Source organism: Chiloscyllium plagiosum, unplaced genomic scaffold, assembly GCF_037043375.1.
Source record: "Chiloscyllium plagiosum isolate Xiang-an unplaced genomic scaffold, Cpla_swu_hap1 HiC_scaffold_12, whole genome shotgun sequence".
Classification (NCBI taxonomy): domain Eukaryota; kingdom Metazoa; phylum Chordata; class Chondrichthyes; order Orectolobiformes; family Hemiscylliidae; genus Chiloscyllium; species Chiloscyllium plagiosum.
In genome coordinates this window covers 37,937,176-38,046,955 of record NW_028270150.1, presented here as the reverse complement: position 1 = coordinate 38,046,955, position 109,780 = coordinate 37,937,176, and the positions used below count along the sequence as shown (strand labels likewise).

Here is a 109,780-nt window from a genome sequence, read left to right as displayed (position 1 = left end):
AATTTGATTCACTTCAGTTCCACTCAGTTCAGTTCAGTTCAATCCCATTCAATTCTGTTAACTCCGCTTCAGCTTTTTGGACATGCCCACATCCTCCGCTGTACCCCAGGCAAGGGGTTCTTCGGCAGGACTGGGATCCTCTCAAGGGTGGACAGCAGCGACCCTGGGGTTCCTCCGGTCGCCCCCCACCATTTCTCAAACAAACTGCCACGTCATGCCACGGTCCATGCCATCCCGGGACGGTCGGGACCTCCACAGTTTGTTCTTCTGGTTTCTTAGTCTTTTTCCAAAACATTGTTCTGTATCAAAATCTCTCCTCAATTGCGATTGACCCTGCTCGCAGCGCCAAAATGTTTTAAAAAATTCTCAAGGTCAGGTTCGTAGGAGAGTAGTCTGACACAGAACAAACGACCAAGAGGCGAGTCTGCTAGAATATGAGCATTTTATTCCCCGCAGCGTCGCCACAACCAGGTCTCATACTTACAACGGGTCTGGCTTATACTCACTCTACATGTTACCGGAACTGGGAGCCGTCAGTTCTCGTAGAGCGGTTGCCAACAACCCACGCTCGGCGGTTAAACGTAACCCCGGAGCAGACTCCCGGGTCTGGCTTATACTCACTCTACATGTTACCGGAACTGGGAGCCGTCAGTTCTCGTAGAGCGGTTGCCAACAACCCACGCTCGGCGGTTAAACGTAACCCCGGAGCAGACTCACCGAACTGGAGACTTTTCCAGCTGATATACTCTTTTCCAGATATAAACATTCATGTGAACAGCAGAGCAAGGCTAAAAAACACATTCCATTCTGGTTACATACAGATAAGAAGATTCACACGGGGAGGTGTGTAATAAGATTCACACGGGACTAAGCAACACCTCCATTCCGGTTAGATTCACACATGTATTGGGACATAATTTTTAACCGTTTCACCACACCTTGAGAAGGTGGTAGTGAGCTGTCTTCTTGAACTACTGTAGTCCATGTACTGGAAATAGACTCACAATGATGTTAGGGAGCAATTCCCAGGATTTTGACAAAACAACACTGAAAGAACAGCAATATATTTCCATGTCAGTGGTTTAGAGAGGAACTTGCAGGTACTGGAGTTGCCATGAACTTTCTGCCCATGTCCTTCTAAATGGTTGTGGGTTTGGAAGATACTGTCTAAAGATCTTCAGATGACTTTTATTTCTCATTGAAGTTCCATAGTGCATCTTGTAGACAGTACACACTGCTGTTATTCAGTGTTGGTGGTGGTGGGATGAATATTTTTGGATGTTGTGCCAAGTAAATGAGTTACTTTGACCTGAATGGTGTTGGTTCTTGAGTGTTTAAGTGCTATGCCTGCCACTGCTGGAGGTATGTGGAGACAGGGAGAGGCAGGTGTGAAGCTAGGGTCTCTGGAAGGTATCTGAGGATGTGTTGAAATGTGGAAATATTCTTTGTGAGTCCAAGGTGCTCGCAAATGCCTTGGATGAGTGATGATATTGTCGGTACGTTGTTCAGTATGAGGAGTAAGTTGTTTATTCAGGCAAAGATGGGCACACAGAGACCACACTGGTATTCAGCAGCATCCTCCTTATGTAATTCCAGCTTCTTTTGAGAGAGAGGGATTGCCTTTCAGAGCTGGTGGTAACTGTAACATTTGCTGGTCTTACTTGCTGTGAAGCTCCATGTTGTGTGTGTAGCCAGCCAGATGCTGGGCTGTGTCCACAAATCAATCGAATGTGGATGCAGCTCTTTGCCTACCCTACACTAGAAAAACACACTCCTATAAACCTTTACCGAATTGACTTTTATAACTATCTAAAATAAATATGAATTTAAATGCAAGGTACTGATTGTCTTTTTAATATCTGCACTGTTCAATTCAGGGATTTTAATACAGGTAGTTCTCAGAGAATGTGTGATTTACTTATAGCATCGCTGAGGAATTATGGAATGGGAGTTTTGAGAACGAGTATCATTCCAGTGGTGATCATTTCGTGCGTTCCGTTCTGCACACGCACTGGGGTCAGCACCGATCTTCACGTTTTGCGAATGCACTGATGTCAGCTGCTACAGAGCAGCTTTCTGTGAGAGATACATTGAGCAGCTTCCTGTGAAAGGTACACTACTCCTAGATTATCCCTTTTATTTTGCAAAATGGAGGGGCAGAGTGACAAGGATGTTTGCAAGAAGTGTCCTGGTGGTAAAATTGCCGGTGGTAAACACAAAGTCCGTAACACTGGAAGAGAAGCTAAATATTATGAAGAGTTTTAAACATAAGGAGAGAATGTGATCCAGCTCGCTTAACGAGGGAGTCTTCCTTACGTCCCATGATGACCTTCTTTCCCTGCATTAACAATATTTTTTTCAAAGTACTGTGTTCTGTTTACTTCTGTTTCGACAACTTTTCAGGCTGTGCTATACATCGTGTTAAACTTCTGGGTGATTTTTGAGCAATTGTGAGTGTTTGTTTTTTTCTGGTCTACCCCTAATCCCACTTTGAGTCGGCCCACTACTTTTATTAAGTGAGATTTTGGTGGAACGCAACTACGGCGTTATAGGAGAACAACCTGAGGTATATTGATTTGACTGGTCGAATACATGGCAGAAGGGCACTCTCTCATTCAGTAATTTCAGCACTTTCCAAGGGACAGTTCCCCAACCTTGAGGAGTCCACAGACTGTTCGTTTTGGGTTTGTGAGGCTGCAGCTCCTCATTCAGGGTCACAGGCAGTTTCTCCTCAAATTGAACCTGCACTTCAGCCCCATGCTCCAGTTCTGTGGTCACCTGACATGGAGAGGGAAGAGAAACTTGGAGAACCTCCTGGTGAGGCTGTTGTCAGCTCTACCAAAGGTAGTCATTAACAGATTCAGGTAGCAGGCCATGGTGAAGGGCATTCCATGTGACCTGAGTCCATGGTTATGTCCATGTCCAGCTGGTTTTGAGGATGGAGCACACAATGCCCACTGTTACATTTGCGGCCTTCTAGAACTGCTGAGTATCAAAGGGGCTGGCGTGGAGAATCAGTCCGCAAGACCAAACTTACATTTAAATTAGTAAGTTCTCTTGGAGGGTTAAGTTTTCCATTAGAGACCTCCTTTAACAACTGTCCATTCATGCCCCACACCTCAGGAAGGATATACTGGCACTGAACAAATGTCCAGTGGAGATTCACACGGATGATCCCTGGAATGGTAGGCCGAACATACGATGAATGGCTGAGGATCCTGGCATTGTATTCATTAGAGTTTATAAGATTATGGTGAGATCTAACATGGCTTAGAAAGGATGGATGCTGGTACTTTGCTTCCGCCAGGCAGGGATACCAGGACCCATGGGCACAACCTGAGAATTAGAGGGGATCAATTTAAAATGGAAAGAGGAGACATTTCTTCTGTCAGAGAGTGGTGAGCCTGTGGAATTCATTGCCACAGAGCGCAGTTGAGGCTGGGACATTAAATGTCTTGAAGGCAGAGATTGATAAATTCTTAACCTCGCAAGGAACTAATGGATACGGGGAGAGTGAGGTAAGTGGCTTTGAAATGCCCATCAGCCATGATTGAATGATGGAGTGGACTCGATGGACTTACTTCCACTCCTCTGTCTTATGGTCTTGTGGTCATTCCCTATATGATCTAATCTGCTTTAATTTAGCTGAATTTGTTACATGGATTTTCCATAATATTATGAAGAGATTCTGCTGTAACACCACTCGGTTACATGTGATGCTGCAATCTGAAAATAATTGATTATCAAGAAAATAATTCCCATCTCCTTTTTATAATTCACTATTGGGCATATGGTGCATTTATTAAGAGAGTATTGCTTGCATTAAGTGTATTTCCATTTGTACAAAAGATCCATTATTTATCACATTATACTGTTGCTGTTAGTTGGAATAAAATTACTGTTTTGTTCAATGTTAGCTTTAATAAACTATATTTTTATACAGGAGTTTAGCATTTGAACTTGCCTATGTATAGTAGTTAAAGTTCAACTTGTATGCCTGGAAGATGGCTCAATCCCAAAAAAGAAACTGTCAAATTCATTAGGACTGATGGGCAGCCTTTTGCTTCCCCTGCATCAAAAAAAACACTGCGACAAATGTTTACCAGATTAACATAGGAACTGTCTAACAGTGTTCCGAAGAGACATACCAGATTTGAAACATTAACTCTGTTTCTGTCTCAATAATGTAGCCTGAACCTGCTGAGATTCTCCAGCATTCTCTGTTCTGCTTCTTCCTTTGACTCCTTAAAAACAAAAGAGTCCACATTTACACATTTTTCGTTGTGTTTTTTTTTTGACTATTAGCCTTACTGATTCAAGTTCCATTTGCTTTATTGCATAATTCTAGCTACCTCAACCCAAGTGCTGGTTGGATTTCATATTTCTTCCTCAAGTTCTGATCCAATACTTCAACAATTTATATATTTTTAAGTCCATTTTCTTATTCCTCTCCATGATCTTCAAATTGATGTTTGTTAACTGTGAAGTGGCTCACACAAAGCTTGTCTTTTTCGAACATTGTTACAGCAATCACATAACTGTGTTAATATTTTAACGAATGCAAAGACAAGTATGAAATGAGTACAGAGCAGTAGATGTGATCTATATGGACTTCAGTAAGGCATTCAACAAGGTTCCCCATGGGAGACTGGTGAGCAAGGTTAGATCTCATGGAATACAGGGAGAACTAGCCATTTGGATACAGAACTGGGTCAAAGGTAGAAGATAGAGGGTGGTGGTGTGGAGGGTTGTTTTTCAGACTGGAAGCCTGTGTCCAGTGGAGTGTCACAAGGATTGATGCTGGGTCCTCTACTTTTTATCATTTATATAAATGATTTTGATGTGAGCATACGAGGTATAGTTAGTAAGTTTGCTGATGGCACCAAAATTAGAGGTGGAGTGGACAGCGAAGAAGGTTACCTCAGATTACAATGGGATCTTGACCAGATTGGCCAATGGGCTGAGAAGTGGCAGATGGAGTTTAATTTAGGTAAATGTGAGGTGCTGCATTTTGGGAAAGCAAATCTTAGCAGGACTTATATACTTAATGGTAAGGTCCTAGCGAGTGTTGCTGAACAAAGAGATCTTGGAGTGCAGGTTCATAGCTCCTTAAAAGTGGAGTTGCAAGCAAATAGGATAGTGAAGAAGGCATTTAGTATGCTTTCCTTTATTGGTCAGAGTATTGAGTACAGGAGTTGGGCAGTCATGTTGCGGCTGTACAGGACATTGGTTAGGTCACTGTTGGAATATTGCATACAATTCTGGTCTCCTTCCTATCGGAAAGATGTTGTGAAACTTGAAAGGGTTCAGAAAAGATTTACAAGAATGTTGCCAAGGTTGGAGGATTTGAGCTATTGGGAGAGGTTGAATAGGCTTGTGCTGTTTTCCCTGAACTGTTGGAGGCTAAGGAGTGATCTTATAGAGGTTTTTAAAATCATGAGGGGCATGGATAGGATAAATGGACCAAAGTCTTTTTCCCTAGCGTGGGGAAGTCCAGAACTAGAGGGCATAGGTTTAGGGTGAGAGGGGCAAGATATAAAAGAGACCTAAGGGGCAACTTTTTCAATCAGAGGGTGCTACATATATGGAATGAGCTGCCAGAAGAAGTGGTGGAGGCTCGTACAATTGCAACATTTAAAAGGCATCTGGATGGGTATATGAATAGGAAGGGTTTTGGAGGGATATGGGGCATGTGCTTGCAGGTGGGATTAGATCAGGTTGGGTATCTGGTCAGCATGGACAAGTTGAACCAAAGGATCTGTTTCCATGCTGTACATCTCTATGTCTCTAAATTCTAGTGTACTCATCTCAGGCTACGTTCCCTCTGAAGTCTATGAACAGAAGTCAATTCCAGAACGAGAAGTCAATGGTCAGTGGACGACTATTTTTTTTAACACATCTAATCAGAAATTGAGTGTGCACTACCCAGCCATTCATGACTGACTACAATTTCATATACAGTAGCCACATAAAGATTTGATCATGCCATTCCTGGAGAACTCAGAGTTCAGAGGCATCTCTGTTCACACTGTGCTATGGCTTGGAAAGGATTAAGAATTTCTTTTCAAGTGTTGAGTGCACAGGAAGATGGATGAAGAAGAGACAGCAATCCACCAACTGAGGATCAGTATTTCAGTATGGATGCAGCTGAGTCCACTGCTTGGGTCATTGTCATTTGTTACAATTCATTTGATAAATTAATAAATTAGTTAATTTAGTCTAAATGTACTTATACCTGGAATGTTCACACACTTAGTCAGATCCTGAGTGTTATGTTTAAAGTTAAAGTGGGTTTTAAAATCCAGCACTTCATTTTTCAAGAAGTCCCAAACCGAATGCAAGCTGTAAGACCAACTCCAAACATTCTTCTACCAACTGGCCATCCAGGATGAATCAACTGGATTTATCAGAATGCTTCAACATGGCAATCTTCCCACATTGCTGCTTGGTAGCTCACAGGATGGCTGTACTCTGTTTCTGCAAACTGCACTCTTTGTCTGTCTCAGTGACATGACATTTTTTGCCCAATATCTCAGAAACAAAAAGTCCATCCACACTCTGCATGTGAGAGTATTTTATACTTTACTGTGATGAACTCTTAACTCTCACCATGATAACCAAGCCACCTGACCTGTTGTTAATAAATGGCACTTATTACTTGCATTACACGAATGTCAGGCAATGGTCATTTCCAATAAGAGAAAATATAACCATCTCTCTTTGTCATTCAATGGCATCACCATCATTGATTCTGCCAATGTCAACATTCTGAAAATTACCAATGATGTGAAACTGAATTGGATCCATCATCTCAATACTGTGTTTACAAGAACAAATCGTGGAGTGGGGATGGCCAATGGGATCGGGGCTCGAGCGGAGCAGAGTCGGCCAATGGGATCGGGGCTTGAGCAGAGCGGGGCTCGAGCGGAGCGGGGACAGCCAATGGGATCGGGGCTCGAGCGGAGCGGGGACGGCCAATGGGATCGGGGCTCGAGCGGAGCGGGGACGGCCAATGTGGTCGGGGCTCGAGCGGAGCGGGGACGGCCAATGGGATCGGGGCTCGAGCGGAGCGGACACGGCCAATGGGGTCGGGGCTCGAGCGGAGCGGGGACGGCCAATGGGATCGGGGCTCGAGCGGAGCGGGGACGACCAATGGGATCGGGGCTCGAGCAGAGCGGGGACGTCCAATGGGATCGGGGCTCGAGCGGAGCGGGGACGGCCAATGGGATCAGGGCTCGAGCGGAGCGGGGACGGCCAATGGGATCGGGGCTCGAGCGGAGCGGAGACGGCCAATGGGATCGGGGCTCGAGCGGAGCGGGGACGGCCAATGGGATCGGGGCTCGAGCAGAGCGGGACTGGCCAATGGGATCGGGGCTCGAGCGGAGCGGGGACGGCCAATGGGATCGGGGCTCGAGCGGAGCGGGGTCGACCAATGGGATCGGGGCTCGAGCGGAGCGGGGACGGCCAATGGGATCGGGGCTCGAGCGGAGCGGGGACGGCCAATGGGATCGGGGCTCGAGCGGAGCGGGGACGGCCAATGGGATCGGGGCTCGAGCGGAGCTGGACCGGCCAATGGGATCAGTGCTCGAGCGGAGCGGGGACGGCCAATGGGATCGGGGCTCGAGCAGAGCTGGACCGGCCAATGGGATCGGGGCTCGAGCGGAGCGGGACCGGCCAATGGGATCGGGGCTCAAGCGGAGCGGGGACGGCCAGAGTTGGTCTCACTTTATGAGTTTTCAAATACCCTGTTAACGTATATTTGATTTCAGGGCTTTCTGTTTTTCGAATGACAGGTTAACTGGATTATCATTTCTTGTTGGGTCACTGCATCAACTCTCGAAAATCAGGATACTTTGGCTTCATTCAAATCCCTGGAAACCTTCATAAAATCTGAAAAATCAAAACCAGGGCATCCACTCGTTATGCAGCTATTTCCTCTGAAATTCTCAGGTATAGTCCCATCAGTCTTAAGGAATTTGTCAGCTTTATATCTGTTTGATTTGTCTCCAGTGCTTCATTTTTACTCGAATTAACCTTTCGTGTTTCGCAGATGTATTAAACTCTGATTATTCATAATTCCAATCAATTCTTTGTGTTATCTATTGTGACGGAAAATATAAAATACGTATTTAATATCCCTACTATAAGGTTACTAGTAAACTACTTCTTGCTGCAAAATAATCTTTTCTCTATTTGGCTGCTCAAAGTGTTGCTCAGAAAATTGTCTTGAATACCTTCTGATATGGTATAATCCAAGTGCAGAATACCCTGTCTGTCCATACTGGCATTGCACAGGACGTTAAGCCACTTTCTGTGTATACAGGTTGAACTGTAATTACCATTACAAAGGTAGGTTCCAAATGGTAATCTTCCGTGGAAGTTGTTTTCTTGATAATTAATTATTTTCATATTGCAGCATCACATACAACCTCTTCATAATTTTTTTTTTAAGATTACTTACAAGATCGGCCCAACAAGTCCATCCGCAACCCACCCATTTCCCCTATATTTACCCCTTTACCTAACACTACAAGCAATTTAGCATGGCCAATTCACCTAACCTGCACATTTTTGGACTGTGGGAGGAAACCGGAGCACCCGGAGGAAACCCACGCAGACACGGGGAGAATGTGCAAACTCCACACAGTCAGTCGCCTGAGTCAGGAATTGAACCCAGGTCTCTGGCATTGTGAGGCAGCAGTGCTAACCACTGTGCCACTGTGCCACTCTAATATAATAGGCCATCAATGAAATAAATTAAGCCAAATTAAAATAGATTAAATCATTTGGACAATAGACAGTCCTTAAAGGAGCACAATAATGAAAGACTTAAACTCCCAATGGAAGTTACTAATTTAAACTAAATTTTGACCTTGTTGTGAGGGAGGGAATGGGGACATAAATTACACACTCCAGTGCATGTGGCTGTGACACTTTACATAGAAACCAATTGAAACATTGTAACAACAAAGGATCTAAATCAACTAGAGTCATAGAGATATACAGCATGGAAACAGACCCTTCAGTCAAACCCTTCCAGATATCCCAACTCAATCTAGTCCCACCTGCCAGCACCCGGCCCATATCCCTCCAAACCCTTCCTATTCATATACCCATCCAAATGCCTCTTAAATGTTGCAATTGTACCAGCCTCCACCACATCCTCTGGCAGCTCATTCCATACACGTACCACCCTCTGCGTGAAAAAGTTGCCCCTTAGGTCTCTTTTATATCTTTCCCTTCTCACCCTAAACCTATGCCCTCTAGTTCTGGACTCCCTGACCCCGGGGAAAAGACTTTGTCTATTTATCCTATCCATGCCCCTCATAATTTTGTAAACATCTATAAGGTCACCCCTCAGCCTCCAACGCTCCAGGGAAAACAGCCCCAGCCTGTTCAGCCGCTCCTATTGATCAGATCCTCCAACCCTGGCAACAGCCTTGTAAATCTTTTCTGAACCCTTTCAAGTTTCACAACATCTTTCCGATAGGAAGGAGACCAGAATTGCACACAATATTCCAACAGTGACCTAACCAATGTCCTGTACAGCCGCAACATGACCTCTCAACACCTGTACTCAATATATTAAATCAATTTAACAGGGGCTTTCTCTTAAAGGTAAACATGTAATGAAGGTCAAATTGCAAATCAAATTTGCAAACTTTAAACTAAAATCAATTAATTAAATTAAACCAGAAGTCACACGCTACCAGGTTATAGTCCAACAGGTTTCTTTGAAGTCAGAAGCTTTCGGAGGTGCTGCTGCTTCATCAGGTAACCTGGTATCATGTGACTTCTGACTTTGTCTACCCCAGTCCAACATTAGCATCCACAGATTATAAATTAAATCTAATGGACCAATTTAATCCAAATTACAATCCCATTGAACTCCATTCAACAAAATCTGAAACTTACTAATTTAAATGAAAGTTTGGTTTTGCAGACTAATTCTTCACTCCAGCCCATGTGATACTCAGCAATTATGGAAGGCCTCAAATGGGACATTGGGCATTGTGTGCTCTACCTTCAAAACCAGCTGGACATGGACATAGCCATGGAATAGAGGTTGGCAGCCTCATGGAAAAGCTCTGCACCATGGCCTGCTGCCTGAATCTGTTAATGACTACCTTGGGCAGAGCTGGGAGCAACCCACCAGGAAGTTCTGCAAATTGCTCTTCCCTCTCCATATCAGGTGATCACACAACCAGACCATGGGCTGAAGTACAGGTTAAATTTGAGAAGAAAATTCTTACAATCCTGAACGAGGAGCTGCAGCCTCATACACCCAAAATGAAGAGTTTGTAGACAACAGTGTGCAAAAATGCCCAAGTGTGTCCTTTGCACAAAAACATGGACAAATCAGTCTATCCACAATCATCTATAAAATGATAAAAGGTATCACCACCAGCAATGTTATCAAGCAGCACTTCACTCAGCAAGAACCTGTTCACTGAAACCTGGTCTAGGTTTCACCATGACCATTCAGCTCCTAACTTCATTACAGCCTTGATTCGAGCATGGATAAAAGAGCTGAATTCGGGAGGTGAGGTGGGAGTGGCAGCCCTTAACATGAAGGCTATATTCGACAAAGCGAGGCATCAAGGAGCCCTAGCAAAACTGGAAGCAAACAGTATCGAGGGCAAACTCTCATGATTGAAGTCATACCTGGCATACAGAAAGATGGTCATGGTTGTTGGAGGTCAGTCATCTCAGCTTCAGGACAGTTCTTCAGGGTAGTGTCCTAGGCCCAAAAATCTTCAGCTGCTTCATTCACTGATGATTGCACAATGCTCAGCACCTTTCTCATCCTTGTGAGAATATGGGTCTCTGGGAGGTAGGACAAAATGGATAAAGGAGCTGCTCAAAATGGCTTCTGCAAAGTGCACAAAAGAGCTTCTTCATTACTAAGTTAGATTGCTCTGAACCAGACAAAAACAAGAAACCGCTAACTGATGTAATTCCAATTAAAACAGAAATAAAGTTAATTCTAAATTGCAGTTAGATACAAGATGGTTCCCAGGTCCTACAGGACAACTTGGTTCCCTGTGCTACATGACCATCTACAACTAGTCTCTAAAGCTATATAAATAACTAACCTCACTTTGCAAGCTGCGAGTCTATGTAGAGGAAACACTAAACCACATCTTCAAGCTGTGAAAAGGTGACATAAGCCATTACACCTTAATCAATATCATTGGTTCAAGCTACTACCCCTGAAGTAATTATAATTATCAATTGGTTCTAATTAGGTGATCATACTCCATGTCTGATGATGAATAATGTATATAAACCTCATGCAAACTCTGTAAGGTTGTTGGATTCTTTTGATTGCCAAGAAGTTTTCATACTTCTGGGTGAATCAGAGTCTGCCAACCCAGCACTGTCACATACAATAAATGATTTTTGGATGTTGGACAAAGAGTTGTTTACAGTTGTGTTAATTGACCAACCATGGAACCGAGTGACTTATAGATCATCACTTGGATACTGAAACAGTCCATGTTCAAGTGCAACACGAGCTGGTCAATATCTAGGCTTGGGCTGACAAGTGGAAAATAACAAGCACAAACAAAAGATGCTGGAAAAGCTCAGTACATCTGACAGCATCTGTGAAGAGAAATCAGAGTTAATGTTTTGGGTCCAGTGACCTTTCCTCAGTTCTGCAGTTTTTTTTTCAGTTTTCTTAAGTGGCAAATAACATTTGTAACATACAAATGCAAGGTAACTCTAAGAAGTGACAATCTAACCATGCCTTGACATTCAGATAGCAGTACCATTAGAATCCCCCAATATCGACATCTAACCCTGAGCAGGTCAAACTCCTGCAGCAAGTAACTTGCCTCCTGAATCCCCAAAGCCTTTTCACCCATCTACAAGGTACAAGTCAGGCATGTGATGGAATACTTCCCATCTGCCTAGATACGTGTAGCTCCAACAACACTCAAGAAGCAGCACCATTCAAGACATAGCAGCCCACTTGCTTGGCACCACATCCAAAAATTTTCATTCCCTCCACCAGAGATGCTCAGTAGTACCAGTGTGCACTGTCTATAATGTGGAAATTCACTGAAAGATAAAATTCATTTAAAAATCTTTAGACAGCACTTTCCAAATCCATAGCCACAATCATTTAGAAGGACAAGGGCAGCAGATACATGGCAACACGACACATGACAATACCCCCTCCAAAACACTCACCTTCCTGATTTGAAAATATATTGCTGTTCCTTCAGAGTTGTTTTGTCAAAGTCCTGGAAATCACTCCCTAGCATCATTGTGGGTCTACTTACATTACATGGATTGTAGCAGTTCAAGAAGGCAGTTCACCACCACCATCTCAAAAGCAACTCGAGATGACAATAAATGTTGGGCTTCACAGTGTCACCCATGTCCCATAGGTAAATAAAAAGAGAGAAACAATAAACCACACGAGGGATGTGGAGGCACCATCATTTGATCTGAACATCAAAGCCACCAGCTCAGAAACTAGGACTTACCACAACTGAGAAGTTCAATAGATCTGGAATTTGTACATGGTGAGGTGCTGGACCGGAGTGGGCTCCAGCCAGATCAAGCAGTAGGGGATCGTGACCCCATGAAAAGGCTGTATGGTCGACAAGTAACCAAATCCGGTTTACTCGGCCATTCCCACAAATGTGGGGGAGCTGCTGGTGGTAATTTTTGTTCTTGTTGGTAGTCTGGGCACTGCCCCGGCAACATGGCTATGTCTTCATCCAGTCATGGCCACCAGGCATAGCTTCACACCAATATCTTCATTATGGACACACCCAAATGATTCTAGTGCAGTTCAGCCAGTATCTGGAGGTGACCCTTGCTCAGAATAATAACTGTTGCCCCCCCATAATAAAATGCCATCGTCTGTGGTGATCTGCTCTCGCCGAGTCCAGAAAGGTTTCAATTCTGGTTGTAATGGCCTTTTGTTTCCTCCATCACTACCAACTGTTTTAGTTTTGTAAGGACCGAATCTTATTCTGCCCACATTCTGATATTGTTAATGGTGATTTGAAGGGTGTCTAGGAAGTTTAAAACCACAATGGACACTTCCAATGGTGGCACCATCAGTGGTGTACCTGCCAGCAGGAGGCAGCTCAAGGCATTTACTACTTGGTTTCCCAGATGGTGTTCTAACTGGGAATTATACGCACTTACAATGAGAACCCACTGCTGAATTTGAACTGAAGCAATTGGCTGCACAGCCTTGTCCCATTTGAGTAGCCCTAGCAGAGGTTTGTGGTCTGTTAAAATTACAAATTTATATCCATAAAGGCATCAGTAGAACTTTCTCACTACTAAGATAACTGTGAAACCTTCCTTCTCTAACTATGTGTATTTACCTTCTGCATCAGTCAAAGTCTGGGAAGCACATGCAATTGAGCATGCATCTGCATTGGGTCATCAATGAGCGAAAATTACCCAGATACCATACAAGGAGGCATCGCATGTCAACACCAGATTGTGCTTTGGATCACAATGCACTTAACTTATGGTAGCTGCTTCTTCACTTCTCTGAAGGCTATGTCTTGGTTACAACACCATTTCCAAGTCTGACTCTTTTTCAGTAGCTGATGTAAGTGTACCAAGATGGAGGCCAGGTTACGTACGAACTTTCCATCAAAATTCACCAGTTCAAGGAAAGGCCTAGGTTCCAGTACAGATGTGGGAGCTGGGGAACCTTTGATCGCTCTCACTTTATCTTACACAAGTCTTGTTGACTCTGTAGCCCAAGTAGGTCACTTGGGGTCCCAGGGAAACACATTTTTCCCTTCTAAGGTGTACACTGTCTCTGAGAAATATTTAAGCACTATGTCCAAGTTCTCTAAGTGCTCTTCATTGGTCATTCCTGTTATTACCACATTATTCAGATAAACGGCAACCATGGGTAGACCTTGTAAAATGTTCTCAATCGTCTGCTGAAAAATAGCATCGACTGATGATACCCCAAATGGCAGTCTCATATATTGGTACAAACCTTTCTGGGTATTAATTAGTGCATACTTCTGGGATTCCTCATCTAACCGCGATAGCAAGTACACATGGCTCATGTCCAGCTTCGTCCCCCCCATCAGCTTTGTGTATAAGTCCTCTATACAAGGGATTGGGTATTTATCAAGCTGCAAAAAGCAGTTGACCATTTGTTTAAAATCCCACAAAGACGAACCAACCCATCAGGCCTCACAATCGGTATGATTGTGCTGCCCATTTGCAAACCGGACTGGTTTGATCACTCTTTCACTTTCCAGCCTCCTGATTTCTGCTGCTACTTTAGCATTTACCATAAATGGCATTGGGTGGGCCTTACAGAATTGGGAATTGCTCCCTGGTCAACATGCAAGGTGACCTTGTCTCCTTTGATAGTTCCTCGACCTTCCTGAAAAATTTCTGGGTATTTAAGTAGGACTTCTTTCAGGCAGCCATTTTCTAATGGAAAAATGTTGAGCCAATCAAAGAGAATGTTTGTCAACCAATTTCACCCCATCAGGCTTGAGCCTGAGCCTTTTACTACAATCAGTGGTAACTGAACCAGCTGCTTCTCATAGGCAGACCAGACCCTAAGCTGTACCCTTAATGTGTAAAAGTTCCCTGGTATAGGGTCTCAGTCTAGCCAACGTCTTATGTAAACTTCAGAGTTGGAGTCTACAGCGCATTTTGTTAAAGACTGGTTCAGCAATCATTATATAGTCATGGTGGTATCAACTTCCATTAGAACCGGGTCACCGTTTAACCATTTATCTTGATTGGTTATGATTTGGATTATGCGAAGCAATTTAGCTGTTCAAGCTAGATGTGGGTGGATTTCCACGGTGTGCATTCTCCTGGATACTGGCCCATGAGTAATCTGACTCCATTTAGGACTAGTGAGACTCTTTAGCTGTCTAAAATGGCTTGCCATCCCAGATCTTGAAGAAAATATTGACCATTCGGCTGAGGCTTGGCCTTGTTTTGGAGTTTTACTTTGAGCTAACCTAGAATACTTCTGTTCAGAACATGGTCTGACTGAGGCGATGCAATTGCCTTCACACAAGTGGTGTCCCCAAAGCTCAGTCAGCCTGATGAGGGTGTCCACTTCTATTGGCTTATCCTGAAACTCTTCTGCTCCATTTGCCACATTTTCCAATGATAAAGCCAGTTGTAGTGCCTGTTTGAAGTCCAGTTGGGCTTCAGCTGTAGGCACTTTTGCAGGGTTACATCATTAATCCCACGTACCAAATGGTCTCTCAGCATCTCATTAAGAATTAAACTAAAATCTCATGCCTCTGCCATGCATCTTAACCTTATCAAAAATCCCAATAGATTCCTCTGATTATAAAATTACTGAATAAAACTGACAGCCCCATTTGTCACCGGGCGGTGGAGATCCCCAAAGAAGTGCTCTCTACACAGGGGTTCTCCCCCTTTCTCTCAGGGATCTGGGGTGGAGGGTGCAGCATGCAACAGTCCCCTGCAACCGCAGATTGCGGTGGTTCATGGACTCCCAGCCCAACTGCTTGTTCTGTGGCGCTGTGGAGTCCGTGGACCATGTGTATATTGGGTGTGGGCGTTTGCACTCCCTTGGTTTTCTTAAAAACCTCCTCCTCTGCTTTTGGTTGCACTTCAGTCCCACGCTCCTGATCTTCGGGCACCTGGTATGGAGGAGGGAGGGCAGGTCTGAAGACCTCCTCGTGGGTCTGCTCCTGGGCCTGGTCAAACTGGCCATAAACAAGTCCAGGCAGTGGGCCGTAGAGGGGGTCATTAGGGCCGAATGCCTGCCCCTCTTCTGCGGTTACGTTAGAGCCTGGGTGTCCTTGGAGAAGGAGCACACGGTCTCCAACAACACCCTGAGTTGTTCAGGGAGAGGTGGGCGCTGCAGGGAGTGGAGTGCATTATTTCCCCCTCCAACTCTATTTTGATTTAATCCCTGCCCTCCCTTTCACTGTTTGATCACACAGCATTGCCTTTTGTGAAGGGCACTGCTTGTCACTGGTCACTCGAGTGTTTCCTTTCTTCCTGGTGGTGGAAATTGAATAAAGATTTGTATACCTTGTGTCTCTCTCTGTGTCTCACACCTGCACACACACAACATGGGTGCTGGGGAAAAAATAAGCACTACCGCAGTTAGGCAGTAGTGTGGGGGTTAATTAAAAAAAAATAAAACTGACAGCCCCATTTGTCACCGAGCAGTGGAGATCCCCAATGGAGTGCTCTCTACACAGGGGTCCTCCCCCTTTCTCTCAGGGATCTGGGGTGGAGGGCGGTGCATGCAGCAGTCCCGGCAACCGCAGATTGCGGTGATTCACAGACTCCCAACCCGACTACTTGTTCTATGGTGCTGTGGAGTCCGTGGACCATGTATATATGGGTGTGGGCGCCTTGCACTCCCTTTTTGATTTCCTCAAAAACCTCCTCCTCTATTTTTGGTTGCACTTCAGTCCCACGCTCCTGAACTTTGGGTACCTGGTGCGGGTGGGTGGTCAGAGGACCTCCTCGTGGGGCTGCTCCTGGGCCTGGCCAAACTGACCATAAACAGGTCCAGGCAGCAGGCTATGGAGGGGGTCGTTATGGCCAACTGCCTGCCCCTCTTCTGTGATTATGTCAGAGCCCGGGTGTCCCTGGAGAAGGAGCACGTGGTGTCCACCAACACCCTTGAGATTTTCAGGGAAAGGTGGGCACCACAGAGAGGGAAGTGCATTATTTCCCCCTCCAACTCTATTTTGATTTAATCCCTGCCCTCCCCTTCACTGTTTGATCATGCAACGTTGCTCTTTGAGAAGGACACTGCTTTGTCACTGGTCACTTGGGTATTTTCTTTCTTCCTGGTGGTGGAAATTGAATCAAGATTTGTACACCTGTTGTCGTGCACTGTGTCTCACACCTGCACACACACGCAACATGGGTGCTAGGGAAAATATCAGCACTCCTGTAGTTAGACGGTAGTGTGTGGGTAAAGGGGAAAATAAAAGAAAAATAAAGAAAAAGTATAACCAGAAGATTTAGAGTCTCCTCAGTTTAGGCCACTGACTCTGGAAAAATAAACAGGAGATTAAGAGACCCCTCCTCAGTTTAGGGGAGTGACTCTTTAAAAAAAAGAAAAAAAATTAAAACTGATAGCATCTCAGAATTACAGGAGTCTTGGGGTCGTAATATGCCTTAGCTAAATCCATCAACTCTTGAAAGGTTTTAATATCTAGTGCCTCAAGGAAAGTCAGGTTCCTAATAATTGAAAAAGCTGCAGGTTCACAAGCTGTCAGGAGAATTAGTCATTTCTTTTCATCTGCCCCAATGTCATTTGTCTGAAAAAAATGACACATTCTTTTCACATTCCAGTCCCAGTTTTTGATGGCAGAATGAAATGAATCCAGCTTCCCAAATAGCAGCATGATGCCAGAAACGCTTATTTTGACTCAAAGGTGACTGTCGCGAGCGAATTTCTTCAAGACTGCATTTTTCTCTCTCATCATCACTGAAAGAACTCCACAGAGGACAGTATCCTGTCACCAAGTTGCACTTTATTTATACGTGGAGAGTCCTTGACACTGATCCAGCTCTCTCCTATCCACCTGAACTCATTCAAATCACTTTAGTGTGTATGTGAGAGAATGCACATGTGCATTTGCTGGGGTTTGCAAGAGGATGTGTGTGTGAGAAGGTCTGTGTGAGAGAGTGTGTGTGTTTGCGTGATATTTGTGTGTATGTGAGAGACCATGTGTGAGTGTATGAGAGGGCATGTATGTGAGAGAGAGTATGTGTGTGTTTTGTTTGAGTTTGTTCGCGAGGATGCATGTTTGAGAGAGTTTTTGTGTGTGAGAGTGTGTGTGTGAGAAACAATGCAAGCGTGTGTGCCTATTTATGTGTTTGAGAGAATGTTTTGTGTATGTGTGAGAGTGTGACAGAGTGTGTGTGTGAGAAAGGGTTTGTGTGCGCGTGCAAGATGTGTGTGTGCAACAGGATGTGTATGTGTGGATGTGAGGGATGTGTATATGTGTATGTGAGATAATATGTTTATGCGTGTGTGAGAGAGAGAGACAGACAGTGTGTGTGCATCCTAGGAGGTGTGTGTGGATGCAAAAATGTGCATGAGAGAATGTGTGTAAGTGTCTGTGTATGTGTGAGAGGATGTGTGTACATGGGAGAGGATGGGTGTCTTTATGTGTACAAAAGAGAGTCTGTGTCTGAGAGAGAGCACGCATGAGTTTTTGTGTATGTGTGAGAATATGTGGTTATGTGAGAGAGGGCATATAAGAGTGTTTGCGTGAGACAGGATGTATATGTGTGTGAGTGTGGGTGAAAGAGATAGTATGTCTGTGTGAGAGAGAGCATGTGTAAATGTGTAGCTGTGTTTATGTGTGTGTATATGAGAGGGTATGTCTGTGTGCAAGAGGATAATGTGTGTGACAGTTGTGTGTGTGCGTATGTGAGAGGGTATGTGTGAGTAAGAAGGTATGTGTGTTTGTTTGATCAGTTTGAGTGAAGTGCACAGGTATTCATTTCAGGCCAGATTTGTTAGACAAGTGTCAGATAGTGATATCCAGTAGCAGTGGCAATACAGAGCCCAAAGGTAATGAAAGTGTTATTTAAACTTTGAATCATATGATTATAAAAAAAAAACCCTGTTTAGAACTGATTTCATCGAAATTTCATCATTTTACAGAAGGGCACACATATGAAAGAAACATGTCTATTTCATTCTTTATAATAATTCTGCTGGGATGTATATTGTGAGGAAGGTAATGTGCTATGGTCATCTCCCAGGCATCAACAAATACCACGTTGATGCCTGTGAACATCTTCCTCATCACTAAATCAATCTGATAAGCATACCAGTCACTGTAATAGGTAACGAGCTGTGGAGGGTTTTCCCGGACATTGGCCGTCTTTACTACAACCAGTGTATCCGGACTCCTGTCGAGTAACTGGAGACTTGACCGCCTGACATTCTGTATTCTTTGAATATAGACTTCAACAGGAAAAGGAGTGAAATGGGCCACTAAGGTAATGGCTATAACTGTGTTTTCTCCTCCTCTAATTTCATCCAGTACATTTGAAACATAACGCAGGTGTCTTGGAAAGGTGGGGAATTGGATGGGAAGACCATGAGGGAGAAATTCTACCACAATGTTGTTCTCCACATTCACTGCAAGATGAGGACCAATCTTGATAGGATTACCAAGATCCAATATTTTGAGACCTAAAACACAGAAAGTAGAATTGCATTACATTCTAACCCACAACATTGCCCCCTACTGATTTCAGCTATTGTATGACAATTTACATTTGCTCCCCTTAAACTCATGTGCCATTCTGCATTGAAGAGACAGCCAGACTGCTGACCTGTTTCAGTGTTCTGACAACTTCATAGTAACAAGTTAACAGTGTCAGATTTTTTCATCTTCCTGGTAAAGAAATAGTTCTTTATTCTCTCTTTGAGCTGAATTTCGGTGCAGAGGTACCACCTATTCCAACTAATCCTGGCGAGCCTATCCCAACAGTCACTGCACCAGAGGTCAGATCAATTTTCCTTCATGTGAATCCAAGGAAAGCGATGGGACCAGACAGAGTACCAGGCCGTGCACTCAGTGCATGCGCAGATCAACTGGCAGAGGTCTTCCTGGACATCTGCAACCTCTCCCTGCAGCAGGCCACTGCCCCTGCCTGTTCCAAGAGGGCCAATATCATCCCTGTGCCTAACAAGGCTCATGCAGCATGTCTCAATGACTACTGCCCAGTGGATCTAACTTTGGTGGTTATGAAGTGTTTGAAAGGTTGGTCATGACATTAATCAACTCCAGCCTCACCACTACTCTTGACCCACTCCAATTTGCCTATTGGACCAACAGATCCACGTCAGATGTCATATCATTTGTCCTTCACTCCTCCACCGAACATCTTGACACCAAGAACAGCTACGTAAGAATCCTGCTCATTGACTGTAGTTCAGCCTTTAACACTATTATCCCCTCAAGACCTATTGCTAAACTTTCTGATCTCGGACTAAGCCCCACTCTCTGCAACTGGATCCTCGGTTTCCTGACCCCCAGGCCACAATCAGTGAAGACTGAGGACAATATTTCATCGTCCCTAACACTCAACACTGGAACCCCCCATGGGTGCATACTCAGCCCCCTACTGTGCTCACTGTATACTCATGACTGCGTCGCCAAATGATGTGACTAATTCCATTTACAAGTTCGCTGTTGGCACCACCAAAGGCGGTCAAATCTCAGATGGTGATGAAACAGACTACAGATGGGAGGTGGAAGACCTGGAAAAATGATGCACTGAGAACAACCTAGCTCTCAATGCCATCAAAACCAAGAGACTCATTATTGACTTTCGGCAGGATGTTACTCATACCCTACTACAGCACAGAGGTGGAATGAGTGGAGAGTGTCAAGCTCCTGGGAGTGGTCATCCACAACAAGATTTCTTGGACTCTTCATGTGGACGTACTGGTTACAAAGTCCCAACAACGTCTCTTCTTCCTCAGGCAGCTGAGGAAATTTGGCATGGCAGCGAACACCCTTACTAATTTTTATAAGTGCATCATCAAGAGCATTCTGTCTGAATGTATCACTACCTGGTATGGCAACTGTACCATTCAAGATCGGAGATGGTTACAGAGAGTGGTGAACTCAGCCCGGACAATAACAAAGGCCAACCTCCCATCTATAGAATCCATCTACCAGGCCCACTGTCAAGGAAGGCCGCCAACATTCTTAAAGATCCATCCCATCCTGGCAATGTTTTTCTGCAACCTTTACCATCGGGGAAAACATACACACTAGCCGATTTCGTAACAGTTTCTACCCTGTTGTTGTTAGAATACTGAATGGACTCACAAACTCTTAACATCCACCTGTACCTGTGTTTTTGTTTTTGCTGCTGTTTACCTATTATTTACTATCTATGTTACGTAACTCTGTGATCTGCCTGTATTGCTGGCAAGGCAAAGTTTTTCACTGGGCCTCGGTACACGTAACAATAAATTCAATTCGATTCAGATTCAATTCAATTCAATTCTGAGGGATTGAATAGAAATTACAAACTAACTACAGATTCACAGAGGTTAGAGCATCTGGGAGACCTTCATTGTTAATTTGGGGACATTAAATCAGAACTTATTCAGAGTCAACTAAGTTAATCAGTTACTAATCGCACAGAGGAAATTTCTACCTACACTGGGAGATCATATTGAACAAAAAAATCTATATTTCTGCAAGTATCACACTGCAGTTCCAAAACAACATAATTTCTTTCTTCAGAAGTAGAGTCATCCCAGACTCAAAATGTTAACTGTGTTTCTTTACACAGATGCTGCTGTTCCTTGGCTTTCTTCAGCGCTCTCTGTGTTTGTAGTGTGATGGACTAGGCCAGACCACTCAAAACATTCTTAAGTAGGCAGCCAGACCATAACTTCGCAATTTGTTTCGGCAAGTGTACAATGAAAATTACCTGGAGTAAGATAGGTAAGTTGACTACTAGATTTTAAAACAGACAACAATTTGTTCACAAAATTACACAATGAAACACAAAGAACAGAATAAAGAACCCCTACAGAACTCAGTCTATCCAAACGAGACTTAATTATGCTGTTCCGAATATACACAACAGTCCCAATAACCAAACTCCCTTTAAAAACCAGTATACATGGAACACATGCTTAAAGGTTGAAGTTGAAGGTCAGAAAGAGAGAGAGAAAGTTTCCACACAGCTCACAGTTGAACTCCCAACCACTTCAGGACTGAACTAAAGGACTCCTCCATCGCCAGACCATGGCAACACGACGGTTGGAGGAAGAGCGCCTCATCTTCTGCCTGGGAACCCTCCAACCACAAGGGATGAACTCAGATTTCTCCAGTTTCCTCACTTCCCCTCCCCCCACCTTGTCTCAGTCAAATCCCTAGAACTCAGCACTGCCTTCCTAATCTGCAATCATCTTCCTGACCTCTCCGCCCCCACCCCACTCCGGCCTATCACCCTCACCTTGACCTCCCTCCATCTATCGCATTTCCAAAACCCTTCCCCCAAGTCCCTCCTCCCTACCTTTTATCTTAGCCTGCTGGACACACTTTCCTCATTCCTGAAGAAGGGCTTATGCCCGAAACGTCGATTCTCCTGTTCCTTGAATGCTGCATGACCTGCTGCGCTTTTCCAGCAACACATTTTCAGCTCTGATCTCCAGCATCTGCAGCCCTCACTTTCTCTGCTCAGATAGAGAGCTGACCACTCCCCTATACAGGTCACTTTTAAAACATGACCACTTTGGCCTGAAGTCTCAGCTGTTTACATGTAAACAAAAGGCCTCTCAAAATCCTTTTCATCTTTGTGCCAAACCAGACTGATCAGAGACTGGCCTGGTTTATTACCCTTCTAAGAAATATCAAGGACGGAGTATCCTTGAGCCTAGCAATAGCTTTTAGGAAAAAAGGGACTAGCTTTATGACACCTCCCCTCTTGACCAAAAATGAATGATCAATACCAAAAGATGGCTTCATTTTTAATTCTTCAAACCCTGGTTAGTTGTCTAAACATACATATACACTATACTAACGAGAAATATGGAAACATGTACAACAGCATGCAAATTCAGGCCGTGGTACACCCACCACCAAAGGCAAATCTCATTCGAGTCTCGATAATGTATCGATAATCACGTTTTCATGACCTGCCACATGCACAATTGTCAAATTAAATGGCTGCAACAACAAGCTCCATCTATACAGTCTGGCATTTTTGTACTTAAATTTTTCCACCAATGTCAATGGGTTGTGATCAGTCCATACAATTGTCTCAGATGCATTGCTGGTAATATAAACACTGAAATGCTGTAATGCCAACACCAAGCTTAAAGTCTGTTTCTCCAACGTTGAATATTTCTGTTGATGAATGTTCAACTTCCTAGAAAAATACCCAATGGGTCTTTCTATCCCTTCATCATCTTCTTGCAGGAGCACCGCACCGACACCCACAACCACCTTGAAAAGGCTTGTGTAATCCGGTGTGGCTAATACTGGGACAGTGGTTAACACAGTGTTTAGACTGTCAAATGCCTTTTGACAGATTGTTGTCCACTGAAACTCCTTGCTCTTTTATAACAATTTGGTGAGTGGAGCAGCCACACTGCTATAGTTTGGCACAAACCTTCGGTAAAATACATTCAATCCTAAGAACTGTAGTTCTGCATCTTTTATCGATGGTGTGGGAAATTCCCCAATTACTTTCATTTTCACATCCCATGGGGCCATTTGTCCATGTCCAATAACATGGCCCAGGAAGGTGACTTGGGCTTTGGCAAATTCACTTTTAGTTAGGCTTACCACCAAGCCTGTCTTCCAAAGTCGATTGAGCAAGTCTGATAAATGATGTAAATATTCCTTCCATGAGTGCCTAAAAGTCACCAGGTCATCAATATACACTACACAATTGGGTAATCCAGCAATGACGTAATTAGTCAGTCTCTGAAATGTGGCTGGAGCATTTTTCCCAATTCCTTCGTCTCCGCCGCATCTGCTCCCAGGAGGACCAGTTCAAAATACGTACAACACAGATGGCCTCCTTCTTCAAGGACCGCAATTTCCCCCCCGACGTGGTCGACGGTGCCCTCCACCGCATCTCCTCCACTTCCCGCTCCTCCGCCCTTGAGCCCCGCCCCTCCAACCGCCACCAGGACAGAACCCCACTGGTCCTCACCTACCACCCCACCAATCTCCATGTACAGCGCATCATCCGCCGTCACTTCCGCCACCTCCAAACAGACCCCAGCACCAAGGATATATTTCCCTCCCCTCCCCTATCAGCTTTCCGTAGAGACCACTCCCTCCGCGACTCCCTTGTCAGATCCACACCCCCCACCGACCCAACCACCACTCCCGGCACCTTCCCTTGCAACCGCAGGAGGTGCAACACGTGCGCCCACACCTCCCCCCTCACTTCTCTCCAAGGCCCCAAGGGAAACTTCCATATCCGCCACAGATTCACCTGCACCTCCACCCACATCATCTACTGCATCCGCTGCAGCCGGTGTGGCCTCCTCTATATTGGGGAGACAGGCCGCCTACTTGCGGAGCGATTCAGAGAGCACCTCTGGGCCACCCGGACGAACCAACCCAACCAACCTGTGGCACAGCATTTCAACTCCCCCTCCCACTCCACCGAGGATATGCAGGTCATTGGACTCATCCACCGCCAAACCACAACAACCCGACGGTCGGAGGAGGAGCGTCTTATCTTCCGACTGGGAACCCTCCAACCGCAGGGGATGAACTTGGACTTCACCAGTTTCTTCATCCCCCCTCCCCCCACCTTGTCTCAGCCGGATCCTTCCAGCCCGGCACCGCCTTCCTGACCTGCAGTCTTCTTCTTGACCTCTCCGCCTCCATCCTACTCCGACCTATCACCCTCACCTTGACCTCTTTCCACCTATCACATTTCCAACTCCCCTCCTCCAAGTCCCTCCTCCCTACCTTTTATCTTCTCCTGCTGAACACTCTCTGCTCATTCCTGAAGAAGGGCCTGTGCCCGAAACGTCGAATCTCCTGTTCCCTGGATGCTGCCTGACCTGCTGTGCTGTTCCAGCAATAAAGTTTCAAAATATATTACAAGGAACAAAGAAATGGCAGAAGAGTAGAATTGGTACTTCAGATCTGTGTTCACTGGGGAAGACACAAGCAATCTCCCAGAGGTAACAGTGGCTGAAGGACCTGAACTGTAGGGAATTTATATTTGCCAGGAATTGGTGTTGGAGAGACTGTTAGGTCTGAAGGCTGATAAGTCCCCGGGGCCTGATGGTCTATATCGCAGGGTACTGAAGGAGGTGGCTCGAGAAATCGTGGATGCGTTGGTGATTATTTTCCAGAGTTCGATTGATTCGGGATCAGTTCCTGCGGATTGGAGAGTGGCTAATGTTATACCACTTTTGAAGAAAGGTAAGAGAGAGAAAGCAGGAAATTATAGACCAGTTAGTCTGACCTCAGTGGTGGGAAAGATGCTGGAGTCTATTATAAAGGATGAAATTACGACACATCTGGATAGTAGTAACAGGATAGGTCAGAGTCAGCATGGATTTATGAAGGGGAAATCATGCTTGACTAATCTTCTAGAATTTTTTTGAGAATGTAACTCTGAAGATGAATAAGGGAGATCGAGTGGATGTAGTGTACCTGGACTTTCAGAAAGCCTTTGATAAAGTCCCACATAGGAGGTTAGTGAGCAAACTTAGGGCGCATGGTATTGGGAGCAAAGTACTGACTTGAATTGTAAATTGGTTGGCTGACAGGAAACAAAGAGTAGTGATAAACGACTCCCTTTCGGAATGGCAGGCGGTGACCAGTGGGGTACCGCAGGGATCAGTGCTGGGACTGCAGCTTTTTACAATATATAGTAATGATATAAAAGATGGTATTAATAGTAACATTAGCAAATTTGCTGATGATACAAAGCTGGGTGGCAGGGTGAAATGTGAGGAGGATGTTAGGAGATTACAGGGTGATCTGGACAGGTTAGGTGAGTGGACAGATGCATGGCAGATGCAGTTTAATGTGGATTAATATATGGTTATCCACTTTGGTGGCAAGAACAGGAAGGCAGATTACTATCTAAATGGAGTCAAGTTAGGTAAAGGGGCAGTACAAAGAGATCTGGGTGTTCTTGTACACCAGTCAATGAAGGCAAGCATGCAGGTACAGCAGGTAGTGAAGAAAACTAATAGCATGCTGGCCTTCATAACAAGAGGGATTGAGTATAGAAGCAAAGATGTTCTTCTGCAACTGTACAGGGTCCTGGTGAGACCACACCTGGAATATTGTGTGCAGTTCTGGTCTCCAAATTTGAGGAAAGACATTCTGGCTATTGAGGGAGTGCAGTGTAGGTTCACGAGGTCAATTCCTGGAATGGCGGGACCATCTTATGTTGAAAGATTGGAGAGACTGGGTTTGCATACCCTTGAGTTTAGAAGACTGAGAGGGGATCTGATTGAGACGTATAAGATTATTAAAGGATTGGACACTGTGGAGGCAGGAAACATGTTTCCACTGATGGGTGAGTCTCGAACCAGAGGACACAGCTTATATATAAAGGGTAGGCCATTTAGGACAGAGATGAGGAGAAACTTCTTCACCCAGAGAGTGGTGTGTGTGTGGAATGCTCTGCCCCGGAAGGCAGTGGAGGCCCAGTCCATGGATTCATTTAAGAAAGAGTTGAATAGAGCTCTCAAGGATAGTGGAATCAAGGGTTATGGAGATAAGGCAGGAACAGGATACTGATTGAGGATGATCAGCCATGATCATAATGAATGGTGGTGCAGGTTTGAAGGGCAGAATGGCCTACTCCTGCACCCATTGTCTATTGTTTGATCCTTGATCTGACTGGATCTCTACTGGTTCTCCGTATCGAGTAAAAAATGGTAGTTCTTCTACAACCCTTTTAGCTGTGATGTTGCGTAATGGGATTGCCTCTAGAAATCTAGTCAACATGTCCATTATAGTTAATAAATACTTATTCCCACGTTTTGTTTGAGATAGGGGATCTACACAATAAATCAATACTCTTGTGAAAGGTACCTCAAATTCTGGAATAGGTATTAAAGGTGCAGGTTTTATTACTGCTTGTGGTTTTCCAATTCGCTGACATGTACAAAATGTCTGGCAAAATTCAACAACATCTTTGTGTAGACCAGACCAGTGAAACGTTTTTTGCATTTTAGCCTGTGTTTTCCTCATCACAAAATGACCTTCAAGTGGTAGCTTATGTGCCACTCGTAGCACCTCCTTTCTAAACCCTACTGGGGAAACAATTTGATGAATCTCTGCCCATTTCTCATCTGCTTGAATATGTGAGGGTCTCCATTTCCTCATTAAGACATCAGTTGTTATGTAATAACATACAGGAATGCATTCACTTTCCTTCTCTGTAAATGCCTTTTGATATAACTGGTTTAACTCTTTATCTTTCTGCTGTAATTCAATCAGCTTAGCAGAGCTAAAGATACTGACATGCTTATCTATTTGCTCCTTCTCTGTTCCATTTATCTGATCAAAAAAAATTCTGATAAAACTATGTAAGCTTCCTTATCTGTGCCTTCTGATCTCTCCTGCTTCAGCTTGTGCCTCTGTGATCTTGGGATCACATAATTGGCTTTTCAACTAGAGTAGGCAAAATGCCTACTGGTGAATCAGCTATATCATTTGCAAGGGCAAACTGTATTCCTGGAGCTGAGAGTTTATCCAGTACTCCTACCACAGATTCTCCACTCTTCTCTGGATTCTCTAACCCACTTTACATATCTGAGCACTTTTTGTCTCACCATGAATTCTTGTCAGCAGTCCATTTTCTGGCAATAGTCCTTCAGGAGTACATATCTCCTCATTTTTCAGCATTACAGACTGAGAGGATCCTGTGTCCCTTAATATTGTAACCTCCTTACTACTACTCCTGGCCCATGTGAATAAACTTTACCCTTGCGTGTATATTTTTAAGCTGATCTGGCACTTGCTACTTAATCAACTTCTGATCATCTTGTGCACTCTGAGGCAATTGTCTCACTTCCCTTGTGCTTTTTGTTACTAGTCTAACAAAACTTCCAGGCTTGTCCGGTTTTCCTGTTTCTGGCTTTCTCCTAGCCCACCAACACTTTGATTTTGTGTGGCCCACTTTATTACAATGAAATCACCGGAGCCTTTTGACTTCTTTGTCCCCCTCAAGGGTTTCTTTTTTACCCTATGGTAAGTCATCTGTATATCTTCACTGAGATCGACTTTTCCATTTCTACATGAGGATTTCTCATTGCCCCAATTTCTATACCACGTGGTCAAATTGATTATGGAAGCCAAAACGAGTTTTATGGCCCAGCCACTTCAGCTGCTAACCTTGCTGTTTTATTCTCTACTATTCCACGAGTTCGCACTACTTCAGGCAGTGAATCTTTGAATTCCTCTAAAATAATTACCTCCCTAAGGGCATCTTCGGTTTCCTCAATTTTAAAGCTCTTATCCATCTCTCGAAATTACTCTGTTTGATCCTTTCAAACTCAGCTTAGGTTTAACCAGGGTCTCTCCTTAGATTCCTGAAACGTTGTATGTAGGCTTCTGGTACAAGCTCATATGCACTTAAAATGGCTTTTTTCACCTCCTCATATACCCAAGATACCTCCTCTGATAGGGATGTGATTACCTCACCAGCCCTACCTACAAGATTCATTTGAATCAACAAAACCCATATTGCTTCTGGGCCACTGCAGTTGTTTAGCCACCTTTTCTTCTACATCCTTCTTACCAAATTGAGGCAATGCTTGAACATACTTAAACAGTTTCTCACTGGGCTTCTGATGACTAGGGGCTTGGTCATCCTCACTCTCTTCCTCACTAAGCCTATCCTCAGCTTTTGTCTTCAGCCTTTTAAGCTGACTTTCCTTTTTAAGTGTCAGTTTTCTCTTCTGCTTTTAATCGTAACTGAAACTATTTCATTTCTGTACTGTTTAAGAAGGGTGGTAAGGACAAGCCAGGGAACTATAGACCAGTGAGCCTGATGGCAATGGTGGGCAAGCTGTTGGAGAGAATCCTGAGGGACAGGATGTACATGTATTTGGAAAGGCAAGAACTGATTAGGGACAGTCAATATGGCTTTGTGCATGAAAAATCATGTCTCACAAACTTGATTGAATTTTTTGGAAAAGTAACAAAGCGGTTTGATGAGGGCAGAGCAGTATATGTGATCTATATGGACTTCAGTGAGGCGTTTGACAAGGTTCCCCTTGGGAGACTGGTTAGCAAGGTTAGATCTCATGCAATACAGGGAGAAGTAGCCATTTGGATACAGAACTGGCTCAAAGATAGAAGACAGAGGGTGGCGGTGGAGGGTTGTTTTTCAGACTGGAGGCCTGTGACCAGTGGAGTGCCACAAGGATCGGTGCTGGGTCCTCTACTTTTTGTCATTTACATAAATGATTTGGATGCAAGCATAAGAGATACAGTTAATAAGTTTGCAGATTACACCAAAATTGGAGGTGTAGTAGACAGTGAAGAAGGTTACCTCAGATTACAATAGGATCTTGATCAGATGGGCCAATGGGCTGAGAAGTGACAGATGGAATTTAATTCAGATAAATGCGAGATGCTGCATTTTGGGAAAGCAAATCTTAGCAGGACTTATTGACTTAATGGAAAGATCCCAGGGAGTGCTGCTGAAAAAAGAGACCTTGGAGTTGTAAACATATGACTTACTTATAAATATATGGCCTGGCTGCGAGTGTAAATATGCTCGGCATTCGGAAGCCTTTGGGGCTGCTCCATTATGCGCGCGCGCAGAACAAGGTCACGTGGTGCTCCGCTCTGTTGCAAAACAGGGTCACGTGATGCTCTGTTTCACATGCCGGAGGCGTGCGGGGGTCACGTGGTTCTCCGTTTCGCGGGCAAAACAGGGTCACCTGGGGTCGGACATCCGGGAACGTAAGGAGGCGGAGAATGGAGTCAGATCAACAGCCAATCAGAAGATAATCCCACATCAGTGATTGCATGACGTTTTTTATAGTATAAAGGACTAGCTCAGGGACAGGAATAGGTCTTACTTTTTGAACTGACACACTTTGTAGTTTGTCAGGGACAAAAAGGTTTAGACCCAGAGCTCTGAATGCTTTATCCACTTACTGTTTAAAATAAATTAAGAGTGTGAGACCGAATATCTTCTCCTATTGCTTCATTTAAAGAACATGCAGGACTGGGCTCACACATAGAAGAAAGTAAGTTGGTAGATTGAGCCAAAGTCCGACAAATTAGTGACCCCAACGTGATGAAGACGGAGAAGTGACGGAAAAGAGAGAAAAATAGAAACAATGGACAACTGACGTCTGATGACAATAACAAGCGGCGCCGCATAAAAAAAAAAGGTGAGCAGACGCCTGTTTATATCGAAGTTCTGCAATTGGAAATACTAAATTGATTGTTGTCATTATACTGAAAGTGTCCTAGTAATAGTAAGTGGATAAAGTATTGATATAGTACGTACAGGTTTAAAGTCCCTTGGGGTTAGAGTTCCCATAAAAGCAACAAAGTTTAGTACGTACAGGTTTAAAGTCCCTTGGGGTTAGAGTTCCCATAAAAGCAACAAAGTTTAGTACGTACGGGTTTAAAGTCCCGTGGGGTTAGAGTCCCCCTAAAAGCAACAAAGTAGGTAAATGTGAGAAGGTTTAAAGTCCATTGAACAGGATCTAATAAAAGCAACGCTCACAAATTGTGGTGTATGATTGTGTTGTATGTTTTAAAATTATATTGGGGAATGTGCGGAGGGTGGCAGAAAAGCCAGTAGTGTCTTGAAGACAGGGACGGTGGTGTCTCAGCGAGAGAGAGTTGGCAGTGGAAACCTAACGGTGATAACAATGACACTGCTGATAAGTCTCGCTGAAAGGGTCAGTTGTTCGGGTGTACTCCATACAAACTGACTGGCCACCGGATTTGTCTCTGATTGGGTTAGTTGCTCGGCTATATTATATCCAAACCAATTGACTACTAAACGGGAGGATTAAAACAAAGATACGTAAAATGGAAGGGGAATTTGATAAAGAGTGTGAGGAATACGGAGGATGTTCTTTTGACTTAATGTTGCCCGTAAAACAGCAGTGGGGTAAAGCTAGAAGTCAGTTAGTTAGTGGACTTGCAAAGGACAAACAAAAAACAATGATGGAGAAATATGATAAGATTTGGGATGAATTACAACAACAGGGCAAAGTCCCTAAAGATGAGGAGAGGGAGAAATTGTCACTGTTTTTAGGAAAAGCAGAAGAGCAAGCTAAATTAGAAGTTGAAGAGCACATGAAGGGAAAGAAAGGGTCAATATTAGTTAGAAGAAAGTGGACAAAAGAAGGCGAGGAGAAAGAGGAGAGGAGGATTTATCTGCACAACATGCCGTTAGCCTGTATGGCAGTAGAAACATTACAAAAGAGAGTAGGTGGTACCTCTAAAACAGAACTTGCAAAGGAGACAGAAAAGGCAGGACCAACCGCGCCATTATATCCTAAATTGCCTGGGGCACAATCACTGCCCCCATATCCTGTAACACAAATGCCACTTATGTATGTTCAAGAAGGGGTGTTAGATGTGCAAGAAGTAGGAACGAGAGAGTATGAAGCAGTAAAAGAGAGACTGGCGGAAGCAGTAGAAGAAAGCATCAGAAAGGTAGAAAAACTAACACTAGAAGCTGACAGAGAGTTAAAGAAGCGGAGGAGGCAAGCAGGGTGATAATGACACACAGCAGAAACAAAGAACAGCCGAAATAGGGAGACATTCATTATTGGAAGAGCCAGATGCTCACTCGACACCATATAGTGTTGAGGGCGAAAGGAGGGGAAGATTACGTAGTTCAGGTCATTTACTAGATGATGGATTCTCAGACAGAAGGAGAGATTTGAGGGAAGAATGAGATAGAGACAAATTGGATGGGGGGGGGGGGGGGGTGGAGTCTGAAAATAGTACAGATATTGAGGACGAAGAATCCCTGACCGACGATGACCCACACACCTACCCCGTCACTTTGAAAGGCTCACTCACAATGCATACTGAACATGGCCCTCCAATGAAGCCCCTACCTGAACCAAGTTACAACCTGCATCACAGAGACAAATTACGACAACCCATATAGTATCAGCACCACCAAATGCCATTAATTTACAGAGGCTCTTATTTGGGGGATGTTTACCAGTCCTTCACATTTACTGACATGAACTGCATCCTGGATAAAATGCCCCCATCCATGGAGGGAGGTGGGCCTTGGATGACTAAAGTTTGCCAATATACACTAGGGCTCAAGTTAGCTATGGGTGATTGGAGAGCATTGTTGGGCAAGCAATTGAATATGTGGGAAATACAGCAGATTGAAGCGTCTGCGGGGACCACCTTACTACCTAATTCAGACCCGTTTGTGCAGCATGCCACCTGTGTGGGAAGGGCAATGAGGGATAGATTTCCGATTCCACCGGGAGCGATGCACTCACTCACCTTCACAATGAAGGAGGGTGAGGATATGCCTGCCTTTTTGGCTATGTGTAAGGGCACGTGGACAGATACTGCAGGGAGCTATCCAGGGTCGGGTCAGCTACAGACCACGTTATTTAGGAATGCTGTTATGGCAGGGGTGCCTAAGGAGGTAAAAGAGGCAATGGAGAGTAATCCTGATATCCCAGGTTGTTCTTACAGAACAGTGGGAGAAACACTTGATGCACCACATGAAGCGTTACAGGACGAAACAGGATGAAGATAAACAGAGCAACGAGTCAGCTCAAGTCAGTTGCTGAAGTTACAGCTCGATGAGGCTAGAAGGGAGGCCAAGGATTGATCCGAGGACAGTATGTCCGCTCAAGTCAGCCTCCTTTTCAATAGGTTCCTCAACTTTACCAAGCCCCAAATGTAGCTGCAGCCCCGGTGCAAGGACAGTACCCCCAGACTATCCCGGAAGGGCAGGGGTACGAATATTGACGGGGCCCGAGAATCCAGGGGCATGTGGGGTTGGCAGATCCCTATATGCAAATGAGGGTAATGGACAAGAATCTGTCTTTTTTGGTTGACACGGGTGCAAGATTTTCTACCATCACTTGTGATATACCTCGGTCAAATATATCATCCTCCAGCGTCCAGTTAGTAGGGTTCTCGGGTAAACCAGAAAATCTGCCTTTGACATCGCCACAGATCACATCAGTGGCTGGACAGACCTTTCGTCACCGGTATATTTCATCACCTGCATGACCTATGAATCTGATGGGTCGTGACTTGCTGGTGAGATGTGGGGTCTCGGTTCTTTGCGGACTAGACGGGCTGGTAGTGACCTTTCCAAATGGCTATTCTGTCAACTGTTCTATGACAATGATTCACTCTGGATCCCAAATGATGCTATCACCGGACACATCACCAATGGCAGAAGGGCAGTGGGCAGATATATACTGGGGACTACTCGAACCTGAGAGCAGGCAGAACAACAGTATAGAGTCTTTATACAACCAATGGCGTCTCTGGATTCAGATGCTGCATCCCTATGCTCCTCCTGCAGATCCCCTTCATGTTACTCTGTATTATGATAGAGATGATAATGACATCTATCAGCATGCATTCTATCTGCACTTAGAAGGGACTCAATGGGATATTTCCTCTAGTTGTATTCTGATAGGGAAAGAAGGTGTGGCGGGTGTTGTTGAACTGACTGCAGAACAGTTGGAATGGTATGAGATGTCTGAAGGGCTATACCTCATCTCACATTGGCCGTGCATGCTAAATATCAGGCCAAGGATCTGGGACCTATGTCCAAACTTTTGATGGCGCTAACTGATTGGGTTTGGACTCAGCTACCCGGTTTACAATATTCACCATCAGAGGAAGCCTATAGAATTATGTACAGGACAACTGACAAGGTACTGCTGGAACATAGGCAGATTGAAAGGTTTCATGGCAGAGAGAAAACAGACCATCCACAGGCTGCAGCGATGCTTGACGCTCTACCAGATACCTTGTGGTCAGCAGGTTCAACGGACGTTGGTCACTGCAAACATGTCACACCAATCACATTCGATTTAATGGACCACACTCTGATTTGGCAGAGACAATACTCACATAAACCAGAGGCTGAAGCCGGCATTGCCAACACAATTGAAGGATTGTTAGCAGCAGGGGTGCTAGAACCCTCCCAGTCAGCCTGGAACACCCCTATCTTACCTGTAGAGAAGCAGAATACAGGTAAATATAGGATGGCGCATGATCTTAGACGGATCAATAGTGTCGTTTCTACTCCAACAGTTCCAGTTCCAAACCCTGACACTGCGATGTCTGTGCTGACCCCTGACCATAAGTTGCTCTCGTGCATTGATCTGGCCAACGCGTTCTTCTGTTTGCCCCTAGCTGATCATCTGAGGGACATTTTTTCATTCACCTACAAAGGCCAACAACTACGATATATAAGGGTCCCTCAAGGGTTTATTTTGTCACCTGAGGTGTTTAATCAGGTACTGAAACAGCAGCTGAAGGATCTGACGCCCTCAAAGGGGGTGGTATTGATCCAGTATGTGGATGACATTCTTTTGGCAGCACCCGACCATGTTTCTTGTTTGGAAGCCACAAAGTCGTTGCTGTTTCACCTGTATAGTGTCGGTTTTAAAGTTTCATGGGCTAAATTGCAATGCTGCAGACAAACGGTGCCTTTTCTGGGTAGAGTTATTTCTGCTAAGGGAACAGGTGTGTCTCCGTCTCATAGATCCTCCATCCTGCATCATACCAAACCAGTCACTGTAAAAGACATGCTCTCATTTCTTGGGTTGGCAGGGTACAGTCGACAATTCGTTGCATCATATGGGGAGCTCACTTTCCCTCTCAGGGCCATGGTAAACGAGCAAGGCATGAGAAATTTGTTGGCCCATTTGCAGTGGATCACGGAGGCAGACGAAAGTTTCATCTCTCTTAAACAGGCCCTATCGCGAGCTGCTGATTTAGGGGTCCCTGATTACAAAGAGCCATTTTTCCTCGATATTTCTGAAAAATTACACACAGTAAATGGTGTTCTTTTTCAGAAAAAAGGGGGAGGCAGGCAGGAGCTGATGTATGTAAGTGTTACCCTTGACCCAGTAGAGGACAGACACCCGCCATGTACAAGACATGCAGCAGGGGTAGCAAAATTTCTCCACAAGGTAGCACATATAGTCATGGGCCATTCATGAATAGTACTGACGACACATGGTATAGTGGCCTATGTGAACTCAACAGCCTTTACAATGACGTCACTGCGACAAACCAGGTTAGATAAAATCTTGAATGCACCACATATAATTTTTACACATGAAGGAATTAACATGGCTGATAACATGGGAGAAGGAGAGCCACACATGTGTGAGGAAAGGGTACAGAGAGACGGCAAAGTTAGGGCAGATTTACAGGCAATTCCATTAGTAGACCCAGAAGAAGTGCTGTTCACAGATGGTTGTTGTTACAGACATCCAACTGAAGGACTTAAAGCAGCCTATGCAGTGGTGCGACAGACAAGTGAGGGATTTAAGGAAGTATTCACAGGAAAAGTGACAGGCAAAGAATCAGCCCAGTTGGCTGAACTACAGGCAATGATAGCTGTATTAGAATGGTCAGAGGGAAAAAGAGTAAATATCTACACCGACTCTGCATATGTGGCAGGGGCTATACAGGTAGAACTTAGTCAATGGATCAGGGCAGGATTCTTAACAGTAGCAAAAACCCCAATTAAACATGAAAAAGATATGAAAAGATTAGCGGAGGCCCTAATGAAACCTGTAGAAGTGGCGGTGGTCAAGTGTAGAGGACATGATAAAGCAGACACAGTAGTAGCGAAGGGCAATCAGGAAGCAGACTCAGCAGCAAAGAAAGCAGCAGGGTATACAGCACAGTATATAATGATGCAAACAGAGAGAACAGTGTATGACCTGCTGCCTGCCTGCGATGCAAATGTCTTTGAGGAGAAAGTGAGGTCTGCAGATGCTGGAGATCAGAGCTGGAAATGTGTTGCTGGAAAAGCGCAGCAGGTCAGGCAGCATCCAGGGAACAGGAGAATCGACGTTTCGGGCATAAGCCCTTCTTCAGGGCTTATGCCCGTCGATTCTCCTGTCATTCCTGAAGAAGGGCTTATGCCCGAAACGTCGATTCTCCTGTTCCCTGGATGCTGCCTGACCTGCTGCGCTTTTCCAGCAACACATTTCCAGCTGCGATGCAAATGTTTTAATCAAAGAGCAGTAGAAAGCCTCTCCTCATGAACTGACAGTTTGGAGAGAGTGAGAGGCCACAGAGTCAGAAGGGATTGGGAGGTCACCGGACAGTAGACCAATCCTACCCCCAGGTTTGATAGCTTCCATGCTCCAGGAAGCTCATGGGTTGACACATTGTGGAAAAACACAGATGCAGAGGTATCTGATACATTGGTGGCATCCGTTCTTGCCAGCAATGATTGAAAATTATATCAGGGAATGTAAAACGTGTACAGAATACAATATGAGACCAACAGTGAAACCACATGAGGGAAAATTCCCTTTTCCAAGAATGCCAGGTCAGGAAATAGTGATCGACTACACTGACATGATAGAGAGAGTAAACGGATACCGGTACCTATTGGTAGCAGTGGATGCATACACTGGTTGGCCAGAGGCGATACCGGCAAAAATGGAAGACGCAAAAACAGTGATCAAATTTTTGATAAACCAATACATTCCAATGCATGGGTTTCCAAAGAGAGTCAGGTCAGATAATGGCACACATTTCAAGAACAAAGACCTGCAAGACATTGAAGCAGCTTGAGGACTGAAACATGCATTTGGAACAGTGTACCATCCTCAGTCATAGAGAAAAGTGGAAAGAATGAATCAGTCCATAAAAGGAAAAATAGGAAAAGTGTGTGCACAAACAAAGTTAAGCTGGGTGGATGCCCTACCCTTAGCTTTACTGTCCATTAGAAGTTCAGTAAACTCCATCATAGGGTTTGCCCCGTACGAGCTAACAACAGGGCAGCAGTTCCTGGGACCAGGAGCTGGAATACAGATGTTAGAGGAAGAAGGAGCCTCTATAAGGTACAAACCTTATTATGATCAACTAACAGCTTTGGTGTCAGCTTTCTCCAAACAGGTTGGATTGGAAAAGGGGGACCGACAGAGCCAGGTGACACCAACCACGGACTGGGTCCTGCTGAAGGTGATCATACGGAAGTGGTCGGACCCAAGGTGGACAGGACCTAACAGGGTGGTGGAGGGGAGATCCCATGCGGTCAGACTGCAGGGGGTAATCATCACACAATTGAAGGGAAGGTCCCCCGCCCTACCAGTTGGAGACGGAAACCATGGCTCTGGCAAGAAGGGAAAACTATGTATCGGAGAGCGAATATGATGTATATAACTGGTTTGTTGGTCTCATTTTCATGAGACCAAAAGGGGGAGTTGTAAATATATGACTTACTTATAAATATATGGCTGGCTGCGAGTGTAAATATACTCGGCATTCGGAAGCCTTTGGGGATGCTCCGTTTTGCGCGCGTGCACAACAAGGTCACGTGGTGCTCCGCTCCGTTGCAAAACAGGGTCACGTGATGCTCTGTTTCACGCGCCGGAGGCGTGCGGGGGTCACGTGATGCTCTCGTTTCACGCGCCGGAGGCGTGCAGGGGTCACGTGATGCTCTGTTTCACGCGCCGGAGGCGTGCGGGGGTCATGTGATGCTCTCGTTTCACGCGCCGGAGGCGTGCAGGGGGTCACGTGGTTCTCCGTTTTGCGGGCAAAACAAGGTCACGTGGGGTCGGACATCCGGGAACGTAAGGAGGCGGAGAATGGAGTCAGATCAACAGCCAATCAAAAGATAATCCCACATCAGTGATTGCATGACGTTTTTTATAGTATAAAAGACTGGCTCAGGGACAGGAATAGGTCTTACTTTTTGAACTGGCACACTTTAGTTTGTCAGGGACAAAAAGGTTTAGACCCAGAGCTCTGAATGCTTTATCCACTTACTGTTTAAAATAAATTAAGAGTGTGAGACCGAATATCTTCTCCTATTGCTTCATTTAAAGAACATGCAGGACTGGGCTCACACATAGAAGAAAGTAAGTTGGTAGATTGAGCCAAAGTCCGACAGAGTACAGGTTCATAGCTCCTTGAAAATGGAGTTGCAGGTAGATAGGAGAGTGAAGAAGGCGTTTGGTATGCTTTCCTTTATTGCAAAGAGCTATTACTATCCCAAGCTTTGTCTACCCAAGAAAACCAACACATAAAATAAAGATACTAGCACCTATCACTCGCTGTTTAAAATCCCGCAAAGATCCCCCAATTTGTTATGGACTAGGCCAGACCACTCAAAACATTCTTAAGCAGGCAGCCCAGACCATAACTTTGCAATTAGTTTCAGTAAGTGTACAGTGACCATTACCCGGAGTAAGTTAGCTAGGTTGCCAACTAGATTTTAAAACAGACAGAAATTTATTTACAAGATTACACTTTTTCCTGTCCGGGAGCAGCGGGAGAAAGAGCACTGGTGACGTTGGGACCAGGAGGTTTCTGGGAAGGTAAGGACTTAGTATTTATTTGAGCAGCAGCTCAACCAAGATACTATGCGTGTAGTATCTCCCTCCCCCCCATCCTCCTCTAATCTGAAGAAAAGGACTCTGTAAAGTAAGGTTTCTTTCTTTGCTTTTATATATTTAAGTGCATTGTTTGGTATTAGTTAGTTGAGTTAAAGCTTAGGCTGACAATGGCAGGGGATCTCAGACCCGTGGCATGTGCCTCTTGCTTGATGTGGGAGCTCAGGGACGTGGCTGAAGTCCCTGACTCATACACTTGCAAGAAGTGTGTACAGCTGCAGCTCTTGTTTGACCACATGATGGGTCTAGAGCTGCAGAGTATCTGTGATACTGAGGAGGTCATGGATAGCACGGTTAGTGAATTGGTCACACGACAGGTTAGAATTGCTGAGGGAGACAGTGAATGGGTGACCAAAAGGCAGAGATAGAGTCAGAAGGCAGTGCAGGTGTCCCCTGCAGACATCTCCCTCCAAAGCAGGTATACCATTTTGGATACTGCTGGGGGAGATGGCTCACCAGGGGAGGACAGCAGTTGCCAGGATCATGGCACTGTAGTGGGCACTGCTATTCAAAAGGCTGGGAAAAAGACTCGTAGGGCTGTAGTCATCGGGGATTCTAGTGTAAGGGAAGTAGATAGGCGGTTCGGTGGCCAAAAATGAGACTCCCGGATGGTATGTTGCCTCCCAGGTGCTCGGGTCAGGGATGTCACCGATCGGCTGCAGAGCATTCTGAAAGGGGAGGGTGAACAGTCAGTTGTCAGGGTGCATCTAGGCACCAATGATGTAAGTGAAAAAAAAGATGAGGTCCTGAAAGAAGAATTCAAAGAACTAGGAGAGAAGTTAAAGATGAGGACCTCAAAAGTAAGACCCGAGCTCTTACTACTTTTTAGCAAACAGTGTCATTGTGAGTTTGACTGTGGCTCAGTACTTCAGGGCAGTATGGTGGCTCAGTGGTTCGCACTGCTGCCTTACATCGCCAGGGACCCGGGTTTGATTCCCACCTCGGGTGACTGTCTGTGTGGAGTTTGCACATTCTCCCCATGATTGCATGGGTTGCCTCTGGGTGCTCCACTTTCTTCCTACAATCCAAAGATGTGCAGGTCAGGTGAATTGATCACATTAAATTGCCTGTAGTGTTCGCTGCATTAGTCAGGGGTAAACATAGGGTAGGGGAATAGGTCTGGGTGGATTACTCTTCAGAGGGTCAGTGTGGACTTAGAGTCATAGAGTCATAGAGATGTACAGCATGGAAACAGACCCTTCGGTCCAACCAGTCCATACTGACCAGATATCCCAACCCAATCTAGTCCCACCTGCCAGCACCCGGCCCATATCCCTCCAAACCCTTCCTATTCATATACCATCCAAATGCCACTTAAATGTTGCAATTGTACCAGCCTCCACCACATCCTCTGGCAGCTCATTCCATACACGTACCACCCTCTGCATGAAAACGTTGCCCCTTAGGTCTCTTTTATATCTTTCCCCTCTCACCCTAAACCTATGCCCTCTAGTTCTGGACTCCCCCACTCCAGGGAACTGACTTTGTCTATTTATCCTATCCATGCCCCTCATAATTTTGTAAACCTCTATAAGGTCAACCTTCAGCCTCCGATGCTCCAGGGAAAATAGCCCCAGCCTGTTCAGCCTCTCCCTGTAGCTCAGATTCTCCAACCCTGGCAACATCCTTGTAAATCTTTTCTGAACCCTTTCAAGTTTCACAACATCTTTCCAATAGGAAGGAGACCAGAATTGCACGCAATATTCCAACAGTGGCCTAACCAATGTCCTGTACAGCCGCAACATGACCTCCCAACTCCTGTACTCAATACTCTGAGCAATAAAGGCCAAATGGACTGTTTCCATACTGTAGGGAATCTAATCTAGTAAAGGGGTATTACATTTTGTCGATCATTATTCACGTTGCTGTGAACTATTGGCATTTGCAGTAAAAGCCTGAACCTGTGGAAATGGGGTTCTTACAAAAGGTAATTGATGAAGCAACTGAAGGTATAGGGGATGCCAGGGCATTGTGCTGGGAAGTGATATCCTGGGGCCGAGATGGTTACCAAAATCCCCAATGATCTTCTGTTGTAGTAGGTTTAATATCAATTCTTTTAGGATCTATTGGTGTTATACTAAGTCAAGTGCTACTTTGGTGTCAAAGGCAATGATGACACCTCACCTTGGAATTCAGCACTCTTATCCACATTTGACCCAATGTTGTGATGTTCCAGTGTTCCAGGCAGTATCTAAACTAAGTGTCAGTAAATAAGTCATTGTTTACTAAGTGCTACTTGATACTACTGTTGATAATATGGGACAATAATTGGCTGGATCAGATTTGTTCTGCTTTTTGTGGACTGGACATTCATAGTCATACTTCCACATTATCGGAAACATGCCAGAATTGTAGCTGTACTGGAATAGTTTAGCTAGAGATGCAGCTATTTCTATAAACCAAACGTTTAGTTTTACTAGAAGTGCAATTGTTTCTGGAGGGGTTGTAAAGACAGTTATTGGAGTGACGTGCTTCTCCTGTTAGATGTGGGAGATCAGGGAAAAGTCAAATATTCCTGACAATGATGTCTGCAGGAAGTGTGTCCATATGCAGCTCCTTTCAGACTGCATGAATTGGGGTGGCAATTGGACTCACTGCGGAGCCTACAGGAGGCAATAAGTTGGGTAGGTAGGAGTTTCAGGGATGTGGTTACACCAAACGTTCAGCTGGATAGATGGGTGACCACCAGGAAGGACAGGCAGGCAGTGCATGAGTCTCCTGTGGCTACTACTCTCTCATACATGTAAAACTGTTTTGGATACTGCTGAGGGGTTGGATAGCCTGGCAGGAGAAAGGAACAGTAGCAGCGAGATCAATGGCATCTCGACCAGCTCTGTTGTACCGCAGGGTGGGTCTAGTAAAGGCAAATGTTAGTAATGGGGACTCTACAGTCAGGAGCACAGATAGGTGTTTCTGTGGCCATGAACAAGACTCGAGGATGGTAGGAGTGGCTGAGCAGGCACAAAGCATTCTGAAAGGGGAGGGTGAGCAGCCAGAGAACATGATCCATTTTGGGATTAATGACACAAACAGGAAGAATGATGAAGACTTGTAAAGGGAATTTGAGAGATAGGCAGGAAGTTGAAAAGCAGGACCTCAGGGGTGTAATCTCAGGATTATTTCCTGTGCCATGTGCTAGTGAAGCCAGAAATATGAAGATAATATAGCTGTGGCTACAGAGCTGGTGTAGGAAGACGACAGATATTTGGATCAATGGGATCTCTTCCAGAGAGGATGGACCTGTACAAGAAGGATGGCTGCACCTAAATTGGAGGGTCACCAATGTCCTTGTGGGGAGGTTTGGGAGTGCCGCTTGGGACGGTTTATCCACATGTGGCAGGGGCAGAATGGTAGGTCAGCATGTGGAGTGACTGGGGAGAAGGTAGAGCTTGAGTCAGGTACGTCCAATAAGAAGAACAGGCAGGGCAGCTAAATGAACACAAACAGACTGGCAGTCTGAAGTGTATCTATTATAATACTGTACAAGGAGGAAAAGGTAAGGGAGGTGTGCTTACAGCCTGGTTTAGAACACAGAACAGTGACATTGTAGCCATTACAGAAACTTGATTGGAAGAAGGGCAGTGTAGGCAGCTCAATATTCGAGATCTTAGATGTTTCAAGAGTGATACAGAGGGATGTAAAAGAGGTAGAGGAGTTGAATTACTGATTAAGGAGAATGTCACAGGCGACACTGACAGGACATCTTGGAGGGCTCATCTAGTGAGGCAACATGGGTATAATTCAGCAATAAGAATGATGCAATCGCTATGATGGGGTTATAATATAGGCCTCCCAATAGCCAGTAGGAGATAGAAAAACAGATATATATATGCAGATCATGGAAGGATGTAAAAACAACGGAGTTATTGCAGTGGGTAGATTCAACTTCCCCAGTAGTGACTGGGTCTCCCATAGTGCCAGGCGCTTAGATGGGGCAGAATTAGTTAGCTGCATCCAGCAGGGTTTATTGAAACAATATATAGACAGTGCAACTAGGGAAGGGCCTGTAGGAGACCTTGACTTGGGGTAACAGCCTGACCAGGTGATCAAAGTTTCAATGGGAGAGCTTTAGCAGTGATCATATTTCTGTAACTGTTCAGATGGTTATGGATCAGGATAAAACTTGGCTTCAAGTGGAGGTGCTAAACTGGGGGAAGGGTAATTACAACAGGATTACAGGAAGCAAAGAAATTAGATTGTGGGTGGCGGTTTGAGGATATGACCACACCTGACAGGCAGGAGTCCGATAAAGATCAGTTGATTAGGACCAGTATGTTCCGATGAGGATGAACGATAAGGATGGCAATATTCAGGAACCCTGGATGACAAGAGATATTGCAAATTTAGTGAAAAAGAAAAAAAAGATGCTTCTATAAGGATGAAGAAACTGAAATCAGACAAGGCCATTGATGAATATAAAGGAAGCAGGGAAGAGCTTAAACAAGGAATTGGGAGGTTGCTGAAAGAGACCAGGAAATATTCTTGGAAGGTAGCATGAAGCAGAATCCCAAACCATTATATAAGGACAAGTGTGGGCCAAGCACAGACTCATGGCGATGGTGTCAGAGGTGAGTTTAGGTTGGCAGCAGCTTCTGCATTCAGCGCAGACTCATACAGGCTGAGGTAGAGGGAGTTTGGGCCCAGTACAAAACCCTGTAGAATTGGCTGCAGCTGCATTGGCAAGGTATGCCCAAAGCAGACTCATGGCACCAACAGCAGAGTCGGGTTTGGGTCAGTGCGGTACCCAGCGGCATTGGTAGCATCTGCATTGTCAAGGCCCAGTGAGGATTCATTGGACAATGACATCAGTGGAGGAGAGATGGCACCCAAGAGTGGCAACTTCCATTTCAACAGCAGCATGGTAAAGAGGACTTGTGCCTGACCACTAGGCCCATGGAGAAAGTGAGGACTGCAGATGCTGTAGACCAGAGTTGAGAGTGTGGTGCTGGAAAGGTACAGCAAGTCAGGCAGAATCAACATTTCCAGTATAAGCCATTCATCAAGAATGAGGCTTGTGGGCTGGGGAGCTAAAAGATAAATGGGAGGGGGGTGGGATTGAGGATACAGTAGCTAAGAATGCAATAGATTGATGAAAGTGAGGGAAAAGGTGATAGGTTGTAGAGAAGGATAGAGCAGATAGATAGGACAGGTGATGGACAGGTCAGGAGGGCGGTGCTGAGTTGGAGGCTTGGGGCTGGAATAATGTGGGGGGAGGGAAAATGAGGAAACAGGTGAAATCCATATTGATCCAGCGTGGTTGCAGGGTCCCAAGGCGTTCTTCCTCCAGGTGTCTGGCGATGGGTCAATGTGGATCAACACAATGTGGATTTCACTAGTTTCCTCATTCCACCACCTTCCCCCCCCCCCCACACACACACACATTATCCACAGAACGCAGGCTGTTGGGAAGGTTAGTGAATGCTATTTAAATACTTACCTCAAAGCCAGTGATCATTTTTTGCAGCAGAGAGTGGCGGGAGCTGGGCAGAAGTGAGGTCGGAGCACAGAGGCTGATGGGAAGACTAGCGAGTGCTATTTAAGTAGGTGTGTTCTAGGTCCCAGGTCCTGCATAGTAGGACCTGCCCCCATCCCCCTCCTCTAACCTAATTAAGAGTCAATAGACTCACCGACAAAAAAAAGGGGCTCGAGGGAAGTGTCTGGTGAGAAAAGTGAGTCTATGGCGCAGGAGTCTTTGGCAAAGAGGCTGAGTGAGGAGATTACACCACAGTTGAAGAGGGTGTAGACATGTCTACATGATTCAGTGTGCAGCGTGTATGATGTGGGAGGTCAGGAACACTGATGGTGTCTCTGGCTCCTATAGCTGTGGAAAGGGTGTACATATTCAACTTCTGAAGGAGCATTTTGCAGCACTGAAGAAAGAACTAGATGACCTCAAGCTCATCCGAGAGAATGAGAATTTTCTGGACCTTCAGCGAGGTCATTATACTGAGCATACCAGAAGAGAGAAGGGAAATGACAATGAGCAAGGAAGAGATGATTGTAGTATAAGAGACCCCGGGGGAAGTACCTCTCGTGAACAGGTTGACTCTCTTGGAAACTGTCGAGACAGACAACACTGCCAGTCTGGAGACGGACAGGTCTGCCAATCGAATGTTGGCGTGGAGGCAAGGCTGAGGAGTCAGGCATCCTGCAGAGCCGTGGTAATAGGGAATTCCACAGTGAGAGGGACAGAAAGGGGTTTCTGCGGCAACAGCCGGGATTTGAGGATGGTGTGTTGCCTTCCTGATGCCAGGATCCAGGATATCACAGACGCAGTGCAGGGAATCCTCAAGGGTGAAGGTGAAGAGCCAGAGGTGGCGCATGTCGGCACAAATGACGTCGGGAAGAAGAAGAGGACTTCAGAGAATTCAGAAGAAGGCTGAAAAGCAGGACTTCAAGGGTGGTTATCTCCGGTTTGCTTCCAGTTCCTCGGGCTGGAGAGGGCGGGAACAGGGAGATAATGGACTTGAATGTGTGGCTGAGGAACTGGTGGAGGAAGCAAGGATTTAAATTCTTGGATCACTGGGGTATATTTTGCAGTAAAGATAAATTATACAAGAGGGACAGGTTGCACCTTAATAGGTGGGGGACCGGCATTCTGACAGGCAGGTTTGCCACTGCAACACAGGTATGTTTAAACTAAGTAGTAGGGGGGGGGGGGAGGGGAAAAACTGGAAATTTAAGAAGCAAGTTAAAGGGAAAGTGAGAATAAGAGAAGTTCAGAAAGACAACAGAATCAACGGCGCAGAAAACTCAAGAATGGATCATACAGTATGGTCAAGTGAAATAGGGATTGATAGGAAGGGTGAGGGGAGTAACAAATTAAAAATATTATAAATGAATGCACAAAACATAAGAGATAAGGTGGATGGGTTTGAGGCTCAGTTGGAAATTGGCAGGTACGATGTTGTGGGGATAACTGAGACGTGGCTTCAAGTGGACAGGGCCTGGGAAAAGAATATTCAAGGCTGTACGTACTATCGAAAGACTGATGGGCAGAGGGGGTGGAGTGGCCCTATTGGTGAGGAGGGGGGGGCGGGGGGGGACATAGAATCAGGAGATGCAGAATCAGTATGAATAGAGCTGAGAAATTCTAGGGGGTAGAAAAACCCTAATGGGAGTTATCTACAGGCCCCCAAACAGTAGTCCAGATGTAGGGTGTAAGCTGAATAAGGAGTTGAAATTGGCCTGTTGCAAAGGTATTACTACAATTGTTATGGGGATTTCAACATGCAGGTAGACTGGGAGAGTCAGGGTGGTACTGGACCCTAAGAAAGGGAGTTTGTGGAGTGCCTCTGAGATGGATTCTCAGACCAGCTTGTACTGGAGCCTACCAGGGAGAAGGTAATTCTGGATCTGGTGTTGTGCAACGAACCGGATTTGATCAGACACCTCGAAGTAAAGGTGCCATTAGAAGTTAATGACCATATTATGATAAATTTTAATCTGTAATTTGAGAGGGAGAAGGGAGAATCGGAAGTGTCAGTATTGTAGTTGAACAAAGGGAACTATGGAGCTATGACAGCAAAGCTGGCCAATGTCCAATAGTCCAATACCCTAGCAGGGTTGACAGTGAAACAACAAAGGCAGGTATTTCTGGATATAATGCAGAAGTTGCAGGATCATTTCATTCCAAAGAGGAAGAAAGATCCAAAGGGGAGGCAGGGGTGGCCGTGGCTGATGAGGGAAGCTAAGGATTGTATAAGGATAAAAGAGAAGAAGTATAACATAGCAAAGATGAGCGGGAAGCTGGAGGACTGGGAAACATTTAAAGAGCAACAGAGGAGAACTAAAAAGGCAATACGCGGAGAAGAAATGAGGTACGAAAGTAAACTGGCCAAAAATATAAAGGAGGATAGTAAAAGCTTCTTTAGGTATCAGAAATGGATGAATTTATTATGGGAACAAGGAAATAGCAGAAGAGTTGAACAGGTACTTCGGATCTGTCTTCACTGGGGAAGATACAAGCAATCTCTCAGATGTAATAGAGGCTGAAGGACCCAGGGTAATGGATGAACTGAAGGGAATTTATATTAGGCAGGAATTGGTGTTGGATAGACTGTTAGGTCTGAAGGCTGATAAGTCCCCGGGACCTGATGGTCTACATCCCAGGGCACTTAGGGAGGTAGCTTTAGAAATCGTGGACGCATTGGTAATCATTTTCCAATGTTCTATAGATTCAGGATCAGTTCCTGTGAATTGAAGGGTGGCTAATGTTGTCCCACTTTTCAAGAAAGGAGGGAGAGAGAAAACAGGGAATTAAAGGCTGGTCAGCCTGACGTCAGTGGTGGGAAAGATGCTGGAGTCAATTATAAAAGATGAAATTACGACTCATTTGGATAACAGTAACAGGATAGGTCAGAGTCAGCATGAATTTATGAAGGGGAAATCATGCTTGACTAATCTTCTGGAATATTTTAAGGATGTAACTATGAAGATGGACAAGAGAGAGCCAGTGGAAGTAGTGTACCTGAACTTTCAGAAAGCCTTTGATAAAGTCCCACATAGGAGATTAGGAAATTAGGGCACATTGTATTTGGGGCAAAATGCTGACTTGGATCGAAAATTGGCTGGCTGACAGTAATGAGTAATGGGCAAAGAGTAATGATAAATGGATCCCTTTCGGAATGGCAGGGAGTGACCAGTGGGGTACAACAAGATTCGATGCTGGGACCACAGCTGTTTACAATACACATTAATGACATAGATGAAGGCATTAAAAGTAATATTAGCAAATTTGCTGATGACACAAAGCTGGGTGGCAGGGTGAAATGTGAGGAGGGTGTTATGAAAATATAGGATGACTTGGACAGGCTAGATGAGTGGATGGAAGCCTGGCAGATGTAGTTTAATGTGAATAAATGTATGGTTATCCACTTTGGTGGCAAGAACAGGAAGGCAGATTACTATCTAAATGGAGTCAAGTTAGGTAAAGGGGAAGTACAACAAGATCTAGGTGATCTTGTACATCTGTCAATGAAAGCAAGCATGCAGGTACAGCAGGCAGTGAACAAAGCTAATGGCATAACAAGAGAAATTGAGTAGAGGAGCAAAGAGGTCCTTCTGCAGCTGTACACGGCCCTGGTGAGACTGCACCTGCAATATTGTATGCAGTTTTGGTCTCCACATTTGAGGAAGGACATTCTGGCTATTGAGGGAGTGCAGCGTAGGTTCACGAGGTCAATTCCCAGAATGGCGGGACTATCATATGTTGAAAGATTGGAGCGACTGGGCGTGGATGAGAGGAGATCTGATTAAGACGTATAAGATTATTAAAGGATTAGACACTCTGGAGGCAGGAAGCCCATTTCCGTTGCTGGGTGAGTCCAGAACTAGAGAACACAGTTTAAAAATAAGGAGTAGGCCATTTAGAACAGAGTTGAGGAGAAACTTCTTCACCCAGGGAGTGGTGGATATATGGAATGATCTGCCCCAGAAGGCAATGGAGGCCAAGTCTCTGGATACTTTCAAGAAAGAGATGGATAGAGCTCTTAAAGATAGTGAAATCAAGGGTTATGGGGATAAGGCAGGAACAGGATACTGATTGTGGATGATCAGCCATGATCATAATGAATGGTGGTGCTGGCTCGAAGGGCCCTATGGCCTACACCTGCACCTATTGTTTGCTGTCTATTGTCAATTATCCTAGTCCCAAGTATACAACTCGGCACCACCCTCCTGACCTGTCCATCACCTCTCCTATCTATCTGCTTCATCCTCCTCTCCAACCTATCACCTTTCCCTCACCTTCATCTACCGATTGCATTCTTAGCTACCTTCCTCCTCACCCCACCTCCCTCCTAATTATCTCTAACTCCCCGAGGAGAAAGTGAGGTCTGCAGATGCTGGAGATCAAAGTTGAAACTTTATTGCTGGAACAGCACAGCAGGTCAGGCAGCATCCAGGGAACAGGAGATTCGACGTAAGAAGGGCCTGTGCCCGAAACGTCGAATCTCCTGTTCCCTGGATGCTGCCTGACCTGCTGTGCTGTTCCAGCAATAAAGTTTCAACTCTCTAACTCCCCGGCCCACAAACCTCATTCTTGATGAAGGGCTTATGCCAGAAATGTCGATTCTCCTGCTCCTCAGATGCAGCCTGACCTGCTGTGCCTTTCCAGCACCTCACTCTCAACACTAGGTCCATGGCCCATGGTGGAGAATTCAACAAGAAGGGCTCTAAAGGTGAATACTTCTTAAAATTCTTTATTTTTCTGCATTTATATTCAATGTTTTAATTTATTTAACATGGCACCAGAGAGTAGTGACCCTGTACAACACTTTTCATGACATTTTATAACAAAATAATTACTCAAATCAAATCAAGAGGGTAACCAGGGAAAGGGTAGGTCCAGTCAAGGACAAAGGAGGAAAATTATGTTTGGATCCAGTGGCAGTGGGGGTGGTCCTTGATATGTGTTTCACATCAGTATTCACCAAGCAGAAAGACATGAATGATGGTAAGATTAGGGAGGGGTATGTTAATATTCCAGGGCATGTTGATGTTAAGAAGGAGTAGATGTTGTGTGTCCTGAAAAAACATTCAAGTAATATGTCCCCGGGTCAGATAGGATCTATCTCAGGATACTGAGGGAGATAAGGGCGACGATTGCTGGGGCCTGACAGAGATGCTTGTATACTCCTTAGACACAGGTGATGTCCCAGGGGCTGGAGAATCGCCAATGTCATTTAAGAAGGACAATAGGGATAATCCAGGAATTTATAGGCTGGTGAGCCCGACAATGCTTGGACAGTATTCTGAGGGACACAATTTATTTGCATTTGGAAGACAATTGACTTATTAGGAATAGTCAGCATGGCTCTGTGTGGGGAAATTCTCATCCCGCAAATTTCATTGAGGTTTTTGAGGAAGTGAGAAAGACGATTGACAAGGGTAGTCGATGTTGTCTACATGGACTTTACGAAAGCATTTGACAAGGTCCGTCATTATAGGCTTGTCCAGAAGATTAGGTCACGTGAGATCTACTGTGAGTCAATAAGTTGGTTACAAATTGACTTGGTCATAGAAGACAGTGAATACTTTTTACAAATTAACAAGTGCAATTGACAAATTTCAGATGTCATATATGTATTTCATATATAATCTATGCTGCAGACACGATAATAAAGAAAGATAGACAAATCAACGGACAGAGATAGGCTAACAGATGGACAGGCGGATGGATGCACACAAGGTCATACAGACAGATTTTCAAATTATTACAAAACGATAGAAACTAACAGATAGACACAATAATCACCTGACCTGGAACTGTTTGTATCAAGTATTCAAACCAGTGACGCATAGTGGAATCTCCAAACAGATAAACTCTTTTTTGACGAAGACAGTCTGTCATTTTTGCAGGAGTGTCAAAGTGGTAAATATCGCAAATCGTTGACATCCATCAGTCCTTATAATAAAAACCAGATGGTGACACAATGGGCTGTCCCTGGACACATTCTCCAAGACCCAGAGCTGAAAATAAAGTGAAAAAGACAGAAAAATTACAATGCACTACACCTTCAATTATCAATATATTTTCATTCAGTTAATCACAGATTCCATGGTAGTGGCAATCCCAGGAGGACCATTAGCTGGTGCTACAGGAAGTACACATGCACAGTGAGAAAACGAATCTGAGTAATATTCTGAACAAGGCTGTCAGTGGATAACTACACCACTTGTTGTCACTGAGCTGTCATGAGAAGGAAGTCCCACTGTTAATGCTTGGTCTGCACTGGGAGAGCTCAGCTCATCTGGGTAATGGTGGGGCCACTAAATAGAATAAATTTGGAAAATGTGATCATGCTCCATTAAATATAGTGTGTTGTGTATGTGGCTGTCTATTAGAATATTTAACTTTCTCCATTAAAGAAAACAGTAAATAAAATATAAAAGTAACACCTCATTCCCACATCCTAACCATTGGCTTCTTTGAATTAATCCCCAGTCCAAGTTCTTTTCACTGGCAATTGCAAGTACACACTGTACATTGCCCCTTCCCCTATCTCATCCCAGATCCAATTTTCTAACTTGGCACATGTCCTACCTGTCCATCTTCATTCCCACCTTCCCACTTCACCGTTCCCCCGACCTATCATCATCACCCCCACCTCTATCTACCTATCATCTCTCCAGTTACCTTCCCCATAGCCCCACCCCACCCTCCTATTTATCTCTCAGGCCCAATTCCTGCCCCCAACCATCTTCCTGATGAAGGGCTTATGCCCGAAATGTTGATTCTCCTGCTCCTCGGATGCTCCCTGACTTGCTGTGATTTTCCAACGCAGCACTTTTCGACTGTCCCTGTTATCCTTGCTATAGAATGTAGAGAATATGAACACTTTCTGGCATATCTGTGTTGATTATGTATTCAGTCCATAATCCTGGGATGCACACATGTCTGTACCAATTTTGAGTAACTCAAGCATATTTTACAGCCAAAGCTGTGTTCTGTAATTCTTGATGTATAAAAGCACATTTGCACAGGAGAAAGCACCAATGGATTCCAAAGATTCAATGAAGTAATTCACTGAAATTTTTGTCGATATAATTTGCAATGTCAGTCTCTTATTTGGGTTCTATCTTTTAGCCCTCACATGACCCCATCTTCTACGTAAATACCAACCTTTACCTAGCTACCAAGCATTCTGAAGAAGGGTCACTGACTCCAAAGTCTTCACTCGGTTTTCTGTCCACAGATTCTGCCAGACCTGCTGAGTTTCTTCAGCAATTTCTGTGTCCACAATTATTTCTTGTCTATATTAATGATTTTGAGGGAAGTGAATATGGCCAGATTTGTGAATGAGATACATATGAAGGCCTCTGGTGAGGATGATAGAAAAGAGTCTGCAGAGAGATATCAACAAGCTAAGTGAGTGAACACAAATATGGCAGCTGGAATATAATGTGAAAAACGTGGTTTGGAACTTTGGCAAGAAGCATAGAGAAGCTGAATTTTTAAAAATTCATTTATGGAAACTGAGCATTACTGTCTGTCCAGCATTTATTATTTAAATGGAGAAAAACTGTAGAAAGCTGGAGCACAAATGGATTGGGAGTTGTCATGCATAAATAATAAAAAGTTGGCTTATAATTTCAGCTAGTAATTGGGACAGCAAATGGAAAGTTGACATTTATACCAAAAGAGAATGACGTACAAAAGTCAAAGTATAAAAAAGTCTTGCTCAGTCTATTCGAGACATTCATTAGACCACACCTGGAATAGTGTGCACAGTTTTAGTTCCCTTATCTAAGGAAAGATATACTGGCACTAGAGGCAGTCAAGAGAAGGTTCATTAGGTCAGCCCAGGGTCTGGAGAAGAAATTGAGAAGGTTAGGCCTATACTCACTGGAGTTTACATGAGTAAAAAATGATATTATTGATCCATGTTTTGGAGATTTAGATTCTTTGGAGGTTTCACTATAGTTGTTTCCTCTTTTAGAAGAAGCTAGAACTAGAGGATATATTCTCAGAGTTAGGGACTACACATTTAGAACACAGGTAACAATAGAGTGAAACTGTCAAATTATTTCCCACAGAAGGCATCGTTAATTATAGTAAAGGCTGTGATGGACAAAATTTTATTTGGTTAGGGCATCAAGGGTTACTGGAGTAAGGCAGGAAAGTGGAGTTGAGGATTATTAGATCAGTCATGACTTCATGGAATGGCAGAGCAGACTTGATGGGCAGAATGGCCTACTTCTGGCACACACTTGACAGTCTAATAGCAAGTTTAATCTTCTCATTGTTGGCTCTATCCTGAGATTGCTGTGCGATTGGCCAGAGACACAGATCTGGGAGGTTTGTCATATACTTACCCTAGCTTTACGCACAGACGTTTTAGAGCTTTTCACAGCTTGCTGAGGTGTTTAACTGTTATAAATCCATTGGTGATCATGCCAGCACCAGCAGCAATGCTTATCACCCTCTCTCTCACTAGACAGTGGTCAACACCCCTTCCCAAGCCAGAGATGGTGTTAACTGCTCTGGTCCCTCTGAACAATGACAGTGTTACAAAGGAACATGGGAACACAAGTAGGCTATTCAACCCTTTGAGCCTTTCTACTATTCAATGAGATCATGGCTGATCTGTGACCTAATATGACACACCTGACTTTAGCACATATCCCTTAATACTTTTGCATAAGAAAACTTTATCTATCTCAGATTTAAAATAAACAATTGATCCTGAATTGATTGAGCTTTGTGGAAGAGAATTCCAAATATCTACCCCCATTTGTGTGTTGAAATGCTTCCAAACATCTCTCCTGAATGGTCCTGCCTTAAGTCCCGCACTATGCCTCTAGTTCTAGAAGCCCCAGCCAGTGTAAATAGATTATTTTCATTTACTCTGTCTTTTCCTGTTAATATCTTGAAGACTTTAATCAGATCACTCCTCAAATTTCTAAATTCTAGAGAAAATATCCATAGTTTATGTAATTTTTCCTCAAACATATTCCCTGCAGCCCAGGTATCATTCTTGAACACCAATGTTAAGATAAAACAGGCTGATGAGAAAAGTTAAGTTCTGGAGGAGAAAGACAGATAAATCCATGACATTTAAAACAAGAAACCAAAATGGGAAGCTGGTGGGTTCTGTGTATTAATTCACAGTCATCTGTGATGATGGCCCACTGCTTGGCTTTGGAGACTGTTATTCCATATGGGCCAGGAGCAGGCAGGTGAAGAGCTATTGCCCGAAACGTCGATTTTCCTGCTCCTCGGATGCTGCCTGACCTGCAGTGCTTTTCCATCACTACTCTAATCAAGACTCTGATTTTCAGTACCTGCCGTCCTCACTTTTGCCCAGGAGGGGGGAGGTGGCAATCATTTAATTTGGAATTACGTGTGGCATGGACTTGTTGGAGTGAAGTGTCTGTTTCCGTGCTGTGGCTCTATGACTCTCTCAGATTTTATGGAAACTGGAAGAAAGATTTTGAACATAAGGAGAATCACATCTCTGAGGTTCTAATTGGTGTGATCTAACTTAAATCCCTGAAAACAACTTGAAATAAAGTACATTAGCCCTTTGGAACTCAATATAAGTTTGTTGAGGCCAGTAATGGAAGGTTTGATAATTTTAACAATTTGCCTCTGGGACCAGTTCATATTTACTCAGGATTACATACAGTTCTGAAGAAGGGTCACTGGATCTGAAACGTTAACTCTGATTTCTCTCCACAGCTGCTGCCAGACCTGCTGAGATTTGCCAGCAATTTCTGTTTTTGTTTCAGATTTTCATCATCTGAAGTTCTTTCACTTTTTTCCGTAATGGTATATTGTGTATTAACCTTGAGACAAACAACACTTTCTAGTCCTTACTAACATTTTCACACGTGAAAACCTGTGGTTTTGGCTGTTTCGAGCTTTAAAAGAAAGGCTGCATTTTACTGCAACTTTTCCAGTCCAGACTGACTGAGTGCAGCTTGAGCTGCAACTGTTACAGAGGCTGACTGTCTTTTTAACACTGATACACTCTTACAGTGACTACTCACTTATTGTCTGAAGACCACTTTTTTCTTTTCAGATCATTTAGATCCTTTTTCCCAATAGTTTATTTAGATTTGAAGACAGGAATCTATATCCCCAAACACCAGGTTGTAAGAGACAGCACTCTCTGTGCAGCTTGCCACTACTTTGGAAGTGATGAGAATAAAACTTCTGGCACTAATCCTTCTTTTAATGTTAGACTATGATGCTTACCAGTATTAAGTGATGAAGGGTTAACCATAATAGAAAAGGCCTGAATTTGAGTGACAAGAAGTAGTTTATTATACATAATAACAGGTTATATGAGCTTCAGGTTAACTACAGCTAACTGGTGAACTCTATTACACAATGTAAAAGACATTGTTGTTTCTGAAAGGGCACAGCTGTTTTTGTGTGACATGATTGTAGAGGGTTGAGCTAGTGATTTGCAATTGGCTTGCTGCTCCCCGAGACAATCATTTATATATCAATGGGAGGAGCTATCCCAAAGGTTCAGAGTTAATCCTTTCAGTTCAACTACCTCATATGACAATTTATACTTCCTCTGATATACCAAGTCTATATTTATAGATGTAAAATTAACTTACTTGGTCAAGGTGAAGGCTCTACCGTTATGTAGCCTGTGCCACTGGGTAATATGGGCTGCTTGAGGTTGATGCGACTGTAGATGTAAATATATGATAAATGAAGTCATTGTATTAATGTAACAAGTGAATGTAGACAGAAGAATATGTTTTGCTCTATTATTTCTCAAACCAATAGTAACAATTTGAATTTTACAGTTACCACTGACTCCACTAAATTCTGTAAATGAGTTGCCAGCCTTTTGCCCCTAACCAACATTCCCAGTGTAAACAGCAGTCATCACCAGAACCAGCTTCACTGAGTGTGTCATTTCATTCACAAACCTGACACCAAGTTCCTGAGCAACTGCTTTTCTCTGAACGTCACGGCAAGAGATTCCCAGGAGAGTAGAGGAGTTGCTTCAATGATATTATCGACGCATGATGTGAAGGGTTTCTCAATGAGCCTACCTCACTACCACTCAGAATGGAGAACAGGCTTTCAGGGAAGCAATGAGTGATTGGATGACTTTGATCAGAGAATGTTGAGGCCAAAGTCAAGACAGTGATGGAGCACACAGCACCCTCTGAGTAACTCAATGATTCAATCCTTTAAACACCAAGATCATAGAGTTTGCAGATCATGCATCGGACTTGTCAGCCATCTTAGAATGGAGAAAGTGAGGACTGCAGAGGCTGGAGTACCAGAGTTGAAAAATGTCATGCTGCAAAAACACAGCAGGCCAGACAGCATCCGAGGAGCAGGAGAATCGATGTTTCGGGCATAAGCCCTTCTTCAGGACATAAGCCCTGAAGAAGAGCTTAAGCCCGAAACGTCGATTCTCCTGCTCCTCGAATGCTGCCCAGCCATCTTAGCCATCTGTAACAAAGACAGAAATTGCTGGAAGAGCACAATAGGTCTGGCAGCATGAGTACTGAAGAAGAGTCCCAGACCAGAAAAGTCTGATTAACTCTGATTTCCCTCCACAGATGCTGCCAGACTTCATGGAATCATGACAGTGTGGAAACAGGCCATTCAGCCCAACAAGTCCATATCGATCCTCCCAACCAGACCTATACTTTCCCTGTAGCCTGATATTTCCCATGGCTAACACACCTAAGCTACACATCCCTGTACATTATGGGCAATTTAACATGAACAATCCACCTAAGTTGCACATTTTTGGACTGTGGGAGGAAACCGGAACACCAGCTGGAAACCCAGACAGTCACAGGGAAGATGTGCAAACTCCATACAGACAGTTGCCCGAGGGTGGAATTGAACCCAGGTACCTGGTGTTGTGAGGCAGCAGTGCTAACCACTGAGTCACCTGCTGAGCTTTTCCAGCAATTTCTGGTTTTGTTTCTGATCTAAAACATCCACAGTTCTTTCAGTTTTATTTAGTATGTACTGAGCCAGAGTGAAAGCATGCCATTCTCAATTCAGACGATTTACCCAACAGAGGTTGTGAAATATCTTCAATCTGAGTTTCTGATGGTCCTTCTCCAATAAGATGAGGGAAAGCACTGAACAAATGTAGTTCAATCAGTCTCATCGGCATGAGTAATGAATAATTGACTGAGGCTATTCCATGTCTCTCATTTTATCAGAATCAGTAACTGATAGATAACCCATATTGACCCTTGTGTAGTAAAATGTCCCAAGGCTCTTCATCAAGCTATCACCAGAAGGAACATGGTACCAAGTCACCAAAAGACATTCGGGGAAGTGAACAAAGGTTTAGCTGAACAGGTTGGCATTAGGCAGCATTATAAAGCAGGAGGGAAAGGTAGCAAGGTAGATCGGAAGGAATTCTCAAGCTTCTGGTCTGACAGCTCTAGGCACAGGCCCAATGGATGGAGGAGATGTAAAAGGCCTTAATAAAGTCATGGAGTCATACCATATATTGTCACATCTGTATGAAAACAAACGCTAATTTATACTATTTATCTGCACAGTTGTCACTGTGTGATGGGTTCTTCCCAATCCATGACTCCTGTGTAAGTGCAAAAACAATACAGTGAATCAACAAATCTGCAGGTCCAGATTTGGAAAAATGTGAGATCTTCGAGGATTACAGACTGGAGGAAGTGACAGAGCCAGAGAGAGGTGAGACAGCAGAAGGATTTGTACACAAGGACGTTAGCATGAATATTGTGGGAATTCTGGACTGGATTTTATTTATTCATGAATTTTGGGCATTGCTGAATGGGAGAGCAATTATTTCTCATTTCTACTTGTCCTCAAGAGGGTGCTAGTGAGCTGTCTGCTTGCACTGCACAAATCCATTTGGTGTAGGTACACACATGATGCTCTTGTGAAGGCAGTTTCAGGCATTTGACCCAGTGACAATAAGGGAACAACATTTTAGCTCCAAGTCATCATTGTACATGTGGAAGTTGGAGAGGAATGCGCAGCTGGTGGTGTTACCATGCTTTTGATGCCCTTGTTCTACCATGGGGGAGAGGTGTTTGGTTAGAAAGGGGTATCAAAAAGTGTTAGTAATTTACTGCAGTGTACCATGGCCAGTGGTGGAGAGAGGGAATGTTGAAGGGGCTGCATAAGATGGCAAGCAAGCATGGTGCTTTGTGGTAGGTGGAGGTTTGTGAGTGTTTCTGGAGCTAGATGGAGAGTGTGAAGAATTGCCCCACACTCATGACTCGTAGCTTGTAGATGATGAACAGGTTTTGAGGAGTCAGGAGGTGAGTTACTAACTGAAGCATTGGAGAAACAGTATTTGTTTGGCTAGCACAGTACAACTGCCGGTCAATGGTAATGTGCAAAATGTTGAAAGTGAAGGCAATAGTCGTGCCTTTGAATTTCAAGGTCAGATCATATAATTGTTTCTTGTTGGAGATGCTCATTGCCTGGTACATGATTGTTATGAATGTTACTTGCCACGATCAACCTAAGCTTGTAATGATTCGGTTATAGTGAGACCTCAATGTCCATCACCAAGAGTGACTTGGCAGAAGCACTGATGACCTCACTGGTCAACTCCTGAAGGATGTAACTGCCAGTCTGCTTTTGGGCAAATGGTGAGGGAATCTACACAATGGAAATATATACTTGACCTCACTGTCACCAATCTGCCCGCTGCAGATGCCCCTGTCCATGTGAGTATTTGGAGGAGAGACCAGGACACAGTCCTTGTGGAGATGAAATCCCATCTTCCCATTTAGGATACTCTCCATGGTGTTGTGTGGCACTACCACATGCTAAATAGATAGATGTTGATCAGACCTAGCAACTCAAGATTGGCTATTCATGAGCAGCTGTGAGTGCGAGGTAGCAGCAGAATTGGTCTCAATCACAGTCTGCACCCATATGTCTGTTATATTCCTCCACTCCACCATTACCATCAGGCTGGAGGATCAATCCTAGTTCATTGAAGACTGAAGAGGGCATACCAGCATCTCAAAAAGTTAGGTGCAATGCAATAAAAACACAGGAGTACTTGCACGTCAACCAGCATAAACAGAAAGTGATAGACAAAGATAAGTGTTTCCACAATCAACAGATCTGATCTTAGCTCAGCAATCTGCTGAAAGCCTGCTCTGAATGGTGGTGGACAAATAAACAACTCACTCGATGAGCAAGCTCCAAAATAATCGCCATGCTCAATGATGGAGGAATCCAGTCCATCAGTGTAGCAAATAAGGCTGAAAGGTTAACACAATCTTCACCCAGAAATGCTAAGTGTATCCACCTTGGCCTCCTCTGGAAGTGCCCAACATCACAGATACCAGTTTTCAGCCAATTTGATTCACTCCATGTGATATCAAGAACCAGTTGAAAGCACTGGATACTACAAAGACGATGGGACTGGACAGCACTCTGGCAACAGTACTAAAGCCTTGTGCTCCAGTGCTTCTCACAGCCCGAGTAAAGCTGTTCCAGTACAGTGAAAATGCTGGCATCCAGCTGATAATGTGTAAAATTGACCAGGTATTCCTGTACGTACAAAGCAGGACAAATTCAAGCTGGAAAATTACTGCTGCATCAGTCTGTCCTTGATATCAGTAATGTGAAGGAAGGTGTTGTCAACAGTTCTGTCAAGCAGCATTACTTCATACTAATTCACTGACTGACACTCAGGAGGAACACCTCTCTGCAGGTTGGAGTCATACCGAGGATAAAAGATAACGTTGAAGGTCAATCATCTCAGCTCTAGGACATCTCTTAGGAGTTCCTCTGGGCAGTTTCCTCGGCACAGCCATCTTCAGCTCTTTCAATAATTCTTCCCTCAACATTTCCTTCCCTCCATCATGAGGTCAAAAGTGGAGAATGTTCATTGATAATTGCACAATGTTCATTCACAACTCCTCAGATACTAAAGCTATCCATACCCATGGACAGTAAGACAATATCCAGGCTAGGTCTGACAAATGGCAAACAGCATTCACACTATGTAAGTATCAGGCAATGGCCATCCCCAACGAGAGAGAATCTGACAATTCAATAGCATTGCCATTGCTGAATGCTGTAGTATCAGTAACTTGGGGTTACTACTTACCAGGATCTGAACTGAGCAGTACTTTGGCTATAGGCTATAGGAGCAAGCCAGAAGCTAGGAAGGAACTTACCTCCTGATTTCGTAAAATCAGTCTCCTATCTACAAGGCATGAGTCAGGAGTGTGATTGAATAGTCTTCACATGCCCTGATGAGTGCAGCTCCACCAACACTCAAAAAGCTTGACACCATCCAAGACAAAGCAACTGCTTGATTGGTACCACATCCAGAAATATACATTTCCCCCAGTACCATGCTCAGTTTTTTTTTGTTTCTTTTGTATTTCTTTCCCTAATCTATATGTTTCCTCCTGTGTCTCTACTAGCTTCATCATGAAGGATGGCTTTTCGAATAATGTTTTATCCCTGCTGTTGATCCCCTGACTGCTGCTCACTGACAGTTTTTGCATTTTATCTCCTTGCTGACACCCTGAGCTTTCTTAACATGGTAATGCTCTTAAATTGCTAAATCTCTTTCCTTCAAAACATTTTATTTCCATTTGAATCCATGCAGCTGCTCACCATGTTGTATTGTGATCTGGGTTGTTCATTGTCACCAATCCTCCTTTATCAAAGCTGAGTCTCAGGCCTGTCTAGTTATTATTGATGGAGGATAAACCACTGGTGAGACTTAACAGAAGGGGTATTTTATTCTATAAAAAGATAGTTTATTTCATGATAGCAATAAGATAATTTCCATTAAGTTCATACGCTTACTTAGTAAGGACATTCATTTCCTGAGGGAACTCATGCAGATTTCAGTGACCACAATCCAAAGATTGTGACAGCATCAGATTGGGTGGGGGTTAATGCAATATCATCATTCCCTAACACTGACGCTCCCTTACCCCGATGCTGTTGGACCTAACACACACCCTCTTCATTGCAACAGCCTGAGGCTTAGCATCCCCTCTCTTTTCTTGGGACCTGGCGCAATCCACCACAATATCCAGTCCCTGACATCAAGGTCTGTTCGTCCACAAGCTTGTCCCTCTCCCTCAACCCAGGACCTGGGAAAACCCTGCAAACAGATCCAAATGCACCCTTATATTACTGGCACACCCTCTTCTCTGGAACCCAATAATCACTCATATCCCACACCCACAGGACTGATAACTCATGCCCCACTCGTCCAGACCCAATATCCATCAGTCACCCTACATTAGACACTCCATGAATTACCAGAGACTCTATCCTTTCTAACCTGGCAACCCACCCATCTGGCACCCTACTTACCATGCACTATTGCACTCTACCCACTTGTCACCTTTACACCCTATTCTCTTTGCACCTGTCCCTTACACGGGCCAGACATAGTTACAAGAGCTGCAGAGATGATGCAGACCTATTCCTTAATGCAAAAGAACATTAGGAGCTGAGCGGCAAACTGGGTGTGATCACCATTCCTCAGCAAATGGCAATCCTTCCTGATGCCCTTCCTGATGAAGCGCTTACGCCTGAAACATCAATACTCCTGCACCTCGGATGCTGCCTGACCAGTTGTGCTTTTCTAGCACCACACTCTTGACCATTCCTGATGAAGGGCTTATGTCTGAAAAGTTGATTCTCCCGCTCCTTGGAAGCTGCCTGACCAGCTGTGCTTTTCCAGCACCACACTCACAACTCTGATCTCCAGCATCTGCAGTCCTCACTTTCTCCTAGTTGATTTTAACCTTACTGCGAAGCCACTTCCAAGGATGCCTACCTTGAAGAAGTTCGCCTCCTCTCTCTACAAGGATCTCAGTGAATCCCTCTCTCATTGTGCGCAGCAACACCATATGCACAGCATGGGATCAAAGGGATGACTCAATAACATAACCCTCACAAGGGTATTTAGAGATGGTCAAAAAGTATTAGACTTGCCAGAAATGCACAAATCCCACGAAGATATGAAGATGTGGATCAGTCTTATGAACTCTTGCCAAACTACACTTAGAAAACTCTTAGATTTGTCTGAAGATAGTGTATAATAACTTGACTTTCAATTGTTGACAGTGAGCATGCAGGTGAACTTTCTTAATTTGATAACAGCTCCAAATCATTGCACCTCAAAGGATATAAAGACTGTATCCCAAAGTGAAGGTTACAATTGACTTTCCAATGTTGAGAAGTCTGGTTCTGTGCTTCTCTATTAGAATCTGAGTCAGAAAGAAGAATGAGAAAACAAAATAGCAATAAAAATACTTCAAGCGACGTACCTTTGGAAATAAAGCTTCTCTTCTCCCATTAAGAGATCTTTTTCAAATCCTGCTAAGCCACGTTTGATACGAGCAGAGCAGGAAAAATTCTTTGGTTTGTAACAGAACCAGGGCTCCCCAGTCTTGGGATCAGTAAAGTTACAGAGTGGTTTAGATTGAGGCAAATAAAGATTACATTGTGTAGTCTCTAAACTATCCCCCTTCTTGAAGGTACTTTGAAAATAAACTCTAGAGATTCGTTCCTCACGTAGCTTTTTGAGTATTTGGATCCCTTCATTGGAATGAACCAATGAAATAGAGAATTGGACTTTTCCCGGCCAAGATAAAGTAAAATTGATATAGTAAAATCCATTTTCACTGTCTATAACAGTTCCCACTGAACCAGCTTTTAAAGCTGGGGTGTGGATCCAAGCTTGGAGATAGTCACCCCCATATCGCTTTGGGTGACCTTCAAAATCACTCATCTACAGCATCACTTGTAGCTGATCTCCCACATAGATAGTCTTTGCAGAATTTAAAATTACAAAGCGAACATGTGCTGGGGTTGCTGCTTTTCTGAAAGGGCACAGCAGAGTTGGGGGGTTTAGGCCATTCGATCATTTTCATAAGGGACATTCCCTCTGATCTTTCTTCAGGGGTGAAGCTGTGAATCTGGTATCCACGTTGTATCAGCCTGTCTGTCCAATGGAGATTCCTTGTCTCCACTTTCTGCCTCATGGTGTGGTTAAACTTTGGAACTGGATATCTCCTCCATTTGGACACAGATCCAATCATTGCAGTTTTATCGTACCACAAAGAAGAAAAACATTTTTCATGAATAATAGGGAATTCTTCAGAATTGCAGCATCTTAATCAAAGGGTTACATACTTCAATGAGGTAGTGAGCATTAATTCATTTATACACTGCATATTCAGCTCAGGAGAGGAAACAGGTCATCAGAAAGTCTAACCTTTGATTCCCTGACAGCACAGTGATCTTCTCCTGAAAGTGACCAGGCCAGGAAAGTTCCCAGTTTAATTCCCAGTCTGTGCAGAGTTGATTTCTGCACTGCTGAGATACTGAGGGGAAAATGCACAACCAGTTAGTGTTCCCAATTCTCACACTGTGCAATGACACCTGTTGGAAGAGCATAGAATGAGGCATTGGGTGAGGAACAGACCTGGACTTCAGTTTGAGACCCTGATTCAGGACAGGTGACTTGTAAGTGAAGGTACTAGGTCTGTCTGTAAAACTGTATCTTAGCAGGATTGGTTCTCATAACTTCAGTCACAATTTCAAAAGACTTTTCATAAATCCAGTTCTCAACTGATGATCACCCTGAACAATGTGTCAGTCTGTCATTTTCAATAAACACCAAGGGCATATCCACCAATGAACAATAGCAGCTTGTCCATGTCATGAACAAAAGACAGACAAGCAGACTGTTGACTTGTGAACTCCAGTCAGTTGGTATAAAATCAGTTTTTGATACTGATGCATGTCTGCCTCACTGTTTACATTGTATGAAATAAGAAAAAAACAGAAGCAACCTCAATGATAGTTTTAAAAGGAAAGATAGAGAAGGAAGGAAAAGAAGAGGGGGAGCAGTGTTGTTTAAGGATTGCATTACAGTGTGGGAGAAAGAGAATGTCTCACACAGATCAAGGACAGAGTGAAATTGTCTCAAGGAAAGGAATAAAAAGTGGATAATTGCTTTGCTCAATATAATCTTTAGCCAATCAACTCGTAGAAAGGATGGTCAAGAACAAATTTTTATTCATCTTTTGTAGGATGTCCAGGTTGCTGGCTGGGCCAGCATTTATTGCCTGTCCTTAATTGTCCTTAGTTATGTGGGGGTATATATTGGAAAGGATGTGCAAAAGAAGCAAGTGTGATCTGAGAAAAAAAACTTTCTCACACAGCGAGCAGTTAGGGAAAAGAATGCAGGTACAATTGATGCATTCAAGTGATCATTGAATGATTATTTGGATAGAAATAGTGTTCATGTGTATGGGGAATAATCGGATATTTGCACATAGTAATGACGTCAAAAAGTGTGGCACTGGAAATGCACAGCAGGCCAGGCAGCATCTGAGGAGCAGGATACCCTATGTTTCAGGAATAATCCCTTCTTCAGGAACATGTGGGTGGGTGCCCAAGGGGGCTGAGAGATAAATGCGAGGGGGTTTGGGTTGGGGGGACGGTAGCTAGAAATGCGATATGTAGATGAAGGTGGGGGGTTAAACTGAAAGGTGGGAAGGAGCGTGGACAGGTAGTACAGTTCAAGAGGGCAGTGCTGAGTTGGAGGGTTGGATCTGGTACAAGATGGGAGGAGAGAAGATAAGGAAACTGATGAAATCAACATTGATTCCATATGGTTGGAGGGTCCCAAAGCGAAAGATGAGTTGTTCTTCCTCCAATCGTCAGGTGGTGGAGGAGGCCCAGGAATTGCATGGTTTATTTTCTAAATGGGGAGAAAATTCAGAAATCTGAAGTGCAAAGAGTCTTGGGAGTTCTTGTCCAAGATTCCCTCAAGGTAAACTTGCACATTGAGTCAGTATTTAGGAAGGTAAAAGCAATGCTGGCATTCATTTTGAGAGGACTCGAACGTAAAAGCTGGGATGTACTTCTGTGATAATGCTGCTCCTTTAACAAGGTTATCTTGTCCTTGGTTTCTTTTCAAGAGCTTGCAAAGACACAGGTTCTAAAATGTCTGGAGTTGATCTGCTTGAAGAAGCTATAAAGTTAAAAAAAAAGCAATCTTGCAATGAAAAGGAAGTGGCCAGTTCTCCCAGCTCAGCTTTTCTCTGGTTTGGTTTGGTCAGGTTTTCATAGTCTGGCTGTTCAGGGCTGCTCATCAGTAGTGAAGCTGCTGGACCCAAAAAAGCAAGTCCATGCTGATCTCCCTCTCTCTGACATCTCTCATGCAAGAAACTGTGTTAGATTTTTTACTCTTTTTGCAAAGGGCAATTTCTGGGGATTGTTGCAAGTATTTGGAACAGCATCATTAAGTTGGGATAATCTGTTGAATTTTAGATAGTTTAAGTTATTCTCTATTCTGTTCTCTTTTGTTTGTGCTTCATTTGGTAATCTTGCAAATAAATTTTGTTTTGCTTAAAACTAAGTGGTTGGGCCAGTTGCATCACTCCTGGAATACACTTGCTCAAAATAACGAACAAAGTTAGGGTCCAGGCTAATTCCTTGAAATGGTTTGAGTGGGTCTGGCCTGGTCCATACAGACTGGGGACTCTTTGCGGGATTTGTTCTTTGTTCCAAATTGGGATTGAGGTTGTTGGACTCAAAAGCTGCAAGTGATAGGTGTTAGTGTCTGTTGTTCTGGGTGTTGATTTTGGTTGGTTTAAATAGTGCTTGGGATAGCAATGGCTCTTTCAGTCACCAGGAGTTTTCTGGGGATGAAAGAAGTGCCTTTGGAGGTTTTGCAAAAGGAGATGAAGGACAAGCTGCTGGAATTAGCAGACAAGCTGGAGTTGGAGCTGTCTCCTTCCGTGAGGAAAGGACAGATAATTACAGCAATAGCTCAGCATTTAAATTTGCTGGAAACACCAAAAGAATCTTTAGAAATGGATAAAGTTCAATTGAAATGTAGCAGCTTGGGTTAGAGGCAAAAGACAAAGACCGGGAAAGAGAAATGAAAGGGTTTGAATTATGATTAAAAGCAGAGGAAAGAGAGAGAGAAAGAGAGAGAGAAGAGAAAAGGAGAGCGCGGTAAGGAAAAAGAGAGGAAGATTGAACTTCAGAAATTGGCATTTAGACAGGAAAGTCAGCTTAAAAGGATGGAGAGGAAGGCTGAAGGTAAGCTTAGTGAGGAAGAGAGTGAGGATGAACAAACCCATGGTAGCCAAAGGCCTGGTGGGGATCTGTTTAAATATATTCAAGCATTGCCTAAACTTGATGAGAAGGATGTGGAAGCCTTATGCATCTCATTTGAAAACGTGGCTAAACAAATGCAGTGGCCAGTGACCATGTGGGTTTTGTTGGTTCAAACATAACTTGTAGGTGGAGCTAGTGAGGTATTCATATCACTATCAAAGGAGGTATCTAGGGCATATGAGGAGGTGAATAAATCCATCTTAAGTGCATATGAGCTTGTGCCAGAAGCCTACAGACATTTCAGAAATCTAAGGAGGGATCCTGGTCAAACCTACATTGACTTTGAAAGGATCAAACAAAGTAATTTTGATAGGTGGATAAGGGCAATAAAAATAGAGCAAATCTATGACACTCTTTGAGAGACAATTATTTTGGAGGTGTTCAAAATTTAGTTACTGAAGTAGTGAGAACTCATGTGGAAGAGCAGAGAGTTAAACCGGCAAGTTAGCAGCTGAAATGGCTGATGATTCTGACACAAGCATCTCAAGCATCAGCAACTGGATATTTTTGAGGTAAGGGTTAGTTAGTAAGTGTTTTACAGTATTCACGTCACTTTACCGGGCTGTACATGAAAAAAAAAGGCCAAGAAAGTAAACAGATGTGCAAGGTGTTGCTTCTATCTTTCTATCACGATGCTGAGTTACCTCAAACTGAAAAATGCTCTTGTAATCATAGAAGCTGTTCAATACTTTGTTTAATACTGGGATTTCATATACAGTATTTATGTGATGGTGAGGGTTTAGTCCTTCTCAGTTTAATCTCTAATTTGCAGAATGCAAAAGTTAGTTTGATTAACTAGCAGACTAATTAAAATTATAGATTTAAACAAATTCTCCAGTAGAGCAAAGTGTTAGATTAGTACGACTTCCCTTGTTTAAGATAAAATTTGATTATCCCAATAATCAATTATCCGAGCGAAATAGTGCCCATTCAGATAATCGAGGTTCCTCTGTATTATGTGTGGTTTTGGGCCCTGGAGCAGGTTCAGTGGAGGTTCAGAAGAATGGTCTCAGGAATGAAAAGCTGAACATATGAGAAACATTTAAGGACATTGGGACTATACTCGATGGAGTTTAGAAGGATGAGGGTTTTGAAGCTTACAAAATACCAGATCCCTATGCTACAGTCTCCATATCAGTGTTACTTAAAAACTGTCAGAAAAATTCTATCCTAAATTATTCCTTCAGGTTCATCCTTCAGGTTCAACAGGGTGATGATTAAACAAGTACTCGTGCACTTCTCAATTTCAGCTCCATCAGCATTCAGTCTGAACTTCTGCACACTATGATGGACTGGCCTGTTTGCCTGGAAGGATAAAAATTATTTCCTTCTGAAGTCCTGTTTTCTAAACTCACACGTGACCAGTGATCCAGGGGAGACCATAGAAAATGGTTCTAAGACTTCCTGAAGCCTGCTTGAAATGTGGAATCATCACTTAAGTGGACTGGAACAAGCTTGGACAAATTGTTCCAGTTCATCAAGCTGAATCTTGAGTCATAAGGTCATAACATGAGGCTTCATTCAGAGGCTCACTCATGATGTTACTGAGTATGGTGACGAAACGTTAGAAAATGAACCTTCCAGCTCAGCGAGCAAACCCACATCCAGTGAGACAGAATGGCAGCAGAAAAGGAAAGAAAAGGAAGCAAATCCTGAACTCCGGATCCCATTATCTCATGAGACATCCTGCCCCATGTGACTACAGATCTGTGGTCAAGATTCAGCCAGATTAGTCATGTGAAGATCCAAACTAGAAGCTTGTGACTCTGAGTACAGGACTACCTTGTGTCTCAAAAAACTAATGACAATAACCTGAAATATGGGTGGGAGGTGGGGAAACAATGGGAGGGGTGGAGAGTAAAATACAAAATGTCCCTGTCAGATCAATGTCAGGCACGTCCCAACAGGCCATCAATGAGAGAATGGCCAGACATCTGGAACATTCTCACTATGCAGGGAGAAAATATACCCCCATAGGACTGAAACACGGAGAAACCTCAGTTCTTGATTCAAAAGGCAGCATGTGAAATAATTAAAATGGTATTTGGCAATTGAAGTGCCTCAGCCTGAGAGACAAACTATTCCATTTTTAAAGGCTGTTACTTTGAACCTTGGTAAATGTGATCGGTTTCCTCTCGACATATTGATGATACCATTCTACATACCATTATGCCATACAAATTCAGAATCAGGAGCAGTAGAGCTGTCAATACCAGCAATGCGAAGTGGGAGGGACGTATGGAGAAGAGGAGATTAGATTTTCTTGTACTTTGTCCATCCATATTGAAAGGTCACAATGCAAGTCTGCAACAAAAATGTAAATAAATTTAATATCACTTTATGACTAAATTTGTTGCTTTTCATTGAAGAATCCTGAGGGAGTTTAATTTCACAAAATGCCCCAGAAAGGAAAGCCATGCTGGAGAACTGGAGGCTGTGAAATGAGACATCAAAATGAAGGCAGGGATTAGGGATTATGAATGAGTCACTATTATTTTAGCTGTCACTAAAAATCAAATTGTAATTTCAGTGAAACACAAACTCTCGGGGCCAGTAAACACTGATTACAGGGAAGTAAATGGAGAGAAAAGACAATGTGACAGGTGCAAAGGTTAAAGGGAAGAATGAAGAGGGAATGAGGTGCAGGTTGGCCGAGACATTGGAGAACTGTGGGCCTTATCAATGAGAGTGTGTGAGGAGGGTTCATTCTGGCTGACTATTGGGTTTTGTGGCTAGCTCAGGATCCAGCCAAATGAAGATCATTAGAAACTGACATTGGATATGGTCATTGCCTGGCAAATGTTTTTCATAAATGTTATTTGCTCATTTTCAGACCAAGCCTGGATGTTGCTCAATTCTCATTGAATGTTGACATGGACTGCTTCAATGGCTGAGGAGTCATGAAAGGTGCAATCAGGACTAACTTCTGATTACAACTTCTGATCTCGGATGGAGAAGAAGTCATTGGTATTGGTTAGGCCTAACATACTACCCTGAGGTACACATGCAGCGATAGTCTTAGACTGAGATAATTGATCTCTACCAAACAGAACCAGTTTCTAAAGATTGCATCGCCTTTTCATGCAGCTGCTGCCTCTTTTGATGGGCTGATTTAAAAGTAAAAGTTCCGAAACAGAGCCCTGTGAGACTCCACTCATCATGTTGTATCAATCAAAGACCCATTTCTGCACACTTTCTGTTGGCTGCTAGCTGGCCAGCCAATCTTGTATCTACCCATATGCTCTGAGTTTTTATTTTTTGCAATAACCTCTGATGTTCGAAGATCTGGAATTCAAGTTTTTGTGCTCAAATTACTTCCTGCACGTGATTATGAAAGCCACATGAAATATTCACAACTACCTACACAATACAGGATGTAACTTCTGTACAGCTGAGCTGTCCTTACTGTCTTAAACCTACATTTAGACGAGTTAAACTGGTGGAAAGAAAGAAAGAAAGAAATAAGTTTCACTATCCAATATCTCTGACTGCCAATTCCAGTGTCCTGAGGCCTTCTCCTCTACATACCACTTGCTGCCTGTCTTGGAATCTTCTCAAAGATCTTTGTGCAGTTTTTGTCTCTTACATAAGATGTAAATACATTCTGGTGTTCAGAGGCGGTTCAGAGGGTCACTGTTCCTGAAATGTTAACTCTGATTTCTCTCTGCAGATGCTACCAGAACTGCTGAGGTTTTTCAGCAATTTCTCTTTTGTTTACATATTTTGATAGACTCAACTTGTTTCCTCTGGGAAAGTATTTGGGTGAGTGAGGAATGATTTGATGGAGATTTATAACATCCTGAAAGAGCTTGAGAAGGTGAATGCGGAAAGGATATTTCTTCTTGTGGGTCAGTCTAGAACAAGGGAGCACTGTCTTAAAATTAAGTCCCCTTTTAGGACAGAGATGAGAATGTTTTTCTCTCAGAGTATTGGGTTTTTGGAATTTTCTGCCCCAGAAGGCAATGGAGGCAGAGTCATTGTGTATTTTAAGATAGATGTTGTTAGATTTTTATTAGACAAAGGATTCAATATTTATTAAGTCTGTATTGGAATGTGGAATTCGAAATACTACAATGTTACTATGGCTTTCAGAGGTTTATTTTGTCCTTTTTTTTGAAGACAAATTTTGCAGAGCTTTCTCTTCCAAACCAGTAAAGTAAACAGCTTATGAGGCCTTGTTTTTTTTTCAAAGTAGGAATAGTAGAAGCAGCCTGGATGAGTGGAATCAGGCTCCCACAGAACCAGTGTTTTTGTATCACTTTTAGTTGTTTTCTAGGGATTTGAAGATGGCCAGGAAGCTGTCTCTCTCTCTCTCTCTCTCTCTCTCTTCTACAGTGAAAAGCTTGGCTTCTCTCTCTGCTGACAGAATCCATATGAGACAATCTGTTTTACTAACTTTGCCTTTGCATTTATGGGATGTTACTATATTGGAACTGTTGTTATTTCATAGTAAAATAATCTATTATTCTATTAAGCTTTCATATCGAATTAAAGTTATATCAATTCTTCTTTCTTTTGTTTATATTTTAACTATCAATAAAAACAATGTGTGTACTGCTTAAAGCCTAGCTGCCTGATGAAGGAGCTGTGCACGAAAAGTTTGTACTTCCAAATAAACCTGTTGGACTACAACCGGGTGTGACTTTTAACTCCAGTCCACTCTAGTCCAATACCGGCACCTCCACATCATAAAGCCTAATAGTGTAACCAATCGAATTATATCTGAAACACAGCACCTTACACTTGACTGTAAAGAAAATAAAAGTTAGGATTCTGACTATCTTCTTGGGGATATATTTGAAGAGGGTTTGGTCTGGTCCATAATAACACAAACAGATCAGCTATGATCTTATTGAATGGTGAAGCAGGCACAAGCAGCCAAATGGCTTTCTTCTGCTCCGATTTAGTACTTCTGCATGTTCATATATATAGATCTGACTAAATGACATCAGATACAGAACTTAAATTTATGTTGTGTCTTTAAGGTGCTTCACAAGACTGTTTCAAAACCTCATGGTTATGGCGGGGAAAATGTGACAGACCAGTCACAGTTGAGTGCGATAGTTGAGTTATGATAAATGAATGTATTTATGAATGTTCCAGTGGTTTCCCAGTTCAAAGATTTAATTTCTATACAAAGATAGTTTTTCTACTACCTTATGGTGGTAGTATTAAATCTACACTTTTGTAAGTGTATGTGTAAAGTTTTTTTAAGTATGACTATATATAGGGAATGATAAAAGTGGAACCCCATACACTATGGTCCCAGTTTCAGGTAATTTGATGTTGCTACGTTAGAGCAAACAATGCACATGCTGGGTAGCTACTCTTAGTATAAAGCTTTGGGGTATCGTGTACTGTACAATTTTGCACCTCACCCACAAGTTATTTTTCTGCACCAAATTAACAATTAGCATTTAGCCATGAATTTAACTCTTTGTTCCCACTGATCTAAGCCCTCCATCTGCAAGTTTCATTTGCTTGAGGCAGTTACCACTAAAGGTATTCTCTGTTCTCTTGGAGGATGCAGAAGGTGTATCTCCTCCCTGATCTGGAGATTGTTTTATTTGAGCAAAACTAGGAGAGATCTGTATCAGTTATGAGACTGAAGTAAAATCTAAAGCACACAGAAGAGCTGAGTATCTTATATTATTCACATCCTCTTATCCAAATACCAAGTGTTCTTCATAACCAGTAAATAAAATAAAAGTCCCATCAGTAGCAGAGGTTCATGTGTTAAGGTCTCCCTTCACCAAGCTATGGTAAACAGTCAGTCTCACCCTGGATGTCTCTTCCTTCATCAGTGGTTGTCCTACACTGTCTCCTCTCCAAGCTTTCTTAGAATGCTTCCATTAACACTGTTGCATATTTACAGAGATGGCTAAAGGCATCCTACAGACACTAGTCTCTAAGCTGCGTAAGTATGATTCCATGCAAAGTTGAAACCTGCCTTCATAATGGAAATATTATTTAACTCCTCAAGTCTAAAAATATACATTTCTCTAACATAGTCCATCAAGTGTTGGTCCAATAATTGCAAACAGCTAGTAAAAATGTTATGCAAGGAAAAGGATAGGTTGAAGTCCGAGTTGGATGGTGCCAGTATTAGTTTTCAGGAATTTATAATCTACATAAATGATGACTGGAGACTACCATGGTGTCTCATCAGCAAACCATGCAAATATTCAAGGCTTTTTCAGTCAACAATTAAATGACTGAACCATGGAGCTTTTAGAGGTAATGCCTGAGCAAAGCTTTAGGTCAAACTTATGTAAAAATCCAGCTTGTTCTATTATGCCTTGGAGACTGCAAATGTAAGGATAACAGAAGATTTCCAAAAATCCTGCCAGACACAGGCAATGCTTTCATATGATTGACACAAAAAGAGCTGCATTGATGGATTCAATAAAAATATTCAGAGCTCCAAAACCATGGTGGGTAATGACCTGAAAGTTGAGAAAGGAACTTCAGTGTGAACGAGAGAGCAAAAGTTGGTGTTTAAAGACACAGAAGAATTTCATGCAGAAGTAAACCCTTGTTAATTACAGCAATCACCCAAAGAATGGGGATGCTTTTTTAGGAAAATATCTTAGAAATACACGGGAAAGTAAAACAAATCTTATAGATGCACGTCTGAAAGTTGGTTTCCCAAACAGCAATGATAAACTTCTACTTTTGGATGGAGTACTCTAAATATTCTTGAGAGAAGCTGTGATCCCACTTCGTCTCCATGCTCACCTTCCCAGTTAAGGAGCAGATACATCCTCTGCATCCTCCAAGACAGCAGAGAATAAAACAATTGTACAAATCTATGCTCACTCTCTAGCAGCTGGCTCTTTAAAAATCGTGAAAGTATATGGGGTCTCAAACTATCAAAGCAGCTTGACAAAATGGATGAGTATATTTCATTTACTATACATAGTTAGGGCAGGGAGCTGACCTGAGATGGTTCAGTCAGGTATTAAAGCAACTTTTCTTTATTCATTCATGGCACATGGACATTGCTGGCTGGCCAGCATTTATTGCCTGTCCTTAATTGCTGTTGAGAAGATGGTCGTGAGCTACCTTCTTGATCTGCTGCTATTCACACTTTGTAGGTAGACCCACAATGCCCTTAAGGGAGGGAATTCCAGGATTTTGACCCAGCGACAGTGAAGTAACGATGATAAATTTCAAAATCACGATAGTAAGTGAAACTTGCACAGGGGTATTCCAGTGTATCTGCTTTCCTTGTCCTTCAGTGGTAGTGGGTTTGGAAGGTACTATCTGAGGATCTGGAAGAGGACTGAGGATAGCAAATGCTGAACAGAAAGAGATTTCTAACCAAGGCTCTGTGTTTGTAGAATTCACACAGAAGCTTTGGTAGTACCTACACAGGAGTTTTGATTGATCCAAATCCGTACGGAAGTATCCATGGAGCTGAGGAAGGTCCATGCTGGTAGTATTTGTGCTGAGTATGAAACAACTTTTTAAAGATGCAGTAAGGAGAGGTGAGGAAGGAAAAGGGCTGTAAACTTTGATTGGCGATCAGAAGGATCACCAAGTTTAAAACAAAGCAACAGTGACGTTATAATGAAGAGAATGCTGGAGGAACCCACAATGCACCCCAGAGGAGTAAAAGTCGGTGGATAGGTCAGAAGAAGGTAAAAAGAGAAGAGGGAAAATGATCATCACCACTTTCTATTGACAGCTGTGCTGATGAGTTAGTGCTAAAATAAGTAGAAATCAGTCAGTGGCTGCAGCATGTATCAATGAGGATAAAGCAGAAACAGCTGAAAAATGGAGAGGACAGGTCTACCCCATATAATGAATCACAACTGCCCACAGCACCACAGTCTGAGAAGGCAGGTACTCACCCTATACAGGGGGGTCCATGATTTACAAATATCAGACTAAGGATGTTCTATACTTACAAATAGGATCCAAAACAGTGGTGTAATTTTAAAGATCCAACACACAAACATTTTCTGGATTGACAAGCAACTATTTTACATAGTTCTTCATTGTGCTCTGACTTGTGTACAAATTGATTTTGAAATTATCTCAAGAACGCAGGGAGATAGTGAGAAAAGAGACCAATCTGAGACTGGTGCAGTTGGGAAAAGGAGCAAGTCAGACAGTGAGGGCAGGCAGGAACAAAGCAGAGAACAAGGTAGGACTGATAAATTAATGGGGCGGCACGGTGGACGGCACGGTGGCACAGTGGTTAGCACTGCTGCCTCACAGCGCCAGAGACCCGGGTTCAATTCCCGCCTCAGGCGACTGACTGTGTGGAGTTTGCACGTTCTCCCCGTGTCTGCGTGGGTTTCCTCCGGGTGCTCCGGTTTCCTCCCACCATCCAAAAAAGATGTGCAGGGTCAGGTGAATTGGCCATACTAAATTGCCCGTAATGTTAGGTAAGGGGTAAATGTAGGAGTTTGGGTGGGTTTTGCTTCGGCGGGTCGGTGTGGACTTGTTGGGCCGAAGGGCCTGTTTCCACACTGTAATCTAATCTAATCTAATCTAATCTAAATCTAATCTGTATTTATTTCAATGCAACATGCCGAACAGGTAAGGCAGATGAACTCAGGGTGTGGTTGGGAACATAAGAATGGTATTATCATCTATAGACTCCTCACTTATCAGCAGGAAATTGAGAAGCAAATTTGTTGGGAGATCTAATTTATCTGTCAGAAAAATAGAGTGGTATTCGTAGGGGATTTTAATTTTCCAAACATGGACTGGGACTGCCATAGCGTTAAGGGTTTGGATGGAGAGCAATTTGTTCAGTGTGTACAAGAAAATTTTCCGATTCAGTATGCAAATGTGCCTGCTAGAGATGAAGCAAAACTTGACTTACTCTTGGGAAATAAGGCAGGGCAGGTGACTGAGCTGTCGGTAGGGGAGCACTTTGGAGCCAGTGATCATAATTCTACTGGTTTTAAAATAGTGATGGAAAATGATAGTTCTAAATTGGAAGAAGGAAAGGGTAAGAGGCAAGAACTTTCAAAAGTTAATTGGGGGCAGATGTTCACAGACAAAGGGACGGCTGGAAAATAGGAAGCCTTCAAAAGTGAGATACCACGAGTCCAGAGACAGTATGTTCCTGTTAGGGTGAAAGACAAGGCTGGTAGGCATCTGGAATGTTCTTCTAACAGCTCATGGATATGCAATATAGCCCTATGTATTCCTTAGCAACTCCCAAGATGCTCAGAAGATCATTCATACATGAGATTATCGTGCTGCATCATCAACTTCAAGTATTTGCCCATTGAGTACTTGAAATAGCAACTTTTATCAAATTTTACATCAATCCCAATTTCAGAACTAATAATCTCCAGGCTCAGTGGTTTTAAATGGCTCTTTTTAGATCAGAGACCCAAGTGATCAGAGTCAGTTTAAGGTTCTCCCATTTTCAAACACTGTGTCTCAGTAGATAACACATTGACTGAATGGTTAAGGCCAGTCCTGATGTCAAGAAAGCCTTCGCTGGACATTTAATACAATTCTCCCAGATTTCCCACCTGATCCCATAACATTTAGTGCCTTATACTGAAATAGGGACTTTTTTTTGAGTCTGGTTGTGTTATCAGTTTCTAATTATGTTACAGAAACCAAGGACATTGATTTACTGTTGAGTATAATTCTCTGTTCTTTGTTTATATTGATTGTTATTTACCTTTCAAATACCAAAGAACATGATTAAAAGCTAGTCCAATTCAGTTTCCCTGGGGCAAGGTGTGCCACTGTTTAACACAGACAACACTTTATGTAAAGACAGGTTCTGATTTCTGCTGTTGCTTAGATTCTAAAAAAAATCCTTCATTATCAAAAGCAAGATTTTGGATGAGAACTTAACCCTTATTTCTACCAGTCACCTGATCATCCAACTTCCCTTCTTACCCACTGTTTGTTTAACTTGTTAACATTCCCACCTCCTTAAGTTAAAATCCACACCATTTAAAATCTTCCATTCTCACACCTGCCTCAAAAATGCATGCTTAAACCCTCTTTATTTGCAAAATAGAAAGAAGTCGGCAATACATTTTTAAATAACACATAGAAAACATCAGCATGAACTTGAGACAGTTAGAGGGAAACTTCAAATATGACAGTTGTCGTACTTTTTAAGTAATCAAATTCTGGAGAATTTAACCCTATGGCCAGGGTTAACAGTGCAGGGATCCCCTGTGATCGATCCCCTGAAAAACAAATATACTGTTTTGGATACTGTTGGGGGAATGACTTACCAGGGGCATGCACTGGGGTGCAGGTCTGTCCCTGCTGCACACAAGGGAAGCGGGGAAAGGAAGAGGAAGTGTGGGAAATGTTAGTCATTGGGGACTCAATAGTGCGAGGGTCAGATAGAAAGTTTGTTTGTGTGTTGCTTCCCAGGTGCCAGGGTCCGTGATGACTTGGATCATGTCTTTTCGGGTCCTGAAGGGAAAGGGTGACCAGCCCCAAGTCGTGGTCCACATTGGTACCAGTGACATTGGTAGAAAGAGGGTTAGGGATGTAAGGCAGAATTTCAGGGAGCTAAGGTGGAAGCTGAGTGGGAGAACAAACAGTTGTTATCTCTGGATTGTTACCCGTGCCACGTGATAGTGAGACAAAGAATAGGGAGAGATATCAGCTGAATACGTGGCTGCAGCGATGGTGCAGGAGGGAGGGTTTCAGGTTTATGGATATTTGGGGCTCATTCTGGGGAAGATGTGATTCCTATAAACAGGACGGTCTTCACGTGAACTAGAGGGATACTGATATCCTGGGTGAGAAATTTGGTAGTGCTATTTGGGTGAGTTGAAACGAGCTCAGCAGTCGGGTGGGAACCTATGTTGTACTTCCAGTACACAGGTGAATGAGAGGAGGGAGGACATGGACAGGATTTCACGATCACAGGAATGTGCTGCCCGACAGCAAGCTGGTTTGAAGTGCATCTACTTCAACACCAGGAGTATCTGGAATAAGGTTGGTGAACTTTCAACATGGATTGGTACCTGGGACTTTGATGTGTGGCCATTACTGTGACATGGTTAGAGCAAGGTCAGGAATGGATGTTGCAGGTTCCAGGGTTGAGATCTTTTATTAAGTTCAGAGAAGGTGGTAAAAGAGGGGGAGGTGTTGCATTGTTAGTCAAGGACAGTATAATGGTAGCTGAAATAACATTTGACAAGGACTCGTCTACTGAGGTGGTATGGGCAGAGGTTAGAAACAGGAGAGGAGAGGTCACACTGCTGGGAGTGTTTATAGGCATCCACAAAGTTCCAGGGATGTGGAGGAGAGGGTTGGCAAGTCAATTCTGGGCAGGAGTGAAAGGAACAGCATGGTCAGTATGGGCGACTTTAACTTCCCCAACATTGACTGGAAATGGTACGTCGGATGGATCAGTTTTTGTCCAATGTGTGCAGAAGGATTTCCTGACACAGTATATCGAAGGCCACCAAGAGGAGAGGCCACACTGAATCTGGTACTTGCTAATGAACCAGGCCATGTGTTTGATTTAGTGGTAGATGAGCACTTTGGAGAGAGTGACCATAATTTGGCTATGTTTAGTTTAGCGATAGAAAAGTATAGGTACATGCCACAGGGTAAGAGTTATAGATGGGGAAAGGGCAATTATAATACAATTAGGCAAGACTTAGAGGCATAGAATGGGGCAGCAAAATGCACAGGGTGGGGACAATCAAAATGTGGATCTGGTTTAATGAACAGATATTGCATGTCTTTGATAGGTATGTCCCTATCAGGCAAGGAGGAAGTGATAAGGTAATGGAACCGGAGTTTACTAAAGAAATTGTGTCTCTTGTCAAGCAGAAGAGGGAGGTTTTTGTAACATTGAGGCAGATGGTTCAGGTGGGGCGATGGAGAGTTACAGATTAGCTATAAAAGATTTAAAGAGAGAGTTAAGAAAACCAAGGAGGGGCTGTGAGCAGTCTTTAGCAGGTAGAATAAAGGAGAACCCTAAAGCTTTCTATAGAAATGTGAGGAATAAAAGGATGATAAGAGTAGGAATAGGGCCAGTCAAGGACAGAAGCGGGAAGTTGTGTGTGGACCTTGTGGAGATCGGAGAGATGCTAAACGAATATTTCTCACCTGTTTTTACTCAGGAAAAGGAGAATATTGTCGAGGAGAAGACTGAGGTACGGGCTATTAGACTTGAAAAGTTTGAGGTAAGTAAGGAAGAGGTGTTATCAATTCTAGAATGCGTGCAAGTAGATAAATCCCCTGAGCCAGATGAGACTGTTTCGAGAATTCTCTGAGAAGCTAGGAAGGAGATGGCCGAGCTTTTGGCCTTGATCTTTGAGCCATCATTGTCGACATGTTGAGTAGCAGAGGACTGGAGGATTGCAAATATTGTGCCCTTGTTCAAGAAGGGCAGTAGAGATGACCCAGGTAATTATAGATCAGTGAGCCCTACGTCTGAAGTTTTGGAAAGGATTATAAGAGATAGGATTTGTAATAATCTAGCAAGCAACAATTTAGATTAGATTAGATTCCCTACAGTATGGAAACAGGCCCTTCAGCCCAACAAGTCCACACCAACTCTCTGAAGAGTAACACACCCAGACCCATTCCCCTATCCTATATTTACCCCTGACTAATTTACCTAGCACTATGGGCAATTTAGCATGGCCAATTCACCTGACCTGCACATCTTTGGATTGTGGGAGGAAACAGGAGCACCCGAAGGAAACCCACGCAGGCACAGGAAGAATGTGCAAACTCCACACTGACAATCACCCGAGGCTGGAATCGAACCTGGGTCCCTGACACTGTGAGGCAGCAGTGCTAATCACTGTGCACCCTAATTGGAAATGGTCAACATGAATTTGTAAAGGGCAGGTCGTGTCTCACCACCCTCATTGAGTTTTTTGAGAAGGTGACCAAGCATGTGGATGAGGGTAGGGCAGTTGATGTGGTGTACATGGACTTCAGCAAAGCCTTTGATCAGGTTCCACATGGTAGGCTGATGGAGAAAATGTGGAGGCATGGGATTGAAGGTGATTTAGCAGTTTGGATTAGAAACTGGCTTTCTGTAAGAAGGCAGTGTGTGGTGGTTGATGGAGAATATTCAGCCTGGAGTCCGGTTACTAGTGGTGTGCCACAAGGATCTGTTTTGGGACCATTGCTGTTTGTCATTTTTATAAACGACTTGGACACAGACATAGGTGGATGGATTAGTAAATTTGCAGATGATAATAAAGTTGGTACAGTATTGGACAGCGTGGAAGAATGTTGCAGGTTGCAGCAAGACTTGGATAAACTGCCGAACTGGCCTGAAAGGTGTCAAATGGAGTTCAATGCAAATGGAGTTCAATGCAGGTAAATGTGAGATAATTCACTTTGGGAAGAATAAAAGGAAGGCAGAATACTGGGTCAATGGAAAGATTCGTGGTAATATGGATGTGCAGAGGGATCTTGGTGTCTATGTCCATAGATCCCTGAAAGTTGCCACCCAGGTTGATAGTGCTGTTAAGAAGGCATACGGTGTGTTAGTTTTTATTGGTAGAGGGATTGAGTTCCAGAGCCGTGATGTCATGCTTCAACTGTACAAAATGCTTGTGCAGCCCCACTTGAAGTATCCAGTTCTGGTCACCCCATTACAGGAAGAATGTGGAAACATTGGAAGGGTGCAGAGGAGATTTACTAGGATGTTGCCTGGTCTGAAGTGAAGGTCTTATGAGGAAAGGCTGAGGGACTTGGGTCTGTTCTTATTGGAGAGAAGAAGGCTAAGAGATGATTTAATAGAGACAAACAAGATGATCAGAGGATTAGACAGGATGGACAGTGCGAGTACTTTTCCTAGGATGATGACATCTACTTGTACAAAGAGGCATAGCTGCAAATTGAGGGGTGATAGATTTAAGACAGATGGTCGAGGCAGGTTCTTCGCCCAGAGAGTGGTAAGGGTATGGAATGCCCTGCCTATCATTGTAGTTAACTCAGCCACATTAGGGGCATTTAAACAGTCCTTGGATAAGCACATGGATGATGATGGGATAGTGTACAGGTCTGGGATTAGTTCACAGGCCTGTTCTGCGCTGTGTTGTTCTATGTTCTATGTCCTATGGTTTCCTTCACCCAGTCTGGGAGTGAACAATCAATCTCACCATCGATGTTGCTGTCTCTTCCCTTAAAAGTGTCTGTCCTGTACTTCTCCTCCCAAGGCCTTCTTTGAATGTTTTCATTAATGTTGTCCCTTGTTTACACAGGTACCTACGGGGATCCTCCTGACACCAGTCTGGAAGTTGCTTGAGCCTCAATCTCTACAAAGTTGAAACCTGCTTTCTACTTTCAGTAAGCAAGTAACATTTAACATTTTCAGTACTAAAATCTAAATTTCCTTAATAGTACCCACTTTTGGCCCCTTGGCCAAAGGTAGCCAATACTGTCCTTTTTGCTCCATCACCCGTCGATACTCGCCAGGTGTCCAGCTTAAGTTTGTAAAGGCAAAGGGTTAAACCGTCTGTACCATTAGGTCCTTCAGTTGAGGTCTCTGGTTGTTCCTGGTTTCTGAATCATCACCACCATCTTCCATGCAATCTCCCAGTGCCATAAATCAGGCATGTTTCTATAAAGTCTTTAACAATTGGCTGACAACCAAGATATGGGAGACCATACTAATTCATGGATGAATTTGTGCTTCTATTCCACAATTCCATAGGTTGGCCCACTCTGAGTATCTCAGCCTGTTCTGCTTTCACCTATTCCTCTAATATCATGCTGAAATTGCTGATTCTAATCTCGTGTTTACACAGCTTCCACACATTCTCTCTCTCATATCAGTCCTCGCTCCTTATTCGATGCTCTGGTGGACATAATACCCTGCACAAGCAGCTGCAGCCTTCTTATTAGCTTAGTGATTGCTTAATTCAATGGGGTTTGCTACTGTGGACTGTGACCTGGATTAATGCTGTCTCTAACAGTAACGTCACAGCTTGTACTAAATCCTGATTGTTGTCTAATGTTGCATATATCCCCTTTAGCTTCATGCTTCCATATAATCAGGTATTACCTCAAAGTCGTATTTAATGTCTGTATAAATGTTAACCTACTGAATCACAGAGGCCTTACAGCACAGAGGAAGGCCATTTGGCCCATTATGCCTGGATCAACTCTTCAAATCAGCATCATTACCTTGTGCCAATCTCCTGCTTCTTTCCTTACACTTTACATTGTTTTTTAATCATTTAATCATTGATTGCCCTCATGAACATTTGAACGTTGTTACACATTGTGTGTGGTAATCAGTACCCAACACTGCGATTTGATACAAGGTACCACTTTTATTGGCATTTAAATAGAAATGTCTTTATTATCCAATCAAATGAATTTAAAAGATCTTATGATTCTCCCTTTCCCTGTATAGTTTGATTATTTTTTTTAATTAATTCCTCTGTGGAAAAGTATGTTTTCTCGTTCTTGATCAAAAGCTGGCAAGACATGTGTACCCTCCCCCAACCCCCACTCAGTCCCAATGTTTCAGCGGGTGGTCAAATCATCCAATCCAGTTCTCTTAAAGCCTTTTTGATCAAGGGCACACATATCTCCAAAAGATAGCTGAAAATTAATTTGCTTCATCTACACATTCCTTTCTCTTGAAATATCCCATTTAACTATACCAAACATGGGATATCCAATAAAAATATTCTCACCATGTTCTTAAACAAAACATACATTACTACTTGATCACAGACACTTGTTATGGACTAGACCAGATCACTCAAACATTTTTAAGCAGGCAGCCCAGACCATAACTTTGCAATTTGTTTTGGTAAGTGTACAGTGAAAATTACCGGAGTAAGTTAGCTAGGTTGACTATCAGGTTTAAAACAGACAAAAATGTATTCACAAGATTACACAATGAAACACAAAGAACAGAATAGAGAACCCTTACAGAACTCAGTCTATCCAAACTAAACGTAATTATGCTGTTCTGAATATACACAACAGTCCCAATAAGTAAACCCTCTTTAACACTGTTAAAAATTGGAACAGATGCTTACAGATTGACATTAGAAGGGCAGAAAGAGAGGGAGTTGCCAGAGAGCTCACTGCTGAACTCCTTACCAGTTTTAGACTGAACTAAACTGCTCAACTAGAGAGCTGATGACTCCCTTTTGTTTATACAGGTCACTTCTAAAGCATGACCACTTTAGCCTGAAGTCTCATCTGTTTACATATAAACAAAAAGGCCCCTCAATACCCTTTAATCTCTGTACCAAATCAGACTAATCAGAGCCCGGCCTGGTCTATTAACCCTCTGAAAAAAAAACCAAGGACATAGTAATTTTGAGGAAAGGAACAGCTTTTAGAAAAAAAGAAACCAGCTTTGTGACACAATAAAGGTTCTCCCATGTTCCTGTTTCACAATTAGATATCTCAGCTTTCAAAGATAAGTTGCTAAATTTCTTTAAATTTCTTAAAATATTTCATTTCTCAAATTATTCCAGAATAAAACTAACAGGTTCCTTTCATATTTGTCACCTGCCCAGAAACTATTTCTGTGTATATTCATCTCGCCTCTTAGCTGAAAATTGTGTGTATTCATCTCGCTTCTTAGCTGAAAATTTAATGCTTAGTATTGATACTAATCCCTTAGCACCGCTCTCCCCCCACAACAACATAGCTCCTTGGGGTGCAGCTATTTTACTAAATTTTTCATCAAGGGTCCTTCAAACATTAAACAATTCCATGATCTGTCTTGCACATTCCCTGGCCTTGACAATCCATTGTGCTCCTTTGACACAGGGTGGTGCGTTTATGGAATGAGCGGCTAAAAGAAGTGTTGGAGGCCGGTACAATTACAACATTTAAAAGATACCTGGATGGGTATGTGAATAGGAAGAGTTTAAAGCAATATGGGCCAAATGGTGGCAAAGCGGACTAGATTATTTTAGAATATCTGGTCAACGTGAACAAGTTGGACCGAAGGGTCTGTTGCTGTGCTGTACATCTCTATGACTCTCTGACCGCAAGGAAGTTCCATTTCTTTGTTCAGGATGGCTTTAAAGTGTCCAGCAGCTGGTGCACCCATCTCTAATCTCGATAAAAGACCTTCCCCTACCCACCCCCACCCCCCTCACCCAAGGTGTCAGTGTCTGAGCTGGAGGCAGGCAGGATGCGTGCTCTCTTTTTCAGAGGTAGTGAACCATCATTGTCAGGAAGGCTAACCCACCTGCAACTTCCTGCTGACGTAATGTCCAAATTTCAACCTGCTGTCAAAAAGCTGAACATTGACTTCCTGCCCAGGTACGTTCCCTCACCCATCTTTCAGCATCAGTTTGCCGTTTTGCTCCTTTCCTGTCTTGCAGGTCTTATACATTTTAATACATAGTTAAACTGGACATCCTGAACAATGTGAGACCTGCAAAGGAATCCCTGTAAATGCCAGGCTTCTGGATGAACAACGGATAAATCGGGAGGCTGAGGGGATAATTAAGAGGAGTTACCGGGAGTTGGTCACTCCTAAGGCTCAGGAAAAGGATAGATGGGTTACAGTTAGGGGGAGGAAAGGGGACAGACAGTGTAGAGATCCCCTGTAGACATTCCCCTCAGCAACAAGTATACCGTTTTGGATACTGCCGGGGGGGATGACCTACCAGAGGAAAGCCGTAGTGGTCGGTTCTCTGGCACTGAGCCTGACACTGTGACAAAGAAGGGAAGGGGGCAGAATAGAAAAGTACTCGTGGTAGGGGACTCGATAGTTAGGGGAACCGACAGGAGATTTTGTGATCAGGATCGGGATTCCCGGAAGGTATGTTGCCTTCCTGGCGCCAGGGTCTGGGACGTCTCCGATCGGGTGTATAAGGTTCGAAAAGGGGAGGGCGAACAGCCAGAAATCATATTACATATTGGCTGTAATGATATAGCTAGAGAAAGGATTGAGGATATAAAAAGTAATTTCAGGGAGTTAGGATGGAAGCTGCAAAGCAGGACGAACAGAGTAGTGTTCTCTAGTTTACTACCAGTGCCACGAGATAGCGAGGCGAGGAACAGGGAGCGGGCGCAGCTTAACACGTGGCTGCGCAGCTGGTGTAGGAGGGAGGGCTTCAGATATGTAGATAATTGGGATGCCTTCTGGGGAAGGTGGGACGGGTTGCATCTGAACTGAAAGGGGACCAATGTCCTGCGTGGAAGGTTTGCTCGAGTCGTTCAAGAGGGTTTAAACTAGTATGGCAGGGGGGTGGGAACCTGAGCTGTATACCGGAGGTGAGAGTTGATGCAGATGAGGCAATAGCAAGAGGTAGACCAGCTAGTGGGAAGAATTTTCCTGGGAAGGAACCAAGGGATCAGTTAAAGTGTGTTTGCTTTAACTCAAGGAACATCAGAAATAAAAGTGATGAACTTAGAGCATGGATCAGTACCTGGTGCTATGATGTTGTGGCCATAACAGAGACATGGGTTTCTCAGGGGCAGGAATGGTTGCTGGATGTTCCAGGGTTTAGAACATTTAAAAAGAATAGGGAGGGGGGAAAAAGAGGAGGGGGGGTAGCACTACTAATCAGAGAGGGTATCACAACTACAGAAGCTTCCATTGTCGAGGAAGATCTGCCTACCGAGTCAGTATGGGTGGAAATTAGGAACAGCAAGGGAGCAGTCACCTCGTTAGGGGTTTACTACAGGCCCCCCAATAGCAGCAGGGAGATTGAAAAAAGCATAGGTCGGCTGATTTTGGAAAAGTGTGGACGTAGTAGAGTTGTTGCAATGGGTGACTTTAACTTTCCCAATATTGATTGGAACCTCCTTCGAGCAGAAGATTTGAATGGAACTGTTTTTGCAAGGTGTGTTCAGGAGGGTTTCCTAACTCAGTACGTTGACAGGTCGACGAGGGGAGAGGCCATTCTAGACTTGGTGCTCGGAAACGAGCCGGGGCAGGTATCAGATCTTGTGGTGGGAGAGCATTTTGGTGATAGTGACCATAACTGCCTCACATTCTACATAGCTATGGAGAAGGAGAGGATTAGGCAAAATGGGAGGATATTTAATTGGGGAAGAGGAAACTATGATGCGTTTAGAAATGAGTTAGGAAGCATGGACTGGGAGCAATTGTTCCATGGTAAAGGCACTATAGAAATGTGGAGACTGTTTAAGGAACAGTTGGTGCGAGTGATGAATAAATATGTCCCTCTGAGACAGACAAGAAGGGGTAAGATAAAGGAACCTTGGATGACGAGAGTGGTGGAACTTCTCGTTAAAAGGAAGAAGGTAACTTACATAAGGTGGAGGAAGCTAGGGTCAAGCTCAGCTCTAGAGGATTATAGGCAGGCTAGGAAAGAGCTCAAAAATGGTCTGAGGAGAGCCAGGAGGGGGCACGAGAAAAGCTTGGCAGAACGGGTTAGTGAGAAATAAGAGAATGGTCAAAGAAAGAGTAGGGCTGATCAGGGATAGCATAGGGAACTTGTGTGTGGAGACTGAGGAGGTAGGGGAAGCCCTAAATGAGTTTTTTGCTTCTGTCTTTATGAAAGAAATGAACTTTGTAGTGAATGAAACTTTGAAGAGCAGGTGTGATGCTGGAATGGATAGAGATAGAGGAAGCTGATGTGCTGAAAATTTTGTCAACATTAAGATTAACAATTCGCCAGGCCCAGACCAGATTTGTCCTCAGCTGCTTTGGGAAACGAGAAATGCGATTGCTTCGCCACTTGCGAAGATCTTTGCATTCTTGCTCTCCACTGGAGTCGTACCTGAGGACTGGAGAGAGGCAAATGTAATTCCTCTCTTCAAGAAAGGAAATAGAGAAATCCCCGGCAATTACAGACCAGTAAGTCTCACGTCTGTCATCTGCAAGGTGTTAGAAAGGGTTCTGAGGGATAGGATTTATGACCATCTGGAAAAGCATGGCTTGATTAAATGCAGTCAACACGGCTTTGTGAGGGGCAGGTCACGCCTCACAAACCTTATCAAGTTCTTTGAGGAATTGACTAGAAAGGTTGATGAGGGTCGAGCTGTGGATGTGGTGTATATGGACTTCAGCAAGGCATTCCCAATATTGATTGGAACCTCCTTCGAGCAGAAGATTTGAATGAAACTGTTTTTGTAAGGTGTGTTCAGGAGGGTTTCCTAACTCATTACATTCCTAACTCAGTAGTCTCATTCAGAAGGTCAGGAGGAATGGGATACAGGGGAACTTAGCTGTCTGGATACAGAGTTTGCTGGCCAACAGAAGAGTGCGGGTGGTAGTAGAAGGAAAATATTCTGCCTGGAAGTCAGTGGTGAGTGGTGTTCCACAGGGCTCTGTCCTTGGGCCTCTACTGTTTGTAATTTTTATTAATGACTTGGATGAGGGGATTGAAGGATGGGTCAGCAGGTTTGCAGATGACACAAAGGTTGGAGGTGTCGTTGACAGTATAGAAGGCTGTTGTAGGCTTCAGCAGGACATTGACAGGATGCAGAGATGGGCTGAGAGGTGGCAGATGGAGTTCAACCTGGATAAACGCGAGGTGATGCATTTTGGAAGGTCGAATTTGAAAGCTGAGTACAGGATTAAGGATAGGATTCTTGGTAGTGTGGAGGAACGGAGGGATCTTGGAGTGCAGGTACATAGATCCTTAAAATGGCCACCCAAGTGGACAGGGTTGTTAAGAAAGCATATGGTGTTTTGGCTTTCATTAACAGGGGGATTGAGTTTAAGAGTCGTGAGATCTTGTTGCAGCTCTATAAAACTTTGGTTAGACCGCACTTGGAATACTGCATCCAGTTCTGGTCGCCCTATTATAAGAAAGATGTGGATGCTTTGGAGAGGGTTCAGAGGAGGTTTACCAGGATGCCGCCTGGACTGGAGGGCTTATCTTATGAAGAGAGGTTGATTGAGCTCGGACTTTTGTCATTGGAGAAAAGGAGGAGGAGAGGGGACCGAATTGAGGTATACAAGATAATCAACGTTTGTGAGAAGGCATGGCACTCATCCACAGATTCAATCATCAAGCACATTGACCTGGACCCAATATACCGGCCACTGCAGCAGACAGCTAACAGCTGACAACCGGAAACGGCAGATACAAACCACTATAAATGCTGGGGGAAAGATCACAGAAGCGCTTCACAGGAGGCTCCCAAGCACTGAGGATGTCACCGGAAAAGGGGACGAAACATCTGCAACACAAATTCCCAGCTCGGCGAACAGAGCCACAACAACAAGATAATGAGAGGCATAGATAGAGTCGATAGCCAGGACTATTTCCCAGGGCAGTAATGGGTAACACGAGGGGTCATAGTTTTAAGCTGGTTGGAGGAAGGTATAGAGGGGTTGTCAGAGGCGGGTTCTTTACACAGAGAGTTGTGAGAGCATGGAATGTGTTGCCAGCAGCAGTTGTGGAAGCAAGGTCATTGGGGACATTTAAGAGACTGCTGGACATGCATATGGTCACAGAAATTTGAGGGTGCATACATGAGGATCAATGGTCGGCATAACATCGTGGGCTGAAGGGCCTGTTCTGTGCTGTACTGTTCTATGTTCTATCCTCTATGTTCTATGTTTTTCATATGTCCACCTACTGTCAGGCTTGGTGAATTATTGTAAATACCATTTGTATCTGTACACAATCAATACACACCGCAGTCAGAAGGATGGAGATAACTAGAATTAACCTTGTGAAAATTAAGGATGTGTTAACAATTAAATAACTTAAACTTGTAAGAACAGAAAAACTCAAAAGGCATGACATTCTATCCCAGATAACTCAGAATAACTAAAGATCTGTGGTATGAAATAGAATACACACACCACAGTCATAATGATGGAGATAACCAGAATTAACTTTGTAAAGATTAAGGGTGTATTAATAATTCAATAACTTCAGCTTGTAAGAACAAAAAACTGAAAAGACATGATATTCTATCGACTTCCCGACATGTCTCAGAAAATTCACAATAACTGAAGATCTATAGCATGAAATAGAAACATTTGAAATGCAACTGCGAGGACAATGGCCTAAACTTTCATACACAACCCAAAAGAGCAGTGGAGAGGTTTCTTAAAGTGTAAGTGCAAAAGGGTGATGTGTGATGTGGTTTTCTAATATTAGCCCAGATAATGTTTACCACAGAGTCACAATTGTATTGAATCACATATCTAGAAGTTTATCAGCAACTAACTTGTATGTTATGATATTTCAGATTTAAATACATAGTCTGGTTTATACGATCACTCAGATTCCTGTTGCCTTATATACATATTTGACTGGTTTACTAACCAACTGACTCACAGGCTGACCACCAACTATCTGTCCAGAGAGTAAAGCATCACATACTGTGATGTCACCTAGCTGTCTGAAAGACACCAGGTCTTTCTCAGATAATACAACAAACTCCAAAGAGTTGTATACTGATACCAAAATGCCAGTGTTTCCACTGTTTGATCAAAGCCGCAGGCCAACAGAAATCTCTTCCTGAGGACAAACTGGAGAAAAGCAGAAAGTGGGGTTGCCCTGGGTATAGTTGGATGACAATTGTGAAAGAGTAATTACACATGAGCTACTGGGGATGTGTGAAGGTGACACAAGATGGAGGAACTGGACATGCAATGATACCAAGTCTTCTGGTAAGGGAGTCTGCAAGCAGGCTCAGGGAATCAAACACATTTTCCACGGAAACTGTCCCATTCTCCTTGCAGAATAATTGCAAATACATCCCAACAACTGTCTTGATATTGGCAGGAAAATTGGAGAATTTTGAAAATTGTTGTCTCAGGTGAATATAATTGTGCGCTCACAGAGTGTAATCTTTGTACGGTGTGACCTATAAGGAAGTTGAGGATTTTTTTGAACAATCCGATACGTAAGGTTTGTGTTTTGTCTTCAAATTTTAGCTTTGGGTGATTAGAATTCTCAAAGATTAATGTTTAATGATCAATTTAAAGACAGTCTTCAATAACAAAAATTGTTTTAAATAAACTATCGAATTCGGATGAACCGGTGCTTCCAACACTGGCCGACTTTCCGCAGATCAAACTGACTTGTTTTGCTGAATGGGACTTCTGTGAATGAAACTGTGTTCTCCATCAGATAACAGATGGTGACTGACACACATCTACAAAAAAATCCGGACCTTTTCAATTAGAACACAGGACCGGCGTTTTAGCAGCATTGTAGAATTAGCTAATTTCCAATCATTTCCCAAGGATCCAAAAACAAAATCCTTTCAACTGTATTGGAAATGAATCGAACCTTTTTCTTGACTTGTACCACATGCTTTAACTACACATTCTTTCTGGACTGGTAATGATCAGAGACTAACATGTACTGTTCAGCTTCTGTCCGCAGTAAAACTCCTGTCCTTCTAAGCATTGAGGTATGGGAATTGCGAAACAGCTAACAGGAGTGTCACACTTACTCTGCTGTCGTGAATTGAAATTATCTTAATCGATTTAAGCATTTTGCCGCTAACTTGCGTCGAGTGTATTATTTCGAAAAATAGCTGTCTAGAACTCAGTTTTGCTGTGTTAACTCCCCAGGTGGTAAAAGAGGAATACTGAACTGGCCAAATGTTCTGTATCATTTATTTTAATGGAAGGAAAATTTGACAAGCTGGAAAATGACCTTCATCATTTCAGATAAAATTCCCACCATCATGGATCTCACCCAGGAATACAAGATCAATAAAAATCCGTGAGTTCAAAATATAGTTTATTGAGTACTTTACATGTAGATAACATTTCATGAATGAGGCACTGCAATGCTTGAAACAAACATATAAGAAGTGCTTCCCTTCTTCACAGATGCTGCCAGACCTCCTGAGCTTTTCTAGCAACTTCTATTTTTGTTTCTGATTTATATCATCCGCAGTTCTTCCGGTTTTTATTTTGTCTCTGACATTGAAATCCTGTTCTTCCAAAATTCAGAGAGATATGAACCATCTACAGTTGAACACCAAATATACAACAGCCACCTTTGCCTTTCAAGAACTGTGAGCCTTGAAATTCTTCTTACAAGTCCTCCCATGGGAATCCAATTTCTCTGAATTTAAAGAAATTAGAGTTTCTAATACAATAGCCATCAATGCTTTCAACATGACATGTTATTTATCCAAATCTGTTCCTAGCAGGGTATGAAACAGTTTTTAGTATTCTCCTTGAGGGCTATTTTTTGATTCTTGAGGCTACATTTTGGTTTTCAGGGCTTGATTTTCCTTCTTACTATCTCATTTATTAGGGGACAGAGTGGCATGTATGGAAAGTAAAGAACATGAAAGCATTGGAAGGGTTAAAGCAATCTGTGGTCTGTGGAAGGCAGGATGGGATAAGAATAGTGGAATGGTCTAACACCAATTAGCAGAGTAAGGTGAAGGCTGAAAGGTCACTATGGCGAGATGAGATAACACAAGTAATAAAACAAGTTTCTCTGTTAAGTGTTATTATGACAGGATTGGGACAATAAATATTTGGGACATGATGTTAAAATATCTAATTAATAGTTAGTAGAGTCAGCTTAAGACAGGAGACTATTGTAATAGATGGAATAGCTAAATATCTCTCATGACAGGTTAGTCTGGAATTAAAGATCACTGTAGCAGAGTTAGCAATAAATATCTAACCGTGACATTAGAATAACATTAAGTGGAATGTAAAGCTGAAGTAATAATGGGAACTAACATCAGTGGTTTATTGTGTAGCTAGAGTGAGGTACTTTGATTAATATAGTTGGACATGCTGATAAGCTAACAGAAACATGATTAAAAAAAAATCCACAGACGCTGAGGTTCATGGGCATTCGAGAATCTGCTTTCTCAGTGTCACGTTTTTTGTTTGCAAATAAAATACCTACTTCTTGAAGAACTCTCTGTGTCTCCTGGTGATTCTCTATATTTTCTCCACAACACATGTTAACATTCCCTGCAATATTTGTGCTAAATATATAACATGTTTGGACTCAGATAGAAGAGGCATTGGAAACATGTATTATTATCCCCAATAATAATCAAACACATTGTGCTTAAAGCAAAAAATATAGGATTAAGAAATTAATCACCAAGATTATTTAGTACTTGAATTGGCATAAGACAACAGACATAAGAAAGAACAAGCTTTTTTCAAGTTAACTGACAAATACTTTGACACACAAAAAGCCTAAACATGCTTTTGGCAGAATGGTAAGATCACAGCGAATGCATTTTCATGACATATCTACAAAGCAGGAATATTTTGATCAGTTACTACCCTTTTTGTTTACTGCATTTGAAATTGCAACCTCAGTTTAAAAAATTGTAAGGATTCCTGAATGTGTGTTATTTCAGGTCAATGAAGGGACTAAGTGAAATTTTCATTTAAACATTTCATTTAAATTTTTGGAAATCAGACAGTTTGAGATAATTTTTGGTTCTATGAGCTTGAGTTTACTTTAGGTGAAACACCTGACTGATCTTATGACTGGGTCTTATGGGTGTTCTGCTCAAAATGTTTCGCATGCTTGGAGATTTTCTTTTGGAATTTAATTTGAAGAAAGGCTGCAAGGAAGCAGCTTGCATAGCTCATGTCTCCTCTTTCTGAACTTCCTTTGTTGTGAAAGCATTTTGAAACTTAATTGCCATCTTGAAGAACAATTGGAAACTATTTTGATACTGTGTTGCATGTGCAAACTACATTACCTAAGATCTCAAAGACCTATACATATGTTTGCAACACTTGTTCATGCATCCAGAATGCCAGGTGGACAGCCACCTGAGCCTTATCTTTATTTACTTTAACAACTAAGATTTGTTGGCCAGAAGTGACTATTTTTTTCCCCCAAAGTGTATCCCTCCAGAGAGAGAACTTTGTTGGTCATTCCCTTCACTTTGTGAGTGTAAGTGTGTACGTATTTGTTTGTGTCTATATTTTGGGTAATTTAGAGAGGTAAACATTTATATTAAACCGTTTTACATCTTTTTTGTATAAGTTTCATCTTTTTTTTTGTGTTTATTAAAGAAAATGATGTTGATGTATCTTTTTATTTTAAGCCGAATGAACAGCAAGCATATCATTGGTCATAACACAAATCAGGGAAACATATGAATATATGGTGTGGGCTATGGTGTAGTGTGAAATAACTCCATAATGCCAGTATTCTCGAATCTTTTCAATTGTCATCCCCATGTTTGACAAAAGAACTCTATACACTTTCAGCTACTTTGAGTGGGAGCCACACGAACTAAAAACATGGAGCCCATGAAAGCACTGGAATTGTTGATGTGTAACCGAGTCTATGGCTTACTCAGCCAATCCCACAAATATGGGGGAGTTACTGGTGGTAATTTTTGTCCTTGTTGACACTGCCTCACCAATCTGGTGAGGTCTGCATCCGCTGCTTGCCACCAGACATAACCTGTTGCCAATACCTTCATTTTGGAAACCCCTGAATGGCCCTGGTGGAGTTCAGCCAGTATCTGGCAGAGACCTTTCCTTGGGACAATCACTCAATCCCCAATTTCAAATGTCATCCTCTATGGTGATCTGGTCTTGCTGGGTACAGAAAGTTTCAATTCTGGTGTGAAGACCCTTTTATTTCCTCCATCACCACCAGCTGTTTTAATTTTGACAGGATGGATCTTTTTGCGTTCACAGTCTGATATTGTCAGTGGTGACAGGAAAGGTGTCCACAAAGTTTGAAACCAGAATGGATTGTTCCAGTGGCCTTACCACCAACGGTGTATGTGTCAGTGGAGGTGACTCAAAGCACCTGCATTTGCCACTTGGCCTCCCAGATGATATTCCACTTTGTAATCATACACACCACACTCAAAACAAGAGCCCAATGCTGAATTTGTCCTGAAGCTATGGGCGGTGCAGCCTTGCCCTCTTGAATTAGCTCTTGTTGTTTATTACTATTAAAAGTTTACATCCGTAAAGGTGATGGTGAAACTTTCTTACACCAAATATAACCATCAAACCTTCCTTCTCTATCTGGGCTTATTTGCATTCAGTACCAGCCAAAGTCCAGGAAGCTTATGCAATCGGGCATTCCTGTACGCTGGGTCACCAGTGAGCCAACACTATCTCAATACCGTATGAGGAGGTATCACATGTCAGCAACACATCTTGCTTAGGATCATAGTTTGACAATACCTAAGATGATGATAGCTGCTTCTTCACTTCCCTAAGGGTCACATCATGTTTAGCTACATGACCATTTCCAAGGCTGAATCTTTTTTCAATACCAAATGTAAGTGTGCCAGGATGGGGGCCAGGTTACGCATGAATTTTCTGTAATAATGCACCAACCCAAGGTAAGACCTAAGTTCCAATATAGACATGGGAGCCAGAACACCTTTGATCATCCTCATTTTATTTTCCAACGGGTGTTTGTTCTAGTCTTGCTGACTCTGTACCCCAAATAGGTCACTGAAACATTTTTTCTCTCCTAAGACATATCCCTGCCTTGAAGAAATGTTTAAACACTGTGTCCAAGTCTTCTAAACATTCTTGATTGGCCTTATTAGCACGTCATCCAGATCAATGGCAACCTGGGGTTAACCTTGTAAAATGTTCTCTATTATCTGTTGAAAAATGCCACAGATGTGATGATACACCAAAAGGCAATTTTGTATATTGGCACAAACCCTATTGATATTAATTGTAGCATTCCTCTGAGAATCATCATTCAATTGCAATTGCAGAAATGCATGGGGTGCAGGTCCATACATCCCTCAAGTTGGCACCGAAGTGGATAGGAGAAAGTGAGGACGGCAGATTCTGGAGATCAGAGTCAAAAAGTGTGATGCTGGAAAAGCACAGCAGGTCAGGCAGCATCCAAGGAACAGGAGGGTCAAATTCTGAGCATAAGCCCTTCATCATATTTTTGATGAAAGGCTTATGCCCTACTCTCCTGCTCCTCGGATGCTGCCTGACCTGCTGTGCTTTTCCAGCGCCACACTTTTTGACTCAAGTGGATAGGATTGTTAAGAAGCATATTGTATGTTGACTTTAATTAACAGGGGAGTTGAGTTTAAGAGTTGCAAGGATATGCTGCAGGTATATATAGAGCCCTGTTTAGATCATACTTGGAATATTGTGTTCAGTTCTGGTCACCTTATTATAAGAAGGATGTGGAAGCTTTAGAGAGGGTGCAGAGGAGATTTACCTGGATACTGCCCGGACTGCAGGGCATGTCTTATGAGGAAAGGTTGAGGGAGCTCGGGCTTTTCTCATTGGAGCGAAGAAGGATGAGAGGTGACTTAATAGAGGTGTATAAGATGATGAGAGGCATGGAGAGAGTGAATAATCAGAGTCTTTTCCCAGAGCAGAAATGGCTATCACAAGGGGGCATAACTTTAAGGTGATTCAATATACCGACCACTGTAACGAGCAACCAGAACCGGCAACCAGAAGCAGCGGGAATGAAGCCAAATAAATTCCAACCAATATGATGCAGCAGCGCATCACAGGAGCTCCACAATACTGAGGATGTCACCGAGAAAGGGCTCAAAGCCTCTGCAAACCAGTCTCCCAGCTCGGCGAACATATCCACAACAATTACACTTTGTGTATGTAAACACTGAGAGCTGTAATAAATTTAATTGAATTCTTCAGTGCTATGTAATCTATGTTTCTGGTTCATACCTTGAAGGTGGAGTCACAGGTACTAAAGAAGACATTTGGTACACTTCCCTTTATTGGCCATTACATTGAGTATAGGAATTGGGATGTCATGTTGCAGCTGTACAGGACTTGAAAGGGTGCGAAAAAAAATTTAGAAGGATATTGCTGGGGTTGGAGCGTTTGAGCTAGAGGGAGGGGCTGAATAGTCTAGAACTATTTTTTCCCTGGAGCATCTTAGGCTGAGAGGTGACATTTTATAGAGGGACATGGATAGTGTGAATAGCCAAGGTCTTCTTGCCAGGGTCAAAAGTCCAAAACTAGAGGGCATAGGTTTAACATTTAAAAAGGACCTAAGGGGCAGCTTTTTCCATGCAGAGGGTGGCATGTGTGTAGAATGTGCTGCCAGAGGAAGTGGTGGAGGCTGGTGCAATTACAACATTTAAAAGGCATCTGGATTGATGATGTTTAGGAAGATTTAAAGGGATATGGGCCAAATGCTGGCAAATCAGACTAGATTAATTTAGGATATCTGGTCGGCATGGACGAGTTGGACCAAAGAGTCTGTTTCTGTGCTGTACAACTCTTTGACTCTATAACTCTATGAACATACCTTCTTACCTATCATGCTGCTGTCTAAGAATTTAGGTGCCATAATTTTGCACCTCTCCTCAAAGTCATTAATGTAAATTGTAAAAAGTTGAGAACCAGCATTGATCCATGCAGGCCATCACTCATCACATCCTGTTCATTGGACAATGATTGATTTGTGCATACTCTCTGTTTTCTTCCAGCCAGCCAATCTTCTATCAGTGCTTTCATGTTATACACTGAGCTCCTATTTTGTACAAAAGCTTTTCACCTGGCACTTTATCAAAAACCTGCTGGAAATTCCAGGATAGTATGTCCACAGGCTTAACTTTACCCAGTGTCTGCAACTCCTTCAAAGAACTCTGGTAAGTTGTTTAAACACGGTTCCCTTTCACAAACCTATTTTGACTCTTCCCATTTACTTGAGTTTTACTCAAGTATAACCTCTTTAATGATAAATTCTAACAACTCCCCAGGACAGATGTCATACTAACTGGCCTATAGTTTCCTATCTTCCACGTCCCTCCCTTCTTGAATAGAGGGATCACATTTTCTATTTTCCAATATTCCTGAATCAAGGAAATTTTGGAAAATTAACAGCAAAACATTTGCTACCTCATTAGCAATTCCTTTTAAGACCCGAGGTTGAAACCCATCTTCATAGAGTCATAGAAATGTACAGCATGGAAACAGACCCTTCGGCCCAACCCATCCATGCTGACCAGATATCCAAACCTAACTTAGTCCCACTTGCCAGTACTTGGCCCATATCCCTCTAAACCTTTCCTGTTCATATACCCATTCAGATGCCTTTCAATTGTGCCAGCCTCCATCACTTCTTCTGGCAGCACATTCCATCTGCCCTCTGTGTGAAAATGTTGCCCCTTAGGTCCCTTTTAAATTTTTCCCCTCTCACCCTAAACCAATGGCCTCTCGTTCTGGAATTCCCCACCCCAAGGAAAAGGCCTTGTCTGTTTACCCGATCCATGGCTCTCATGATTTTATAAACCTCTGTAAGGTCACCTATCAGCCTCCAGTGCTCCAGGGAAAACAGCCCCAGCCTATTCAGCCTCTCCCTATAGCTCAAATCCTCCAACCCTGGCAACATCTTTGTAAGTCTTGAGACTTGTCAGCACACAGTCCCAGTGGTTGGCTTAGTTCCATATCCTTTGTGATTATAGCTTTGCTGTTCTCTCCTTTCACTTCCTAATATACATCAGTTTTTGGAATGCCTTTGTAGCCTTTGCGGTGAAAACAGAAGCAAAATATTTTATCATTCTTCAGTCACATTCTTATTATCTATTAATTCCTCATTCACTCCCTCTTGAGGGCCAAACTTTGTTTTATTTAATATTTTCCTTTCCAAGTACTTGTAGAAACTCTTGCTAGCTTTGTCTTATATGCTAAGTTATTCCTCTTAATTAACTTGTTCATCATTCTCAGGCATTCTTTAAATTTTGACCAATTGCAGATCTGCCTCTCATCTTCACACACTTTTAGCTAACTTACATGCTTCCCTAACTACTTTAGTCCGCCCTTCAGTTTTTTTTATGGTAGGAATATTCTTTTTCAGAGTATTCTGAAATAAATCCTCAAACGTCTGCCCTGTATCTCCATTAGTCTATGCCCGAGTGCAGTATGCTAGTTCACATTGGCTCACCAACCTGTGTGGTTACAACCAAGGTAGAGAATTCAGGACTTTGAGCACTCCTGCGATGAGATCCAGCTTTTCATCATAGCAAGTCACGTACAAGGACCTGTGGGCCTGAACATTGCCACATAGTGGAAACACCTGCTTCTCTGCCCATGGTTCAACAATTCCGGGGTCTCCAAGCTCATGCATAATGAACCCATCACAGATATATCATACAGTACAGCACAACCGTCTCAATGATATGCTTTTAATGCTACACATGAATGGATAATACTGACCCATGTACCTCTTCCTCTCCTGCGTCAGTGTCACTGCCTCACTCACATGCAGGAGATTTGATACATGCTTGTGCCAATGTCTCAGACCACGACCTGGGCATCCTTGTTGAAGAACAATATGCCAGGTGGGATGTCCTCTTGCCACTAGACCTCCAGCATCACTCCATCACAAAGATGGCATGGTGTAAATTTGACACTAAAATTTAAATTCAAATTTGAATTTTTACATGTTCATTTGAGACATTGAGGCAACAGGAACCTACTTAATTCATGGTAGACCATTGACTTTATGGTGTAATGCAGACCTTTTTCCTAGATTTAGGTCAACACTGAGTCTTGGGTCTGTCTCCAGCAGCTCTCGATTCTTTTGCTTCTGACTGGATATCAGGGTAATGCCTGTTTCAAACTTGATGCAGACCTTGGTCATGGAAAGCTGCTGTTTATTTTAAACCTAGAGGTCCAGTCAGACAAAATTGAGCAACTTGCCCACCACCAAAATCACCATGATGATTTTTTTTGTTTTCTTTTTAAACACCAACTACAACCAATAAGAACATCCATGTCGCTAATTAAATATTGACATGCGAAGCCACTTGAAAGCGACGTAAACCAACAAATGTGAGTGGGAGGTAGAGAGACAGGGAGAGGACTAAATCAAAATGGAATTGGAGGAGAAAATAAAGCAACGTATCCCGCATGGTGCCCACCTCTGTCTAAAGGCATCGAAAGCATTGATGGATACCACATGCTCCTTTTCCCATGACATCCGGGTACAAGTGCAACCGTGGGAGAGAGGCAGACAGTTGGCAGAGATGACCCCCTCCACAGCCCACTGCCTGGACATGTTTATAGCCAGACGGTCAGCTTCAGGAGCAGATACACGAATAGATCCTCCAATTTGCCCACCCTCCACATTGGATGCCCAAAGATCAGGAGCATTGGGCTGAAATGCAACCAAAAACACAACAAAAGGTTTTTAAAATAATTATAAAAGGGGTGCAATCGACTACAACCAATACATACATGATCCACAGTCTCCACAGCACTGCAAATTAAGTTGGGCAGGGGTTATAAGAGACTGCTCCATGCAACATCCTCCACCTCAGGGTCCCCGATGGAAAATGGGAAGACTTCTGTGTACAGGACCCTCTACCAGGGATCCCTGCCTCTTGGCAGCAAATAAGGACATCAAAGAATCTGGTGTTGATTCATTCTTTCCCAGTCACAGTCATGATTAGTCTAGGTGAGGTGAGGCTCACTACTCATTGGTTTAAGGTTTGAATGATCATCAAATCATAGAGCCCCTAATTTGTTGAAAAAAGGCCATTTGGCCAATCGAATCCATACCGACCCTCTGTAGACCATCCCACCCACATCCACCCATCCCTGTATCTTATCCCGGTTACTGTACATTTCCCACAACTAATCCACTCAGCCTACAAATACTGGGACACTATGGGACAATTTAGCATGGCCAATCCACCTAACATGCACATGTTTGGACTGTGATGATGTTGCTCCTTTGACAAGGTCATTCTGTCCTTGTTACAGGAATTTGAAACAGCATCATTACATTGGGATAATCGGTTGTGTTTTCAGATAGGTTACGTTATTCTCTATTCTGTTCTCTTTTGTTTGTGTTTCATTTGATAATCTTGCAAATAAATTCTGTTTTGTTTAAAACAAAGTGGTTCGGCCAGCTGCATCACTCCTTGATTATCCATGTTCCATCTGCTTAAAACAACTAGCAACATTAGGATCTGGGATACTATCTTGAAATGCTTTAAAAGGGTCTGGCCTGGTCCAATACAGGACTGTGGGAGGAAACCCACAGACACAGGGAGAATGTGCAAACTCCACAGACAGTCACCCAGGGTCGCCCATTAGGGTGGTGAGGATTCACTGACATCACCACAACCCCTCCCCCACCTCTTGAATGGTCTCTGACATAATCAGTTCTGGGTTTCGTCTCTCGTGCCCTTCTTCTGAGCCAGGAGATACAGGTCAAAGTCTCACCTGCACCACAACTGTGTTTCACATATTCAAGCAGGTTGATTAAAAATATCTGCATTATTAAATATCCATCGGCCTATCCTGTTCATTATAGTTTGTGAGGAATATTAAGTTAAAAGGGAAATGTATGCTGTTCTTTTTACCTATTTGTCTAAAATAGGGAGATGTATGTAGTCAGAATCCTATAATGATTGAGCTTATTATCTTAATTTTTGCTCAATGGCTCAACTTCCCATCAAATTAGACACTTATCACTGATCATTTGTACTTTCTTAAAGCCATTTGTTATGTCAATCCATGCATCGTCCTAAACACTAAAACTCTAATGGCTATACAGTTACAAACCGAAATGTATGCTGTTAATACAAAGTATATTTAGTCAAATCTAGTTGCTTCTTTACGACTGTAAATTAAAACAGTGCCTGTTTAGAGCACTTTTTAAAGTTATTTTTCCTCTCTGCATTCTCCACTGCCCAAGAAAAACCCTACACGACACCAGGTTATAGTTTAATAGGTTTATTTAAAATCACAAGCTTTTAGAGTGCTGCTCTTCCATCACTTGATGAAGGAGCAGTGTTTCAAAAGCTTGCGATTTCAAATAAACCTGTTGGACTATAACCTGATGTCATGTGACTTCTGACTTTGACCACCCCAGACCAACACAGGCACCTCCATATCGAAAAGAACATAATGAGCTTTGAGGCAAATCATGGTTGATTATTTCCAAAGTTCAGCCTGATGCAGGAAGCGATTCGATCACCTCTTACATTCCACCAAAGTCTGTGAGAAATCATGATTCACTCTCTACCTCAACTAATTGCAAAAGACATCCCTAGCATCTGATGGGTACAGGGTGCATGTTAGCCCCCAGCATTGGAGTGGTCTGTGCTTAGGCCACACGTGCAGCAGCCACTATTAATGTGTGAGAACGCTAAAGAGGGAATGCTTTTACAGAGCAGGGAGTGAGGTCTCCCATCTCCATGCATCATGGATCTGCCTCAGCGCACAATCAGTGAGATCTTCAAAGCCAGGATCCCATTGCTTTGAAGCATATGACCTGTGGAAGAGAGGGCCATACAGCTGGTGAGGATGTCATCAACCATGTGGGTAACAACAAATCCCTCCTATCCTGGGTTGTTGAGGTGCTAGTACTGGGAATCCTGTTCTGATGGCTCCCATATTTGGAGCATCCTGGGAAATGAGTTTTTCAGTGTGTAGTGTGAGTTGTAACTACTGTTGGGATAATAACCTCTGACAGTTTGTACTCAGCTCGCTTGCTGTCACACATATAAGAACCTGTGCCATACTCTTTCCTGATATCGTGGCTATGCCTGCGACAGAGGCATCCACCTGCATCAAATTTGAGCTCCAAATGAAATTGTGTACCTCCCCCGTTATGTAACTCTAAAGTAGATATTACACATTCATTTTCCTTCAAATTAAATCAATATGAATGAAATCAGAAGCCAATGAATATGAATGAATTGAGTTTTCTTGCTCTATGCTTGAGGCTGGTTCATCGTGACTCTTAAATCAATGCAAGTCCCAATTGTGTGCACAAATACATATTCATAATTCTGCTATTAACATGATGTGACTTTTATGTGAGTTTTTGACTGTTAATTCTGAAATAAAATGAAAAGTGCAACAATAAATTTGTAGCCCTACTATTTTTCCATTTAATAAGACATTGACAGTTGAAGCGTTAGGTGACAACATTCAGCTCTGCCCTGCAATGGAGGTTGTGGGGCTTCTTGTAATGTTTTTAGCTGAAATCACAGAAGAGCAGTACAAAAGATTAGAGATGGGTACTGGAAGGTCAGACAGACAGAGATGTACCCTTTATGTTAGAACTCCTATTGTTTAGCTATACTGCAGAGACAGCAAATGAAATATGCTGACTTCTGTGTAATTGGAGACCCTGTGACAAGTCAAGACCAGTGGAGTACGTCTAGTCAGGTCTCAGAAGTAGTCTTTTGGAGCTCAAAAAGTGGGAAGGTCACTGTCTCTGTATTGGTGAAAGCCATGTTAAGCATAGAAGAAACCTGCAAATATTAACTGTTAGGGCAGCTGTGAGATTGGGGGTAGAAAAAACTACAAGCAGTATTTGCTTGATGCAGCTGAGGAAAATTAGAACACAGAGAAATCCTAGAGTTGGTTGTTAGCTTGAGGAAGCTAGGTTTTAGTGACAAGCTGGATGATGCCTTTGAATAAATACTAGACTGTAGTTAGATAAGCCCAGGGGATCGTGGACCAAGGAGGTTGGTCAACTGAAGTGGGAATAGTCACTGAGGCAGTAAATCAAGGAACAGCCTATGGCTGGATGTTTCAAGATTGGTTTATTAAAAGTGAAGCTTTGTAATCTCTTGTGAAGTTTAATTTGACCTGATGACCCAGTGTATCATTAATATCTGGGGGTGAGAGTTACTGAGCAATCAATGTAATCTGTCTTGGTCACAGTTGCTATTTGATGTGGACTGTGGGGTCATTAATCACAATCTATTACCCATGTTTATTGCATGTCACCCCTAGATGTGAGAATTAATTTGTACATATATTGTGGATTGTAATCCAATTCCACCTTTATAGTAAAATAGGGTTGGCTCAAACAATGGAACCTTTTGGCTTTATTCCCTTGGATCTAACCTTCAGTCTTTCTACTTTAAAAGGAAAGCTTCCTGGTCCTTAACTAAATCATAACATAATCTGCTGATTGCCTCCGAGATCATAAAGTAAGGTTGGCACTCTGATCCAGAATCAGAGCAGACTCTATTTGTAACAACAGGTCACCAAGCGGAGGAGTCACTCACATCCTCTTCAGTAACCTCCAGATTTCACTAATGTGCTAAAAGTTGTAAATCTAATACTATTCTAAACTCCACTGGCATCCATGAGGATTATATGCTTTACTTGCTTAAAGCATTATGAATTTTCTGGCTTTACAATTGTCTAAATGTCATTTACCTCAGATATAATGAATGGTGAACAAGGTATTGTCATTGAAGGTGGGATTGTCACTGATTCCGAACAGGAACAGTAAATAGAAAAAGAAAACGAAGTACAGTCACACAATGTCCTTTCTCTCAGAATCATTGCTTAAAATACAATTAACTGCAAATATATGTCATTGCAGACTCTACCTTGATATAAAACTAAACTTAAAGTGGTACAAAAAATAGGGTGTCCACATTAAAGAACAAACTGCAGTCATTTAAAATGCCTCTGTAGAATATTTAGAATTTGGATTGCTTGCCTTTAAAGCTATGAGTGACATGAAATGATTCTTACAATTACCAAGTTTGATGTGACACACCCCATGTGAATGATCACAGATGTGTCTGAAATGCATTAATTCAGGTCCAATAAAAACAAAAAGTGCTGGAAATAGTCAGGAGATCTGAAAGCATCTGTGTTGAGATAAATAGAGTTAACAGCTGAAAATGTGTTGCTGGAAAAGCACAGCAGGTCAGGCAGCATCCAAGGAGCAGGAGAATCGACGTTTCGGGCATGAGCCCTTCTTCAGGAATGAGGAAAGTGTGTTCAGCAGGCTAAGATAAAAGGTAGGGAGGAGGGACTTGGGGGAGGGGCGTTGGAAATGCGATAGGTGGAAGGAGGTCAAGATGAGAGTGATAGGCCGGAGTGGGGGTGGGCGCGGAGAGGTCAGGAAGAAGATTGCAGGTTAGGAAGGTGGTGCTGAGTTTGAGGGTTGAGACTGAGACAAGGTGGGGGGAGGGGAAATGAGGAAACTGGAGAAATCTGAGTTCATCCCTTGTGATTGGAGGGTTCCTAGGCGGAAGATGAGGTGCTCTTCCTCCAGCCGTCGTGTTGCTATGGTCTGGCGATGCAGGGGTCCAAGGACCTGCATGTCCTTGGTGGAGTGGGAGGGGGAGTTGAAGTGTTGAGCCATGGGGTGGTTGGGTTGGTTGGTCCCAGAGGTGTTCTCTGAAACATTCCGCAAGTAGGCGGCCTGTCTCCCCAATATAGAGGAGGCCACATTGGGTGCAGCAGATGCAGTAAATGATGTGTGTGGAGGTGCAGGTGAATTTGTGGCGGATATGGAAGGATCCCTTGGGGCCTTGGAAAGAAGTAAGGGGGAGGTGTGGGCGCAAGTTTTGCATTTTTTGCGGTTGCAGGGGAAGGTGCCGGGAGTGGAGGTTGGGTTGGTGGGGGGCGTGGACCTGACGAGGGAGTCACGGAGGGAGTGGTCTTTTCGGATCGCTTATAGGGGAGGAGAGGGAAATATATCCCTGGTGATGAGGTCTGTTTGGAGGTGGCGGAAATGAAGACAGATGATACGATGTATATGGAGGTTGGTGGGGTGGTAGGTCAGGACTAGTGGGGTTCTTATATGGAGGTTGGTGGGATGGTAGGTGAGGACCAGAATTGAACCTGGGACCCTGGTGCTGTGAGGCAGCAGTGCTAACCAATAAGCCACATTTCCTGCATGACCTGCTGCGCTTTTCCAGCAACACATTTTCAGCTCTGATCTCCAGCATCTGCAGTTCTCACTTGCTCCTCCAAATAGAGTTAACAGGCAGGATTGACTTTGAAATTGTAAGTTGGGTGGTTTCCCTGATATCATTTTCTTAAATTCAGAATAAATGCTCTGTATATTTCCATTGCCCAGAAACAAGTCTGAGCTAAAGTCTTGGCTGCCAGCTTCTCATGTGAATGCTCATATGCGACCAGAAACCATTGGCTGCTGCGGTGTGATGCATGACTTCATCCAACCCAAGGCCCAAATGAGTCCCATGTAATAGAGCTATAACCCAGCAGAAATCTGCATGGGTGTGTGAACAGCACTGTGGAACCTTTCACATGCGCTCATGTGATTGTGTAACGGCTGAAACATTGGCTGATATTTTATACTCTGAAGTGCTTGCGACCATGTCAGCCAAGTGGATCTCATAGAAGATGAATTCCCTAATGGGGGCTGTTAATCAGGTCCAATCAGGAAGCCGTGGCTGACAGAGATACACAGGAGAGAAGACAGGTCTGAAGACCTCCTCATGGGTCTACTCTTGGGGCTGGCCAAACTGGCCATAAACAGGTCCAGGCAGCGGGCCGTGGAGGGGAACGTTAGGGCCAACTGCATGCCCCTCTTCCACGGTTACATTAGAGCCCGGGTGTCTCTGGAGAAGGAGCACGCGGTGTCCACCAACACCCTGGAGTTGTTCAGGGAGAGGTGGGCGCCGCAAGGAGTGGAGTGCATTATTTCCCCCTCCAATTCTATTTTGATTTAACCTCTGCCCTCCCCTTCATGGTTTGATCACACAGCATTGCCCTTTGATGTGAAGGGCACTGCTTGTCACAGGCCACTCAGGTGTTTCCTTTCTTCCTGGTGGTAGAAACTGAATAAAGATTTGTGCACCTTGTCTCTTTCACTGTGTCTCATACCTGCACACACTCACATAGGTGCTGGGGAAAAAAATAAGAAAAAAAAAATATACAGGAAATATAATCCCTGCCCTGCCCTCCCCTTCACTGTTTGATCATGCACTGTTTGATCATGTGAACAACATGAGTGCTGGGGAAAATATAAGCACTAACGCAGTTAGGCTGTAATGTGGGGGTAATAAAAAAATACATAGGAGTATTAGAGATTCTACAGAAAAAGAAGTAGGAGAGTCAGAGGGTCTGCTCACTCTAAAAAGAAACAAAAGGATTTTCGGAGGTTCTAAAAAAAACAGGAGTGTCAGACATCCTGGGAGAAAAAAAAACAGGAGATATAATCCCTGCCCTGCCCTCCTCTTCAATATTTGGTCACGCAGCATTGTCCTTTGATGTGAAGGGCATTACTTGTCACTGGCCACTTGGGTGTTTCTTTTCTTTCTGGTGGTGGAAATTTGAATAAAGATTCTTGCACCTCACACCTGCACACACACAAAATAGATGTGGAGGAAAAATAAGCAGTACCACAGTTGGGCGGTAGTGTGGGTAATGGAAAAAAATAAACCTGAGTGCCAAAAAATATATATACAGGAGGGTCAGAGGTTCTGTTCAGTCTGAAAAAAAAATAAACAGCAGATATAATCCCTGCCCTACCCTCCCCTTCACTGTTTGATCACGCAGCATTGCCCTTTAATGTGAAGGGTACTGCTTGTCACTGGCTACTTGGGTGTTTCTTTTCTTCCTAGTGGTGGAAATTGAATAAAGAGTTGTGCACCGTGTATCTTTCACTGTGTCTCACACCTGCACACACACGCGGGTGTGAGGGAAAAATAAGCACTACCGCAGTTAGGTGGTAGATTAGATTAGATTACTTACAGTGTGGAAACAGGCCCTTTGGCCCAACAAGTCCACACCTACCCTCTGAAGAGGGACCCAGCCAGACCTATTCCCCTACATTTACTCCTTCACCTAACACTACAGGCAATTTAGCATGGCCAATTCACCTAACCTGCATATTTTTGGACTGTGGGAGGAAACGCACGTAGACATGGGGAGAATGTGCAAACTCCACACAGGCAGTTGCCTAAGGTGGGAATTGAACCCGGGTCTCTGGTGCTGTGACGCAGCAGTGCTAACCACTGTGCCGTAGTGTGAGGGGAAAGAAAAATAATGAAGAGGAGTGTTATATTTTCTGACAAAAATAGAATAAAAAGGAGATATAATCCCTGCCCTCCCCTTCACCTTTTTTTTTTGATCACGCAGCATTGCCCTTTCTCGAGAAGGGCATTGTTTGTCACTGGCCACTCTGGTGTTTCCACTCTTCCTACTGTTAGGCGGTAGTGTAAGAAAAAAAAGGAGTGTCAGACATCCTCCTTACTGAAAAAAAAGGAGTGTCAGAGATTTTGCTCACTTTGAGAGCTGAATCAATTGTGAATGAAAAAAATAAACAGATTTAAAATCTCCTCAGTTTAGGGGACTAACTCTGTGCTGGCTGGGGCACAGTCAATGTGTTACTGCTGCTGTTGGTTTCTGTTATTTTGGAGGGAACCTGATTCGTAAACTGGTGGAACTATACAGCCAGTTTGTTAACTGGTATTTCTTTTTTTTAATTGAGGACTAATTTCTCAACTGCCCGATCTACACAGTTGATGTGTTTCAGGTATAACTCAGTTCTCATTAGGGAACTGTTGTTTCACTGGCTGAGTAGTACACTTTTATTTTACTTTTGGAAAAGGGCTAAGTTGATTTTGTGACAGGGCTTAGCCCTTGCACTTTGGTTTTCTTTGTTTTTCACATGTGTTTTCACTTTTTTGATGTTTGGACAGAGTCCTTGTGAGAAAATACATCTTTCCACATGAGCTGTTCCTGTGAGTAGGCCTGGCCATTTGTCGGTGGACTAGGCCTCTGAACATCTGTGTGTGTGCTGGGAGGTGAGCATTCGCTGTGTCCTGGAGTTCGGGAGTGGATTTTGCCTTGGGGAGTGGATTCTGCATTTGGGAGTGGACCAAACCCCTGTGAGTTAACTGCACTTTCATAATATACTGTGTTCCTAAGAGCCGGCCTGATTCTCTGTGGATAAACCAGGCCTCTATGGAGACTAAGCACCTGAGTGTGTGCTGTGGGGCGTGTATTTGCTGCCTTCAGGTATGTACACTGCATATCTCGGACAATGCATTCTGCATGCTCGGGTGGACTCTGTTCCCAGGAATGAACTTTGCCTTTTGAAGAGAACTGTTAATGGTAATGAACTCTGTGCACCAGAAAGGACACTGTTTGATGGTAAATGACTCTGTCTTGTTGCTTGTTGGGTTTATCACTTGCACTGTCTTTTGTGTCCCTGGATCTGGCAGACCTCACTGTGAGCTGGGAGGCTCATTGGTTGTCCTGAAAGCTGTCACCCTGAGAGCTGGAGGGTGGGTAGGCTGCCCTTTGAACTAGAAGGTAGGTAAACCGTCCTGAAAGCCAGAGGTGGTTAGGTCACTGCGATGCCAGTCACCCTGAGAACTGGAAGGTGGGTAAGCTGTTCTGAGCGCTGTCATCCTGAGAAGGGGTAATTGGGATGGGCTGTTCTAGAGATGGCTGGATGATGTGTCATGGCTGTCCACAAGCCGGATAGCGTGTCGGACCAGGCATGAGCCACATGATACATAGTGGCAGAACGAGAGCTGGATGGCAAGTAGGCCATCTTCAGTGCTGTCATCCTGGGAGCAGACAGGGTGGGGTGTCCTAGAGATGGCTGGAAGGAATGAGAGGGTGGTTATGGAAGCCAGAAGGTGGGTAGGCTGTCCTGATTGCTATCGTCTTTGGCGGTGGGGGCGGATAGTGGGTGGTGAGGGAGGTGGGGAAATGGGACAAAGCTGTCCTAGAGGTGGCCGGAAGATGTGTCAGGGCAGATCGAGTGCCGGAAGGACCATAGGAGTGGGCTGCCTTTGAGTGACTGGAAGGTGGGAGGGATGGGTGGTTTACTGGTTTGCTAGTGATGTCTATGATATATACACTGTTTTATTATTCAGTGCATCCGACTGTCAGTATGTGATTGCGTTTACTGTTTCCTTCTTGATTGATGGAAGGTGAGATTCGAGGTTTGTTCTTGTTTCCCTGTGAACTGATTTGTACAGTGGGGTTTGGGGCCTGGCTTTACCATCCCTTTCCCCTGTAAATTGCTGTTACTTGTATACAGCTGTTAATGTTAACTATTTGTAATTTGTACTGGTTAATAAAATACTAAAACAAAACAGGTTTATCAAAGGTTCTACTCCTCCTCTGAGATGGCTGACAGATATAAACAGGAATGTCAGTGGTTCTGCTCACCTTTAGGAGCAGGCTCCATGCTAGCTGGGTCAGTGTGATGTACTGTGCACGTGTACATAACAGGTGACTTGGCAATGGCATACCAGCTCTTCATGGAGATATTTCACCACCGCCTCCCAGCAGACTTAGAAATGGGACACAAACAAAATGCAGCACAACTGCTGCCTTCCCATCCTGGCCCTGGCTTGTCTCAATAGTTACACTGGGTGGAGGAGGTGTCAGGTAGCTTTCCTGCCTTTGGGCCTGCTCAAGCTTATGAGATCAATTAATGCTGTCCTTACACCATAGGTAGACCCACAATGCCATTCCAGAGAGGAATTCCAAGATTTTTACCCAATGTGAAGAAATGGTGATATATTTCAAAATCGGAATGGTGAGTGGTTTGGAGATGAACTTGCAGCTGGTGTTTCATGTTTCTGCTGCCCTTGTTCTTCTAAACAGACATGGTCTGGAATTTGGAAGGTGCTTTCTAAGGATTTTTGGTGATTTCTGCTGGGCGCCTAACAGATGGTATATTTAGTCCATATCTAGTTGGTGCTCCTTATGTTGTTTGGCATCCGAGTAGTCCTCATAGAATCATAGAGTCATTAGAGATATACAGCATGGAAACAGACCCTTCAGTCCAACCCGTCCATGCCAACCAGATATCCCAACCCAATCTAGTCCCACCTGCCAACACCCGGCCCATATCCCTCCAAACCCTTCCTATTCATATACCCATCCAAATGCCTTTCAAATGTTGCAATTGTACCAGCCTCTACCACTTCCTCTGGCAGCTCATTCCATAACCATACCACCCTCTATTTGGACAAAGTTGCCCCTTGGGTCTCTTTTATATCTTTCCCCTCTCACCCTAAACCTATGCCCTCTAGGTCTGCACTCCCCGACTCCAGGGAAAAGACTTTGCCTATTTATCCTATCCATGCCCTTCATAATTTTGTAAACCTCTATAAGGTCACTCCTCAGCCTCCGACGCTCCAGGGAAGACAGCCCAGCCTGTTCAGCCTCTCCCTATAGCTCAAAACCACCTTTTAAATCTTTTCTGAACCCGTTCAAGTTTCACAACATCTTTCCGATAGGAAGGAGACCAGAATTGCACACAATATTCCAACAGTGGTCTAACCAATGTCCTGTACAGCCGCAACATGACCTCCCAACTCCTGTACTCAATACTCTGACCAATAAACGAAAACATACCAAACATGTTCTTCACTATCCTGTCTACCTGCAACTCCACTTTCATAGAGCTACGAACCTGCACTCCAAGGTCTCTTTGTTCAGCAACACTCCCTAGGACCTTACCATTAAGTATATAAGTCTTGCTAAGATTTGCTTTCCCAAAATGCAGCACCTCACATTTATCTGAATTAAAATCCATCTGCCACTTCTCAGCCCATTGGCCCATCTGGTCCAGATCCTGTTGTAATCTGAGGTAACCCACTTCCCTCTCCACTACACCTCCAATTTTTGTGTCATCTACAAACTTACTAACTGTACCTCTTATGCTCGCATCCAAATCATTTATGGAAGTGACAAAAAGTAGAGGACCCAGCACCGATCCTTGTGACATTCCACTGGTCACAGGCCTCCAATCTGAAAAACATCCCTCCACCGCCATCCTCTGTCTTCTACCTTTGAGCCAGTTCTGTATCCAAATGGCTACTTGTCCCTGTAGCCTTGCTAATCAGTATCCCATGAGGAACTTTGTTGAATGCTTTGCTGAAGTCCATATAGATCGCATTTACAGCTCTGCCCTCATCAATCCTCTTTGTTATTTCAAAAAACTTAATCAGGTTTGTGAGACATGATTTCCCACGCATAAAGCCATGTTGTTGACTATCCCTAATCAGTCCTTGCCTTTCCAAATACATGTACATCCTGTTCCTCAGGATTCCCTCCAACAACTTGCCCATCACCGACTTAATAGTTCCCTGGCTTGTCCTTACCACCCTTCTTAAACAGTGGCACCATGTTTGCCAACCTCCAGTCTTCTGGCACCTCACCTGTGACTATCTTTGTCCTGTTTTGTGTCTCCACCAAGCTGACACCTCAGTTTTAGGTATGCCTTGCTGCACTGTCTATTGAACCAGGGGTGATCTCCTGTCTGGATGATCACGGTACAGCAGGGAATGTGTGATGCCAGGAGGTTGTAGGTTGTGGAGCAATACAATGCTGCTGATGGCCCGCAGTACCTTGTGTCATGAGTTGCCAGATCTGTTCGAAGTCTGTCCTATTTAGCATGGTGATGGAGTTATTCTCAATGTGAAGCTAGGACATAGTCTCCACCAGGACTGTACGATAGTGACACTTACTTAGACTCTCATGGACAGATGCATCTGCAGCTGGCAGTTTATAAGGATAACGTTTTTCCCGCTTGTTGATCCCCTCACCACCTGCCTCCCGAGCAATTATGCCCTTTGCCAATATTTTACCAGTGGTAGGTTGGTGCCTGTTGTAATGAGGAAGTCTGGCAGCTTTGCAGCACAGCCTGCTGTCAGGGATATGCAGGGACTTCCTTTGGGTATCCCCTGTGCCCAAAGAAAGCACCCCACCCCCACAAAAGTAATTCTTCACTTTTGAAGAAGCATGATATTTGGACTCAAAAAGTTCATTCTGTTTCTCTCTCCACAGTTGCCCCCGGATCTGTTGAGTTTCTCCAGCATTCTATGTGTTCACTTCCATTAAAAGTGTTTTAGCTGCCTTTGAGCTGTTGTCATTTTGTGTAGCAATTGAATTAGCCCTTCTTTGAATCTTCCCATTGGATCTGACCCAAGGAAGAGATGAGAAAGGTTGACCATGGAAAAGAGGAAACTTCCAGCTTTTCAATGTTACAGAAGAGTTTAGCTGAGGAGGTGGAAAGGAGGATAGGTGTCTATTATCCTCCGCAGTACAGCAGGATAACAAAGCATGTGAAAACAAGGGTAATGGAAATAATCAGACATACAATGGTCAAATAAAGAAAAACAACTTGAGGAACTTACCCTCAAAAAGCTGGATGTAATACCATAAGTTTAATAACCACATAGAATGATCGGGGTCAGTGAATGCATCCTCAAAACCCATATCCCTATAATTACACCACCCGCCTCAGTCATTCCACAATTCAGCTCATCACCATTATATACCCAGCAGCAATCATTATCAATCTTAACTCACTTCTATATTAATTGCTTCAGCACATGCTATAACATACAGCCACACAGCTTGCATAGGTCGCTGGTTATTCAAACCCATCTGCACTTCACACAAACAGGTTGCACCTCTCTCACAGCATTCTCTCATGTGTTTGAGATGCTGGAGTTGGACTCAGGTGGACAAGGTA

General features: G+C 43.4%; 1 pseudogene; it reads right to left on the bottom strand.

Annotated features, from left to right (window-relative positions):
* Positions 1-18,635: 18,635 nt before the first annotated feature.
* On the bottom strand, positions 18,636-67,012 carry LOC122555522 (NXPE family member 3-like; annotated as a pseudogene).
* Positions 67,013-109,780: the final 42,768 nt, after the last annotated feature.